This window comes from Panthera pardus, unplaced genomic scaffold (assembly GCF_024362965.1).
Source record: "Panthera pardus isolate Hobbes unplaced genomic scaffold, ASM2436296v1 HiC_scaffold_16, whole genome shotgun sequence".
In the NCBI taxonomy this organism is placed as follows: domain Eukaryota; kingdom Metazoa; phylum Chordata; class Mammalia; order Carnivora; family Felidae; genus Panthera; species Panthera pardus.
This window is the reverse complement of record NW_026526721.1, coordinates 157,447,443-157,578,904: the sequence shown is the minus strand read 5'-3', so window position 1 is coordinate 157,578,904 and position 131,462 is coordinate 157,447,443. Positions and strand designations below refer to the sequence as shown.

The following is a 131,462-nucleotide window of genomic DNA, read 5'->3' as shown; positions in this document are numbered from 1 at the left end:
ATAAGCAAAACATGAAAGACAAGAAAGGATCAGAGAAAATCATTAGAAACCACAAGAAAACATGTCATAAAATTGCAATACATACATACATATCAATCATGTCTTTGACGGTAAATGGAGTTAATGCTCCAGTCTAGAGACATAGGGTATTAGAACGGATGAAAAAACAAAAGCTGGAGTGGCAATACTTGTATCAGAAAAAATACACTTTAAAAAAAAAGCACATAACAAGAGACAGAGGAGGTCACTATATAACAGTAAAGGGTACAATCCAAAAAGAAGATATAACAACTGTAAATATATTCCACCATTAAGTGGGATTTATTCCCAAGCTGCAAGGGTGGTTCAATATTCGCAAATCAATCAATGTGATACAATATATCAACAGGAGAAAGGATAAGAACCATATGATCGAGGCACCTAGGTGGCTCAATCCTTTAACAGCCCGACTCAGGTCAGGTCATGACCCCATGTTTCGTGAGTTCAAGTCCCACATCGGACTCTGTGCTGAAGGCTCAGAGCCAAGAGCCTCCACCAAATTCTCCATGAATTCTGTGTGTCCCACTCTCTCTCTGCCCTTCCCCTGCTCATGCTCTGTCTCAAAATTAATAAACATTAAAAGAAAAGAACCATACAGTCATTTCAATACATGAAGAAAAAGCATTTGGCATAGTACAACATCCATTCATGATTATAACTCCCTAAAGTAGGTTTACAGGGAACATACATCAACGTAATAAATGTTTTCTATGAAAACCCCGCAGCTATAATCAACCTTAATGGATAAAATCTGAGAGCTTTTTCCTATAAGGTCAGGAAGAAGACAAGGATGTTTACTCTTACCTCTTTTAATAAACATATTACTGGAAGTCCAAGCCACAGCCAGCAGATAAACGAAACGAAACGAAATGAAACAAAGCAAAACAAAACAAAACAAAACAAAGAAAAATAAAATAAAATAAAATAAAATAAAATAAAATAAAATAAAATAAAATAAAATAAAATATAAGTTAAAAGAAAAGAACCATATGATCCTTTCATAGCTCCTCCTGTCTTTTTACCGATGCATAGTATTGCTGTATGGCCGTATCATAATTTATTTACCTACTCTATCACAGATGGGCAGTTTTTAATCTTTTCTATTTAACAATATCATGAAAAACTCTGGGCATCTATCAATTTGCATGTGGGTAGGCATATACATGAAAAGTTCCTCGAAGCAGAATTGCTGGATCAAAATTTAAATAAAAGCATTCATGGTACAGAAAACTGAATGCATGATATACAATTCATAGAAACATCTACTTTACGTACTTTAAGATAATAACGTATGTATATACCACTGTATTATGTGGTATGTAAATGAAGTGCTTTTCTGATCTTGAACGAGCATGTCATTGAATGGCTTTCCATAAAGGTGGGTATCCTAGATAATGAATGATACTCAGATTTTACAGGATGTACTTCACATCATGCCTGAACATTGTCAAAAAAAAAAAAATGTACACACGGCCAGATGGATCATTGTGACTGGCTCACTTATTGTAAAGAACCCTTGCTTTAATATTTTCATGCATATTTTTAGCAGGAATACAAGAGAATGAAATATTTCCAAATCAAAGAGATATTCAAAGGCTGGAAGAACGATTAGGGTGTTCAAGAGGGTTCAGAAGGAAAAGATGTGACAAGAAGTGGCAGTCACAGGCAAGCTACTTCCTCAGGTCCACTTCGACAGGTTTTCATGAGGGGATGTCCATCACAGCATGTGATCTCCAAAAGGGTAAGACCCAGAAGTACAAAAGGGAAAGACAACGCTTTAGGAAGAGGTGACTTGGAAAGGGTGCTTCTGTGCCTAAGTGATCGCTCAGCAACGTGGCTGGGGGTCCCTGGGTCAAAGATTTCAGAAGGTCAGCAGTAACCTAGACTCACAAAGATCTTAGTAACATAGATCAAAGTAACTTAGAGTCACAAAGATCTTAGACCCACAGAGTTGATCTTCATCTATGATTAGGAGATGGTCACAGTTTCACAGGATATGATCATTGGGCCGGCAGTAGATGGCTAAAATATTATTTAGGGCTATATTTTTAATTAAAAAAATGGATGTGTAAAAATTTGGGTTTGGAATGTTAAGAAAACTCACAGAACCATCATGGAGTTACTTATGTTAAGGCCCCATGTCACTAAACCTAATTTCATTCCTGCAGGAATGTAACCTTTAACCAGTCAGCAAAGAATTTCCTAGGCAGTGCTGGAAATTTAGCTGATAGACCCCTGCCATTCCCCTCAGAGAGGCAATCTTGCCTAAATAAGGTATGCCATGGCACTAAATTTAAGTTTATTTATTTTGAGAGAGACAGAAAGAAAGCACATGCAAGGGAGGGGCAGGAATAGAGGGAGAGAGAGAATCCCACGATCACGAGGTCATGATCTGAGCCAGGATCAAGAGTCAGACACTTAACCAAGCCACCCAGGCACCCCGAGAATATGCAGTTTCAAAATTTAGCAGGCTTGGCTGGGATACAGCCCTGAGGGCACTGGCCTACCCCTTGAGAGAAGGCAGCAAACCACTTGCAGGCAGATGGCATGAAAACAGTGATCTGTACATCGCCTGGTGCACACAGTGGGGAGATTATACACTCATCATGGAGAGCATCCCTGAGAGGCAGTGTTCACAACGAGGGGACAAAGGAGCTAGGACAGAGGAGCTGGGTGGCGCCATTTTCCTCCTCTTCCCCACAGCATAAACACAGAGCCACCTGCTGGAAACAAGGCAATTCCTACACTGGCTACCTAACTGCTTAGACCAAACACCACCTCCTTGTGCTCTGGAGAGACTGGCCTTCTAGGTCAAGCTTGCCTCAGTCCCATTGGGGGTGTCCCCTTCCCAGAAGACCAGCAGAAGCCCATGACCACACCACCTCTCTTGACCAGACAGTTCTGCAGGGCTTCACTTCGAGTGGCAGTCATTTCAAGTCTCATTTAAGAAGCAGATCGGAGCTGGCCTAGACAAAACTCAGCACATTCTGGCCAAGGACCATACATTGTCCATACAACTGGCCTGAAGGACAGTGCAGCCAGAACACAAAACAGTGTACGCAACACACACCACAGACACTCCCTGATGTGTCAGGCCCTGGACACTAGATGACCTCCATTTTATAAAGCCATTCATCTCACAGGAAGATAACATAATGAGCTTTTGTAACACAGAGAAGGCAAATACTCAGCCAAAATGCCAAGACAAGAGGAAGGCATCCCAAATGAATGAACAAGATAAGGTCATGGCCAGAGAAATGGAAGGAACACTTCCAAACTCATCCTATGAGGCCAGCTTGGCCTTGAGTCCAAACTGGACAAAGACCCCACCAGAAAGGAAAACTACAGACCAATTTCCCTGATGAACCTGGATGCAAAAAATATCAACAAAAATTAGCAAACCAGATCCAACAATACATAAAAATAATTATTCACCACAATGAATTGGATTTATCCCTGGGATGCACAACCGATTCAATATCTGCAAATCAACTGATGTGATACATCACATTGATAAAAGAAAGGATAACAACCACATGATCCTCTCAATAGATGCAGAAAAAGCATTTGACAAAATGCAGCATCCTTTCTTGATAGAAAAAAAAAAACCCTCATGAAAGGAGGGATAGAAGAATCTTGCCTCAATATCAGTATGTCCAGATATGAAAGTCCCACAGCTAATATCATCTTCAATGAGGAAAAACTGAGAGCTTTCCCCCTAAGGTCAGGAACACGACTGGGATGCCCACTCTCACCACTGTTATTCAACATACTGTTGGAAGTCCTAGCCTCAGCAATCAGACAACAAAAATGTATACAACGTGTCCAAATTGGCAAGGAGGGGTCAAACTGTCCCTCTTCACAGACATGATACTTTCCATGGAAAATCCAAAAGACTCCACCAAAAAACTGCTAGGACTGGTACAGGAATTCAGGAAAGTCTCAGGATATAAAATCAATATACAGAAGCTGATTACATTTCTATACACCAATAATGAATCAGCAGAGAGAAATCAAGGATTGATGTACTTTACAACTGCGCTGAAAACCATAAAATACCCAGGGATAAACCTAACCAAAGAGGTAAAAGATCAGTACACTTAAAACAATAGAGGGGCACCTGGGTGGCCCAGTCAGTTAAGCGCTGAATTCGGCTCAGGTCAGGATCCCACATTTGTGGGTTCAAGTCCTGCAATGGGCTCTGTGCTGACAACTCGGAGCCTGGAGCCTGGAGCCTGCTTCGGAGTCTGTGTCTCCCTGTCTCTCTCTTTCTCTCTCTGCCCCTCCCCTGCTCATGTGCTCTCTCTTGCTCTCTCACTCTCTCTCTCTCTCTCTCTCTCTCTCTCTCTCTCAAAAATAAACAAACATTAAAAAAAATAAAGGAACAAACCATACAACGTCTATGAAAGAAATTGAAGAAACACAAAGAAATGGAAAAACATCCCATGCTCATGGATTAGAAGAACAAATATTGTTAAAATGTCAATGCTACCCAAAGCAATCGACACATTCAATGCAATCACTCTCAAAATAACACCAGCATTCTTCACAGAGCTAGAACAAACAACCCTAAAATTTGTAAGGAGCCAGAAAAGACCCCAAATAGCCAAAGTCATGTTGAAAAAGAAAACAAAGCTGGAGACATTACAATTCTGGACTTTATGGTGTATTAGAAAGCCGCAATCATCAAGACAGTATGGTACAGACACCAAAACGGACACAGACATCAATGGAATCGAATAAGGAACCCAGAAATGGACCCTCAAACATATGGCCGAGTAATCTTTGACAACGCAGGTAAGAATATCCAATGGAAAAAAAGAGTCTCTTCAGCAAATGGTACTGGAAAACTGGACAGTGAGAAGAATGAACCTGGACTATGTTCTTACACCACACACACACACACACACACACACACACACACACACACACATACACACACACACCTCAAAATGGATGAAAGATCTAAATGTAAGACAGGAACCATCAAAATCCTAGAGGAGAAAACAGGCAATCTACCTTCTTGATCCTGGCCGCAGCAACTTCTTGGCTTGTCATATCTCCAGAAGCAAGGGCAATAAAAAAAAAATGAACTATTGGGACCTCAAGATAAAAAGCTTCTGCACAGCAGAGGACACAATCAGCTAAAACACAATCACACAATCAGCTAAAAGACAACTGAATGAAATGGGAGAAGATATTTGCAGATGACATATCAGATATAGGGATAGTATCCAAAATCTATAAAGAACTTATCATACTCAACAGCCAAAAACCAAATAATCCAGTGAAGAAATGGGCAAAAGACATGAAGAGACACTTTAAGAAAGATAACATCCAGATTGGTCACACATGAAAAGATGCTCAATCTCACTCGTCATCACTGAAATACAAATCAAAACCACAATGAGATATCCCCTTACACCTATCAGAATGGCTAAAATTAACATCCTAGGAAACGACAGATGTTGGCAAGGATGCAGGGAAAGGGAACCCTTTTGCAATGCTGGTGGGAATGAAAAGTGGTGTAGCCACTCTGGAAAATAGTATGGATTCGGCACAAAAACTAAAAATAGAACTACACTAGGACCCAGCAATTGCACTACTAGGTATTTATCCAAAGGATACACTAACGCTGACTCGAAGTGGCACATGCACTCCAATGTTTAAAGCAGCATTATCAACAATACCTAAATTATGCAAAGAGCCCAAATGACCATTGACAGATGAATGGATAAAGAAGATGTGGTATATTCATACAATGGAAAATTACTTGGCGATCAAAAAGAATGAAATCTTGCGATTTGCAACAACGTGGATGGAACCGGATTTTATTACGCTAAGCAAAATATGTCAGAGGAAGACACACATCCTATGATTTCTCTCATCTGTGGAATTTAATAAAACTGATGAACATAGTGAAACAAAAGGAAAAATAAGATACAAACAGAGAGGGAGTCAAACGATAAGAGACTCTTAAATACAGAGAAGAAACTCAGGGTTCCAGGAGGGTTACTGAATAGGGGTATGGGTTTAAATGGGTGATGGGCATTAGGGGCGGCACTTGGGATGAGTATTGGATATATTTTGTACTTGATGGATCACTAAATTCTACTGCTGAAACTGTATTCCACTATAAGGTAACTAACTTGGGCTTAAATTTAAAAACGAAGAAATATTAAAAACAAGTAAAGAAATATACTACCAGTCAAACGAAAAGAATATTTAAATCGGGCTCTTTGAGTGGAAATGAAAGACTAAAAGTGTTACAGACAAGAAAGGATCAGAGAAAACATCAAGAAACGATGGCAAAACAACTAGTAGAATGGGACTAAATATATACCTACCAATAATCACTCTGAATGTAAATGGACTAAATGCTCCAATCAAAAGACATTGGATAGGGCGTCAGAATGGACACAACAAACAAATAAACAAGCAAACAGAAACAAGACCTATCTAGATGCTGCCTACAAAGCCTTATTTGGACTTAAGTCACCTGCAGATTTAAAGTGAGGGAATGAAGAAACATTTATCATGCCAATAATGTCAAAAGAAAGCCAGTAGCAATACTTATATCAGGCAAAATAAACTTAAAACCGAGACTCTATTTTGGTACCCTTTGGGTAAATACCTAATAGTGACATTGCATGCACCCAATATTTATAGCAGCATTATCAACAGTAGCCAAATTATGGAGAAAGCCCAAGTATCCATCAACTGAGAAGGTATAAAGAAATTGTGGTGTGTGTGTGTGTGTGTGTGTGTGTGTGTGTGTGTGTGTCTATGCATATGTACATATGTGAATGTTCATATATACATACATATGTATATACAATGAAATGTAACTCAGCTTCAAGAAGAATGAAATCTTGCCATTTGCAATGATGTGGATGGAGCTAGAATGTATTATGCTAAGTGAAATATGTCAATCAGAGAAAGACAAATATATAATTTCACTCATGTGGAATTTAAGAAACAAAACAGATGAAAACATGGGAAGGGGGCAGGAAAAGAGAAGAGTGGTAACAAACCACATGAGTCTCTTAATGTTAGAGAAAAAAACTGAAGGTTGATGGAGGGAGATGGGTCAGCGCTGGGCTAGATGGGGGACGAGTATTAAGGAGAGCACTTGTTGTGATGAGCACTGGGCGTTGTATGTAAGGGATGAATCACCGAATTCTACTCCTGAATCCGAGAATGCACTGTATGTCAACTAAGACTTAAATTTAAAAAAAAAATAAAGCTATAACAAGAGATGAAGACGGACACTATCTCATACTAAAGGAGACAGCCAAACAAGAATATCCAATGATTGTAAATTTTTATGCACCCAACATGCGATCACCAAGTATATAAAACATTTAACAACAACCATAAAGGAACTCATCTATAATAATATAATGATAGTAGAGGACTTTAACACATCACTCACATCAATGGACACAACCTGTAAACAGAAAACCAACAAGGAAACAATGACTTTGAATGACACACTGGACCAGATGGGTTTAACAGATATATTCAGAACACTCCATACTAAAATGGCAGAGTACACATTCTTTTCAAGCATACCTGGGGCGTTCTCCAGAACTGATCACATTCTAGGTCACAAATCAGGCCTCAAGAGGTACCCAAAGACAGAGATCAGACCAAGAATTGTTTCTGACCACAAAGCTAGGAACTTGAAGTCAACCACAAAAAGGGGGGAGGGGGGGAAGGCCACAAACAAAGGGAGGTTAAATAACATGCTACTAAATGAATGGGTCAAACAGTAAATCAATGAGAAAATACACTGAAACAAATGAAAATGAAAATACACTGGTAAAAACCTTTGGAATGCGGCAAAAGCAGTCTATGATGGAAGTATATAGCAATACAAGCCTACCTTAAAGAGCAAGAAAAATCTCAAACAATCATAACTTACAACTAAAGGAATGAGAAAAAGAGCAGCAGAAGGGAGGAAATAAAATAGAGATTAAGGCAGAAATATGGAATATAGAAACCAAAAAGACACTAGACCAAATCAATGAAACCAGGGGCTTGTTCTTTGAAAGCAGTAATCAACTTGAAAACCTCCTAGGCAGACTTTTCACAAAGAAGAGAGAAAGGACTCAAATAAATAAAATCACAAATAAGAAAGGAGAAATAACAGTCAACCCCACAAAAATACAGTTAGAAGATAATATTATAAAAAACTATATGCAACAAATTGGACACTCTGAGAAAAATGGACAAATTCCTAGAAACACACAAACCACCAAAACTGAGACAGGAAGATACATAACATATGAAAACAGAAAGAAATCAAATCAGTAATTAAAAAAATATCCCCCCAACACAAGAGTTCAGGGCCAGATGGCTTCACTGATGAATTCTACCATACATTTAAGGAAGAATTCTAACATACATTTAAGGAAGAGGTAATATGTATTCTCCTCGAATTATTACAAAAAATAAAAAAGAAGGAAAACTTACAAATTCATCTTATGAGGCCATCATTACCCTGATACCAAAACCAGATAAAGCTTCCACTAAAACCAAAAACTGCAGCAACACCTGTGTGGCTCGGTCGGTTTACTGTCCAACTCTTAATTTCGGATTAGGACATTATCTTGCAGTGCATGGGTTTGAGTCCCACTTTGGACCCTGCCATGACAGTGTGGGGCATGGCCAGGATTCTCTCTCTCCCTGTCTCTCTGCCCCTCCCTCACGTTTATGTACTCTATCTAAGGAAAGAAATAAACATTTTTAAAAATGTTAAAAAAATTTTTAAATAAAACTGCAGATCAATAGCCTGATGAGTATGTATGCCAAAATTCTCATTAAAATACCTTCAAATTAAAATCAACAATACATTAATAGAATCATTTACCATAATCAAGTGGGATATATCCCTGGGCTGCAAGGGTGGTTCCACATTCACAGATCAATCAACATTATGCACCACAGTAATAAAAGAAAGGATAAGAACAATATGATGCTTTCAACAAATGCAGGAAAACCATTTGACAAAATGTCACATCCATTCATGATAAAAACCCTCAGCAAAGTACACTGAGACTCAACCTATCTGCACATAACAAAGGTCATCTATTAAAAACCCACAGCTGGGGCGCCTGGGTGGCTCAGTCGGTTAAGCATCTGACTTCGACTCAGGTCATGATCTCACGGTCCGTGAGTTCGAGCCCCACGTCGGGCTCTGTGCTGACCACTCAGAGCCTGCAGCCTGTTTCAGATTCTGTGTCTCCCTCTCTCTCTGCCCCTCCCCTGTTCATGCTCTGTCTCTCTCTGTCTCAAAAATAAATAATAAAAAAACGTTAAAAAAAATAAAAAAAAAACCCACAGCTAATCTCATCCTTAATGGGGAAAAATTGAAAGTTTTTCCTCCAAGATCAGGGACAAGACAGGGATGACCCCTCTCACGTGACACTGTTATTCCACATAGTACAGGAAATCCTAGCCACAGCAATCAGACAACAAAAAGAAATAAGAGGCATCCAAATCGGCAAGGAAGAAGTAGCACTTTCGCTATTTGGAACTGACATGATGTGCTCTATAAAAAACATGAAAGAGTCCCTTAAAAATGGCTAGAATTGATATATGAATTCGACAAGTCACAATATACAGAAATCAATGTACATGCACTGTACTGCATTTCTATACACGAATCATGAATTAACAGAGAGAGAAAGTAGGGATCAATCCCATTGGTAGGTTCACAAATACCACAAGATACCAAGAATAAACCTAACCAAAGAGGTGAAAGACCTGTACTCTAAAGGCTATGAAACACTGATGAAAGAAATGGAAGAGGACACAAAGAAATGGAAATACATTTCATGTTCATGGATGGGAAGAACAAAATACTGTTAAAATGTCTACACTCCTCAAAACAATCTACACATGTAATGAAATCCCTATCACACTAACAAAAACATTTGTCACAGAACTAGAACAAATAATCTCAAAATTTGTATGGAATGACAAAAGTCCCCAAACAGCCAAAACAAAGCTGGAGAAGAAAAGCAAAGCTGGAGATATCACAATTCCAGACTTTAGGTTATATTACAAAGCTGTACTGATCAGAACGGTATGGTACTGGCAAAACAACAACAACAACAACAACAACAACAACAACAACACACAGAGGCAGAGATCAATAGATTGGAAACCCAGAAATGAACACACACTTATACGGTCAATTAATTCTCAACAAAGCAGGAAAGAATATCCAATGGAAAAAAGAGTCTTGGGACACATGGGTGGCTCAGTCAACAAAGCATGTGATCGTGAATTCAGCTCAGGTCATGATCTCAGGGCAGTGAAGAACATGCGTGAGATTCTCTCTCTCCATGCTCTCTGCCCCTCTTCTGCATTCTCTCTCTCTCTCTCTCTCTCTCTCTCTCTCTCAAAAATAAATACATAAACTTAAAGAAAGTCTCCTCAACATATGGTTTTGGAAAAACTGGACAGCAACCTGCCAAACAAAACAACAACAACAACAGACCACTTTCTTACAACATACACAAAAATAAATCCAACATGGATAAAGACCTATGTGTGAAACCTGAAACCATAAAAATCCCAGAGGATAATTAACACAGGCAGTATCTTATTTGACATTGGCTGTACAAACGTCTTTGTAGATATATCTCCTGAGGTAAGGAAAACACAAACAAAAATAATGGGACTTCATAAAAATTAAAACCTTCCATCACCAAGGAAATAATCAACAAAACACCTACAGAATGATATTTGCAAACGACATCTGATAAAGGTTGGTGTCCAAAATAAATAAAGTCATACAGCACCCAAAAAAGGAGAAATCTGATTAAAAATGGGCAGAAGACACGAATGGACATTTTCCCAAGGAAGGCATACACATGGCCAAGAGACAATGAAACGATGCTCCACAATACTGATCTTCAGGGAAATACAATTAAAAAGTACAATGAGATAACACATCACAGCTGTCAGAATGACTAGAATCAATGAATAATGAAACAGCAGGTGTTGCCAAGGATGTGGGGAAAGAGGAACCCTCTTGCACTGTTGGTAGGAATGCAAACTGGTGCAGCCGCTCTGGAAAATATCATGGAGATTCGTCAAAAAAAAAAAAAAACTGGAAATAGAACTACCTTACGATCCAGCAATTTCACTATGAGGTATTTACACAAAGAATACAAAAATAATTCTTCAAAGAGATACATGCACCCTGATGTTTACAGGAGCATTTTCTACAACAGCCAAATTATGGAAACTGCCCAAGCATCCATCAACTGATGAATAAATTGAGATGTAGTATATGGAATGTAATGTTATTTAGCAGTAAAAACATGAAATCTTGTCATTTGCCACGAGGTGGATGGAGCGAGAGAATGTTATGCTGGGTGAAATAAGCCTGTCAGAGAAAGACAAATACCAGGTGATTTCATTAATCCATGGAAATAAAACAAAAAAGTGGGGGGGGGGGGGGGGGAGAAAGGAGACAGTGACAAACAAACAGACTCTTAACTAGGAACCAAACTGAGGGCTTCCACAGCGAGGTGGGGGAATGGGTGAAACAGCTGCTGGGGATTAAGAAGTGCACCTGGGATGAGCTCCGGGTGACGTGTGGAAGGGTTGCTCTATATTGTACACCTGAAACCAATATTACACTGTAGCTTTACTCACTGGAATTTAAATTAAAAGATAACATAAGGTTAATGACAGGTACCTACCAGGTTTTCTGTAGTTTTCAATCACTTCACTAGGTTGGAAAAATAACCATGAATTTTTTTAAAAAAGCATGTATGATGTGGGGGAGAGTTTGTGCCCTTACCTCAGTCTCTGGTTCCAGCAGGACTCGGAACGTGGGTCCCAGCTCATTCTTCTAGAAGGTCCTGAGACGAGCATTTCATGTATTCACGTCCTAACTGAATGCAGCTCCCATTCTTCTGAATTTCTGTCAGGGTTTCTTCCCAGAAACAAGCCTGAATCTGGAACAAACCATCAACTGCATCTATGAGGTGATGTCGTGGGACCCCGCAATCCACGAGTCCTTTAGTTAAATACGTCTTGTTCAAATACTGTCCGGGAAGGGGAGGAATGAAACACGGGAACAGCCCAGAAAATGCAAAGGCCTGTGCAGCTCAGCAACCAGCTTGCTCAGGGAAGCCACCCAGCGCCCCATCCTCAGCACTCAGTACAACAAGGCAGCTTCTCTCTGGCGACTCAGGAGATGCCAAGTTGCTGCTAAGCTCCCAAGGTCTCCCCTGGGGCAGGCGCCAGAACCTCCTGGAAATGCAGCTCTGCTCTCTGTACTGAGGCAGCCTCAGAGGCCCTGAGTCCTCTGGGAGCAATAGAAGCCCTTCCTGCTGTCAGGTGCCCTGGGTCAGAAAAGCCGGTGGTGCGCCCTCTGCTGGTCATCACTGCCCAGCAGAGGAACTCGCCCCTCTGGGTCTGTGGTGCTCGAGCTCTCTCTGCTGGCCACCATGAGAATTCCTGCAATGTTGAAGACCCTGGTCGCTCAGCTGAGGGACCGAAGGTGCTCTGGGCAACTAAGCCTGTTCTCTACACTGGGAAGGGTCTTAGTGACAGGGCCTGGGACACAAAGAAATCTTTTCCTTCTCCTTTCTTGTGAGTGAAGAATGAAACTGAATCTATTAATGTAATGACATCATTTGTAATGTTTTAAGCAATGTTCACAGAAAAATAGACCGCCAATTTACACATGCTGAACAAGAGGTAATTGTGTTTACCACCAAAATACTTAGGTTAGATAAAGAATGGACACCTTTGAGAGAGATACCGGCATCCAGCTATGGAATGAATGAGTCCTAGGGATACAAGGGACAGCCAATGGAATGGAATCAATCCTGTAATAATACTGTTGCATGCTTTCACATGATAGCTACACTTGTGCTTAAGTACTATATAATTTATACACATATGGAATGACTACAATGTATGCCTAAAACTCATGCAACAAATGTGTGAATAATATTTAAATTAAAAATAGACATCCTTTACACTATCTTTAAATTCTCCTTCTTTGCCAATAAACTATCATTCCTGGGGCTTTGGGTGGCTTAGTCGGTTAAGCGTCCGACTTTGACTCAAGTCATGATCTTGCAGTCCATGAGTTTGAGCCCCGCGTCAGTCTCTGTCCTGAGAGCTCAGAGTCTGGAGCCTGCCTCAGATTCATTGTCTCCCACTCTCTCCCTCTCCCCAGCTCGGGCTCTCTCAAAAAGAGAAAAAAAAGAAACATTAAAAATGAAAAATCATTCCTAATTCAGAATCTGTGAAATTCCATTTATACTAGATTCTCTAACATGACCATCTTGATTTGGAGAGCTTATCTGAAAAGTCACTAATAATATCTTTGATGACACATATGTGACAAGGTCAGAATGCAACTTACAGGGAGCTACACATATGTTGTGAATTTACAGTATGTATCCTTGCTTAATATTTCCAATAAAATGTGCTTTAGGGATATGGATGGATGAAATAATGTCCATCAGTCATATAGGTAAATTTCCTATAGGACCATTATGCCTTCAATTACTAATTGCCATCTCTTCAGAATTAAAAGAAAGCTGGGACAAGAAAATGTCTTTGAATTTGATGGAAGAGAAGACTATGGTGTTTTAAAGGGTTCACCTACCTTCTGGAATCCTCAGATTGGTTGCAGACAGGATAGCAAAGCACAATTTTGATGCACACCGCTATTTCCAGAGGGAGGATATGGACCTTATTGTCAATTTTTTTTTTTTTATCAATATCAACAGTCCACCTCTGCCAGGTCCAGACTGCAGGACCTGGGGGCGACACGATGCCTGATGCCTGGGTTCAGAACTTGAGGAAGGCCAGCTGGTGGGGGGAGGGGGGAAATCCAACAGGGCCTGAGGCTGTGAGGGAGATGGCCCTGGGACACCCCCCCACAGGGCAGGCTCTGGAGTTTACCTGCCAAAGAGCAGCACATTCTCCCTCAAGACATCCCTCTCCATGACAGAACATAAGGCTGAGCCTCACAATTCCAGAAGAAATGAGGGATACCCATCTTTTCAATTGCAATGGCCTCTGCAGAGCTTGGACCCAGGGATGTTGGAGTCTTGGGATCATGGAACTCTGATGCCCATGATACAAGCTCTTTCTGCCCCAGCACTCAGAGCCACTTCATACATCCCCTCTCCCCTGGCCCATCTAACCCCGTCCACATACCTCAACCAGGTCTCTACTTTCCTCCTTGTACTTCCTCTTTGTCTCTTTTTCTCTCTAACCACATCTCTCTATGTTTCTTCCTTTCACTCCCTAGGGAGTGGTGTAACATATGGTGCTAAGCTTTAATCTTATACATGGGAATATCCAATTTTCCCAGCACCAGTTATTCAAGAGACTACTCTTCCCCACTGTGTATTTTTGACTCCCTTGTCAAATGCTAGTTGTGCATGCATGGGTTTAGTTTGGGCTCTCAATTTCTGTTCCATTGTCTTGTGTGTGTGCTTATGCCAGTGACATAACTGATTTCTTTGTGTTAGAATGAAGCTTGAAATCAAGAAGTGTGATGCCTCCTGTTGTTATTTCTTGCATTGGCTACTTGGGGTCTTTTTGTGGTTCCAAATACATTATAGGATATGATTTTATAATTGCATAAAAATTGCATCAGAGTCTTGATAGAGATTGCACTGAATCTCTAGATGGCTTTGCGTAGTATGGACATTATATCTATATTAATTCCTCCAAAAGATGGACATGGGGTGGCTTTTCAGTGATTTGTGTGTTCTCTTGTTTCTTTCATCCAAATTGAATTTCTTCCATTTCTGCACATGGGTTTTATAGTTTTCTGTAGAGAGATCTTTCACTTCCTTGGCTAAATTTATTCCTATAAAGTTTATTGTTTTTGATGCTATTGTAAATGGGATTGTTTTTTTTTTTTTACTTCTTCTTAGATAATTTGGTTAGTGTATAGGAATGCTACAGAATTTGATATGGTGACTTTCTATTTTGGAACTTTACTGCATTTCTTGATTAGATATTAACAGGTTCTTTTACATTAAACTTTTTATTTCATTCCTTTACCTTATTAAAAAAAAAACATGTTATTTAGGAATAGCTGACACGCTATGTTACATTAGTTTCAGATGAACAGCATACTGATTGGACAAGTATATACATTCTGCTAGGCTAACACAGGTGTAGCTATCATCTCTCACCATGCATCACTATTCCAGTACCACTCTCTATGTTCCCTATGCTATATTTTCTATCTGTGATTTATTCATTGCATAACCAGAAGCCTGCATCACCCAATTCCCTTCACATATCTAGGGCATCCTTGTCTTGTGCCTGATTTTAGTGGAAAATCTTTCAAAATTTCACTATTGAGTATGATATTAGCTGTGGGCTTCACATACATAGCCTTTCTCATGTTGAGATATGTTCCTTCTACACTGAATTTTTAAAGAGATTTTTAGCACAAATGGATACCAAATGTTCTCAGAACTTCTTTTGTGTCTATTGACATTGTCACATGAGTTTTCTTTTTATTTTTTAAAATGTATTTATTTATTTTAGTTTAAATTTATTTATGTATTTCTTTAGTATTTATTTTTTCAAGTTTTCTTTAAATTCCAGTTGGTTAACATAGAGTGTAATGTTAGTTTCAGGTATAGAATGTAGTCATCCATCACTTACATACAACTCCCAGTGATCCTCACTACTAGTGTCCTCCTTAGCCCATCACCCATTTAACCCATCCCCCTGCCCACCTCCCTTCTAGTAACGCTCCGTTTGCTATTTATAGTTAAGAGTCTTGTTTCTGGTTGATTTTTCTTTCATTCAATTATGTGAGGGGTCACATTTATTGATTTGCATTTCTGAAACATCCTGCCTTTACAGGAAAAAAACCCTTCATCACAGTCAATGATCCTTTTTAATGTGCTGCTGAATTTGGTTTGCCTGTACAGTATTGGGAATTATTCATCTATATTCATCACAGGGATACTGGCCTAGAGATTTCTGTTCAGGTAGTATCCTTTTCTGGCTTCCTACCAGGGTAATTCCAGTCTCATGAAACGAGTTTGGTGGTGTTCATTCCTTTTGAATCAGTGAAAGGACTGCTGTTAGTCCTTCTACAAATGTTTGGTCAAATTCACCAGTGAATCCACCTGGTCCTGGGCTTTTCTTTCCTGGGAGAACTTCGATTACTGATTCAATTACCTGCATTGGTTATCTTCTTGTATTGATACAGTCTTCCTTTAATTGGTCTGTGCAAACCTTCTATTTCTTCCTGATACAGTCTTGGTAGGTTGTGTGTCTCTAAGAACCTACCCATTTCTTTTAGGTAGGTGGTTTGCTGGCAACTAATTTGGCCATAGTCACCCCTTTGTCTGCTTTATGTTTCTTTGGTATAAGGCGTAATGTCTTCTCTTTTATTTATAATTCTTTTGAATTGGGTCATGGGAATGGGTAACCACATGAACTCCTGGCACTAATTGTGCAACTAGCCTCATTTGGAGGAACAGACAGTCTTTGCATGTGCTGCACCCTCCATGATCTGATCAGCGCACCAAAGTCTTTTGAGTAAATAGGGGACCAAGGCCTCATTCCCACTTCTTGATTGTCACATAGAAGCACATTCTTCATATCTCAAAGACCACTACTGCCCTTTCTCGATGGAGACAATGGGTAGAAGCACACCAGAAGCCAATGTTCTCCTCTATTTCTTAAGGGAGAACATGGGCCTCTTACTCACAGGGCTGCATCAGGCATCCTTTGGAGCACTCCCGTTGGCAAAGCTCCAAAAAGGTTTTTGTGATTCCTGAGCAAGCAGGCTTGTGAATACATTGTGCTAGTCAGGTTCTTCTAAACATGATCCAATTTTCATCCTTCATGAAGAACTCTGGCCCTGATGTATCCAGTTTCATGACTTTGTTGTATTATCCATCAAGGTTTGTATTGGGTTCCTTACAAATTCAGTCATTCTGAGTACTATCATCGACTTGCAGATGTCCAATGGGGACCAGCCCTTGTGACGTGGGACAGGTGTAGCCAAAGTTGCCATGGCTGATGAGCACCGGGTGTTGTATGGAAAACAATTTGACAATAAATTCCATATTAAAAAAAAAAAAAAAAAGTTGCCCTGGCCATTTGGTTTCAGGTCTCACATGGACATCCAGAGCCCTAGGGCCTCAGAAGGGGTCAGCCAAGAACTGTGTGTGGAGGCTGGGCCAGAAGTACTAGCGGGGAGCTGGCATCTTTCCTGGGCCTAGACGAAATGAAGATAAATATCTCCATGGACCACATTCCCATTGGATAGAAATATTGAACATACTTTGTTCCTGGCTGCAGCAATTTCCTTTCCCTTACTGTGTTTCTGACTGCCTCTTCATTCACCCTTGGGAATCATGGAGTTGGCACTTACTCAGCAGGCACCCAGGGATGGGTGTCATGTTCCCACCCAGTCCTGTGCTCAGTAACAGCTGTGAACATGGGCTATCCCAAAGGAAAATAGCCCTCCTATCCCTGAGCTTGGGGCTTGGCTGTTTGTAGCAAGGGGTTAGGGAAGGGGAGTCAGCTCATCTCCTTGCTATGCCTGATTGAGGTGCATTCCTTCTGAAAACCAGACAGTTCACACTGGAGCAGTAGGCTTCAGAGGCTGGAAAGCACAGAAGGCGTCCTTTACAGGAAGAGGTCACGAATGGCCCTCTCTACATTTTGGAGCCACAGCTGAGGGAATCTCCCAGCTATAGGACTGTGACTGCCCATTCAATGATGGGAAAATTAAAAAATAAAAAAAAATGAAGACCAAGTCCCAGGGCTTTTTAGTTCCTTCTGAAGGGAGAAGACAGGACTTTCGCTGACAGGGCTCCCAGATGGAGACTCTAGAGGGCGCTTTTGCCTAAGCTTTCTGGTGTTTATTCTTGCCATAGCCAGCCAGCATGCTAGGAGCTGGTGCTGGGCACTCCTTTCTTCATAGATTTCCACTTCCAAGACCTGAAGAGCTGTGGCCCTTCTTATCCACCTTGACACATGTTTGCTCTCTTGTAGAACAAGGTTCTTCCCGCAATCCATTCAGAGTCAGTGTCTCAAGAGTCCTATATTGTGTCTTCCACTGGGGAGTCTGGTCCAGTCCTTGTGACTGGGAGATACATTTTGCCACAGGGCTCCTTCTTCATTAATTCACTGGGTTTCAGAAACATGTGGCCATTCAGAGTCCCAGGGAATTTGAAGGGGACTAGCAGAGGATGTTTAGTGTGTTAGGATGGAGAAGGAGGGAACTGGCTTCTTCTGGGCGGAGGGCAAAAGAAGCAAGACATCTTTCCAACTGGATTCCCATTCCCACTGGAAATGTCAAGCTTTTGCCCTCCCAGTGCTTATTTTATTCCCCTAGCTGTGTTTCAAACAATTTATTGTTTTCTCCCTCAGGAGCATGAAGCCATTACATACTCAGCTGGCACCCCTGTGGAGGCTGCAAACTCCACCTCTGCTCCTGTGCTCAGTGAGAGCTATCAGGCTCTGCTCTACCAAAGAAAAGGAGGAGTTTAGTCCTGATTGCTTGGTGCTTTGCCTGCTGTGCTATGGAATGTGAAGGAGAGCCAGCTTGCCTCACTGACCTGGATGTTTGCATTCCTTCATTCTGAGAAGCTGACAGTTTGCACATGGGCAGTATGAACTGGGAGGAGGCAGCATTGGAAGAGCCCTTGCCAGCAATCAGGGAACCAAGTCCTTGTTGCAGATTCCTCACCAAAATCCACCAGAACCCATTAGCTCCAGCTCCAACACTGCTGCCTCCCTCAACTGATGGGAAAAAAGGCAAGGATACACCAAGCCAGAAATCACTGGCTCCTAAAGAAACAATGCTGGCTTCTTGCTGACAGGGCTTCCAGGTGTTGCCCTCAGGGAGGCACACTCAGGGAGGGTGTTGCCCTTGGTCTAAGCCCACATGCCTTTCTTATTCCGGATACAACCTGGTAGGAGACTGTGATGGGTACTTCATTCTCAACACTCTCCAAATCTCATGTGTGATGAAGAACTCTGGCAGTGTGTGTCTCCATTGCCACCACTTAGCCCTTTTGATGAAAGAGGGTTTGCATGGAACCTATTCTTAGTGTCTCAGAGTAATATCCTCTTGTTTCAGCGTGGTAGTTTGGTGGTGCCCTTGTGATGGTGACAGAGGTGTTGCATTAGGCCCTTCTCAATTTGGTTTCAGAATGATGTGGCCCTCCCCAAACCAGGTGTGTGAGGGTGTCCAGGGAGAATGCTTGTGGGTAAGCTAAGCCAGAGTTTGTGGGTGGATTCCCACCTCCAAGTGTGACAAGGGTAAGGTAAGGTTTGAGTCACCTTCCCTGGTTTCCCCTGGGCCTATTTGAATGCACACTTTTCACTCACCTTGTAGTCATTTCTCTCCCTGTTAGGATAGGCTGCTATCCTAACATGGTCTCAGTTCACACACACAGAGACCCTGTGTCTGTCCCCTACACCAACCAAGGTCCCTGGTGTGGAGGTGAGTTTCCAAGCCTTTTCTGAACCAATGTAGGGCTCTCAGAGTCTGATATTCCAGAGGAGAGCTAGGCTCCCTGTCCCTGAGCACTTGATGCTGGGCATAGTACAGTATCATGGGAATGATAGCCACATGGACCCCAGACACTAATGGATGGAGCTACCCTCATTTACCTGAACAAATTGTGCATGTGCATCATGCTCCAAGACCTGATTGGCGCAAAAAAGGCTTTTGAATATATAGTGCTCCAAACCCCCCCCCCCCCACCTCTTGATCGTCACATGGAAGCACATTCTTCATATCTCATAGACACTGCTGGCCCTCTCGATGGATATGATGGATAGAAGCACACCAGAATACAAAGTTCCTCTCTGTGTATTAAGGGAGAATGTGGGCCTCTTGCTCATAGGCCTCTAACGAGCATCCTTTGGAGCGCTCTTACAGCCAAGGCGCCAAAATGTTCTTGTGATTCCTGAGAAAGTCAGCTTGCAAATACATTGTGCTAGTCTGGTTCTTCTAAACACGATCCAATTCTCATCCTTCATGAAGACCTCTGGCCCTCAGTATATCCAGTTTCATGATATTGCTTTATTATCCATCAAGGTTCGTATCAGGGTCCATACAAATTCAGTCCTTCAAGTATTATCTCCAGCTTGCAGATGTCCAATGGGGACCAGCCCTTGTGACTGTGGGACAGGTAGAGCCAAAGGGGCCCTGGCCATTTGGTTTCAGGTCTCACATGGACATCCAGAGTCCTAGGGCATCGGAAGCTGTCCACCCAAGATCTGTGTGTGGAGGCTGGGCCAGAGGTATTAGTGGGGAACTGGCCTAGGGGAAATGAAGATAAACATCTCCATTCCACATGGATTGCATTCCTACTTGGATGGAAATATTGAATGCGCTTTGGTACTGGCTGCAGCCATTCTCTCTCCTTTACTGTGTCTCTGATGCCTCTTCATTCACCCTTAGGAATCATGGAGGCAGCATTCACTCAGTGGGCAACCAGGGATGGGCACTGCATTCCCACTAGTTCCTGTGCTCAGTAACAGCCATAAGCATTGGATATCCCAAAGGAGAATAGCCCTCCTACCCCTGAGCTTGGGGTTAGTTGTTTGTAGCAAGGAGTCAGGGAAGGGGAATCAGTTCATCTTCTTGCTCTTCCTGATTGAGGTGCCTTCCTTCTGAAAAGCAGGCAGTTCACACAGGAGCAGTAGGCTCCAGAAACTGGTCAGCACAGAAAGAGCCCTTTACAGGAAGAGGACACCAATGCCCTCTCCACACTTTGGGGCCACGGCTGGGGGCAACTCCCAGCTACAGCACAGTCACTGCTGACTCCATTCAATGAGGGGAAAAGCAAGAAAAGCAAAGTCTCAGGGCTCTCTAGGTCCTTCTGAAGGAAGTAGTCAGGCCTGTTGCAGACAGGGCTCTCAGATGGAGACTCTAGAGGGCACTTTTGCCTAAGCCTTGTGGTGTTTCTTCTTCTTCCCACAGCCAGACAGGTTGTCAGGAGATGGTGCTGGGCACCCTCTTCTCCATAGAACTCCTATTCCAAGCTCTGAAGAGCTCTGGCCCTTTTTATTCACCTTGACCCATCTTTGCTCTCTGGTACAAACAAGGTTCCCACAATCTGTTCACAGTCAATGTCTCAAGATTCCTGTCCTATGTCTTCCACCTGGGAGTCTGGTCAAGTCCTTGTCCCTGGGGGAGAGATTTATCCACAGGGCTCCTCTTTCATAAATTCACTGGTTTCAGACATATGTGGCCATTTAAAGGCCCAGGACATTTGAGGGGGCCCAGCAGAGGATGTTTGGCTGGGCCATAGATTTTGGCCAGGACCTGGATTACTTCTGGGTACCGGACAAATGAAGCAAGACATCTTCTATCCAAGAGGATCCCCATTCACACTGGAAATGTCAAGCTTTGGCCCTCCTTTCCCCTTGCTGTGTTTCTGACAGTTTATTTTTTCTCCATTGGGAGCCATGGAGCTATCACTCACTCCGTTGGCATTCCTGGGGAGATAGCAAACCCCCTTCTGCTCCTGTGCTCAGTGAGAGCTATCAGGCTCTGCTCTAGCAAGGGAAAGAAGTATTTTAGTCCATGGGTGCTTGGTGCTTGGCCTTCTGTGTTATGGAAGGTGAAGGAGAGCCAGCTTGCCTCACTGAACTGGATGACTGAGTTGCTTTCATTCTAAAAGGCTGACACTTTGCACATGGCAGTATGAACCAGGAGAGGGTCATCATGGGAAGAACCCTTGACAGCAATTAGGGAACCAAGTCCTTGTTGCAGATTCCTGAGCAAGAGCCATCAGAACCCAATATCTCCATCTCCAACACTGCTGCCTCCCTCAACTGATGGGAAATGTGGCAAGGATTGACCAAGCCAGAAATTACTGGCTCCTAAGGAAAGAATGCAGGTTTCTTGCTGACAGGGTTCTCAGGTGTCGTCCTTCAGAGGGCTCCCTTGGCCTAAGCCCACAGGCCTTTCTTATTTCGGATACAACTTGGTTGATAGGAGACTGTGATGGGTACTTCATTCTCAACACTCTCCAAATCTCATATGTGATGAAGAACTCTGGCAGTGTGTGTCTCCATTGCCACCCTTTAGCGCTTTTGATGAGGTAGGGTTTGCATGGAGACTTCCGAGACAGTGTCTCAAGAGTAATATCCTTTTGCTTCAGCTTTGGGCTTTGGAGGTGCCCTTGTGATGGTGATAGAGGTGTTGCACTGGACCTTTCTTAATTTGGTTTTAGAAATGTGTGGTCCTCCCAAATCCCGGAGTGTGTGAAGGTGCCCAGGGAGAAGGCTTGTGTAGGCTAAGTTAGAGGTTGGGGGTGGATCCAGCCTCTGTGTGGGACAAGGGGAAAAGAGGGTTTGGTTATCTTTCCTCGGTTTGCCCCGTGCCCATTTGAATGTACAGTTTTGACTCACGTTGTAGTCATTATTCACCCACTGCCACTTTCCTAACTTGATCTCTTCACACACAGACACACTGTGTCTGCCCCCTACCCAACCAAGTTCCCAGGTGTGGAGTTGAGTTTCAAAGCCTTTCCTGAACCAATGAAGGGCTCTCAGAGTTTGATATCGCAGAGGACACCAAGCCCCCCTGTCCCTGGGCCCTTGGTGCTCAGCAGGCTACAGTATTGTGGGAATGGGTAGACAGATTGACTCCTGCTCCTAATGGTTGGAGGTACCCTCATTCGGAAGGACAGTCTATCCATGTGCAGTATGCTCCACGACCTGATCAGCATACAAAAAGCCTTTTGATTAAATAGTGCACCAAGGCCTCATTCCCAGCTCTTGGTCATCACATGGAACCACATTCTTCACATCTCGGAGTCACTAGCTGCTCCTCTTGATGAATATAATGGGCAGAAGTACACCAGAGTGGCCAATGTTTCGCTCTATTTCTTAAGGGAGAGTGTGAGCCTTTTGCTCACAGAGCTCCAACGGACATCCTTTGGAGCACTCCTGTTGGCAAAGCTCCAAAAAGGTTTTTGTGATTCCTGAGCAAGCAGGCTTGTGAATACATTGTGCTAGCCAGGTTCTTCTAAACATGATCCAATTTTCATCCTTCATGAAGAACTCTGGCCCTCGATGTATCCAGTTTCATGACATTGCTTTATTATCCATCAAGGTTCATCTTACAATTGTAAGGTTCACCTTACAATTTCAGTCTTTCCGAGTACCATTACTGGCTTGCAGATGTCCAACGATGACAAGCCATTGTGACTGTGGGACAGGTGGAGCCAAAGGGGCCCTGGCCTTTTGGCTTCAGGACTACATGGACATCCAAAGCCCTAGGGCATCAGAAGCTGTCCAGCCAAGAGCTGTGTTTGGAGGCTGGGGCAGACATATTAGCAGAGAGCTGGCTTCCTTGCTGGGCTTAGGGGAAATGAAGATAAACATTTCCATTCCACATGGATTTCATTCCCATTGGATGGAAATACTGAACGCACTTTGGTCCTGGATGCAGTCATTCCCTCTCCCTTACTGTGTCTCTGACTCCCTTTTCATTCACCCTTAGGAGTCATGGAGCTGGCACTCACTCAGCAGAGACCTAGGGATGGGCGTCGGGTTCCCACTTGGTCCTGGGCTCAGTACAGTATGAGCAAGAGATATCTGAAAGGAGAACAGCCCTCCTAACCCGAGCTTGGGGTTTGGCTGTTTGTAGCAAGGGGTCAGGGGAGGGGAGTCAGCTTGCTTCCTTGCTCTGCCTCATTGAGATGTCTTCCTTCTGAAAAACAGTTCACACAGGAGCAGTAAGCTCTAGAATCTGGTCAGCACAGAAGATGTCCTTTACAGGAAGAGGGCACCAATGCCTCTCTCCACACTTTGGAGCCACAGCTGGGGGCATCTCCCAGCTACAGCACAGTCACTGTTCAGTCCACTCAATGACGGAAAAAGCAAGAAAAACAGACAAAGCCTCAGGGCTCTCTAGGTCCTTCTGAGGGAAGAAGGCAAGCCTTTTGCTGGCAGCACTCTCAGATGGAGACTCTAGAGGGTGCTTTTGCCTAAGCCCTCTGGTGTTTCTTTTTCCAACAGCCAGAGAGGTTGTCAGGAGCTGGTGCTGGGCACTCCATTCTCCACTGTATTCCCCTTCCAAGCTTTGAAAACTCTGGCCCTCCCTATCCACCTTGACACATCTTTGTTCTGTTGTAAAAACAAGGTTCTTCCCTCTGCATCCCAAAGCAACAGAATATACTTTCTTCTCGAGTGCACATGGGACATTCTCCAAGATAGATCACATACTGGGTCACAAAACACCCCTTCATAAGTATACAAGAATTGAAATCATACCATGCATACTTTCAGACCACAATGCTATGAAGCTTGAAATCAACCACAGGAAAAAGTCTGGAAAACCTCCAAGAGCATGGAGCTTAAAGAACACCCTACTAAAGAATGAGTGGGTCAACCAGGAAATTAGAGAAGAAATTAAAAAATATATGGAAACAAACAAAAATGAAAATACAACAATCCAAACGCTTTGGGATGCAGCGAAGGCAGTCCTGAGAGGAAAATACATTGCAATCCAGGCCTATCTCAGAAACCAGAAAAATCCCAAATACAAAATCTAACAGCACACCTAAAGGAAATAGAAGCAGAACAGCAAAGACACCCCAAACCCAGCAGCAGAAGAGAAATAATAAAGATCAGAGCAGAAATAAACAAAATAGAATCTAAAAAACTGTAGAGCAGATCAATGAAACCAAGAGTTGGTTTTTTGAAAAAATAAAAAAAATTGATAAACCTCTAGCCAGGCTTCTCAAAAAGAAAAGGGAGATGACCCAAACAGATAAAATCATGAATGAAAATGGAATTATTACAACCAATCCCTCAGAGATACAAGCAATTATCAGGAATACTACGAAAAATTATATGCCAACAAACTGGACAACCTGGAAGAAATGGACAAATTCCTAAACACCCACACGCTTCCAAAACTCAATCAGGAGGAAAAAGAAAGCTTGAACAGACCCATAACCAGCGAAGAAATTGAATCAGTCATCAAAAATCTCCCAACAAATAAGAGTCCAGGACCAGATGGCTTCCCAGGGGAGTTCTACCAGACGTTTAAAGCAGAAATAATACCTATCCTTCTCAAGCTATTCCAAGAAATAGAAAGGGAAGGAAAACTTCCAGACTCATTCTATGAAGCCAGTATTACTTTGATTCCTAAACCAGACAGAGACCCAGTAAAAAAAGAGAACTACAGGCCAATATCTCTGATGAATATGGATGCAAAAATTCTCAATAAGATACTAGCAAATCGAATTCAACAGCATATAAAAAGAATGATTCACCATGATCGAGTGGGATTCATTCCTGGGCTGCAGGGCTGGTTCAACATTCGCAAATCAATCAACGTGATACATCACATTAATAAAAGAAAAGATAAGAACCGTATGATACTGTCAATCGATGCAGAAAAGGCATTTGACAAAATTCAGCATCTTTATTAATAAAAACCCTCGAGAAAGTCGGGATAGAAGGAACACACTTAAAGATCATAAAAGCCATTTATGAAAAGCCCACAGCTAACATCATCCTCAATGAGGAAAAACTGAGAGCTTTTTCCCTGAGATCAGGAACATGACAGGGATGTCCACTCTCACCACTGTTGTTTAACATAGTGTTGGAAGTTCTAGCATCAGCAATCAGACAACGAAAGGAAATCAAAGGCATCAAAATTGGCAAAGATGAAGTCAAGCTTTCACTTTTTGCAGATGACATGATACTCTACATGGAAAACCCGATAGATTCCACCAAAAGTCTGCTAGAACTGATACATGAATTCAGCAAAGTTGCAGGATACAAAATCAACGTACAGAAATCAGTTGCATTCTTATACACTAATAATGAAGCAACAGAAAGACAAATAAAGAAACTGATCCCATTCACAAGTGCACCAAGAAGCATAAAATACCTAGGGATAAATCTAACCAAAGATGTAAAAGATCTGTATGCTGAAAACTATAGAAAGCTTATGAAGGAAACTGAAGAAGATATAAAGAAATGGGAAAACATTCTGTGCTCATGGATTGGAAGAATAAATATTGTCAAAATGTCAATACTACCCAAAGCTATCTACACATTCAAAGCAATCCCAATCAAAATTGCACCAGCATTCTTCTTGAAACTAGAACAAGCAATCCTAAAATTCATATGGAACCACAAAAGACCCTGAATAACCAAAGTAATTTTGAAGAAGAAGACCAAAGCAGGAGGCATCACAATCCCAGACTTTAGCCTCTACTACAAAGCTGTAATCATCAAGACAGCATGGTATTGGCACAAAAACAGACACATAGACCAATGGAATAGAATAGAAACCCCATAACTAGACCCACAAACGTATGGCCAACTAATCTTTGACAAAGCAGGAAAGAACATCCAATGGAAAAAAGACAGTCTCTTTAACAAATGGTGCTGGGAGAACTGGACAGCAACATGCAAAAGATTGAAACTAGACCACTTTCTCACACCATTCACAAAAATAAACTCAAAATGGATAAAGGACCTGAATGTGAGACACGAAACCATCAAAACCCTAGAGGAGAAAGCAGAAAAAGACCTCTCTGACCTCAGTTGTAGCAATTTCTTACTCGACACATCCCCAAAGGCAAGGGAATTAAAAGCAAAAATGAACTATTGGGACTTCATGAAGATAAAAAGCTTCTGCACAGTAAAGGAAACAATCAACAAAACTAAAAGGCAACCAATGGAATGGGAAAAGATATTTGCAAATGACATATCGGACAAAGGGCTAGTATCCAAAATCTATAAAGAGCTCACCAAACTCCACACCCGAAAAACAAATAACCCAGTGAAGAAATGGGCAGAAAACATGAATAGACACTTCTCTAAAGAAGACATCCGGGTGGCCAACAGGCACATGAAAAGATGCTCAACGTCGCTCCTTATCAGGGAAATACAAATCAAAACCACACTCAGGTATCACCTCACGCCAGTCAGAGTGGCCAAAATGAACAAATCAGGAGACTATAGATGCTGGCGAGGATGTGGAGAAACGGGAACCCTCTTGCACTGTTGGTGGGAATGCAAACTGGTACAGCCACTCTGGAGAACAGTGTGGAGGTTCCTCAAAAAATTAAAAATAGATCTACCCTATGACCCAGCAATAGCACTGCTAGGAATTTACCCAGGGGATTCAGGAGTACTGATGCATAGGGGCACTTGCACCCCAATGTTTATAGCAGCACTCTCAACAATAGCCAAATTATGGAAAGAGCCTAAATGTCCATCAACTGATGAATGGATAAAGAAATTGTGGTTTATATACACAATGGAGTACTACGTGGCAATGAGAAAGAATGAAATATGGCCTTTTGTAACAACGTGGATGGAACTGGAGAGTGTGATGCTAAGTGAAATAAGCCATACAGAGAAAGACAAATACCATATGTTTTCACTCTTATGTGGATCCTGAGAAACTTAACAGAAACCCAAGGGGGAGGGGAAGGAGAAAAAAAAAAAAGAGGTTAGAGTGGGAGAGAGCCAAAGCATAAGAGACTCTTAAAAACTGAGAACTGAGGGTTGATGGGGGGTGGGAGGGAGGAGAGGGTGGGTGATGGGTATTGAGGAGGGCGCCTTTTGGGATGAGCACTGGGTGTTGTATGGAAACCAATTTGACAATAAATTTCATATATTGAAAAAAAAAAAAAAAGGTTCTTCCCGCAATCTGTTCAGAGTCAGTGTCTCAAGAATCCTATCGTGTGCCTTCCACCTGGAAATCTGGTTCAGTCCTTGTGACTAGGAGAGAGATGTTGCTACACAGCTCCTTCTTTAATTCACCAGATTTCAGAAGTGTGCAACCAATCGGAGGCCCAGGCCATTTGGATGGGACAGCAGAGGATGTTTGGTGTGTGGCCTGGGCCATAGATTTGGGCAGGGAACTGACCTCCTTCTGGCCCAAGGAACAAAGAAGAAAGACAACTTCTTTCCAACCGGGTCCCCATTCCCACAGGGAATGTCAAGCTTTGGTCCTCCCAGCATCCATGTCCTTAACCTTGCTGTGTTTCTGACAAATTATTGTTTTCCTTCTTAGGAGCCATGGAGCCATCACATGCTGGCACCCCTGGGTAGGTCACAAACTCTGCTTCTGCTTCTGCTCCTGTGCTCAGTGACAGCTATCAGGCTCTGCTCTACCAAAAAAAAAAGAGGGCCTTTAGTCCCTGGTTCCTTGATGCTTGGCCTGCTGTACTATGGAAGGTGAAGGGGAACTAGCTTGTCTCACTGAACTGGATGATTGAATTGTCTTAATTCTGAGAAGCTGACAGTTTGCACATGGGCAGTATGAACCAGGAGAGGGTCAGCATTGGAAGAGCCCTTGACAGCAATTAGGGAACCAAGTCCTTGTTGCAGATTCCTGAGCAAGAGCCATCAGAACCCAATATCTCCAACTCCAACACACTGCCTCCCTCAACTGATGGGAAATGTGGCGGGGATGGACCAAGCCATAAATCACTGTCTCCTAAGGAAAAAATGCAGGCTTCTCGCTGACAGGGCTTCCAGGTGTAGCCCTTCAGATATTCCAGATATTATTCCAGATACAACCTGGTTGATAGGCGACTGCGCTGGGTACTTCATTCTCAACTTTCTCCAAATCTCATGTATGATGAACTTTGGCAAGGTGTGTCTCCATTGCCACCACTTAGCCCTTTGATGAGAAATGGTTTGCTTGGAAATTATTCCAAGGCAGTGTCTCAAAGTTATATCCTCTTGTTTCAGCTGGGGGTTGGTGATGCTCTGTGATGGTGATAGAGGTATTGTATTGGTCCCTTCTCAATTTGGTTTCAGAATGGTTGGCCCTCCCCAAACCTAGGGTGTGGGAATGTGCCCAGGGTAAATGCTCATGGGTAGGTTAAGCCAGAGGTTAGGGGTATATCCTGCCTCCTGTGTAGGACAAAAGGAAGGGAAGGCCGAGGTCTCCTTCCTCAATTTCCCCTGTGCCCATTTAAATGCATAGCTTTGACACACCTTGTGGTCATTCTTCTCCCATTGCTGCTTTCTTAACTTGGTCTCAGTTCACACACTAAGACCATGTGACTGTCACATACACAACTGAGTTACAAAGACTGAAGGTCAGTTTCCAGTTAGTTCCTGAGCCAGTGGAGGGCTCTGAGTGTGTGATGTCACAGAGGACAATTTACCCTCATGTCCCTGAGCTCTTGTTGCTTAGTAGGCTATTATAGCAATAGTAAATAATTTAATTTCTTTGGAAACTGGGATCTCCCTGGAATCATTTCAGAGCTCTTGTCTAAGAGTCATAATCTTTACTATTAATCTGGGAGTCTGGTACAATCCTTGTGAGTGTGCATTAGGTTTGACCACCTGCACCCTGCGGTTTGGGTTTCAGAATTTGTTGATATCACCAGACCTAGAGCATGTGCAGTGGCCCAGTGGAGAATGTTTGTGTACAGGCTAAACCAGAGGTTTTAGGAACACAGCTGGCCTCCTGTATGAATCAAGAGTTGATTAAGGAAGGGATATTTTTGCTGATGGATGCCATTCCTTTCGGAGATGCAGAACTTTGGCACTGCTTGCACATGCACATCCTATTGCTCCTTTTCTAGCTAGGTCTCTGTTCATGTTCCAGGAGCCATCGCTGTATGAATGGTGCCAAGTTCCCAGTCAGTTACTGAGGAAATTGAAGGTATATGGGTATAATATCCCACAGGAAATCTGTTCCTTCTCTCCCTGAGCACATGGTGTTACTTAGTTGACTAGGGTATGCACAAGCATGGATACCCAGTTTTCCTCCCTCCCTTCACTAATGGAGATACCCTTATTTTGAAGAACAGCAGGTTTTCATGTGGCCAATGTGCCCTAGGATGTGGCCAGCACAGAAAGTACTTTTGCATGGAATCTTGCACAAGTCCCACTTCCAAACACTTGCCCATCAGCTGGGAGCACATCCCTGCTGCAGCTGTACCACTGCTGCCCCTAAGTCATGATGACAAGGGCAGGACATATACCCAGATCCAGGGCTTTCCCTCTGATTCTGAAGGAAGAATCTGGGCAGGCCTCTTGCTGACAGGGATTTCAGTTAGAACTTATGGATGGCACTGTTTGTCAAAGCCCACAGGTGTTTCTCCTTCCTGAGTCAGTCAGTGAGAGGAGAAGATGCTACTAGTCATGTCATTCTCTGCATTATCTCATTCTTATCCCTGATGCAGATCTCTGGCCCTCCCTCTATCCATTTTCACCACTTTGCTCCATTTTAACTCTGAGCCCTCCTGGGTATCCATTCCATGTGATTGTCTTACAGTCGTTTACTGGTCCCTCAACTGGGGATTCAGGTGTATTCGTTGTGACTGTGGCACATGTTGGCCAAATTGTCCCCGGCTCTTCAGCGGGATAGTTTTCCCTAAATTGTTCATCTCTGCATGAGTCTTGCAGAACTCAGATTTCTGGCCAAGTAGGCTTGTGTTTTTATCTTTATTTTGCCATGGACAGATCCTCAGATCCTCTCGGGTTTTCAAGCATCTTGAAAAGACAAGAATAAGTGTAAAATGGGAAGGTGTTACAGTATCTGAACAATGCTCAGGGCTAGATCTATTTATTTTAAACGAGTGCAACCTTAATGATATATGAATAGGCAAGACAACCTGCTCTAGTACCTCCCTCTGCACTTCTTCCAGGCATATTGTACACTGGCCAGCATTTTGACTCAATACATCCTCATTATAGATTATCCCTGGCTTTCTTCAACACATCATGTCATGCTTATGCATTTCAAGTGACGGTGCACATGTGAGAGCACTTTAATCCTCCGAACGTGGAATGGGAGAAGTGAACTGGTAAGGAGGCAAAACCAGGTACTGCTCTAATGGGTTCCACCCTATGTGCCAGTCCCTGCCTTCTACCACTGTCCTAAGGGCTGTTGTGGACCTAGTCCTGCCAGCCAGAACTGTCACAATTGTTACTATTGAGTAAGCTGAAGGAGGACAGCACTGCACAGGCCAATGCCATGTTTGTCACACCTTGACCACAGAGTGGCATTGCTGGGCTACTGAGGCTGCTATGGCCCTGCCTGATGCACAGGACCATTCATGCCTTGGCACCTGACCCAGAAAACTCCTTGTGGTGGTGGCCTGCACCCACACCCAATGGCAGGGTCCTGCTGGTCCCTCTGTGCTCCAGATGGAAGGTAAATCCAACTCTGACTAACTACAAGTGCTGCCATTAACAGTGGCTAGGCTGCCTTGCTTGGGGCCCACCTCCAACATGCATAGGCTGGTGTGAAAATCTATCCATGGGCATGGGTTGAGTAGTGACAGGTCCATGGCTCCTAAGTTAAATGGGGACATAGTTAGATATATAATCATGGGAAGGGAGTGTCCATAAAGAGAGCCAAAGTTCAATATTTCCAATGGGAATGGGACCAATATGGAAAGGGGCCCTATAACTTCATGTCCCCCTCAGCCAAGAAAGGAGGCCAGCTCCCTCCTCAGTCCTCTGGCCCAGCCTAAGTGCAAATGTTCTACCCGAGGCCCTTCCAATGCCCTAGGTCTCTGAATGCCTGCATGGTTTTGACGCCAACTTGCCAGGGACCTTGTGGCCAGACCTATCTCACAGTGACAAGGATTGGAGTAGGATCCCCGCTGAACACTAAGGATATTCCGTTGAAAGACTACATGGAATGGACCTCAGAGAGGATCTATGTAAAAATTAGAGCAAAGGGGTGAAAATAGATCCATGGAGGGCCAGAGTTCTTCACTAGTAATAAGAATGGGATGATGTGGAAAATGAAGTCACTAGTGCTATCTCCTAGCAAGCTGGCTGTCTCAGGAATAAGCAACACTTGCGGGCTTTGGTGAAGGGAGCCCCCTACAGACTACACCTGGGAGCCCTGTCACCAAGAGGTCTGCATTCTTCCTTCAGAAAAAGAAGAAATGCCCTGGCTCTGAGTGTGTTTCTTGCCCTTCCCATTTTAGATAGGGGTGGCATGATTCAGCTGATCAAGTATTGAGAACCCAGCTTGGATGCAGTATTCCCTTCAAAGTCCCTTTGTGCACTGACCAGGACCTGGAGCAGAGTGCACATGCATGAACCATCTACTCTGCAGGATAAAGGCACTCTGTCAGCCGGGGGAGGGAGGCCAGCTAGTTACCCATCCCTGCAATGACTCTAGCTGACTAAGCACCAAGCCCCAAGGGACACAGGGGAATGCCTTCCTCTGGGATACCACACTGAGAGCTGTCAATTGGCTCAGGAACTGACTGGGAACTCCACACTCATGTGTGGACCTGGGATGTGTACATGACACAGACCCATGGATCCTGGAATGTTCTAGTTTAAATAGAGTACCTTCTTCTGAGGATCTTTCTCTGAATGGCCCCCAGGAAGAAACTAGCTTGAAAGAAGAGCAATAAAATGCAAATAGGCACCCAGAGGTCCAAAGTTCTTCGTTACAGAAGAGAATGGGCTAAAGTTAGAATTCAGTGTCTACTTCTATCTCCTGGAAGGCTGGCTATCTGGGGGAGTAAGAAACACCTGAGGGTGAGTGTAAAAGGAAACTTCCATTGGCTACCCCTGAGAGTGAAATTCTGCAGGAATTCTGTGTTCTTCCTTCAGAAACAGAGGGAAAACTGGATTTGGCGATGTTTCCTGTCCTTCCCATCAGGAAATAGATGATTCAGCACTGATTCAGAGGCAAGGAGTTCCTGCTCCCAGCTGGTGATCAAGTGTTTAGATCCTGGACCTGATGCAGTAGTTCTTGAAAGGGCCCTTTCTGTTGTGACCCTGTCCTGAAGCATAGTGTGCTTATGGGAATCATGTTTGACACAGAATGAAGGCATGTCTACCTTCACTGCAGTTACCAGAGCTAGCCAAACACCAAGCACTCAGGGACAAGAAGGCCATCCTTCCTTTGAGATAAAGTTACTGTTTGCTCTCACATAGCAAAGGAACAGAGTGGGAGTTTAGCCCCAATCTTTGGGCTCTGCTTGCGTGAAGTGAGTGAAAGCACAATCATCCCTGAATGTGATCCAGGACTTAGAAAATAGAAAATTGTGGAAATGGCTACAATGGAGGCCAAGGGTCTACATTATATATGGGAATGGGGTAATGCTGGACATGTATATCTACCTTCATTTCTCCTTGCTGCATGTGTATGACCAGTCCCTCCTCAAACCTCTGGGACTGCCTAAACACATCCATCCATACCCAGCTTGGCACCTTCATATGTCCTAGGCCTCTCATTGTGAACAGAGTTCTAATGGGAAGTTGCAAGAGCTCCTGTTGCCAATCTATGCCAGAGTCACCAGGACTCAGCCAAAGCACCCAGTTTATAGTGGAGGATATTGCTCTGAGACACTGGCTCTGAGTGGACTCCAGAAAGATCCTAGTTTGAAAAAAAAAAAAAGAGCAAAAGAATGGAGGTAAATAGAGTGCCAAAGTGTTTCATTACAAAGGAGTACAGGATGAAGCTGAGAAGGATGTGCCCAGCATAATCTCCTGAGAAGCTAATTGTTTCCTATACTAAGAAACACCTGTGGGCAGGGGCAAAGGGAAACGTTGGTTGCCTACACCTGGGTACCCATTTGGCACTAGTCCTGCCCTTTTCTTTCAGAAAGGGAAGAAATACATGTGACCTTGGCTCCTTTCAGGGCATAGAAAGGGCTGTGATTCAATGGTAGCAAGTTAGTGCTCCCGTTGGTGCTCTAAGTTTTTTAACCAAGTCATGGTGCAATATTCCCTATAAGGGCTTTTTGGGGCTGAACTGTCCTGCAGTCTACTGTGCATGCTTGATCCATCTGCCTTAGAAGATGAAGACATTTCAATCAGCCATGGAGGGAGGCAATCTGGCTACCCACCAGGGAGATTATCATGGCCAGTCAAGCAGCAAGTGCTCATGGTCAGGAGGATCATTCTTCTTTGGGATAAAGTAACTGATTGCTCTCACATACCACAGGAACAGAGTGGTAGTTCATCACAAACCCTGGATGTTGGCTGTGTGGCTGACAGACCAATTCCTCCTGGTTGTGACACATGACCTAGCTATGAAAACAAAATGGATGGTAAGGGCTAGAAGGAAAGCCAAGGTTCTACATTACATGGGAGATTAGGATAAAGCTGGGAATGAAATGTCTAATACAGTTTCTCCTTTAACCAGAAGTAAGGCCAACTCCCTCCCAAACCCTGGCATTGTCTACATATGGACACTGCTGGGCACCTTCAAGGGCCCTATGCCTCCCATTGTCAACATAGTTCTGAAAGGTAAATGAGGTGTCCTGTGTCCCAACCTATGCCAGATACCTAAGGAACTTGGCTAGATTCCCTAAGTTAAAGAAAAGAATATTTCTTTGAGACACTCACTCTGAATGACACCCAGGGAGAAACTAGTTTGCAAATGTTAGCATTAAGGACCGGGAGATGGTAACGACCTCTTTTCCAATAATGCAGAGCACTCCGCGGGGCTGTGTTGAGGGTGAGTGTTAAGTGAGGGTGAGGCTTATGGATTGTGTTTTCTAGGCCCCTAGAGTGATGGCTAGGGATAGGGTTGGATATTTGCCCACAATCCTTTTCTCCATCTCTATCCCGGTTGTTGCAACAGCACAGCTACCTTTTCTATTCCTGGCTGAGTAATCTTTCATCCGTCTTGTGTCCCAAATGCCTTGTTTAGTCAGACCTGCGATCTGGGCCTGGGAGGGATAGAGTCATAACTAGGGTTAGAGTTAGAGCCCGGCAGTTTGTAGAGGTCAATTCGCCAGCAGTGCAGAACCCTCCCTGGAGGGCTGGGTTGAGGGCAAAAATCAGGATTTGCGACAGGCTTTGGTTTCGGTTCAAGGGCTAGGCTGATTGTGTGGTCTAGAGTTAGGATTTTGCTCAGAATCCTGCTCAGAAGGCTGCATCCCAGTCCTTGCATTCCATTCCTTGCAAATTGCACAGTATCCTTCTTTGTTCCTATCCGAGTCATCTTTGCAACACTCATGTGTCACAAATTGGTTGTGTCCTCAGAACTAGCAGTCAGGCCCAAGTAGGGCCAGAGCGATGGCTAGGATTAGGGTTGGGCTGTGGAAAATGGCAAAGGCCTATCCGCTGACAGTGCAAAGACCTACACAGAGTGCTCAGTTGAGCCCAAGTGTCCTGGTGTCCGTCAGGGTTTAGTTTGTGGTAAAGAGCTAAGCTAATTGTGTGGTCTAGGGTAAGGTTTTCACCCAGAATCATACTGTCTGGCTCCATCGTGGTCTTTGCAAATGGTACCATTTCCTCTTACGGACATGTCTGAGCAACCTTGGGTCAGTCATGTGTTCCACATCCATTGTTTCCTCAGACCTAGCATTCAGGCCCATGTAGGGCCAGGGCAGTGGCTAGGGTTATTGTTAGGATGAGGAAAATGGTAAAGGCTTATCTTCTGGCAGTGCGAAGATGTACACAGAGAGCTCAGTGTGAGGGTCAGCCTTAGGGATTGCTTCAGGTCTGATCTTTGCAACCAGCACCATTTATTCTTATGGGTCTGGTTGAGCCATCTTGAGTCAGTTGTCCCAAATCCATTGTTTTCTTCATCCTGCGATTTGGGCTTGGATAGGGATGGAGCTATGGCTAGCGTTAGGGTTGGGACCCAGAAGATAGTAGGGGCCTATCCACCAGCAATGCCCAGCCCTTCACAGAAAGCTCAGTTGAGAGTAACACTAAGGGTAAGGGTGAGGCTTAGTTTCTGGCCTCAGGAGCTAGGCAGATTGGGTGGCTTAGGGTCAGGTTTTCACACAAAATCATACTTTCTAGCTCCATCCTCATGGCCAGCGGTACAGTTTGTCACTGTGTCCCTGGCTGTATCAACTTCAGTCTGTCTTGTGTCCCAAATCCATTGTTTCCTGAGACTTGAAATGTGGGCTTGGGAGGACCATATCCATGGGAAACGTTAGTGTTAAGGCCCAGGAGACAATAGGGCCTTATCTGCCAGCAGGACACAATGCACTTACTGTAGAGGTCATTTGAGGACAAGGGTTGGGGTGAGGATCAGCCATAGTGTTAGGGTGCAGAGGCTGGGCTGATGGTGTGTGGTCCAGTAATATTTTCAGTCTGAATCATATTATTTTGCTCCATCCCAGTCCTGGCCAGAGGCACGGATCCCTTCTGTGTTCCTGGGTGAATAATCTTGCAGTGGTCATATATCCAAAATTGGTTTTCTCCTCAGACATAGGATTTTGGCCAGGTTAGAACCAGTGCCAATGCTAGAAGTAGGGTTAGGGCCCAGGAAATGGTAGGGGCACATCTGCCAGCAGGGAGAAGCCCTATCCAGAGGACTGAGTTGAGGGCGAAGGTCAGGGTGAAGGTCAGTCTTCAGGTTTACATTCAGGGACGAAGCTGTTGGTGTGGTTTAGGGTCAGGGTTTCACTCTGAATCCTACTCTCTCACTTGATCCAGTCATTGGAGACAGCATTGATTCCTACTACATATATGACAGAGTTCTGTGTCCCAAAATCATTGTTTCCTCAGAACTGGAATCTGGAACCAGGTAGGGCCAGAGCCATAGCTAGGGTTAGGATTAGGGCCTGTTAGATTATAGGGGACTATCCACTAGCAGTGCAGAGCCCTCTCTGGAGGGCTGACATGAGGGTGAGATATAGGGGGAGGGTCATGCTTAGGATTCTGTTCAGTGGCTATGCTGATGGTGTGAGTTAGGGTAAGATTCTCCCTCAGAATCAAACTGTCTAATTCCATCCAGGTTGTTGCAAATGGCATAATGATTTTTTTCTCTGTTTGGGGCTGAGTAATCAATCTTGCATCAGTCATGTGTTCCATTTCTGTTGTTACCTCTGACCTGAGATTCAGGTTTGGGTAGAGCCAGAGCCATGGCTAAGGTTAGCTTTAGGCACCGAGAGATGGTAGCGACCTGTCCGGCAATGGTGTGTAGCACTTCCCAAAGGTCTGAAAGGAGGGCGAATGTTAGGGTGAGGGTCAGGCTTATGGATCACGTTCAGTGCTAGGGTGATGGTGCGGGTTAGTGTTAGGTGCTTGCCCACAATCCTACGCTTGAGCCCCATCCTGGTCATTGCAAACAGCAGAACTTCCTTTTCCATTCCTGGCTGAGTAGTGTTGAGTTATTCATGTTTCCCAAATTCCTTGTTTGGTCAGACCTGGTATTCGGGCCTGGGTAGAAACTGAGTCATGATTAGGGTTAGGCTTAGGGCCTGGCAGATGGTAGTGGTCTATCCACCCACAGTGCAGAACGCCCCACAGAGGGTTGAGTTGAGGGCAAAAGTCAGGATTTGCGACAGGCTTTGGTTTAAGGTACAAGGGCTAGACTGATTTTGTGGTCCAGGGTTAGGATTTTTCTCAGAATCCTACTCTTTGGCTATATCTTGGTCATTGCAAATGGCACCATTATCTGTTTTGTTCCTGGCTGAGTCATCTTGCAACAGTCATGTATCCCAAATCCATTGTTTCCTCAGAACTACCATTTAAGCCCTATTAGGATCAGAGCCATGGATTGGGTTAGGAGTAGTTCATGGAAAATTGTAAAGGCCTGTTTGGAGGGCTCAGTTGAGACAGTTTGTTAGTGTGAGGGTCAGCCTTAGGGTCAGGTTCTGCAGTCAGGAATACTCTATCCAGCATGAGTATCATTCAGAATACGAGGAGAGTTTCTCAGACTACCAAAAATGAAACAGTTCATGATGACTACACCAGATCTTCAAGAAATATGAAAAGGAACTCTTTCAGTGGAATGGACAGACAAAAAGTGTCAGTATAGAGGTAGAAAACACAATGCAGTTAAATAAAATTTTCTGTACATAAACAAGTCAAAGAACTCACAAAAAAGGATATAAAACATAAAAACAGATATCTCAAACGTGTGGAGGAAAGGAAAAATAAGGGTTTCCGTTAAATGACAATTAACTTAATGTAGACAGCTATCTGTAGTAGAGTTTATACACAAACCTAAAGGTTACCAAATATCAAAAACCATTAATAAATACACAAAGAATTAAGATAAAGGAATCCAAATATATCACTAAAGAAAATCAGCAAAACATGAAAGAGAGAACGTCAAGGATCAGAGAACATCTTCAAAAAAATCACAAAACAAGTAATAAAATGGTATCTATAAATAATTACTTTGATTATAAATGGGCTAAATGATCCCATCAAACACATAGGGAGGCAGAATGGATTAAAAGGTAAGACCCATCCATGTGCTGTCTACAAGAGACCCATTTTAGACCTAAAGACACTTGCAGATTGAAAGTGAGAGGATGGAGTAGCATTTGTCATGCAAATGGTTGTCAAAAGAAGCCTGGAGAAGCGATTATTATCTCAGACAAAATAGACTTTAAAACCAAGACTGAAACAACAGACAAAAAGGACACTATCTCATAATAAAGGGGACAATCCAACAAGAAACAACAATTGTAAATATATATTCACCCTCCTTAGGATCACCCAAATACATTAAACACTTAATAGAGAATGAAAGAACTAATTGATAAGAATACAATACTAGTAGGGGACTTTAAGACCCCATTTACAACAATGACAGACCATCTAAACAGAAAATAAACAAGGAAACATGGCTTTGAATGACACACTGCCCAGATGGACTTAACAGATATATGGAGATCATTCCATCTGAAAACAGTAGAATACACATTCTTTATAAGTGCACATGAACACATCACATCACAGTCAACACAAAATAGATCTCCACAAATACAAAAAGACTGAAGTCCTTGCATGCACCTTTTTTATTTTCTTTAATATAGTTTATTGTCAAATTGGTTTCCATACAACACTCAGTGCTCATCCCAAAAAGTGCCCTCTTCCCTGTCCATCACCCACTTTCCCCTCTCCCCCACCCCCCATCTACCTTCAGTTTGTTCTCAGTCCTTAAGAGTCTCTTATGGTTTGCCTCCCTCCCTCTCTGTAACTTTTTTTCTTCCCCATTCCCTCCCCCATGGTCTTCTGCTACGTTTCTCAAGATCTACATATGATTGAAAACATATGGTATCTGTCTTTCTCTGCCTGGCTTATTTCACTTAGTGTAATACACTCCAGGTCCATCCACGTTGCTGCAAATGGCCAGATTTCATTCTTTCTCATTGCCAAGTAGTATTCCATTGTATATATAAACCACATCTTCTTCATCTATTCGTCAGTTGGTGGACATTTAGGTTCTTTCCATAATTTGGCTATTGTTGAAAGTGCTGCTATAAACATTGGGGTACATGTGCCCCTATGCATCAGCATTCCTGTATCTTTGGGTAGATTCCTAGCAGTGCTATTGCTGGGTCATAGGGTAGATCTATTTTTCATTTTTCGAGGAACCTCCACACTGTTCTCCAGAGAGGCTGCACCAGTTTGCATTCCAGCAGTGCAAGAGGGTTCTCGTTTCTCCATATCCTCGCCAGCACCTATAGTCTCCTGATTTGTTCATTTTAAACACTCTGACCAGTGTGAGGTGGTATCTCCTTGTAGTTTTGATTTGTATTTCCATGATGATGAGTGATGTTGAGCATTTTTTTCATGCGTCTGTTTGCCATCTGGATGTCTTCTTTGGAAAAGTGTCTATTCATGTCTTTTGCCCATTTATTCACTGGGTTGTTTTTTCGGTGTTGAGTTTGGTAAGTTCTTTATAGATCTTTTATACTAACCCTTTATCTGATATTTCATTTGCAAATATCTTCTCCCATTCCATCGGTTGCCTTTTAGTTCTGCTGATTGATTCCTTCACTGTGCAGAAGCTTTTTATCTTGATGAGGTCCAAATAGTTCATTTTTGCTTTTTGTTTCCCTTGCCTTTGGAGATGTATTGAATAAGAAGTTGTTGCGGCCAATTAGTGTCAAAAATCTACAAACAACTTATCAAACTCAACACCCAAAAAACAAATAATCCAGTGAAGAAATGGGCAAAAGACATGAATAGACACTTCTCCAAAGAAGACATCCAGATGGCCAACCGACACATGAAAAAATGTTCAACATCACTCATCATCAGGGAAATGCAAAGCAAAACCACAATGAGATACCACCTGTCAGAATGGCTAACATTAACAACCCAAGCAACAACAGATGTTGGTAAGGATGGGGAGAAAGAGAATCTCTTTCACACTCCTGGTGGGAATGCAAAATGGTGCAGCCACTCTGGAAAACAGTATGAAGGTTCCTCAAAAAAATTAAAAATAGAACTATCCTACCATCCAGCAATTGTACTACTAGGTATTTATCCAAGGGATACAGGTGTGCTGTTTCAAAGGGGCACATGCACCCCAATGTTTATGGCAGCGCTATCAACAATAGTCAAAGTATGGAAAGAGCCCAAATGTCCATTGATGGACGGATGGATAAAGATGTGGTATACATATACAATTGAGTACTACTCGGCAATCAAAAAGAATGAAATCTTGCCATTTGCAACTAGGTGGATGGAACTGGAGGGTATTAAGCTAAGCAAAATTAGTCAGTCAGAGAAAGACAAATATCACATGACTTCACTCATATGAGGACTTTAAGACACAAAACAGATGAACACAAGGGAAGGAAAGCAAAAATAATATAAAAACAGGGAGGGGGACAAAACATAAGATATGTTTTCTCTTAAAATATGAGAACAAATAGAATGTTACTGGAGGGGTTGTGGGAGGGGGGATGGGCTAAATTTGTAAAGGCATTAAGGAATCTACTCCTGAAATCATTGCTGCACTATATGCTAACTTGGATGTAAATTAAAAAAAAAAAAAAAAAAGTTGTTGCAGCCGAGGTCAAAGAGTTTTTTGCCTGCTTTCTCCTTGAGGATTTTGATGGCTTCCTGTCTTACATTTAGGTCTTTCATCCATTTTATTTTTGTGTATAGTGTAAGAAAGTGGTCCATGTTCAGTTTTCTGTATGTCACTGTCCAGTTTTCCCAGCACCATTTGCTCGAGAGACTGCCCTTATTCCATTGGATATTCTTTCCTGCTTTGTCACAGATTAGTTGGCCATACGTTTGTGGGTCCATTTCTGGGTTCTATATTCTGTATCATTGATCTCAGTGTCTGTTTTTGTGCCAGTACCATACTATCTTGATGATTACAGCTTTGTAATACAGCTTGAAGTCTAGGATTCTCATGTCTCCAGCTTTGGTTTTCTTCTTCAGGATAGCTTTGGCTATTCAGGGTCTTTTCTGGTTCCATACAAATTTTAGGATTGTTTGTTCTAGCTCTGTGAAGAATGCTGATGTTATTTTGATAGGGATTGCACTGAATGTGTAGATTGCTTTGGGTAATATCAACATTTTAACAATATTTGTTCTTTCAATCCAAGAGCATAGAAAATTTTTCCATTTCTTTGTGTCTTCTTCAATTTCCTTCGTAAGCTTTCTATAGTTTCCAGTGTATAGATTTTTCACCTCTTTGGTTAGGCTTATTCCTAGGTATTTTATGGGTTTTGGTGCAACTGTAAATGGGATTGATTCCTTGATTTCTCTTTCTGTTGCTTCATTGTTGGTGTGTAGGAATGCAACCGATTTCTGTGCATTGGTTTTTTATCCTGCGATTTTGCTGAATTCATGGATCAGCTCTAACAGTTTTTTGGTGGAATCTTTTGGGTTTTCCACATAGAGTATCATGTCATCTGTGAAGAGTGAAAGTTTGACCTCCTCCTGGCTGATTTGGATGTTTTTTATTTCTTTGTGTTTTCTGATTGCTGAGGCTAGAACTTCCAATACTATATTGAATAACAGAGGCGAGCATGGACATCCCTGTTGTGCCCTGACCTTAGGGGGAAAGCTCTCAGTTTTTCCCCCACTGAAGATGATATTTGCAGTGGGTCTTTTATATACAGCATTTAAGATCTTGAGGTATGATCCTTCTATCCCTACTTTCTTGAGGGTTTTTATCAAGAAGGAATGCTGTATTTTGTCAAATGCTTTCTCTGCATCTATTAAGAGTGTCATGTGGTTCTTGTCCTTTCTTTTATTGATATGATGTATCACATTGGTTGTTTTGTGCATATTGAACCAGTCATGCATCCTGGGCATAAATCCCCCTTGGTCGTGGTGAATAATTCTTTTAATATATTGTTGGATCCGATTGGCTAGTATCTCGTTGAGGATTTTTGTATCCATGTTCATCAGGAAATTGGTCTGTCATTCTCTTTTTTAGTGGGGTTTTTGGTTTTGGAATTAAGGTAATGTTGGCTTCATAGAATGAGTCTGTAAGTTTTCCTTCCATTTCTATTGTTTGGAACAGCTTCAAAAGAATAGCTGTTAACTCTTCCTTAAATGTTTGGTAGAATTTCCCTGAAGCCATCTGGCCCTAGACTCTTATTTTTTGGAGCTTTTTGATCACTAATTCTATTTCTTTACTGGCTATAGGTCTGTTCAAATTTTCTATTTCTTTCTGTTTTAGTTTTAGTAGTTTATATGTTTCTAGGAATTTGTCTATTTCTTCCCAGATTACCCATTTTATTGACATCAATTGCTCATAATATTCTCTTGTTGTTTGTATTTCTGCTGTTTTGGTTGTGATCTCTCTTCTTTCATTCTTGATTTTATTTATCTGGGTCCTTTACTTTTTCTTTTTGGTCAAACTGGCTAGGGGGTTATGAATTTTCTTAATTCTATTAAAGAACCAGCTCCTGGTTTCATTGATCTGTTCTAGTGGGGTTTTTTTGTTGTTTGTTTTGGTTTCTATAGCATTGATTTCTTCCCTAATCTTTATTATTGCACATCTTCTGCTGGTTTGGGGTTTTATTTGCTGTTCTTTATCCAGGTCTTTAAAGTGTAAGGTTAGGTTGTGTATCTGAGACCTTTCTTCCTTCCTTAGGAAGGCCTAAATGTACTTCCCCCTTATGATGCCTTTGCTGTTTCCCAGTGGTTTTCAGCTGTGCTTTTATCATTTTCATTGACTTCCATATACTTTTTAATTTCCTCTTTAACTTCTTGGTTAGCCCATTCATTCTTTAGAAGGATGTTCTTTAGTCTCCAAGTACTTGTTATCTTTCCAAATATTTCTTGTGGTCAATTTCAAGTTTCATAGCATTGTGGTCTGAAAATATGCACGGTATGATCTCGATCTTTTTGTTCTTGTTGAGGGCTGTTTTGTGACCCAGTATGTGATCTATTCTGGAGAATGTTCCATGTGCACTCAAGAGGGTGTATTTGCATCCTTTAGGATGAAATGTTCTGAATATATCTGTTAAGTCCATCCAGTCCAGTGTGTCATTCAGAGCCATTGTTCCCTTGTTGATTTTCTGTTTAGATGATGTGTCCATGGTTGTAAGTGGGGTGTTGAAGTCCCCTATTATGGTATTATTATCAATGAGTTTATGTTTGTGATTGATTTATATATTTGGGTTTTATATATATTTATGTATTTTTATGTTATATTATACATATATATTTTTATATATTTACAATATTTATCTTTTAAAAATATAAATATATTTATATATTTTGCTCCCATTTTGGAGGATAAATGTTTACAATTGTTAGATCTTCTTGGTAGATAGACCACTTATGATATAATGCTCTTCTTCGTCTCTTGTTAGTCTTTATTTTAAAATCTAGATTGTCTGATATAAGTATGGTTATTCCAGCTTTTTTTTTTTGGAATACCATTAACATGATAGATAGTTCTCCATACCCTTACTTTCAACCTGAAGGTGTCTTTAGGTCTAAAATGGGTCTCTTGTAGACAGCATATAGATGGATCTTGTTTTCTTATCCATTCTCTTACCCTATGTCTTTTAATTGGAGCATTTAGTCCATAGATGTTTAGAGTGAGTACTGAAAGATATGAATTTATTGCCATTATGTTGCTTGTAGTGTTGCAGTTTCTGGTGGTGTTCTCTGATCCTTTCTAGTCTTTGCTTTTGGTCTTTTTTTTTTTTTTTTTTAATCTTTTCTCCCCTCAGAGAGTCCCCCTTAAAATTCCTTGTAGGGCTGGTTTAGTGGTCATGAACTCCTTCAGTTTTTGTCTGGGAAACTTTTTCTCTCTCCTTGTATTTTGAATGACAGCCTTGCTTGATAAAGAATTCTTGGCTGCATATTTTTCTGATTCAGCACATTAAATATATCTTGCCACTCCTTTCTGGCCTGCCAAGTTTCTGTGGATAGGTCTGCTGTGAACCCAATCTGTCTTCCCTTGTAGGTTAAGGATGTTTTTTTCCCCCTTGCTCTTTTCATGATTCTTTCCTTGCCTAGTATTTGTGAATTGACTATGATCTGCCTTGTTGATGGTCAGTTTCTGTTGAATCTGATGGAAGTTCTCTGTGCTTCCTGGATTTTGATGTCTTTGTCTTTCCTCAGGTAGGAAAGTTTTCCTCTATGATTTGCTCACATAAACTTTCTACCCCTTTATCTTCATCTTCTGAGACCCCTATGATTTGGATGTTATTCCTTTTTTTTTTTTTAACGTTTATTTATTTTTGAGACAGAGAGAGACAGAGCATGAATGGGGGAGGGTCAGAGAGAGGGAGACACAGAATTGAAACAGGCTCCGGGCTCTGAGCTGTCAGCACAGGGGCCCGATGCGGGGCTCGAACTCACGGACCGCGAGATCGTGACCTGAGCCGAAGTCGGCGCTCAACCGACTGGGCCACCCAGGCGCCCGGATGTTATTCCTTTTTAATGAATCACTGAGTTCTCTAATTCTTACATCGTGCCCTTTTGCCTTAGTCTCCCTCTTTTTTCTGCTTCATTATTCTCCATTTGTCCTTTATACTGCTGATTCACTGCTCTGCTTCACCACCCTTGTGATTGTGGCATCCATTCGAGATTGCAGCTCAGTTATAATATTTTTAATTTCATCCTGACTAGATTTTACTTCTTTTGTCTCTGCAGAAAGGGATTCTATACTATCTTCGACCCCAGCTAGTATTCTCGTGATTCCAAATTCTGGTTCAGACATTTTGCTTGTATCTGTGTTAAGTCCCTGGCTGTTATTTCTTCCTGTTCTTTCTTTCTTTTGGGGTGAATTCATTTTGTCATTTTGAAAGAAGGAATAAAGTAAAAAAAAAAAAAAAAATTAAATTTAAAACAACACAAAAAATCAAATAAAAGATGCTAGATCCTAGGTGCGTTTTGGTCTGGTAGTTGAAAGCTTGATGGATTACAGAATAAATGGAAAGAAAAGAAAAACAAGGGGGGAAAAGGAAAACATTTGAAGGTTTGAAGAAATGAATACAATAAAATGAAATGATGAAAGTAAAATAGAACTTAAAAAATTTACAAAGGGTTAAAAAATATAGTAGAAAATTTAAAGAAAAATCTTTTTTATTAAAATATAAAATAATTTTTTTTCTTTCTGTATTCAAGGGAAAAAAAATGGATGGACCAGCAAACAGAATGAAATAAAATTGAAATTACATCATTTCCCCTAGAAGTCAAACAATGAAGCACTTTATAGTCCATAAAGTAAGAAGGTGGAGACTTGTGGTGTTCCTCAAGAGCACAGTTGGCCCAGTTGGGCAGGGCTTCGTGTAATGGCTCCATTCTCCACTAGATGGTACTGCTTAGCTTACTGAGGCGGATTGTTGTGGCGCATGTAGGTAGGTATGCGCTTGCCCGGGACAGGTGAAAATGGTGTCACCCAGCTACCCAGTCTGTAGTATCAGAACTCTGTGCTCACCCTGACCAGCAATCAAGCATTCCTCCTTTGTCTCCAGCTTCTGTCCATTCCCCGCTTCTACAGTGTGTGTGTGGAGACCATGACCAAGCCATCAACCTGCCAGGTGGCACCTCCCTCCTGAGTCTTATCTAAGATGAGGCTGTTTCCAAACCCCTCACTTCTGAGAGACTGTGGCTTTGACCCGCTCAGACCTTCTGGGGGAGGGTCTAGCCAAGCAATGGCCAGGTGCTGGCCCACCCCCAGGAACATTCACACAATCATGCTGCTGCCAATGCTCAGAGACTGTGGCTGGGTGCCAGCATCTCCCAGAAAATGTTCACATGATCATGTAGCAGCAGTGTTTCAGGGATTTTGGTAAATCACAACACACATCTGGCACCAGGTTTCACCCTTACTGTTCTCGTTCAAACACCAGCAAATGTAGTTGTTCTCCTGGGTCCACTGGGACCTTTGCCTGTGGAGAGGCTGCAGACTCTAACAACTGTCCTCCCAGCAGGGGAACAGCCTCTCCCCGTGTGGCCTGATGACCCGTCAGACCTCACCCTCTGCTCCTGAGAATTTGCCCTTCCCAACAGAGCACCACCAGTTATCGAGCTGTGGAGTTTCAGACTCTGTGCTCCCCACTTATACAGTCTTAATGGAATTTAAACCCTCTCCTTTCTCCCTTTTTTGTTCAGTCCTTCTGGCTGTTTCCACTCTTCCTCTTTCTCTCCAGCTGCTTTTGGGTGGGGTAGTGCTTTTCCCATTAGTGTCTTCACTAATTATCCTTTATATTTTAATTTTGGGGAGGAATCTCCCATACATATTTGCACGGTGGCTGCACCAATTTACATAACCACCAACACTGCAGGAGGGTTCACTTTTCTCAATACATTCTTGCCAAAACTTGTTATTTCTTGTCTTTTTGGTACTAGCCATTCTGACCGGTGTGAGGCAATATCTCATTGTGGCTTTAATTCACATTTGTGACACATAAGTTTTTGATATCTGGGGCTCCTGACTCTTGATTTCAGCTCAGATCATGATCTCACAGCTCCTGAGATCAAGCCCCATGTTGGGCTCCATGCTGTCAGCACAGGGCCTGCTTGGGATTCTCTCTCTCTGTCTCTCTCTCTCTCTCTCTACCGCTCCCCCACTCACACACACACTCTCTCAAAATAAATAAACTTAAAAAACAGTTTTTGATATTCTCTAGATTTAGAGGACCACCTTCTTTCAGTTTTGAGACAGAGAATTCATTCACAGAACTCTTTGAGCTTTGGAATCATTCAAAAATGGCTTACATTATTGTTAGACATCCCATCCCCATGTTTTATGATCAGTAATAGAGGTTAATTCTGCCTCAAGGTTAAGCTTTTCAGCATACCACGCTAGAATCTTGTCACCTGCTCGCCACTGCCTCAGGTCTTAGACCCAGCTTCAGCCTCCTAGAGAGGAAAATGATGATAATCTGCAGTAGGAAAAAGAGTAGAGTGAAGATCTGTTATCTCAGGTGAAGCTGTTATAACCATTAAATTCACTATCCCTTTAAGGTACTGTCATCAATAACATTTGCCTTTATTCCAACATAAAGGGAAGAACACAATATAATTCTGAGGTCAAAAATTAAAAAAAAGAAAGAAAGAAAGAAAGAAAACCTACTTTCAAAAAATCAAAAATATTTAAGTACAAAATTTCTTTCTAATTTGCAAGTTTTTCAAACTCTACATCTTCTTAATCTATTAGAAAACTACTTAGGATCTTCCTGCAATTAAAATTCATTTGCTATTTACTTGGAAATAGTTACCTAACACAGAAAGGATGTAGTAGATCACAGTAACATATGAGAACTGCAGATGAGAGGTACTCAACACCAGTAAAGTAACACGTGAGATGCAAAAAAAGTCATGAACTCCATGATTCAGTGAGAACATATCAAGAACATTCATCACGAACATATCCAAATTTAATTAAGTGTATTCACTTGGAAGTTGCCAATAAAAAGGTATATAATATATGTGTGTATATATTGTGCAAAAAAGTGAACATTCTGATTCTTCAAAATGTGTTGAAATAGTTTTAATCTCGATATTATGACAGAAGTGCAATTCGAAAAACGGTAACTTTTCAAAAATATTACAAAAATAATAGAAGCTGAAGGTCTGCATGATCTAAGTGGGGTTGGAGGAAGCAACCAGCACAATTAAGAGATTAGAACACAATTCTAGAAATGATACCTGTCCCTAACTGGGTATGTATGCCAATGTCACCTTGCACAGCACCTCTAGAAAGCTCATCTACATATTTTGAGGTCCAAGGTGGCAAGCTGTACAAATCTCGAGGGCCAAGGGTATCAAAATTTGTAGAAGGGAAACAGAATAAAAGTAATACTGTTCTCAGGAGTCTCAGACTGAAAAGATGGCCCTGATGGAAAAAGTGCTGTCTGCCTCAAGGCTGTAAGCTTCCCCAGATGTTTCCTTGAGTCCCAATTTAGCCCCAGACTTTGAGCAAATCGAGTTAGAGTCAATTCAGATTCCATGGACCTAAGTTGCCATGAAATCCATCCAGGATACAGACAACAAATTCTCTTGATGTTTCCAATTTCAGGCTGTTTCTTATGTGAATTTCCTTCACAGCAAACTTTACAAGACTCAGCCTGTTTCACTACTATCCTGCCACCCATGGGTCTGTGCTGGGGCTTGGGGATGCTGGCCTGCACCTAGGTTGTAACTCAAGGACTCTGAGGTCTATTACTGTTTTCATTGGCAGGACAGTGGTGGCGATTGTGGTGGGAATCACACCTCTGGCCCTTTCACACACATGGCTGCCTGCAGCATGGGAATTTGTGTTTACCTGGGGTGTGCCCTAGAACACCCCACACTACCTGCTCCTTCCACACCACCATCAGTACTTGTTTCTTTATCATTACTCCCTGCTCAGCCTCCAGATCACCTCTCCTACTGGCTGACCAACTGAGAATATTGTGTACATTGACAAGAGTATAGGTTACATAGGTGTATGCGTTTGTCAAAATGCACTGAACTATATATTTGAGATCATTGTCCATGTTCAATCAACAGTTAATGTATACACAATTCTATGCATTTTCCAGAACTTATAAAACTGTATACAACAAAGATGGAATATTAGTGTTAGAAAATAGAAAAAAAATTCCATTTAGTGTGGTGAATGCAAAATGGAATACATACAAAATAAACCTAGCTGTATAACAAATGAACAACATAACTATATAGGAGGTAAAGAGAAACCCAAATTTACTTTGGAAAACTATATTTTAAACAAGGCTGAATTTTAAAAAAAATTCTTTTCTACACTATTTCAAAGATGTGTTCTTCATAAAGGTATTGATTACCAGTTCTGAAACTATGTTATGTGTATACTAAGGTTGATAAACTATATATAACGTAATGAAAGCCAGTTTCTAAAATCAAATAAATATAGTACACCAAGGAAAGAGAGAAGAGTAGCATGAACATTGTTGTGTTGGATTGGAATCCGAGGTATCAGTATAAATTTGTGCTTTCTGATGGATGGACAGATATAAAGACAGTGATAACATGATTGATAAATGATAAACACTTACATACATACATACATAGATGTGTGTGTGTGTGTGCATAGGATTGCATGTTTTGAAGGCCAGTCAGTGCACAAAACCTAGAAATAATGACACTTCAGTAGCAATATGTATTGCTTATAATGACAGTTCAGTAGCAATAAGAATATGTATTGCCTTACCAGATCTTGGTTTTTAAACAAATTTTTTAATTTTTTTTTAATGTTTATGTTTTTTGAAAGAGAGAGAGAGAAACTGACTGTGAACAGAAAAGGGGGAGACACAGAATCCGAAGCAGGTTCCAGACTCCAGGCTGTCAGTACAGAGCCTGATGTGGGGCTTGAACTCACGGACCATGAGATCATGACCTGAGCTTAAGTTGGACACTCAAACAACTGAATCACCCACTCCTTAATTTTTTTTTTTAATGAACCAGTATTCTTTGGAGAAACGGTTGATGCTAGGGTTAGAGTAGGGAAAATACAACCTGATCCTTAAATATCTCAGGAGAAATTTCTAATGTAAGATAAAAATTCACAATGAAGAATCATTTAGAATATGCTTAAAAGTTCTCCTCAGGTCCTTACAGAACACCTAAGCTGTGTGTGGGGAACGATTAAGCTTAGAAGAGGGGGGAAGAGTTAAGATGGTGGAGGAGCAAGGAGAGCTCCTAAGCTTGTCTCATCCCTTGAATACAGCTAGTTATCAAACCATTCTGAACACCATTCTGGCAAAGACAGGGGCCTCGAGAGGGGTGATTAATTGCTCTTTTGTGAGGTTTCCTTTAAGAGTGGGTGGGTCGGGGGCGAACATTCAGCTCCTTGGCTGTGGAGTGGGGAGCAGCCATATTCATTCTACCCTTCAGAGCTGAAAGCCTTCTGGGAGCAAAACAGCACCACCTAGTACAGACTGGAGCCACTTACACCAAGCCCCACCCTCTTCACTCCAGAGGTGCATTTCCACCAAAAGTCAGCCTGAGAATCAGCACAGCAAGCTCCTCCCCCAAAAGACCAGCATAAACAACTCCTTTGCACCAAGTCTGTGGATCAAAGTGTCACAAAGCTTCAGCTCTGGGGAAATAGGATCTAAATTCCGTTTTAGTTTTATTCTTTATTTCTTATTTTTTATTTTATTTTGTTCAAAACCTTTCATTTTTACTACTGTATGTTTTATTTTTACATATACACTTTTAATATATACATATTCTTCAATTTTTTTATTATTTTTAAAAATTATTTTATTTATTTTTGGATCTAGATTATTTTAACAAGGAGATCAAAATGCACCCAGGATCTGTTTTGTTTGTTTTTCTTCTTTGCTCTTTTCTTTTCTGGACAAAATGATGAGATGGAGAAACTCACCCCAAAAGAATAAGCAATAGAACTCATGGCCAGGGATTTAATCAGACATAAGATGTCAGAACTAGAATTCAAAACCACGATTATAAGAACACTAGCTGGGCTTGGGCGGGGGGGTGGGGGCAGGAAGCATACAAGACACCAGAAAATCCCTTTCTGCAGAGATAAAAGAACTACAGTGTAGGTGAAACAAAATTGAAAATGTTATAAACAAGATGCAACCTTGAATGGATGCCATGACTGTAAGGATGGATGAAGCAGAGGAGCGAATCAGTGATACAGAAGATAAAATTATGGAAAATAATGAAGCTGGAAAGAAAAGAGATACAAAGGCCAAAGATCATGATACAAGACTTAGAGAACTCAGTGACTTACTAAAGAAGAATAACATTTGTATCACAGGAGTCCCAGAAGATGAAGAGAAAAAAGGGAGCAGAAGGTTTATGTGAGCAAATTATAGCTGAAAAATCCCCATCTAGGGAGGACACAGACATTAAAATCCAAAAAGCAGAGAACTTGCCATTAAATTCAACAGCAGCTGGCCATCACCAAGGCTTTTCACGGTCAAGTTCACAAAATACTCAGACGAAAGAATCCTGAAAGCGACAAGGAAAAAAAAAAAAAAAAAGGTCCTTAACCTACAAGGAAGAGAAATCAGGTTTGCAGCAGATCTGTCTACAGAAACTGGACAGGCCAGAAGTGAGTGGCAGGAAATAGTCAATGTGCTGAATGGGAAAACTATGTAACCAAGAATTCTTTATCTAGCAAGGCTGTCATTCAGAATAGGAGAGAGAAAGCATTTCCCAAACAAAAAATAAAGGAGTTAATGACCACTAAACCAGACTGCAAGACATTAAAAAAATTTTTTTTAATGTTTATTTATTTTTGAGACAGAGAGAGACAGAGCATGAATGGGGGAGGGTCAGAGACAGAGGGGGACACAGAATCCAAAGCAGGCTCCAGACTCTGAGCTGTCAGCACAGAGCCCAACGCGGGGCTCAAACTCATGGACCATGAGATCGTGACCTGAGCTGAAGTCAGACGCTTAACCAACTGAGGCACCCAGGTGCCCCATTTTTTAACTGGGACTCTATGAGTGGAGAAAAAACAAAACAAAAGACCAAAAGCAACAAGACTAGAAAGGACCAGAGAACATCCCCAGAAACACCAACGCTACAGGCAACACAATGGCACTTAATTCATATCTTTCGATAATCATCAGAATGTAAATGGACTAAATACTCCAATCAAAAGACACAGGGTATCAGAATGCAAAAAAAAAAAAAAAAAAAAAGCAAGATCCATCTATATATTGCCTACAGAAGATTCATCTTAGATATAAAGACATCAGCAGATTGAGAGTGAGGGGATGGAGAACCATCTATCATGGTTTTGCCGAAAGAAAGCTGAAGTAGCCATACATATATCAGACAAACTAGATTTTAACCCAAAGATTGCAATAAGAGATGAAGAAGGGCATTATATCATAATTAAGGGGCTTATCCATCAAGATCTAACAACAGTAAATATTTATGTGCCAAATTTAGGAGTACCCAAATATATAAATCAATTAATAACAAACATAAAGAAACTCGTTGATAATAGTACACTAATTGTAGGGGACTTTAACACCCCACTTAGAACAACGGAGACAGAACATCAACAAGGAAAATCAACAAGGAAACAATGGTTTTAAATGACATGCTGGACCAGATGGACTTAACAAATACCTTCAGAACATTTCATCCTAAAGCAGCAGAATACACATTCTCTTTTCAAGTGAACACGGAACATTCTCCAGAATAGATCAAATACTGGATCACAAATCAGCCCTCAACAAGTACAAAAAGACTGAGATCATACCATGCATACTTTCAGACCAACATGCTATGAAACTTGAAGTCCACAAGAAAAATTTTAGAAAGACCACAATTACATTGAGGTTAAAGAGTGTCCTACTGAAAAATGAATGGGTTAACCAGAAAATTAAAGATGAAATTTAAAAGTACATGAAAGAAAATGAAAATACAACAGTCCAAACCCTTTGGGATGCAGCAAAGGCAGTCCTAAGATGAAACTCTATTACAATTCAGGCCTATCTCAAGAAGCAAGAATGGTCCCAAATACACAACTTAATTTTACACCTAGAGGAGTTAGAAAAAGAACAGCAAATAAAGCCTAAAGTCAGAAGAAGAAGGGAAATAATGAAGATTAGAGCAAAAATAAATGGTATAGAAACAACAACAAACCTGAGAACAGATCAATGAAAGTAAGAGATGGGTTTTTTGAAAGAATAAGCAAAATTGACAACCCCCTAGCCAGACTTATCAAAAAGAAAAGAGAAAGGACCCAAATGAATGAAAGGAAAGTGATCACACCAAAACCACAGACATAAAAAACATTTATAACAGAATATTATGAAAAGTTATATGCCAAAAAACTGGGCAATATGGAAGCAATAGATAAAAAATTCCTAAAACATACAACTACCAAAACTGATACAAGGAGAAACGGAAAATTTGAACAGATCCATAACCAGAAAATATACTGAAACAGTAATCAAAAATCCCCCAACAAACAAAACTCAGGGCCAGATGGCTTCCCAAGGGAATTCCACCAGACATTTAAAGAGTTAATACCTAATCTCCCCAAATTGTTCCAAAAAATAGAAATGAAAAAGAAAACTTATAAATTCCTTCTATGAGGCATTACCTTGATTCCAAAACCAAAGACCCCACTAAAAAGGAGAATTACTGGTCAATAGCCCTGATGGACATAGATGCAATAATTTCAACAAGATACCAGCCAATGGAACTCAACAGTACATTAAAAGAATTATTCACCATGATCCAGTGACATTTATTCCTGAGCTGCAAGTCTGGTTAAATATTCACAAATCGATCAACGTGATACCACATCAACAAAGAAAGGGTAAGAACCATGATTCTCTCATTAGATTCAGAAAAAGCATTTGACAAAAAACAGCATCCATTCCTCATAAAAAACCCTCAGAAAAGTAGGGATAGAAGGAACACACATCAACATCATAAAGACCATATACAAAAGACCCACAGCTAATATCTTCCTCAATGGGGAAATCGGAGAGCCTTTCCCCTATGGTCAGGAACAGGACAAAGATGCCCACTCTCACCATCACTATTTAACATAGTACTGGATATCTTAGCCTCAGCACTCAGACAACAAAAAGAAATAAAAGGCATTCAAATCAGCAAGGAAGTCAAACTTTCACTAGTTGCAGATGACATGACACCATATGTAGAAAACCTGAAAGACTGTGGGGAATAAGCTTAGGAATTCCCTGAGACTGCACTGATGGGTTAACAAGGCAAAAAGAATTACAAAGCCATAGGATGATCATTTCCAAGTTTGGGTAAACAAGACTAGGTAAATAAGTATAGAGACGGTGGGGCAAAGGCCCCAATACAAAGGTATATGAGGTAAATAAGATTAGGTATTCAGGGTAGATATGCCCCCCAATGTAGTACTATAGCAGAAAGCTGCTTTCACAGGAAGGAAGCACCAAATTAGGTAAACAGGTAAACAGGGCTATAGACCACTGTGGGGTGAAGATGCCCAGAGTGGAGCTAATTAGCAAAAGAAAAGTGCCTTGTTGACCCTGAGGTCACATGCTCTGTCTTATCCCCTAGGCTAGCTAAGATAAACAGACCTGGTGCCTCACTGCCTCATGTCTGCTGTTAACATCCATCTGTCCGGCACCAGGATTTTGGTTTATACTGACCCAAACCCCTAACACCATGTATCTTCAAAACCACCTTTCCCTCATGCCCATGAGTTAAAGTTCACAGACTGTCTCTTTGTACATGCCCATCACGTTTGTAAACCTTCTGATCTTAATACATACGGAGGAAGAACCCTTATTCGCGGCTCTTGTCTTCTCCCAGACATTAGCCAGCCATCTCTCGCATTTTAATCCTGCATCCCTCTTGCTATACGAGAAAAAAACTCTAGACCCAGAGTCTATAACAAAAGACCACCCAAAAATTGCTAGAATACATGAATTCAGCATTGTCACAGGATATAAAATCAACCTAAAGAAATCTGTTGCATTTCTATACACCAATAATGAAGCAGCAGAAAGAAAAATGATGGAATCGATCCCATGTACAAGTGCACCAAAAAACAAGATACCTAGAACAGTTCATGCAATCCCTATCAAAATACCACCAACATTTTTCACAAAGCTAGAACAAACAATCCTAAAATTTGCATGGAACCACAAATGACCCTGAATAACAAAGGCAATCCTAAAAAAGAAAAGCTGGAGGCATCACAATTCCTGACTTCAAGCTATATTACAAAGATGTGTTCATCAAGACAGTATGGTTCTGGCACAAAAATAGACACATAGAACAATGGAACAAAATAGAGAACCCAGAAATGGATCCAGACTTCTATGGTCAACTAATCTTCGATAAAGCAGGAAAAGAAAATCCAGTGGGAAAAAAGTCTCTGCAACAAATGGTGTTAAGAAAATTGGACAGCAATATGCAGAAGAATGAAACTGGATCACTTTCTTACACGATACACAAAAATAAACTCAAAATGGATAAAAGTCCTAAATGTGAGACAGGAAACCATCAAAATCCTAGAGGAGAACATAGGCAGCCACAGCAAATTCTTACTAGATAAGTCTCCTGAAGAAAGGGAAAGAAAAGCAAACATGAACTACTGGGACTTCATCAAGATAAAAAGCCTCTGCACAGCAAAGGAAACAATCAACAAAACTAAAAGGCAATCTATGGAATGAGAGAAGATACCTGCAAATGACATATCAGATAAAGGGCTAGTATCCAAAATCTATAAAGAATTTAACAAACTCAATACTTGAAAATAATAAAATAATAATAATAACCCAGTTATGAGATGGGCAGAAGACATGAACAGACATTTTTCCAAAGAGGACATACAGATGGATAACAGAAACATGAAAAGATGCTCAACATCACTTATAATCAGGGAAATACAAATCAAAATTATGATGAGATACCACCTCACACCTATCAGAATGGCTAAAATTAAAACACAGGAAACAACAGATGTTGGAGAGGAAGCAAAGAGAAACTCTTTTACATTGTTGGTAGGAATGCAAACTGGCACAGCCACTCTGGAAAACAGTATTGATATCCCTCAAAAAGTTAAAAGTAGATGACACAAATGGAAAGGTGTTTCATGCTCATGAATTGGAAGACTTAATATTCTTAAAGTGTCCATACTATCCCAAATAATCTACAGATTCAATGCAATTTCTATCAAAATACCAACAGTGTTTTTCACAAAACTAGTACAGATAATCCTAAAATTTGTATGGAACCTTAAAAAAAAAAACAACAAACAAAAAACAAATAGACAAAACAATCTTGAGAAAAAAGAACAAAGCTGGAGGTATCACAATCCCATATTTCAAAATATACAAAACAATAATAATCAAAACAGTATGAGTATACTGGCACAAAATAGACACATATATTGATAGTACAGAACACAGATCCCAGAAATAAACCCACTTACATGGTCAATTAATCTATGACAAAGGAGGAAAGATATACAATCTTTGAAGACAGCCTCTCCAACAAATGATGCTGGGAAAACTAGACAGTTACATGAAAAAGAATGAAACTGTATCACTTTTTTTACACTACACACAAAAATAAACTCACAATAGATTAAAGACCTAAATGTGAGTCTGGAACCAAAAAACTCCAAGAAGAAAATATAGGCAGTAATTTCTTTGACATCAGCCATAGAAAGACTTTTCTAGATATGTCTCCTCAGGCAAGGGAAACAAAAGCAAAAACAAACTACCAGGATTTCACCAAAGTAAAAAGCTTTTGCACAGCGAAGGAAACCATCAACAAAACAAAAAGGCAACCTCCTGAATGGGAAAAGATATTGGAAATGTTATGTCTGATAAGGAGTCAATATATGAAACATATAAAGAACTTATACAACTCAACACCAAAAATTCAAATACTACAATCAAAAAATGGGCAGAGGACCCAAGCAGCCCCCCCACCAAGTCCTTATGGCCAACAGACACACAGAGATGTTTAACATCTAATCATCAGGGAAATGCAAATGGAAACCACAAGGTATCACCTCACACCTGTGCGAATGGCTAAAATCAACATAAGAACCAGCAGGTGTTGGTGAGGATGTGGAGGAAAAGGAACCCTCTTGCACTGATGGTAGAAATGCAAACTGGTGCAGCTACTGCGGAAAACAGTATAGAGGTTCCTCAAAAAGTTACAAATAGGACTACCCCATGATACAGAGATTTCACTAGTAGGTATTTACCAAAAAAAAAAGAAAGAAAGGAAGAAAAGAAAAAGAAAAAAATACAAAAACACTAATTCAAAAGGATACATGCACGCTCATGTTTTTTGCAGCATTATAAATAACAGCCAAATTATTGAAGCAGCCCAAGTGTTCATCAACTGATGGACAAAGAAGGTATGTGTTATCTATATACATAATGGAATATTACTCAGCTTAAAAAAGAATGAAATCTTGCTATTTGCAACAGCATGGATGGAGCTAGAGAGTATAATACTAAGCAAAATAAGTCAGGGAAAGACAAATACCATATGATTTCACTCATATATGGAATTTAAGAAATAAACAAGCGAAGGAGCAGGGGAAGAGAGGGAGAGAGAAACCAAGAAACAGACTCTTAACTATACAGAACAAACTGATGGTTACCAGAAGGGAGGTGGGAGGATGGGTGAAATAGGCAATGGGGATTAAGGAGTGCCCATGTCATGATGAGCACTGGATGATGTATGGAATGGTTGAATCACTATATTGGACACCTGAAACCAATGTAACACTATATGTTAACTATACCGGCATAAATAAAATTAAAATTAAAAAGAGCATGCAGGGCCAGACAGAAACACACACACACACACACACACACACACACACACACACACAAAAAACCATCTTATCAGAAATTATTTCTTTCGTGCTCTTATAATAGCACACCTGGGCCCAACACTTATCTTCTCTTTTATTTTCTCCATAGTACCTATCACCATTTTACATATTACCTTTTCATTTGTTAGTCTGCCCAGTGCATTAGAAGTTAAGTTCAGGAGGGCAGAGACAGTTTTGCTTGTTGCTGTATCCCCAACACCTAGAATAATGCCTGGTATACAACAGGGGCTGAGATAGTTCTTGGATGATGGAAGTAGGAGTGTATTGAGAGAACTCAGAATCCATAATAACCAGAACTCTCAGCACCCAAGACAAGACACACTCCCCAGTTCCAGTCCAACTCAACCTGGGATGCCTCCTTCCACCACTTGTGATATAGACTTTCACACTATGGGATCCAAGATTTAGCTTCCTCAACAACTGCTGAGAGACCAAGAAATAAAACCCTGCAGTGTGAGGGACTTGATGTCCCTTTGGTGAACTTCACTGAGAGACAAGAGCTAGCAGATAAACTCCATTCCTGTCTTCCCACCCTTACCTGACAGACTGTCCCAGACCTGGTAGTTCTGCAAGGTTCTTCTAAAAGACTGTACAACCAGCTGGGTTTTCTTGGAGCCAGCTTAATAAAACATTACCTTGAATTTACTTTTTCTTCATCTCCACATGACTTACCTTTTTTCTTTTTCTCTTACTTCCCTGGGGTTGCATCTTCCAATGTAAGCTTTGCCTCAGACTCTTTTATAGGGAGCCTATGATAAGGCAAACCTGTAGAAACCAACCAACCTTTTTTCCCCAGCAATTCTTTATTCCCAGGAACAGAATTCTGATTGATCATATTTATGCACCACGCTACCCTATGAATCAAGTACAGTTGCCAAGAGAATGAGGTATTGCCACTGGCCAGAACAGGAGCATGTACTTCCCCCATGAGCAGGGTACAGAGTCTGTTACCAGAAGGGAATGAGAAAGTGCATTAGGCAAGAAAAACAATAGCAATATGGTCTACCGCAGATGGACAGGGGTCAGTGTCCACTCAGCCATGCCTTGGGTTTTGCTGGTTTGGATAAGGCTTACTTCCAACAGTCCACAAAGGAATTTAGGAGAGGTTGGTTAAATATAATTAAAAACAAAACCAAAAAAAAAGGTAAAATCATTAAAGATTTTGTTTCACCTGCTAATAATGAGGGAACCAATATTACAACTGGTTCAAAGAAGTCAAAGAAGGACATAAGTACACTGCCTGAGTTCACACCCTGCCTTTAACTGATATGAATTGCCATCAAGAGCCGTAGATTAGGGCATGGTTTGGAGGTATGGGTTTCTTCAGTCACTCCTGGCATTAGTTCCTAGTTGTTGATATGACCTCTGAGGCTCTTAACAGCTCTCCCCGAACAATTCCTACCCTTCCCCTTGTTTAAAGAATGTGCGCCATAGTAGGGGAGCAATGTGCAGAGGTGGTAGGCATGATAGTCAAGCACAGACCTGAACAGTGGAGGCAGCCATGGGAGAGACCCGCTGGAGGTGACCTGTGTGTCTATCTATCAGAATATGACGACTAGTTGAGTGTGCAGAGCAAGGAGAGATAAGTGATTCCAGAAATCTTATCCCAAGTGCTTAGAGCACCACCACCATTATCCCAGAGAGGAAAGGAATATCTTGGGGAGGAAAACAGATTGGGATGTGGCAGAGGCAGGTGTTTGGGGGCTTTAGCCACATGAAATGCTAGCAATTCTTTCTCATGGAGCCTAACAGGCCATGGGAGATGTCAGACTGAAAGGACTAGAGATGGGGAAATAGAGCCTCTTGAAAGACGGGAGTGTGAGGAATCAGTGAGTCCCAAAGAGACTGTGTGCTCTGGAAAGCACCAAGGACCTTTTTAAAAACTGTCCACATAGAGGGCACAGTTGCACAGGAAAATGTGCTTTCCACTCAAGGACCCCACCCCCCCCCCAACCCCCAGACATCCCCACCTCTGTTCACCAGGAGGACCTCAGGCACCCTCTCCAAACCAGGGATACTGGGATGTTTTGATTGTTGTTCTGCCTGACCTTTCCCTCCTCACTGACTCACTCCAAGATGAGGCAAGTCCCCTCCTGGTGTCCAGAGCCCAGACTCTGGGCCTGGGTTTAGATCCCTTTTCATGCCATTGGAAGGCTTCTTCTATAATTCTTCTATAGTGCTATAAAGCACTACTCACTGCTGCTTATTCTTATCTGTACCCCACATCCATCCTCTGCGTCTCTGCCCTGGGGCACAGGTCCCAGTAGATGGCATCAACCTGATTCCCTTTATCTTACCTCCAGCTTCCTGGTCCTGGTAGGAGGCACCACTAGGTCAGAGGGAGGGAGGAGAAAGGGATGGGGTACTCATGTCTGCTCCCTTCCTGCTCTGACACCATGACTCTGGTAGTGGCCATCCCCCTATAACCATAACTCCTGGGGAAAGGTTCCTTCCCCTGGCTCACACACATTTCTTCTCTAGTGCCTTCAAGCTAGGAGTGACACAGGCTCCAGCTGTTGCTCGTATCTGGTGTGTCACCATCCCCTGCCATGCCTCTGTAAATCAGCCTTTATTAAACTCCCTGCTGCCTGAAGGGCTCCATGATATTGCTGGCATGCTGGATTGTTTACTAGATTATGCACCATCAGCATTTCATGCTAAACACTGCTTAGTGACAGTGGAAGCACAGACACTTTCTTTGTCCATAAAACCTCCACACTACAAAAGGAGCTAATGCTGGAAAGGATTTTAGACTCCAACTCACAAAGAACAAGCATTTCCAAGCATCCAGAGCATAACTGACATGCCGTCTTTGTCTCTCAAGCCAAGACCATACACAGCATCCCCACATACTCCTTGCTTTCCAACAAATCCTTCTAATAGGAACTCCTCCCCCATCAAGTTTTGAAATCCTACCCACCCTTCAAGTCTGCTTTCTTCACACTCCACTCACCCCTCAACTTCCCACAATGATCCTTGGCTGTCCTGCCACCAGCATGTTCTGCCTTGTGTTGTTCTTACTTCCCCTGCGGGACTTCATTCTTAAGGACCAGGTCTCTCTCATGTGGATTCCTTAGCACACTCAGCTTAGGGCTAAATGGACACTAACTAAAGAGAGAACTGGGAGCTCCTTCAGCCCAAACTAAACAGATTTCCCTTGCTGCCTCCCATGTGGTCCCCTTTTCCTCTTTTCTTAACCTGTCTACCCTCAGTCACCACCAGCTTTATCCTCCCCACACCTCCCTCTCCACTAGTCCCCATTCTGACAAACATTTCATACCTCTGGAAACCACAGGTGTCAAAGTGAGAAGCTAGCTCAAAGCCCCTCACATCCAACTCCTACACTGGACCGTGGTAAATGATGCTCAGCCTCCTCAGTGGCTTGCACAAGGTCACACTGGTGTAGGAAGCCAAATCCTATGGGGAGGGGCTTGACCTTGCTTTGTACCATCCACACATCAGGGTTTTTGACCCGAGTCTTCCTACCTCCCCATATACAACCAAGCTTGTCCCAGTAACTCCATATCCACCCACCCTGGGCTCCTCCCCATCAACCCAGTGCCAAACCCATTCTCCCATAAGGCCGCATCAGCACTCCCTCCATGTGGACCTTGATTTCTCGGCACACATCTCAGCATTTAATGATGTCTTGTTTCTAATGTCCTCCAGTGATTTCTGTTTATGTGTGTGTACATCCGTCTCCAAAAACAATGAAGGTCTTCATGGGAACCTGCCTCAGCCTTATTTGCAGCACCTGGCAAAAAGCAAGCCTGATGACAAGGGCTCAGCTTCCTCTTAGTTAGATCCAGTGTTGGACCTGAAACCTTGACTCCATCACACTGGGTAGGCTCTGACCAGGGAGGCTGGCTGGTGTTTCTTCTGGGCATGAGTAGTTTGTTGAAAGATGAGGTGGGAGCTCTGGCCAAAGGCCTTCCTTTACTGTGTGCATCATTAGAGCCTCTCACTTGTGTGGTGCACCAGGAGGTAGGAGCTGCAAGTGAAAGCCTTGCTGCACTCTGGGTACTCATAGGGCTTCCCCCCCATGTGCATGCCCTGGTGCATGATTCAGCCCTGGCTTAAGGCCTTACTACATGTTGCAGACAAGGGATTCTCCCCCACGTGCACCTTCTGGTGGCTGGATATGGTGGGAGCTGCAAGCATAGGCCTTCCCATACTCCCTACACCTGTACTGCTTCTCCAGGTATAGATTCTCTGGTCTATAATTAGGGTGGAGCTCTAGCCAAATGCCTTGTCAAACTCAGCATATGAACAGAGATTTTTACTGGGGGCTGCCGGACTGGCACTGCAATCACATCCCCTGAGTCCCATATAGTTGCGGCCTCTCTCTCTCCTGGGAAGCATTTTCTCTTCTTTTGCTGGGGCCTGGCTGGTGCTTGGCTCATCTTGACTGACTTGCTTGTCTTCAGGCTGTTCAGAATGCACTGCCCTCCTGCTGCTGCCTCCTCTGACTTCCCCAAATGCACAGACCTCTGGAAATTTCACCCTGGAGTCTTCCAGAGAATTCTCCCTTTAGATTCACTGTGTTTCAGAACCACATTCTCCTTCTTAACTTTGGTCTCAATATCTGGACAAAACATAGAGGACAAAAATAAATAATCTATAACATAAACAAATAAAAATACAGCTTTATACTCAGGATAGGAAAGGAGACTATATTGGGACTTGAAGAAACCCAATAAATAACATCTCCCTTTAAGGGGCAATATAGTACTGAGTCCAACAGTGTGGTCTCTGGGGCCAGACTCCATGAAGCCAATTCCTGCCTCAGCCATGACCATTTAGTTACTTGACCTCTCTGTGCCTATCTTTAGAATGGGTTAACGCTAATACCTCTTTCATGCCAACATTGTAAGAACTAAATTAATTAATGTGCTATATATTAGCTATTAATGTAATTTTCCACTAGAGAAATAAGATATGGGGAGACCAATATATAATCTTTACTACTGGAAAGCTGATATTGGCAAATGTGGCTGACAGCTGCCAGCAAGTGGGGTTACTAACACTAAATCCCAGGACTGGAGAGCATTAAGCACCCTGGACTACCATGGATGTGCTCCTGTAACACCTGCAGCAAAGAGGAAGAGGGCAAATGCACAGTCTCTGTGCACAGACTGGACAACGAGAGAGAGAAAGGAGGAGGACTGGCCTTCTCAAAGTCAGTTTCTTTTCCAAACTCAGCAATCAAATCCAATCTGTGTTTGTCCTGGGTCAAGAATGAATGCCAAGCCAGAGAAAGGCCACAAGTATTACACCAGTGAGCCTCCTGAAACATCGAAAGTGGGGGAGCAGAGTACTTAAATTCGTAATTTTCTTATACATGCACCATGGTTTTGGAGTATGGGTAAAGAAAAATGAGGAAAAAAGGGCAGTAAAGGAAAGCATGCATTCTGGGGAAGAGGCAGGAACGGTACTGCCACTAGACATTTGCTGAGGGAAGGCAATGCCTACAACTATAGACTGCTAAGCCAGGAGAAGAGACACAGAGTGTCTTGGGAACTGGCCAAAGCAGCAAGTGGGTGGTCAGAGAAGGGCTTGGATATGGAAAATAGGTTTCTGGAGGTCAAGGAGCTTGGCCAGGTCCCCTTGCTAGCCAAAGAGACAGGAAAAGAACTCCTGAGAGAAAGCTCAGGGACCCGTGAGATCAAGGAGACAAGGGGAGAACAAGGGTGCTACATGGAGGGAAGGGTACTATGTGAAGGAAGGGTGCTGAGGCCTAGCAAAGGAAGAGGCAGAGAGGTGTAGATCCCCAGCCTCACAACCCATAGGCTTAGTCTAGGGAGGAAGAGACAGAAGAGAATCTGATCCTCCAAAGTGTTGGGCAGGTACACACAAAGCTCCCTTTCTACCCCAAAACTACAGGAAATGAGAAGTCCAGAAGGCACACAAGCTTATGCTTCCAAAATGGCTAGAGAAGCAAGGGGATGTGAAAATGCTAAGGGAAGCTCCTTAGGAGAGCAGCCAACGCTCCTCTCTTTGGGCATAGGAGAGCATGAAGGGAAAGACTCAAGCACAACACCCAGAAAGGTGTGACCTCTCTGTTTTGAGCATAGTCTCAAAGAGCAGATAACTGTTCCAAGGACAGAGATGGCTAGGGTCTGCCTCATTCCAGTCCTAGCCCTCAGTTTGATCTTATATCCCATTCTCCATTCCCTTTATCAACTTCCCTGAGTTTTCTGGTCATACCCATGCTCTCCAAGAAAGATTTCCTGTATTTGTGTCTTTTCTTTCATATTCCTCATGGCCTGGAGCACCCAATCCTTGTCTACTTACCATAACTATTCACCCATCCATTCACCCACCCATCTATCTATCCATTAATCCACTCTCCACCCATCCACGATCCATTCACACACCCACCTAGCCATCTACCCACCCATCATCTGGCCCTGGCTCAGGTCACACCTCTTTCAGGAAGTCTTCATTGACCCCCATTCCCACAGTTCTCAGTGACTGCCCCCTCCTCTACTTTTGACCATCTCTGCCATACATCCCCATTTCTTTCACAGTGGCTTCAATATATTTTGGTGAACTAGGTTTCTCTTTCCCATGTGTCCATCCCAGGTTCCCAACTAGGCTGTGAGTTTCTGCAGGGCAGCAGCCTAATGCTATTATGCCTATACCTTTCTTTACCTGGTGTACTTGTGGCAAGTGTTTGTGAGAACACAATGCTGGGGGCACAGTCTCTGCCCTCAGAAGTGACAGGAGATAAAGAGTGCTTCTGTCCTGCCTCCTTTGGGCCCCAGAAAGCTCAATATTAGTGCACATCTGGTGAAATGCTCACGAAGGCTCTGAATGACCAGCCTTGGAGTGAAAGTCATCCTGGGGGCCACTATGCCTGCCAGGCCGTCACAACTAAGCAAGGGGTGAAAAACTGCTGTAACAGATTCTTTGTTTACTGGGGTTGTTATAAAGCATTTGGGTTTGTGGCCCAGGAAAGCAACCTGTCTAATCAATGTGAAATCATGATGCCATAATGGGCTGACAGCATCTGGTAAACACAAGTCCTGTGGCCCCCAGCCTGGACTGGCTTCTAGAGCCAGGTCTGCTCAGAGCTGTGGGCCACATTCTCTGGTACTTTCTTCCACTGACAGCTCAGCACATTCATGTAATTCTCAAAGAGATATTTGCTAACTGGCCAGGGGGGAAACAGCCTCTCTGGTGACACATGAACCCTGTTTGGCAGCTTTTTGGAAAGGCCAGGCCATGAAGCCTGAGTCCCAAGAGGCCCACACAGTTGAGAGTATCAGAGTACCACACTCATTTCAGAGAGGTGGTGGCCAACGCCAGTGGAAAGCAGCCTTACCCAGCTTAACATGCCCCACTTCAGCCCCAGCAGCACTACCCCAGCAGTGGCCCTCAGCGCAGGAACCAGATGGGTCCCAGGCAGGGCAGCAGGTGGCCTCAGAGGGCTCAAGGCAGAGGCGGCCTTGGCCTTGCTCTTGGGTGGCTTTCTCCGAGATCTTATGCTACTGTTGCCAGGCTGGGTCTGAGACCTGGAAAGAAATGTCAGAGAAAAGCCTACATTTGGCATGGAGAAGTTAGGCTAAATATGAAATGTTCTCCCCTTCCCTGGCTGATGGGCAATGGGACATGGTAAACTTTCTGGGAAGGTTTGGGACTGGAAGGCAAAAAAGACATATACCAAAGAGTCATCTCCAGGAGGGGATACAAGCACCATACAGCTCACTGACGCATCCCTCCCAAAGAGCATACCTTCTATTCTTGGACAAGGCATTCACCCTACTTAATACTCACAGCAATACTATATATGACTGAACAGTTTAGAGCCCTATCCTGCTGCAGTCTCCTTTGATGCACACCACCCTGTGAAGCTAGCAGGGTACGAAATGCTGCTTCATCAAAACAGGTGAGAAAACTGACTCAAAAGTTTTGTGACTTCCCTGAGGTGACTCAACTGGTCAGAGGCAGAGCAGGTCCTGAAAGGCCCCTCATAGATGCTTGGTGCACGGCTTTTGATACTAACTAGCCACTTGGACAATAAGTTAATAAAAAACTGAGCCCCATACATCTGGGCTTACATATCAAGGGTCCAGGCCCCACCAGGAAACAAAGAATGGCTTATGAGAAGACCAGATGAGTCTCACCCATACCCCAGCAGCCCCTGATCCTTTAACCACCCTCTTTTAGGGCAAGCCCATCTTTCTACTTCTCACTTTCAGTTGTGGACAACTGAACTCCATTGCCAAATGTCCACCCTCAGCTGTGGTGGCGGTGTTCTTAAGTCCAGAGCCATGGGCCCAGCACTCCTCCACGTTCAGGTTGTCCTCATTTGTGTGTATTACATTCTTTCAACCCCAAGTGACAGCAGAGAAGCCCTGATTTGCTCCTTATGGTAGTTTCTTTGGGCTCAGAGAGTGTCACCTAAAAGGACAATAAACATTCTTCACCAGAGATGTGGCCCATCCCAGGAGGGTCATCTGCCTGAACACAGGCTATGACAGTGGGCACCTATTATTCCAAAGGCCTGGTGGTGCCCAGGAAGATGTTAGGAAAGAAAGGTGCTCTAGCCTACCCCAACCTCTGGAAGCCACTTCAGCCCCATAGTTGTCAGGGACCAGGGACCATCATTCTGCTCTTGCTTCAGGTCCAGACCCTGCCAGACTTACTTCCTGAGCTATCTATCTTCTTATAGCTCCTTCTGGCCTCAGAACCATCTGGCTTCTTCCTCAGCAGAGAGTGGCACCTTGGAGTCCATTGTACTTCTTTTCTGGTACCTGAGTTAGGACTTCACATCTTTCCTCATTTTCTGTCCTCTCATCAACCAAGGTCTCTGCTTATTACTCTCTAAGCTTTGCTAAATTTGGAACAACTCTTCCGGCAGCAGGGATGGGGAATCCGGCTCAGCTCCAAGGGCCAGATTATGCTTGGCTGAGCCCTTTGCTGGCTCTAGTCTCTGCCTAGCTCAGGGCCCACCACTACCAGGAAGCAACAACAACAACAAAAGACTGCTCAAGGACTCCTCGCATTGACACCTATGCAAAAGGCTGTCAGTGTGAACTGTATCCTATGCTTAACTATTAAAGTAAAATTGTTTGGCCACTCAGGTAAGGCTTGTTTTTCCATGCCATGCTGTCCTCCAACAGGAACATGCCAGGCTTGTGCAGCCAAGCAACCTTCTACTGGTTACAATGCCTTTTCAAATCCCTCATTTACCCCAGCCTCACACTCATCTTGGAAGAAGTGGAGGGAAGACTTATGTTGGGAGAGGTTAGGAATTTGTCCTGTGTTCCAGGTAAGTGAGAGGCATTCTAGAGAATGCATTTGAGAGAATCATCTTGTCCCCAGTGGTATGGCCTGATTCCCCACCCACCCAAGGCCAGAGAAATCAACTTCGCTTGCCCTGGACTGAGCCTCTCTTTTTTCCAACCACCCACCCCCGAACCCCCACGCCACCTCTTTCCCTGCCCACCACCTCCTCCATGTCTTTGCTCTTTCCATCCATTGCTGATTCTCCCCAGCTGGCCCTCACCTCCATTCCCCCCACCCCAGTTGCAGACTATTCTATCACCTCGATGACCTTAGGATGCAGCCCACCCCTCACTTTCTCTTCAACATGCCCCTCCCAGAGCAGGACTACTGCAAGGTCCTTCCTCTCCCTTGCACATGAATATGGCCTCTCCTCCCCTACCTTCAGCACCTCCTCCCCATGCCACCCCCTCCCATGACCTCTGCCCTCCATTAACCAGAGTGCAAGGAGGCAGCACCTTTGGGCCCAGCGTGGACCTCAGGGCCGGGTCTCTGAAGTGTACCCACCAGGGCAGAAGTATAGGGCTGTAGGCTTTCACCTAGCAGCTCTAAGAAAACAGGAGGGGTCTTCATCTTTATGGTTCTCCCAGCTGGTTCCTCCTGTTTGATCCAGAGGAAAAGGGACAGGGGGTGAGGCCAGAACCCAGCTCAGTCCTGTTACTCCAAAATGAATTTCAAATAACCTAACTCAAAGAACTAGGCAAAATCATGGGAGAATGTAAAATCTGAAGAGGAGAAATCTATGATTTGACTTTACATCTTAAATATCCAAACCATAAAAATTAAAGGACTAACTATAAACTGGGTAATAACTGCAACACATATGGCAGTTAAGTAATTTCTTTACTACAGCAGAGTCTATATAACCCAATTCTTAAAAGGATCAACAACCCAACACAAAACTGTTAAAGAATATGAACAAGCAAATCACAGAAAAAAGAAAAACTTTTTAAACATCTAAAACGATATGCAGTTTCACTCATAACTGAGTGAAAAATAAAACATGAGAGCATTTTTCACTTACCAGACCAGAAAACAATACTTTTATATAAGACTCACAGAAATGGACATTTTCATACACATACTGGGAACCGCATTTGTAATTTCTATCAAAATACCAAACGTACCTATACTCTTTACCAATTTACCTTGCAAACAAAGTCACACACACAAGGTGTGCAGGGATATTCAGCATAGCATTGTTTGTAAAGCAAAAGATAGAAAAGAACCTACACGACTACCAACAGGACACTGCTACATGAGTCATGGTACAACCATACTATTTAGTATCACATGGCAAAGAAAAAAAGAATGAGGTAGATCTTATAGGCTAATATATAATCATCTCCACGACACACTAAATGAAAAAAGTGTGTACCCTAAGCTCCTGTTTGTGTGTTTCAGAGGGGGATACATATGATTGTAAATGCATGGACTCTGTATGAGGGGTCACGAAATTTTAAACAGTTATCTCCAGGGTACTAATAACCTGGGGTACTCTGGGCTTGGAGGACTTACTCTTCATTGTTTGCTTTTGTACTTTTGATGAGAAGGGTCTCTGGAGGGACACTGAGAAAGCAGCTTGGGAGAAAGCGACACAGGGTTTGTTTGGCCTCAGAGCTATTCTAACCCTGACCGTGACTACTGGCTTTGAAAACGGGGATTATAAGAGAACTTCTCTCCTCAGGTAAGGACTAAATGAATTAAAGAACATCTGGCATTTAGCTTCCCACACAGGAACCCCTCAACTAAGGAGGTGGTTACTACCTTACTACTAGCCTGCTAGGACTTGGGTTGCCTCCCCCAAATCCCCACCCAACACCACAGAAGTATTAACCACTGTGAACACACGGTGGCCCCAGAGAGGCACAAGGAAACCAGGGCTTCTCAAGTCTGGGTCAGGCCCCATTTGTCACAAGTCATGTTTCACCAGGGTGTGGAGGCTGATTTCTGGATTGGGGATTTGCTGCTTGATCTTTCATACCCCTAAGGCCTGCTTATTCCATCTGTCCCTTCTCCTCTGGCCCCCTGCCACTGCCTGGGTCAGAATCTCCCTTGGAGTCTGACAAAAGCTATCTGTATGGTCTCCAGGATTCCTTTCTCCCCTCACCACCCTCCAGCCACAACTGGCCGTCACAAACACTGAGGTTACATATATTCCCTGACTGAACTCCTTCACCTGGCATGAAGTCATCGGTAACTGGGCACTTTGTTCCCCAGTCCCTTATTCTGCTGCTCCCCACGATCACAGTCCCTCAAAATGCCTCACTACTCTGTACAAGCCATGATCTTTTTGATTTGCCTTTTCCCTCCTGGTGATAAGAGTAATTAGGGCTTATTATAGAAAATAGAGACAACATAGTAAGATTTAACCACTGTTAATCACCAGTGTACTTATTTTCTTTCAGTCTTTTCTATGCATGTATATTTAAGAAAACTGAGCTCTCTGTTTCCACCATTTAATTTGGTACTTAACATTTTCCATTTAATATCATAAACATTTTATATCACTAAACTGTCTTTTGAATATTTTAGTGGGTGCATAATATTTCATCGTATCATAATTTAATCACTCCCCTATTGTTAGTCACTTGGGTTGTTTCCATTTTTTGTAAAATAATAACACTGACAAGTATATAAGTGTCAAAATATTCATTTTTCAGATAGCTAAGTGGTAGTATACTATATCAAAGAATTTCAACATTCTTTTTAAATGGTTTAACTTCCCCTAAAATGATAATGGATTAAAATGGTTTAAAATGTATAAATAATGATGGGATAAGGCAAATAAATTTCTATAAGATGTAAAATGGATGAACTGGTAACTGAGAAAGTTGCATGGACAGATTAACAGCTTGAGATACTTGCTGAGGGCAATACAATGGAAGGAGGTAGCAGATCTACCCTGCCAAGCCCCAAAACAATTTTGGACTTGGAAATCTCAGGTACATTAAGGAGGAAGAAGTGAGGCTAAAAATAAGGGCATTAACTGAAGGTCTAGAATAACACTTGATTCTCTTCTCTCCCATTCCTAGAGAAACACTTATAGCATCCAAACCCCAGACAAAAATATCAGAGGATTTCCTGCTAAAGCAGCAGATGAGCCCCAGAAAAAAGATTTCAGCATTCTGGAATTTAGAGGTTTCCAGGGAAAGAGCTCGCTCTCCACTCCGACACACAGAGGTCTCAACTGGACTTTTGATACTTTTGTGTGTGTCATTAAGAAGCACAACATATTTGAGGAAAGTCTCCAATGAGAGTAAGTAAGAGAAACAAAGAGAAAAAGGACCCAGGGTCAAGGGCATGAAACGGTGAGATATCAGATGACAGAGAAACCTTCAATTAGAAACCTTCTAATCAGAACAGATTTGAGAGGTATCTCTAAAATGAGAATAGTATGCTACAAAAAAAGAAAAGACTTTTTAGAAATTAATTATTGCCAAAATAAGAAATTCGCTAGGCAGGTTGAAAAATAATGAAGGTACTCTCCAAGAAAATAGCACAAAACAAGGAAATGGAAATAACACAGAAAATAGTTTAGGATCAACCCACAAGGTCCTACATTTGATTGACAGGAATTCCAGAAAGAAGAAAAACAGGAAAAATAAATACATGGAAAGGGGTAACACAAGAACATTTCCAAGAATAAAAATACCTGAGTTGCTAGATTGAAAAATTCCACTGAGTACATTGGGGAATTGAGTGCACCAAGAATAAAGAGGAGACTTTAAAAGCTTCCGGACATGGGGGTAGGGGAACAGACCACAGTAATACAAATAGTATTTATTGATTGTCAAAGAAATAAGAATCTGACAGGAATAAGACTCCACAAACTTGTGGGGAAATTCTTCCATGTAGAATCTCAGAGCCAAAGCACCAATCAAACTTGAGGGCAGAGAAAGATGTTTTCGATATATTAAGCACTCAACATTTTGTCTTTCATATACTCTTTCTTGGCAAATGACCTGAAGATACACTGCAGTGAAATGAGAGAGTAAATGAACAAACAGCAACATGTACAATTCAGAACTCAATGAAGCCTAGTATAACAAGAAAACAGTGGGCAGGAAAACATCAAGGACAGACCAGAGCAGGAGGCTGGAGGTTTCTTAAATAAAAAAGGGGGATTCTACAGAGTATCAAACTGTATGGAGAATCTGAAAATAACTGAGTGTGCTAAAAGCAATCAGTACAAGAGGAAAAGAAGGGCAAATAGAAACTCCAGTAAAACAAAATGCTGTTTCAAAACATAGTCGTAGGAAGCTACTTAGATCTGCAGTGAACATTTACATGGTCAGAATAACATTCATGCTGTTTATTTTAAACTTTTGAAATAAATCAATAAACAAAGCATAGAAGACAGAATAGAGTTCAAGAATTATCAGACTTGACATTGTCAGAGGCAAAGACATGAGAATGGAAAGAGAAAGAAATGGCAGGGCATATCCCACATCTTAAATACGGAAATGAAGTACTGTTTATAGTTAATACATTCAAACTAAATATGTAAATATAATAATTTTTTTCTGATTATAAAATTCTTGTTCCTTGTAGAAAACACGGAAATTAGTTAAAAAGAAAAAAAAAAGATTTTTAATCACCCATAATTTTATAATCTATATGGACCAGGTTTGAGCCTAAGCTCTGCAAGTTACTATCTGTATGGCTGTGAACAAGCCACTTAACCACTTATATCATTTTCTTATATTTCATTCAGGTGATTTATTTATTATTTAATAGCATATGTATGTTACAATAGTATATGTAACATCAAATGAGAACTGTACTATATACATAATTATGAATCCAGGGTTGTTGTTGTTTTTCACTTTAAAACACAGAGTGGATACATATCATATGCTCTTTGTACTTCTAAATGTATCCTTGCTATAGGGGAGTCAGAGGGTTCTCAGAGACGGGACTGGAATCAATGTAAAAGAAACCTAAAGTTCGGTAAAGTAGACAGAGGTAGGGTAGGAAGTGGTAGTAATAAGCACCGGGGACAGTGTGAGCAAAGGCACACAGAAGGGCAAGCACATGCCTCCAGGTTGCAGTAAAAGGTGCATGGGAAGTGAAGAGCTTAATAAATCATGTGAAGGAATCCAGAGGTTTCTGAGGAGACATCAGAAGAGGCTCTGATAGACCTTGTCTGCCTCTGCACTCCAGGAACTAGCACCATGTTTGCCACAAAGAGAGTGAATAGTAAGTACTGTTATAATAAGAGAATGACACGTGGGAAACCAGAAATATCATGGGTTTCCAGTTGGGGTGCTGCATAATGCTGCCATCTGTTGAAGGAGGAATCCAGGAAAAGCAAGATTTAAAAAGTTGGGCAACATCGAGAGATTCTGACTTTTTTTTTTTTTTTTTTTTTTTGAGAGCATACACCAGTGGGCAAGGGGCAGAGGGAGAAAGAGAATCTTAAGCAGGCACCATGCCCAGTGCAGAGCCCCATCTCATGACTGTGATTAGTACCTGAGCCAAAATCGGGAATCAGAGGCTTAACTGACTGAGCCACCCAGGCACCCCCAACCTCATTTTTTAAAAATGTCACTGGTAATGGGGCACTTGGGTGACTCAGTTAAGTGACTGAATCTTGGATCTCAGCTCAGGTCTTAATTTCAGGGTTCAAACCCCACATTGGGCTCCATGCTGGGTGTAGAGCCCAATTAAAAAGAATAAAATAAAATAAGTTAAAAATAAAAGTCAATAGCAATTATGTAGTGCATTCCCAAGTGTGACTTTACACCCTAAAGGAGCCAATAACTGGCCTTAGGAAGCCTATCTGCACCCCCACAAATGAGCGCAAAACTGAATGTGCTATCTGCATCTTTCTGGAAGAGTATCTTCAACCTCCATTAGATCCTCAAAGGGGCTGTGAAAGATTGAGCGCAGAATGGAGCAAGTGAAGTGACAGATGTGGGAGGGCAACTACCTAGGCAAGGAAGGGAGGGGACCCAGAACATAGAAGAATATTAGCCTTGCCCCAACCACCTCCTCCTGAGCCTAGAGGAATTCACGGGCAAATGTTTGAGGGACGTAGGGGTGTGCGTCTGTGTGTGTGTCTCAATGAAGAGTCTCTCACCTGTGCCCCGCAAAATACAAGATTTCATTACCACTTTTACATCACTGTGCTCCACCTGATACATAACTGTTGGTCTCATTTGAGACTTCTTGGCTCAGCTGGTCTGGCTCCTTGATAGCTCTTGGCAACTTAAGAAGCAGGGCTTCAGAGTTCCCATCCACTTCTAGAAATAACAGCAAAAGGAGAAAGGAGCTGACCTCTGGGAAAAGGAAAAGCTAAGCCAACTCTGACAATAAGGAGCAGTCCCTTCTCATTTATCAGGAACCATACAGAAAAAGGAGGGCTGTAATTTATTTTGAGGGCTGGAGTTGAACTGGAAGGAAGAGTTGTTAGTTGGGTAAGGATCTGGTCTATCTAGTAATCCATTAGGTTCCCATGATTTGTGAAGGATTGGAGGTCCTGAACGTGGGTGAAGGTTTGTGGAAACCCAGACCCTGAAATGAAATACAGTAGAAATGTAAAAAGTCATTTTGTTGAATGAGGAATATAAAAGTATGTTATGTAAAACGTGGCTTGCTCATATAAATAAAAAGTGTGGTGTATCACTTAAAATACAAACAGAGTAAGTCACAGAATCCTCACCGCCAAGGTACAGGACACCCAGTACAGCCAATGTCGTTAGCATCTTGTTTTGCTGAAACCACACAGAACACTCTACACACACACATCCAGATCTTTATTCTAGGGCTTCCCCACTCCACCTTTGATCACATGTATTTGTGGTCTGCAGACTTTATTTGACTACAGTGGTCATTACCTTGGTTACACACTGGGTTCCCCTCCAGAACTAAAAAAATACTGGGCCCTGGGACTGGAAATTTTCTTAAGCACACTAGGTGATTTTAACATGCAGCTAAGTGAAAACCACTGTTTCACTGAGAAGTTGGGTCTGATTCCCAAATCAAGCTTCACCTTTACCTTCACATCACAATCACCTGAGTAGCCTTTTCTGAATTGTCTATGAATAGCAACCTTTAGCCAGGAAATTACAATCACCCATGATGAGCATCCAATTATGAGGATGAACACACGATGTGGAACTAAAACAATTTAACTGCCCCAATGGTCATAAGTCCCAGCTGGTACCTTTCAGGAAAGTACTTTTGGTCTCTTGATAGTTCTAGATCACCAATTTATCCCAAATCATCAGACCTGCTCTCCCTCTCTTCTGGGCTTCCTGATCCTGCAGAGGGAAAAACCTAAGCTTGTTCCTATTCTCAGCATGAGGTCTTATCTTTGGGTCTCTCCACTGCTAGCTAGGGGACAGGAATAGGGACTGTCAGGGTCAGTGAGGACATGAGCATTTTTGATTCTCACTTTCGAATTCTACTGACTTCTTACAGTTGTGTATGACTGACAATGCAACTGGGAAAAGAAGGTGCACATGCCTGGATAAAACACCGTGGTTGAAGAGAAGGGGGAAGAGAAAATAAACAAGCTTTCCTGTTTATACATATGCCTTCTGTACATTAAAAGTGCTCTGTAAAATACAAAACAAATGAGCCAGTATGAGTCCCAATGGTGGGACTTCTACCGACAGTCACACCAGATCACTTATCAACAGGTAGGGCACTTACGATATGCACCTGCTTGCTGAATGGGGTGAGGAGAGAGATCCAGAATTTGGGAAACTCAAATTAGTCTCAGATTTGCTGCTTACTGGTTACTCTGCCTAAGGCACATCCCCAAATCTGTCACTCAGCTTCCTCACCTGAAAATGAGACCATATACCCCTTTCTCAGGCTCTGCACAGACCCAGGTGAGGATTACAGGTGGTTAGACACACAGCATGGCAGAACAAAGAGAACCCGGATTTAAGTCCTGGATTTGAACGTAGGCTGTTATTTGCTGTTTGACCACTCTCAGATAAATGGGGCAAACAGCTCTTTCAGTGTTCTAAAGATTAAGGTAAGGATCTATGTGAAACCATGAGAGAAGTGCTGGGAATCTTGTTCTTATACATGAAGGTGCATAATCAAATTTAAACAAAGAATTAAGTTCTATATAAATACAAGGCAATATTACATAACTACCTATTGCATAGTTTTATAAATCATTTTACTAAGAATAAAGGCTCAATGGTAACAAAGGTTCTTACCTTAGCCAGTTTCTTCATCCTTCTAAGTTTTCATATTCCAATACCTTTGAACTTCTCAAAAAAAAAAACCAAATTAAGACCTAAGGAGTCCCATTCTGCCTCCTCCCTCTCAGAATTAGGACTCCATTAGTTCTTCTAAAGACCAGCCAGAAAGTGAGAATAACACCCAAATTGAGCCCCCTGGCTGAGCCTAAGCAGAATGAGCATAGACAACGTGGCTATGCCTCTCGGCAAGCTTTATTCTTTGACTCCTCTATCTGGGGAGTGTTACAGGCATCTTACTCCGATGGGAGTACAATGGGAGTTAGGGTCACTTAGAGTTGTTGATCTTAGCAAATGAATACAGGCCAGCACATTTGTGGCCCCAGTGTGTTGTCTCCATCAACCCTCCAGTGTTTGGCCCTGCACACTGGGAAGAAAAGACTCATCAGAGGTCCCCAGAGCTTTACTACACCAAGGTTCACGAGTCACAGATAAGAGAAACAGCTGTTTCCTACTTCTATCCATTTTAGGACCAGGAGACAGTTAATAGGGTGTTTTTTGTTTAAATTACCTAAGAAATGGAAAGCTAATCAATGTTCATAGGTGAGTTGTTGGTGAAGTGCTACCCCAAGTGATTTCCTTAATTAATCACTGCTTAACCCAAATACTAGAATACAAGGTTCAAAGCTCCAGAATTGCACCAGGCAGACCTATACCAACAACCTGCCTGTTGCTCAAGAAATTACCAGGCTCAAAAAACAAAATTAAGCTAAAAATACCTTTCCTCAAACAGGATCTTTATCACTTAGCTTTGCACGACCCATTTTAAAGAAAGCCACATTCCATTTCAAACAGGACTACTGAGGGCACAGTTTAAAACACAGTCCTTGCCTTTAGATGCTTTCACTTTCTTTAAGTCAGCCTCTGAAATGCTTGTCTTGTGTTCTGTGCTGCATTCTTGAAAACTGTTACTTGTAACACGGCGGGCCTCATTTTTACAAACAAAAACAGCAAAGACGTGTCCAATTAGGGGGCAGTGGATTATGATCAATGCCTGGAGTAACAAGTACTTGTCACTCAACAAGATGAGTTCTGTGGTGTCGCATGAGGTGCGAGTTAGAAATGAAAGCCGCACCACACTTGGCACACTCGTAGGGCTTCTCCCCAGTGTGGGTTCTCTGGTGCACAGTGAGACTCGACCTCTGCCGGAAGGCCTTGCCACACTCATTGCATGTGTAAGGTTTCTCCCCATTATGAATTCTCTGATGAATAAGCAGGTATGAACTACACGTGAAGGCCTTCCCACACTCATTACACACATAAGGGAGATCTCCACTGTGAATCCTCTGATGCACAATAAGGCAAGAGAGCTGACTGAAGGCTTTTCCACACTCACTGCAATCATAAGGTTTCTCTGCAGTGTGAATTCTCTGGTGCACAATAAGGTGCGAAAAACAACTAAAGGCTTTTCCACATTCTTTACACTCATATGGCTTCTCACCAGTATGGCTTCGCTGATGCACAATAAGGTTTGCACTCTGGGTGAAGGCTTTGCCACAATCGTTACAGGCAAAGGGCTTCTCCCCAGTGTGGATCCTCTGGTGGACAATGAGGTTTGAGCTCCGAGTAAATGTTTTCCCACACTCATTACATTCATAGCATTTTTCTGTAATGTGGACTTTCTGGTGCCGAGCAAGTTGTGAGCTATAACTGAAGGCTTTCTCACATTCACTGCACTTAAAGGTTTTTTCTAAGGAGTGGATTTTTTGATGTACGGTCAGATTTGAACTCTGAGTGAAGGCTTTCCCACATTTTGAACAAACATACGGCTTCTGTCCAGTGTGGATTCGCTGATGCACAACAAGGTTTGCACTCTGAATGAAGGCCTTCCCACACTCATGACATTCAAAGGGCTTCTCCCCTGTGTGGATTCGCTGATGCACTACGAGGTTTGCACTCTGACTAAAGCCTTTTCCACACACACTACATGTAAAAGGCTTCTGTCCAGGCTGGCTTTTCTGATTTTTAACAGAGCTAGAACTAAGGCTATACCTTTCCCCAGGTTCCTGACATTTCTGGTTTTCCTCTACTTTGAAGCTTTCAGGTACATGACAGTCCTTCACTGTCACTTGTCTGAAATCTTTCTTTTCCCTCTTGATTCTCTGCTTCTTTAACAGGTTCCCTTTTTCACAGGCTTCTCCTAACTCAGGTTCTGGAGGATTAACTTTCTGGATTCTTCCTGGCATTATGCAGGGTTTTTCTGCTTCATCACATATCTCAGTTTTTGGAACCAGTAACTGTGGGTTCTTGGGTTCAGCACCTGAAACAATAAACAGAAAGTACAAATGTCAGCTTATTCTGGCCCATAAAAAGAACAGGATCACGAAGTGATAAACGTCAGGAAGTATGTGACTTCAGCGTATGTAAAATGGCTTCATCAAAGGAAAAGTATTCCCCCACGCATCACCTCTCCTCTGTAGGTTCTTTTGCCAGGTCTATGCCCTCTCCCACACCTAGAGCAGAATCTACTAATTCATGGTCTTTCCAGCACTTCCACTTACCTCAACTAGACATCTAATCCAATGCCTCATGCCAGGAAAGTCATCTTCAGACATGTCTCCTGGCTGTCTTAATTGTAAGACCAGTTATGAACAACACTAGTTTCTCCCCAGGCCTTCTTAGGTAAGGTAAGGCCTTCTTACCTTAGCCAATTAGTGTGAATCTGCTTACAACCCACCAATTAATTAAGGAGAGTCCCTCCCTGGGAATGAAGATCTATGCAACTTAGATTTCTGTGTCAGACGAAGCTAGATATCAAAGAAAGGATAAGCATGGACAGAGAGGGTCACGCTGGATGCCAAAAGGACCAGCGCAGCTAAGAGCACCTGAAACATTAAGTGTTTATGCAGCTCAGAGGTTAAGAACATGGATTCTGGAGCCAGACTGCCTGGTTTCAAATCCCTGCTCTGCCACTTACCAGCTGCAGGACTTTGGGCTGGTAACTTCTCTGTGCCTCAGTTTCCTTATCTCTAAAATAGGGATACTAACAGTATCTACCTCATAAGACCATGAGATTAACTGAGTTACTCTATGGTAATGGCTGAGAACAGCCATGGAGCATAGGAAGTGGCTCTGTGAGAGTCTGCAGTGACTCTGAGCCTGACTAGTAGTGCTGTGAGTCTAAGTGTTGGGGCCCAGGAGCAAAGATGAACCTTAGAGGAGAGGAGTTGTTATGGTGACAGATGGCAACATTAGAAGGGACTAAAGAACAATGTGAACAGTAACAGCTGAATCCTTGTATTAAACAAACAGCTTAGCCTTACGTCAAGGAAAGCTGACCTTCCTAAGATTGAGTCATGGTATAGCCTGCTCCATTATGCCATTATCATGAAAACACCAAAACTTCCTGAAGTTTTAAAACTCTGACTAGTTTCTGGCTGCTCCACATTGCCTCAGAACCCTAATGGTGTCGAAAAGAAGTCCTGCAGTCAGCAACACCATAATTCTTTGTCTCCTCTCCACCCCTACCACTCTTGGTCCTGGAATGTCCATCCATGCAACCTAGTATTGGTAGAGTGAACCCTTCACAGAACTTTAAATATACCAAACTCAGAAACACCACCCAGACAAGGCAAATGAAACCAGGGCAAACAGCGGTGGGAGGCAAGCCTGCAGTGGAGGGAGGTGCTCCCACTGGTGCTGTCAGCCCAGAAGTGAGCAGGAAAGCTGTGAGCTGCAGCTCATGAAGCAACTGCAGCTGGTCAATCCTGCATCTACACAACATCTCACCAGCAGAGACCAGTGCAACTCTCTAATCTATGAGATGAGTGACTGGGACAGGCATGTTGAGGTACAAAGCAACATGGGGGGGGCAGGGAAACAGTCCAGTTTCGCTGCCTGGTTAAGACAACACTAATATGACATTCCCATCACAATCATTCAGATAAGATGGGCAGTGTTGGAAAAAGGGAATGCACGAGGGCTGCATATAGCAGAGCACTGAATGTAACAACAAATTCAGAAATGCTAGCCTTTTTCCAGTTATTTCTATTCCTATGCATATTTTCTATGCAAAATATGGCATTTCCTGTGACAAATGCATAGGCATCTTTCAGAATTCTATTATCCAGCTTTCCCTGATGGTTTTGATACCTCAATACTCTTACGTTTTTCAAGCTGGGAGACAAGACCACCAGTCTCTGAATGGATTCTGAGAAACCCCAATGGTCAGATTCTGAATCAAGGGTTGAACCTTACCTAGAGAGGTCATGTTCCCATGTGTCTCCAGTATCTCACTCTTGGCCAGAGTCCCTGATAATGAGCAGGTGCCAAGGGCTGAGGCAGGAGGTGCCTCCTGTGTTGCTTTCAGGACTACAGCCATGTTCCAGAACATGTTTGGATCCTAGAGACAAGTAAGCACAGGTGGATTTCTGAGAAAATTGTCAATGGGAAGCAGTATGATTAGTTTTAAAGATGAGAACATAAAAGTACCTATTCCTGAACACCATAAAAGATTTTTTTTTTTTTTTTACATTTTTTAAACTTTTTTTTTTTTTAATAAAACAACAAAAACAGAAAATAAAGGCAGTCTTCTCTGATCCCCAAGGTGAGTTAGGCAGAGAATCAAGCCTGTGACTTTCTTCTCTATCTCTTTGATTTCACTTCACTGGCCACTCTGGCATCCAAGCCTGACTTGCTAGTGGGTACATGACAAAAGAGCAACACATGGGGAGATGTTCTAGGATAGAGTTTTCTGAGGTCTAAAGACCAAAGAAGCAAGGTTATGATCTTTGGGGAACCTCAGCTCATCTGGCTAGTGATAGTAAGAAATGTTTCTGAAAACATCAAGGGCCACTGTATAGTGTATAGCCCCACTACTCAAAGTGTATCCACAGATCACTATCATCTGGGAGCTTGTGAGAAGTGTAGAATCTTAACCCAGACCTCCTGAATCAGAATCTGCATTTTAACAAGACCTCCTGGTGATTCCTATGCATATTAAAATTTGAGAAGCATATGTTAGAGCTATCAAACCTTGACTAGAGTCACCTGAAGAGGGTTTTGTTTTTTGTTTTTTTAAATCTCAGATGTCTGGGTCCCAGACCAAGATTCTCCTTTAACTGGAATCAAGTATGGCATGAGCATCATGACTTTATAAAAAGCTCCCCAGGTAATTCTGTGCAGCAAAATTTGAGAACCACTGACTTACAGAAAGCACTAAATGTCCCATCAATCAGAAGAGACTGTTTCTATTACATACCAAAGGACAACAGACTTGAGCCCTACCCTGAAAATAATACTCCAGGTGGAAGCAGAGGAACATAGTTCCCTCTGAAACCACTTGAGGTGTTCAGGTCTCTCTTTCCTCCCTCCTCCAAGACTATTATTTACCTTTTCCTCCTGTTCTGATATGACAAGGCCTGTCTGGGGACTTTCCCCAGGAGCCCAGACTTTGATGTTCTCCGAGTGCACTTGTTGGCTAGATGCCTGACCTAGGAAGTTTTCTTCCTCTTCCTCCTCCTTTTTCACTGTCACTGAGCCCCAGGGGGCTAAGGCCATGGCCTCTCTCAGTTCTGCAGTCATCGTCTCTGCTCAGGAGGGGAACTCTTATAGCTGGGGGCTGCCCAGCAGAGGTCAAGCCCCATCTAATCTTTAAGTTTCTTCTTCTTGAGTTTCTTCTCAGGGCCAGGATGATACTGTCTACTGAAAACCAGAAAACATTGTTAGCATCAAGGAGAGGTGTGCCTGGATGCCGTTAAGCCTACTGCTGCCCAGTGCCTACACAGTAGCCACAGCAGCAAGGGTCTGCTCTGCTCCTCCCTCATAGGATAGAAAGGGTTCAACGGCAAACATGTAATTTGTTCCCATCATAATCACATTACAAACAGATTTAATGTTTACTGATTTTTCCCCTGATTATAGAGTTAACGTATTTTTATTATAAAACTTGAAAAATACAGAAAATAACAAAAAAAAAATCAACCCTACTCCACCTCCAAAAAGGTAACCACTGTATAGCACAGAATTTAAGACACTTCTTTTAAGGGAAAACCTTCAACCACACTAACAATTATGACTTAATAAACTTCTTGTTTTTAACTATGGGCATATATATATTTTCACAATTATCACCATGAGTTTTTTTTTTTTTAAGTAGGCTTCACGCCCAGTGCAGAACCCAATGCAGGGCTTGAACTCATGACCTGAGCTGAGATCAAAAGCGGGACGCTTAACTGACTGGACCAACCAGGCACCCCACCATCATTGTTTTGTTGTTGTTTTTTTTAAGAAGGACTATTACAACACAAAGAACTTTTTTAATTGCCAAAGATACACAAAAGCATGAACTAAAGAAACTGAAGAAAAAGTTTGACAGTCTAGACACCAACATTTAGAGATGGTCACCTCTGGGCAATGTAATTACAGATAGTTTTGAGATTCTTGTTTGATGTTTACTTTTTCCATTTCTTCCAAATGTCTTGTATTACTCTTAAGATTTTTAAAAAAAAAAAGATGTTTTGGGACACCTGGGTGGCTCAGTCGGTTGAGCATCTAACTTCAGCTTGGGTCATGATCTTGTGGTTCATGAGTTTGAGCCCCGTGTTGGGCTGTGCTGACAGCTCAGAACCTGAAGCCTGCTTCAGATCTTGCCCCCCTTTCTCTCCACCCCCCCCCCCCCCGCCCCGCTCACACTCTCTCTCTCTCAAAAATAAATAAAAACATTAAAAAAAAAAAAAAGACGTTTTATGTTGCCAGTCTTCATACTTATCACTTTTAGTAGGTATACAATAACCTACTGTTGTTTATTATTCTCATCCAAAAAGAGTCAAGAAAGAGAAAAATACATAGAATCAAATATATGCCCTACATACACACACGCACACGGTAGTTATCAGTGGTTTCTCTGCATTTCCAGATATGTACACCTTTACACATACTGCTTACTTTCCCAAAACAGAAATTAGAACACACTTGTACATTTTTCAGCAACTTGCATTTTGTTTTTTGAACTCAATGTCTTTATTTCACATAGTATTCCACAGTGTTAGATCTTTCAATATATGTACATACAGAGTTACTTCATTCTGGCATAGTATTCTAAATATATTATAACTTCCTTAACCAATACTATTTATAAGCCATTACTTTGGTAAAAGGAATTCTGATCCAATTTATTTTCTTAATAATTAATGTTAATTTTTTTTTCTGTGCAAATAGCCTTTTCTTCTGCTGAATTATTCCTTTAGAATTGAGGGATACTAGTTCAAGGATTGACATATAGCACTAAACTGCTTTCTAAAAGGACCACATCAAATCACACCACCACCAACTTAACCATACCCCTTTATCACACCCAAGCCAGCGGTCTTTGCTGAACATGTGAGAAAAACAATCTTACTAGTTTAGTTTATTACGAATAGATTAAAATTTGTCTATTCCCCTTCAGATGTTTTATTGGGGGGGGGGGGATGCCAAATTTTACTAAGTCTCCTTTTGCTACTATTGAAGTAATCACATACTTTCTCCTATGTCAACTTATTAGCAATGTAGTGTGCACATTCAATTTCCTGAATAACGCAATAGTACTTTCACTCCTGTAACAAATCTCGATCTGGATGATTATTTTTCCTATGACTAGCTGAATTCCACCAGGCGGAAAGGCCCTTAACATTCATTTCACCAGTGTATAAGCAAGACCGCCCACTGTGAGTATTCTTACCGGCCTGCTGACCAAACTCAAATCCGCCTCCAGCCCCACACAGCAGAGTCCCTTATCAAGGGATTCCCTTTCAGTGTCCTTTCCCTCTTTCCAAACGTGGCAACCTACCTCCCCCACCTCCATACCGTAAGCCCTATTCCCGGAGCAAGCCTGGCCCCTGGGGCTGTCAGTGTCCGAGCTCCCCCAGGCCAGACCCCCGGTAGGCTGCAGCCGTGTTCCCGAAGTAGAGGGACGCGGAGCCCGCCGGGGATAGACAGGCCTAGGCCCCAAGGGAAGGTCGCGGCGGTGCGCCCCTCTAATGGCCCCTTCCGCGCCTGCAAGGTCCGTGCCCAATGACCCCAACCCCACTCACCGTGCACCGCGGAAAGGCCCGGCCAGAGCTCGCGGGCTCTGCAGCAGAACATAGGCTAGATCATGCGCCCCGCGCCTACCGGTGCGAGAACAATGACCGGACAGGAAGTGCCTGGAGACGGGCTTCCGGCTTCCCAAGTCCCCAGGCCGGCCTCTCTAGGAATGTCGGAGGTGCTGTCTTCTCGATGGGTGTCCAATATCGCTGCGGACCAGGGATGGGAGTAAAAGTGCGTAGGAGGGTGCAGGTGGACTGTGGCCCTAAAGCCTCAGGAAAGGGGACATCCCCTGGCTCGGCAGTGGTTGGGAGAGGCGTGTACGCAGGAGCCTGAAGCTACAAAGCATTCGTCTGTAGAACGTCCTGATAATTTTGCGCCAAACGTTTTATTTTGAAAATATCAACAGTACAGAAAAGTTTAAAGAATGGTACAGTGAGTACCTGTATCCTCCATCTGGACTCAACACTTGCCTACGTTTGCCTTATCTCTCTGTGTATACTGAAAAAAAATTTTTGAAAGTTGTAAACATCAAAACACTTCATTCCAAATACTTCAATATGCATTCTTTCATAATATTCTCCAAACGTTATACCACCATTACATAATGGTAAGAAAATTAACAATTCCCTAATATCATCTAATATCCAATCATATTAAAGTCTCCCAACCACCCTAAAATATATATTTCATAATTTTGTTCTTCCAAATCAGTTTCACACAGTGCATTTGGTCATGGTTTTTTAGGGTCTTGTTTTACCTTACATTTTGAGTTCAACTCACAGCAAGTTGGAAAAATAATACCCTCCCCCCTCAACTTGAGTTACCCTCAACAAGTACAACTTACATAAGTATAGTTTAGTATAAAAATCAGGAAATTGACACTTGTACATTGTGTATACTTCTACTTTTTATCACGTGTATATTTGTGTAACCACTACCACAATCAAGATAGACTCTTTCAACGCCACAAAGACCTTCCTAAGTGTTACCCTTCCCTCTCCCTGCTGTCCCTTCCCACCATCCCCAACCTCTGGCAACCACTAATCTTTCATCTCTATATAGTTTTGTCATTTTAGATTATATAAATAGAATCATACAGATACCTTTTGAGATTGGATTTTTTTTCACTCAGCATAATTTTGAGATTCACTTGTCATTGCAGCATTAGGTCATCCTATCTTATTGTAGAGTAATAAGTATTCATGGTATAGATATAATACTGTTTTAGCCACTTATTGAGGCTATTTGGGTTACTTACAGATTTTGACTATTACAAATAAAACTGCTATGAAGTTGTATACATGTTTTTCTGAACATAAGTTTTCATTTCTCTGGGATAAATGCTCAGGAGTACAAATACTGGGTTATATCGTAAGTGCATGTTTGGGTTTGTAAGAAACTGCCAAACAGGGTGCTGACTGAGCATCTGACTCTTGACTGACTCAGGTCATGATCTCAGGATGATGGGATTGAGCCCTGCATCAGGCTCTACACTGAGCATGAAGCCTGCTTAAGATTCCCTCTCTCTCTCTCTCTCTCTCTCTCTCTCTCCCTCCCCCCGCCCCCAACCTCTCCCCCGCTCAACATGCTAGCTCTTCAAAAAAAGGCAGGGGGCGGGGGGGAGGCTTAAAAAAAAAGAAAAAACTGCCAAACTGTTTCCAAGAGTGTCTGTACCATTTAACAATCCCAGCAACATATGAGATCCAGTTACTCTGCATCATTGCCAACATGTAGTAACATTATTTTGTCCCCTTTTTCTAAGCTATTCTGATAGGTGTACAGTGATTTTTAACTTTTATTTTCCTACTGGCTAATGATAGTGAACAACTTTTCATTTGTTTATTTGCTACCTATTCTTTGGTGAAATGTCTTTACATGTCTTTTGCCCACTTTCTATTTGAATCTATTTATTATTGGTGGGTTTTAAGATTTTTTATACAGCCTAAAAACAACTCCTGTTGGATATATGGTTTGCAATTATTCCCCTCAAGTCCGTTATGTCTTGGCACTCTTAAAGTTTCTTTGCAGAGAAAATTAATCGTGATGAGGTCTAATTTATCATTTTCTTCTTATGGACCCTGCTTTTGATGTAAGTCTAAGAGTTCTTTGCTTAGTCATAGTTCCTATGTACGTATGTATGTATTTTTGCCTATGGATATCCAATTGCACCAGCAGCATTTGTTGAAAAGGCTCTCTCTCCTCTACTCAACTGCTCTTCTACCTTTGCCAAAAATCAACTGGGCATTTGTATGAGTCTCTTTCTGTCTTATGGCTCTTTAATACCTTCTAAAAACAACCTCCCTTGGGGTGCCTGGGTGGCTCAGTTGGTTAAGCAACCAACTTTGACTCAGGTCATGATCTTGGTTTGAGTTCAAGCCCCGTGTAGGGCTCTGTGCTGACAGCTCAGAGCCTGGAGCCTACTTCAGATTCTATGTCTCCCCCTCTCTCTACCCCTCCCCTGCTCATGCTCTGTGTCTCTCTGTCTCTCAGTCTCTCAATAATAAATAAACGTTAAAAAAAAGTTAAAAAAAAAAAAAAAACCTCCCTTGTCCACTTTTATACTTTTCATTCTGGAAATGTTAATATATATACAAAAGCAGACAGCAGTACAATGAACTCCCAATACTCATTCAGCTTCAACAATTATCACCTCCTGCCTTTTTCATCGTATTTTTGAAGAATCCAGTGCAGTTTTCTTATACAATATCCTGTGTTCTAAATTTTCTTGTAGTGCCATTTATCTTGTTCCTCTGCCTCCTTTATTTCCTGTAAATTGGCAATAGGTCTAAGAATCTTGATAAATCCAGGTTATACTTTTGGCTTACTGCATCACATGAGGAGGCACATTATGTAGGTTGCCTCAGTCTTAACGATGTTGTATTTTAAGTGGTTAAGAGGTGAATGCCAGCTTCTCCATTGTTAAAAGTACCTCTTTCCCTTTGTAATTATTATACAATCAGTAGTGATTCTCCTGTAGCACAAATAGAAAGCAGCTTTATATTCACTACCTCATAACAACTTTGTGAGGTAGATTTTCACCTTCCTGTTTAACAGATAAATCAAGGCTCAAGAAATGAAGGCATTTGTCCAAGGCAAGTGACAGAAACTGACTTGTATCCAGGCCTTACGACTTTAAATCTTGGGCTCCTTCCACTTTTCACTCCTGTGTACATTTCAGTCTAATGGGGAACCAGACCTCAAGGAACTCTGGGGCTGAATTAGTATCATTTATCAACACACCACTTTAATACTACTAATATTAGAAACACAATCTTGATATTAAGGTTTTTTATAGTCCAGTTACAGAATTGGGAGTTTTGAAAATTACAGTATAAAATTAGCAACTCAAGAATACAGGATGAATTAGATCTAAGATTGGTTCATAAGGAGTGATGGGCCTGATTACTCAGAGGTAGATTCTGAATTGATTTAGTTAGAGCTTTAAGAACTTGGCTCTTTGAGGGGCGCCTGGGTGGCGCAGTCGGTTAAGCGTCCGACTTCAGCCAGGTCACGATCTCGCGGTCCGTGAGTTCAAGCCCTGCGTCAGGCTCTGGGCTGATGGCTCGGAGCCTGGAGCCTGTTTCCAATTCTGTGTCTCCCTCTCTCTCTGCCCCTCCCCCGTTCATGCTCTGTCTCTCTCTGTCCCAAAAATAAATAAAAAAAAAAAAAAACGTTGAAAAAAAAAAAATTAAAAAAAAAAAAAAAAAAAAAAAAAAGAACTTGGCTCTTTGTGAACCTTATGTAGTAAACTGAGTACTGGAACAGGATGTTGTTTCTTGAGTAACAACCTTTCATATGTCAGCAATGGTGAAATGTTGATCAGAACTGAGAATAAAGTGGCAGGGATCATTAGCTCAGGGGTTGGGGTTAAGGATTTTTCCCTATGAACAAGGAAAGCAACATAGGACTGTCCTTCCATTTTGAAATTCACCATCTGCTAGGTTTCAAATTTGAAGGTCGAAAAATACTTTTCCTTGGCTTCAGTGTTAACAGCTGAACAGAATATTGCTTTTCCATAACACGCCAATACTTTGCTATCAAAACAAACTACGCATATTATCTATTATTAACTCATTCTGAAAGCTGTATTTTTAAAAAGTCTTCTTAGACTATTAAAATCCAAAGTTAGCCATCTACCACCATACTTCCTCTTACTGTAAAAATGAGTGTTTTTGAGGCTCCTGGATTCAATTGTTCATTGATGTAATGAACAAACATTACATTATGCCATGTTCTGTATTTTGACCATACCTCTTTTATCCAACTTTATTGACAACTAAATTATTTCACAAAGTACATTCACAAACATCCTTTACTTAATCCTCAAACCTTGTGAGGTAGGCATTATATCAACATTTCACTGACAGAGAAACTGAGGCCTAGAAACTGAACAACATCACATAGCTAGTAAGAGAAAGAGCCAGGACATAAAACTAGGTCTTCTAATTCCAAATACAGCACTCGTCTTAAGTTGCCCTCAAACAGCAGACTCTTGCCCACCCACATCCATGTCTGACATGTCTCGATCATACTGTCCACAGAGACTTTCTGTAGCAGTGATGCAATTTTTAAAATGTACAATTTACACACTTTCAGAAACAATGTCCATTTTTTAATACAAAAATATTTTTGCTATCATTTACAACTACATTATTACATCTCATAAATTTTTTTCAGAGTCTAATTGCTCTAAGGTCCCTTTCTAGAGACATAACAAATGGTCTGGAACAAAGTATTCTTTAACTAGAATTTGGTTTACGTTGTTGCAGTCTTGAAAGTCTACGTTAGCTTTCTTCCACATGCAAATCACTGGTTTACAAAAGAGTCAATCATGATTTTTTTTCCTTGCAAGAATGATATACTGCCATTTGTCTAACAGTTATTTAGGTAGGTTGGAATTCTATCCCATTTTACATATGACACTAGATTTTCTGAATCTCTGTCTTAGACTCATTGGCATTTTGGAGCCAAGAAAATCCCTCCACAGTATGGATTTCTTGTTGAAGGTGAAGGTTTGAAGTCTGAGAGAATTCTTTTTCAGACTCATCACATTCACAGAGTTTTCCATCTGTATGAATTTTCTGATGTACAGTAAGGTTTTTTCTCTGCCTAAAAACTTTACTACAATCATTACACCCATATGGTTTCTCCCCTGTATGGATTCTCTGGTGGCCAACTAAATTCCTCTTAGAAGTAAAAGATTTTCTACACTTCTCACACTCATATGGTTTTTCCCCGGTGTGCATCCTCTGATGTACAACAAGGTTTTTATTCTGACTAAAGTCTTTTCCACACTCATTACATTTATATGGCTTCTCTCCAGTGTGGATTCTTTGATGTACCATAAGATTTCTACTAGAGGTAAGAACTTTTCTACATATATGACATTCATAGGTTTTTTCCCCACTGTGAATTCTTTGATGTTCAATAAGGTTTCTGTTGTAAGTAAAGCCTTTCCCACATTCATTACATGCATAGGGCTTCTCACCAGTATGGATTCTCTGATGGGCTATAAGGTTTGAGCGGTAACTGAAGACTTTCCCACAGTCACTGCATTTATAAGATTTTTCCCTTGTGTGAATCCTCTGATGTCCAATGAGGCTTTTCTTCAAAATGAAGCACTTACCACACTCATTACACTCATAGGGTTTCTCACCACTGTGGATTCTCTTATGTTCAATGAGGTTTCTGTTTGAACTGAAAGCTCTTCCACACTCATTGCATTCAAAGGGCTTTTCCCCAGTGTGGATTCTCCGATGTACGAGCAGACTTGAATTGTAACTGAAAGCCTTCCCACAATCCTCACATTTGTAGGATTTCTCCTGTGTATGTAGTTTCTGATGGACCATGAAACTTTTGCTCATAATGAAAGTTTTCCCACACTCTCGACATTCATAGGGCTTCTCCCCATTGTGGAGTCTCTCATGGTCAGTGAGGTTTCTGTTAGAACCAAAGACCTTGCCACAGTCTTTACACTCATAGAGATTCTCTCCAGTGTGAAACCTCTGATGTAATATGAGGCTCTTCTTTAAAATAAAAACTTTCCCACATTCATTACATTCATAGGGTTTCTCTCCATTGTGGAGTCTCTGATGGTCAAAAAGGTAAGCACTCTGAGTAAAGGCTTTCCCACATTCAGTACATTTATATGGTTTCTCTCTGCTGTGCATCCTCTTATGGTCAATGAGGTTTGACTTTGAATTGAAAATCTTCCCACATTTTTTACAACCAAAAGTCTTCTTTTCTGTGTGTACTCTCTGGTGTAAGAGAAGGCTTTTGCTTCGAATGAAAACTTTTCCACATTCTTTACATTTGTACGGGTTCTCTGCACTGTGGAGTCGCTGATGGTCAACAAGGTAAGTGGTCTGAGCAAAGGTTTTCCCACATTCATCACACTTATAGGGTTTTTCCCCAGAGTGGATTCTCTGGTGTAGAATGAGGCTCTTCTTCAGAACGAAAGCTTTCTGACACTTGTTACATTTATAAGGCTCTTCCCCTTTGTGGAGCCTCTGATGATCAATGAGGTAAGCATTCTGAGAGAAAACTTTCCCACACTCGTTACATTTGTAAGGTCTCTCCCCAGAATGGCGCCTTAGATGTATAATAAGGCCTGAGTGCCTATAGAAGCCCTTTCCACACTCCTTACATTTATAAGGCTTCTCTCCAGTGTGGATTCTTTGATGGTTTAGAAGGTAAGCACTTTGAGAGAAGGCTTTCCCACATTCGTTACATTTATAAGGTTTCTCCCCAGAATGATTGCGTAAATGCATTAGAAGGCTTGAGCGCTGAATAAAGCCTTTTCCACACTCTTTACATTTATGAGGCTTCTCACCAGTGTGGATTCTCCGATGGTTTATAAGATGGGAGATTTTATTGAAATGTTTACAACATATATCACATTTATAAAACTTCTTTCCTTCAGTACCTATTAAACTTTCAGAAAGAGCTGAACCTAGAGTCAAGCTTTCTCCAAATTCCTTCCACTTTTGGCCTTGTTTTTCTGGTAGAGCCCTTTTCTTTGTATCTCGTTCACAGAGGGGACCTTTTCTCAGCGTATCTCTTTCCCCTGTTTCAGTCCCCCACTGACTTGCCACAATTTGCCATTCACATTCCTCCTCAAAATCAAGGGTCTGGGGAACACTTCCTTGAAGTCTTTTGGATGTTCCTTTCTGAGAATCTGCTCTTTGAGAAATGCTTGCCTTTGGTGTCACCTCCTCATTCTCAGTCATGGTCTCCCATTCTGGTAAAAGGAATTAAAAATGCAAATGTTACCACATCCCTATGTTAGTAAGAACAAGATCTTCAAATGATTTTCAAACAAGCCAGTAGGTACACTTTTATATGGATACAAAAAGAACTTTTCACGAGATGAAGGTACCAGGCAGAATACTACCCTGACAAGGCTGACACAGTGGATTCACACAGAACTCACTCAGACACTTCTAAGCATTTTGTCTTCAGGGAGCAGATGGAGAAATATAAATGATGTTGAGTAAGTAGATGCAAGAAAAAACCAAAGAGATAACATGAGATCATGTGTAGGCAGTTCAGACATGAGGCTCAGGAAGTCAGATTGAACAGGGAGAATCATTTGGCTTATAAAGAATTATCTTTTTATTTTCTTCATGCTAGGAAGATGGAAACTCTAACGGAGAGAAAATGTACCTAAGAACCCTAAAGGCAATCTTTAATTTTTGAAGAGTCAAGGGCATAAACATTTTTTAATTGCTTGAAAGCAAGTAAACTACAGGGAAAAAAATCCACTAAAAAGCAACTTAATGCTTAGAATTCATATATAACTCCCACTACTCCTTTTAAAATTGAGAAATGGAAATTTTAAAATTTCACAGAAACATCAGGTCTGATTAAGACTCATATTAGAAGAAATACAGAATGAAAAGAAAAAAACATAGAGACATTTTAAAAACATAAACGTATCTACAAAATGATGCAGCTGAACTAGTAAACTGCCAAAGTCCCTTTCTACTCTGATGTTCTCAAATATTATAAAATGTGAACTTACATTTTTGAAAATGTTTTTACAAACATTTTTCCTCACAAATGTGAGGAAAAAATATGAACTAGTTCCCCAAATTACCTAATAAGTAAAGTAATGTGAATAACAGTAATATTATCTTCTACTAGAGTAGAACAACACTGTTCTTCTACCTAAATAGAGAGAAAAGACATAGGAAAGGAGTAGCCATTTTATTTCATTATAAACTTCTTTAATTTATGAGATGGTAAAGATAGAAAATACTCAATAAATGTTAACTTAAACTACATCCTTAGGTCAGGTTTTCCTATCTCATCTCGACTGCCCCTTTCTCCAGGATTCAGGCAGGGCTGTCAATCAAACTATTTCATCTGGCTATAGGGATGAGCATGTGTCCTATCCAGTATTGGTACTCCAGTTTCCTTATCCATAGTGATTGGATGAAGGAATGGTTTCACAGTTTAAGCAGGATGCTGGTCTCAGGAAGATTCTCTTTAAGTGGAAGTAGAAGCGTTTTAAAGAAGTAGAAGTGCTTTTAGGAAGTAGAAGTGTTGTAAGTGGTTAACTGAGATGAAAGATTGTTTAAGAAATTAGCAATTCTTGGGGCGTCTGGCTGGCTCATTCAGTGAAGCATGCAAGTCTTTTTTTTTTAAGTTTATTTATTTATTTTGAGAGAGAGCTAGTGGGGAGGGGCAGAGAGAGAAAGAGAGAAAGAGAGAAAGAGAGAAAGAGAGAGAGAGAGAGAGAGAGAGAGAGAGAGAGAGAGAGAATCCTAAGCAGGTTCCACACTGTCAGCGTAGTCAGAGGAGGGCTTGAACTCGCGAACTGCAAGATCATGACCTGAACCAAAACCAAGAGTCAGTCGCTTAACCAACTGAGCCACCCAGGCACCCCAAGCATGCAACTCTTGATCTTGGGGTTATGAGTTTGAGCCCCACTTTGGGCACAGTGTTTACTTGAAAACAAAAAGACAGAAATGCCTTAAAATTCATATTCAATATTCCAAATGTCTTGAAAGGAAAAAAATGATTAAAATTCTTAAAAAAAAAAAAAAAAAGGGAAATCAGCCAATTCTTGTATACACAGTAATTTGCTAGTTAAACTATCTGAAATTTCAGTATGGAAATCACACAACCTGTAGGCCTATTGAGTTTTAGAGGACTTGGTAGAAAAATGTCAGATTGATAGAGGAACCTGATTACTTTCTGCAATCTTGAATGAAGCCTACAAGAAACAGACAGGCTTCCCTACTTCCAAGCCTCCCCTCTTTAATCCATGTCCACTCCATCGCCAATTATCTTTCCAATAAGTAAATCTGACCGTGTCACTCACCTGTTCAAAACAAATGATTCTTAACTACCTACAGGATAAAGCACAAATAACCAGCATAGCCCAAGAGATGCCCTCATCTACTTCCTGCCTATCTTTCTGGCTTTATTTTTTACCAGTACTCTTTATGCCCCTAGACTCTAGCCAGAAAGAACTACATGCAGATGCCCAAACATGTCATGTTTTTGCTTTCCTATCAGTGCCCATGCTTTTTTCTCTTCCTGAATTGTCATTCTTCCTCTTCTCAATTCACTACAAGCCCAATACCTACACCCTTAAGCTCAAAAATCACCCTCTCTGGACATTACCAAATATTACAGAAATAAAAAGGATTATAAGGGAATACTAGAAATGCTTAAATTGAACAATTTAAGATGCAATGGGCAAATTCCTAGAAAGACACAAATTACTAAAAGGGACTCAAAAAGAAACAAAATCTGAATAGATCTATAAAAAGAGATTGACTCCATAATAATAATAATAAAAAAAAAAAAAACAAAAAAAACAAAAAAAACCCACCTGCAAAGAAAAGCCCAGGCCCAGAATGCTTCACTGATGAATTCTTTTTTTTTTTTTTTAATTTTTTTTTTTTAACGTTTATTTATTTTTGAGACAGAGAGAGACAGAGCATGAACAGGGGAGGGGCAGAGAGAGAGGGAGACACAGAATCTGAAACAGGCTGCAGGCTCTGAGCGGTCAGCACAGAGCCCGAAGCGGGGCTCGAACTCACCGACCGTGAGATCATGACCTGAGCCGAAGTCGGACGCTTAACCGACCAACCGACCAAGCCACCCAGGCGTCCCTTCACTGATGAATTCTAACAACCTTTAAAAAAAATTAATAAAAAAAAAAAAAAAATTAATACCAATTTTTCACAAACTCTTCCAAGAAACAGAAGAGTTGGGACCACTTTACAACTCATTCTATGAGATCAGTATTACCCTGATGCCAAAACCAGAAAAAGATATCACAAAAAAAGAAAAAGGAAAAGAAAGAAACCTACAAATATATGAATATAGACCTAAAAATTCTCAACAGAATATTAGCCAACTTAATCCAGCAACACATGAAAAAAATTATACCATGACCAAGTGGGATTTATCACAGGAAAGCAGTGTTGGTATAATTTTGGAAAATCAATTAATGTAATACATCATATCAGTGGATTGAAGGACAAAAATCACATAATCATCTCAACATATGCAGAAAAAGCATCTGGTAAAAATCCAACAACCCTTCATGAATAACAAAGTAGGAATATAAGGGAAGTTCAAAGACCTACAAAAAAATCGAAAGCTAACATCATAGTTAATGATGAACAACTGATGCTTTCTCTCTAAGAACAGTAACAAGAAAAGGATTTCTGCTCTTGCCACTTCTATGCAATATATACTGCAGGTTTTAGCAAGGGAATTAGGCAAGAGAAAAAAATAAAAGTCATCCAGATTGAAAAGGAACAAGTAAAACTATTCTCTTTGCAGATGACAAGATCTTACATGTAGAATCCTAAAGGGGCACCTGGTTAGCTCAGTCAGTTAAGCATCTAACTCTTCATTTCGGGTCGGGTCATGATCTCATAGTTAGTGAGATTGAGTCCCATGTAGGGCTCTGCACAGACAGCGCGGAGCCTGCTTAGGATTCTCTCTCTCCCTCTCTCTCTCTCTGCTCCTCCCCTGCTCACGATCTATCTCTCACAAAATAAACATTTAAAAAAGAAAAAAAAAAAAAAGAAAATCCTAAAGAATCTACCAAAAAAAACTGTTAGAACTAAATAAGTACAGCAAGATTTCAGGACACAAGATCAATAAACGAAAATCAGTGGGATTTCTACATGCTAGCACTGAACCATCCTAAAGGGAAATCAAGAAAAACAGCCTGGGGCGCCTGGGTGGCGCAGTCGGTTAAGCGTCCGACTTCAGCCAGGTCACGATCTCGCGGTCCGTGAGTTCGAGCCCCGCGTCAGGCTCTGGGCTGATGGCTCGGAGCCTGGAGCCTGTTTCCGATTCTGTGTCTCCCTCTCTCTCTGCCCCTCCCCCGTTCATGCTCTGTCTCTCTCTGTCCCAAAAATAAATAAAAAACGTTGAAAAAAAAAAAAAAAAGAAAAACAGCCTAAGAAAGAATAAAAGACTTAGGAATAAACTGATTGATTGATTGATTGACTGATTTGGGGGAAGGGTGCAAAAAGGTGATTTTATTAGGCAGAAAGAGCTGCTCGAGGGTTGTGAAGAGTGACTGGTTATATACACTGGAGGTGGGGAAGGTAAAGACAAAAGGGAGGCCTCCAGAAGGACTTTCATATGCTAAAGAGGACTCATAAGCTACTGGAGGTCTAGCTATTGTCAAACTCAGGTTGGTTTTCCTCCAGTAAGGCATTAACATTAGACAGTAGGGAGTTCTTGGAGAAATGTTATATTCCGTATTTGCCTCAAGTATCTGTCAACGGGCTGCAGGTTATAAGGAAATTTAATCTTATCTGCCATTTCCTTCTTGCCTTTGATCCCCACACCACTATTGGAGGGAAGGGTGATGTTAGGGAAACTGAGGCTATGGTTTCTGGAGATTAGGCTATTAATAAGATTGCCTTTTTCTTATAATTTACTAAGACATTCATAAACTGATGAAGACTCATATCCTGCATGACTGGTCTCTATCAGTTAACCATTATTTTTCCCTTTCCAGGTAGCCTGAATGCCTGAGGAATGTCACACATTATCTCACCTGGGGTAAGGGTGTTTGCAGGGTATCAGCTTGTCTTATGCTCCCTCATCATATACCCCTGAAAAATTTTGCCCCTTAAATCTTTAAGGTTGCTGAATGAGAAAGGCATAAATTTTAGAAAGTACAAAACTTATACTCTGAAAACTACAAAACACTGTTTAAAGAAGTTAAAGACTACATAAATGAAAACATATCAACATATCAACATATCCCATGTTCATGGACTGGAAGACTTAACATTGTTAAAACAGCAATAATCTCCACATTGATCTAAAAATTCAGTGCAATCCCTATCATAATCCCAGATGGCTTCTTCACAGAAACTGACAAACTAATCCTAAAATCAATATGGAAACTCAACAGGCCAAGAACAGCTAAAACAATATTGAAAAAGAACACAGTTGAAAGGCTCATACTTCCCAATTTTATTATCTAAATGTTTATTTATTTTGAGAAACAGCGAGTGAGCAGTGGAGGGACAGAGAGAGGGAGAGAGAGAATCCCAAGCAGGCTCTGTACCATCAGTGCACAGTCCAACGTGGGGCTCAAACTCACGAACCGTGAGATCATGACCTGAGCCAAAACCAAGAGTTGGACACTTAACCAACTGAGCCACCCAGGTGGCCCTCATACTTCCTAATTTTAAAATGTACTTCAAGGGCACCTGGGTGGCTCGGTAGGTTAAGGGTTGGACTCTTGATTTTGGCTTAGGTCATGATGTGAGATAACAAGCACTGCATCAGGCTCTGCACTGATACTGGGATTCTCGCTCTCCCTCTCTCTCTGCCCCTCCCCCACTCACACACACATTCATTCTCTCTCTCTCAAAATAAATAAATAAACTTTAAAAAAAAATGTACTTCAAAACAACAGTAATAAGACAGGGTGCCACTGACATAAGATAGACATACAATCAAAGGAATAGAACTGAGAGTCCAGAAATAAGCTGGACTGATTTATGGTTAACTGATCCTCAAAAGGGTACCGAAACAATTCAATGGGGAAAAATGGTCCTGAGATAATGAAATAGGCACATGGAAAGAATGAAGTTGGACCTTAATCACACCATATACAAAAATTACTCAAAATGGATCAAAGAGACCTAAACATAAGAACTAAAACTATAAAACTGTTAGAAGAAAACATAGACATAAACTTTAATGACCTTGGATTAGGCAATAGTTTCTTAGATGACACCAAAACATAAGCAACAAAAGAAAAAGTAAACTGAAATTCATCATAATTAGTAACGTTTGTGTTTCAAAGGACACCACTGAGAAAGTGAAAAGACAACTCACAGAATGGGAGAAAATACTTGAAAGTCACATATCTGGTAAGGTATTTGTATCTAAAATATAAAAACTCCTACAAATCAACAATAAAAAGACAACCCAATTAAAACATAGGCAAAGAATAATGAAAAAACATTGCATCAAAGACATACAAACAGCCAATAAGCATGTGAAAAGTTGCACAACATCTTTAGCCATTAGGGAAATGCAAATGAAAACCACAATGAGATCTTTTTAGACCTACTAAGATGGCTAAATCAGAAAGTGTGATAATAAAGCTGGGAAAGATCTGGAGAAACTGGAACCCTTATACACTACTGGTGAGAGTGTAAAATGGTGCAGCAACTTTGGAAGTGTCAGCTCCTTATATGATTAAACACAGAGTTACCATATGACCCAGAAATTCCACTCCCTGGTATACTTCCAAGAGAAATAAAAATATACACATCCACAGAAAAACTTGTACACAAATATTTACAGCAGTGTTATTTATACAACAGCTCAAAGGTGGAAGCAACATTTTTCAATGACCATCAACTGATGAATGAATCAAGAAAATGTGATATATACACACAAGAGAATATCATTAAAAGGAATAAAGTAGGGGTGCGTGGGTGGCTCAGTCAGTTGAGTGTCCAACTTTGGCTCAGGTCATGATCTCACGGTTCACCAGTTCGAGCCCCATGTTGGGCTCTGTGCTGACAGCTCAGAGCCCAGAGCCTGCTTTGGCTTCTGTGTCTCCCTCTCTCTCTGTCTCCCACTCATGCTCGGTCTCTCTGTCTCTCAAAAATAAATAAAAACATTCAAAAATAATAATAAATAAACGGATAAAAGGAATAAAGTATTAATACATGCTATAACATGGATGAACCTTGAGAACATTATGCCAAGTAAAAGCAGCTGCAGAAGACCTGTGTGATTTCATTTACATAAAATGTCCATAGAACAGGCAAATCTAGAGAGACAGAAAGCAGATCAGTGGTTGCCTAGGGCTGGGTTGGAGGGGCAGTTGGGTGAAATGAATATGACTGCTATATGATATAAGGTTTCTTTTGGAGTGATGAACTGTTATAAAATTAATTGTGGTGAGGGTCGCACAGCTCTGTGTATACTAATTAAAGCACTGTAACCTTTAATTGGGTGAGCCACATGGTACGTACATTGTATCTCAATAAAACTGTTATTAAAATAAAAAGTCACCCCCTCTATAAATATTTCCCTGAGCCACCCACCCCTGCCCCCACTCTCCCAGTCCCTCCACCATCCCAAGCTCCTATGGGCTCCCACGCTTGTGCACGTTTTACTATATAGTATCTGTCACAGGGTATTGTAATTATTAGTGTAAATGTCTACCAATCCAATTTGAATGTTTGAAGGCAGGGGCTAACTTTGACACAGGAAGTACTATTTCTTTAATTTCCTTCAAATTCTATTCCAATCTCTTAAATAAACGTATACAAATCTTTTACATATTGAAGCAGTGTATGCAAGCCATCCGAGAATCTGCTTTTCTACCAGTTTATCCATGCATGGAAACTGAGTGCACAGAATTGTCATATTTGATAATGTCATAGTATAATTCCAAGTCAAAACACCACAGTTTGCTTAGTACTTTCTCTATCTTGGTGAATTTGCTTGTGCTCGACTTTTAACCATTATAAATACTTTACTGGCACTATTCTTAGACATATTATTTATTTTCCTCTTTCTGAACAATCTCCTTAAGGTATCCTCCTCAAATGAAAATCACTAGGTCAAAGGGCATAAACACCTGGGTATCTGCTTGCTAAAGCCCCAACAACACGGCAGTTAAAGATTATCTTATTTAATAAAGTTGATTCAAACTTCTCTTTCCTCAAAGAGCTAGAATAAGCAATTCCATTTCCTCCTCCTCCTCCCTCTCCTCCTCCTCCTCTCCTCCTTCTCCTTCTTCTTTAGTTTAACTCTTAGACTAATCTAGAATTTATTTTGGCTTACAGCATGAGTTATACGGATCCATGGTGAGTGTTCATAAAATTCACCAATTTACTCATAAAACATTTAAAAAACTCTTAGAAAAGATGGATTATTGAGTAAATAGCATTGCAACTACTAAAAGTCATTTGGGTTAAAAAAACAAACTGGGTTCCTATGTCATTCTGTAGATCAAGATAAATTTTAGATCATGTAAAAATGAAACAGTAGGGGCACCTGGGTGGCTCAGTTAGTTAAGTGTCCGAATGGCTCAGGTCATGATCTCACAGTTTGAGAGTTTGAGCCCTGTATTGGGATCTCTGCTGTCAGTGCAGAACCTGCTTTGGATGCTCTGTCCCCCTCTCTCTGTCCCTCTCCTGCTTGTACCCTCTCTCTCTCAAAAATGAATAAACATTGAAAAAAAAATGACACAGTAAAAGTATCCGAAAAAAATACGAGTTATTTTTTAAAAAACAATTTTACTGAGAAGACAACAAAGACTATAAAGGAAAACACTGCTAAGTTTAATGCTACCATAAAAGATTTTCTAGGTCTTAAAAAAAAAACAACTCATAAATAACATTAAAAGGCAAAAAAATGGGAAAAATATATGCAATACTTGACAAAGGGTCAGCAGTTTAATAAATAAAAGAAATATGTAGAAAGTATATGAATAGGAGTGAAACAACCAATAAACATGTGAAAGGATTTCCCCACACAATAATCAAAGAAATGACAACCAGAAAAATAGTATTTGTCATCTACCCAGCAGAGATTTAAAACAATGATCAAATCATAAGCACGTATACGAGAAATGGGCCCTCTTTTACTCTTTTCATGGGAATGTAAATTGGTACATCACTGGTAGAAAGCAGTTTGGTAACATGTAATATAAAATCTAGGGGCGCCTGGGTGGCTCAGCCAGTTAGGCATCAGACTTCAGCTCAGGTCATGATCTTATGGTCTGAGTTTGAGCCCCATGTTGGGCTCTGTGCTGACAGCTCGGAGCCTGGAGCCTGCTTCACATTCTGTGTCTCCCTCTCTCTCTGCTCCTCCCCTGCTCACACTCTGTCTGTCTCTATCTCTCAAAAATAAATAAACATTTAAAAAAAAATTTACTGGGACTTAGGGTACCTGGGTGGCTCGGTCTGTTAAACATCCAACTTGATCTCACAGTTCATGGGTTCGAGCCCCACATCAGGCTCTCTGCCATCAGCGCGGAGCCCACTTTAGATGCTCTGTTTCCCTCACTCTCTGCCCCTCCCCCCAAAATAAATAATAAGAAAACATTAAAAAAATAAAATTTATAAAAAATAAATAAAATCTACACAATGTTAGGCCCACTATCAGTACATTTGAGATCATAAAAGATATATCCTCATTAATTGTAAAAATATACAGTATAAATTACTGTAGACAATAAAATAGTAAGGTTGCGACATGGCAAAAAAAAAAAAATCAGTATTTTCACATATGTAAACCATAGTTAATTAGAAAACATCAGAAAAGACTCCAATTCCAAAGAACCAATGTATCCTGAAATATACAAGATCTAGATGAAGACAATTTTAAACAGGCCTGAAACATAAACACAGTGCTTAACCAATAGAAAAGCATGTAACGTTCTTAAACAGAAATTCAGTATCATAAAGCTGTCAAGGTAAAGCATGATACATAAACAATGGAATTCTACATTACTATGCAGCTATTTAAACTGATATTATAAATCTGTATTTCAGTATAAATTAGATCAGTGCATTAGTTGATTCCTCAATTTTTAATGTCTATTTCTCCAAACAAAATCTTACCTTTGTCTTCAAAGTCCAGCACAAAGCTACTTTTTTTTTTTTTTTTTAAACATTTATTTATTGTTGAGAGACAGAAAGAGAAAGAGCACAAGCAAGATAGGGGGAGAGGGAGACACAGAATGTGAAGCAGGCTCCAGGCTCTGAGCTGTCAGCACAGAGCCCGATGCAGGGCTCGAACCCATGAACCATGAGATCGTGACCTGAGCCAAAGCTGGATGCTTAACCAACTGAGCCACCCAGGCACCCCCAAAGCTACCTCTTTTATGGCCTTTCCTAATCTCAGATACGGTACTGGGTGCTTTGTCCCCTTCATTTCCATCTGAAAAGGTTTATCACACTCTTATACCAATTATTTTACTCTGCTTTGTTTATTCTCTCTATGCTCATTTCCCAAACCACGATAAGCTAATGGCAAAATCACATCATTTCCACCACATGATAGATATTTTAATGTCTATTGGAAGCACAAATGCCTACTAAGTACTTTTAAATGTTCTTACTTTATTAATAGTCAGAAAAATCCACTAGAGTATAAAGATATAACTTTAGAAAATCCTACCAGCAACAATTTAAAAGAATGGGATTACACAGTACCAATAAAGGCAGAGCAAAAGAAGTGTTCTTATGTAACACTCCACGGGGATCCCAGAAATCACTATGGAAAGGAATTTGGCAGTATGAGGCAAGAACCGTATAACAATTCAAACTTAAGCATAGTAATTCTACTTCTAAAAAATAATGAGAAACAAAGAAAGACCCTAGGTATAGAGACAGACTATTAGAGAATTATCTAGAGTAAGGAAATGGCTGAATTATGGCACAAATTATGTAGCCAATAAAAAAACTCATATAGAAAAAAAACAAAGGTAATATGTCAAAATTTTGATAGTAGTTGTCTACAGTGGGTTTAAGAAAGTTATATTTTCTTCTTTCTAATATTCTATGTGTTCCAAAATATACTACTTTCATAATCAGAGAACAAAGACTAATGAAATAAAGGTAAGAATGATGGGAAGAAAGAGTCCTTACCTAGGGAGGTCACATTTCCATAATTCTCCAGCATCACATCCCAGTACAAGGCCCTCTGAATTGGGCCCAGACACTCCCATTCCTCTGAAGTGAAGCATACTGACACCTCCTCAAACATCACCAACTCCTGAAATAACAGGCGTTATGTGAGATTCTCCGTGCCCTGGAGCTCCCCTACTGAGATGAACAAGAACAATCAAAGAGTCCTAATGAAACCCCACATAAAGTCTACCCTCCAAACGCTTGGACTGTGATTTAGAGACAAGAACTGACTGGGCCCCAAACATTAGGATGACAGAGGGCACCTCAGCCAGTTTGGTAGTGCAGAGAGGGCCTTAGGAAGGAAAGAGAATGCAAACCTTACCTGGGGCTGGGCTGTTAGGAGCATGAGGGCCATTAATTGATTTCTTGGATTCTCTTCCTGGGAAAGGGCAGAAGCTTCAGGGGCAGGAGAATCTGAGGAAGGAGAAAAAGCTACATGTGAAGTTACTGCTGTTCCTGCCCACTACTCCAAGTCCTGTATCTTTGACAAACAAAGAATTCAGAAAGACCCAGAACTCCCAGGGCTAGACAATGATGGCTATAAAATGACTTACAAACCTTTTGAGTGACCCTGTGTCTCCCTCTCTCTCTCTGCCCCTCCCCTGCTTGCACTCTGTCTCTCTCCCTCTCTCAAAAAAAATAAATAAATAAACATTAAAAAAAAAAATTAAAGGTAAGAGGGACCCAGGAAAGGACAGGTAGGGAAGAGCAGAAAGAACTTGGTACCACAAGGGTTTCATATACAAGACAGGAGAGGAAGCAACTAACTGGGAGTACAGGGATGAGCCATAATAAAGATTCTGAGAAAGTCCAAAGCCAGGGCCACCAAGTACCATGTTGAGGATCCTGGAGATTGAACACCACTGGGTCAGTAAAAGGATTTTGGCAAATTTCAGCTATGTGGCTGCCACAGGGTGCATGAGGAACTGCTGCTCCTGGAGTGCTCATCCCCTCTTGGAGAATGTCCTGGTCCTGAACAAGAACTGGAACCTGAGAATAAGCAAAACAAAATAAGCCAACTCTTCTTGTACCTCCAGAAAATGGACTCACCTAACCACCATGGACCTCTTTCTGCCCACAGTCTAGAAAGAACTATGAGATCAGAGACCCACCTCAAGTACAGAGCATCAAAACAGCAGTACAGTTTTGCCTTGAGAACAATGGAGCTGGCCCTCTAGCTCCACTCATGGCACTGGTGACCTCTCTCCCACTGAGACTGAACAGAATGGTGGAAACAAAGGCAGACCCGGGTGTGGGCTAAGAATCAAATGGGAAGTAACAAGTCACAAAGGAATGGGTTTTAGCTCTAGACCTGGTTTTAGATCAGACTTAGGTTCAATATACTCTTCTACCTATTTACCCCTTTGTTATCCCTTCTTGCCCCAAGAGAAGGAACACTAGAGTCGACACATGGTTTTGTTGCTAGCTAGCTATCTGACATAATGCAATTGAGTGAAACTTTTTCTGTCTCCATTTTTTTATCTCTTAAATGAGGATGGATTAGTGCTTTATAATGAAATATTTAGCTCTAAAATTCTTCATTTTTATGATTAAAATAAACAAGCCCATCCCTGGCGCCATTCCCAAGTTTAAGTTAAGTTAACTTAAGTCTGAACTTAAGTTGAGACTTCCTCACATACAAATGTTTCTAGTGGACTACAGATTGACAGAAAGAGATCTAACACACACTAGGAAATATATTAAGATCCCAATTTCATGGTCAAGAATATAAAATCTTTCCAGAAGTAAGATTCCCTGGGTCAGAGAATCCCTAGGGGCACACATAGGGAGATCCTGCCAGATTAAGAAAGCTTCAGTCTTGCTCCCCCTTGCCTTTCCAGACTTAATACAAACAATACCTATGCTTCTGTTTAGGGAAATACTTAGAAACATTATGTTTTTCAGATTACTGAACCAAACCTCAGCATTAGCAAGCATCACCCAGAAGGACAAAGCACAGTTAATGCCTTTGTGCTACTTCTGAATTGGGCCCAAGGCCCCAGTCATAAATCCACTTCTCTGCAGATATGCCATGATGTGAAATAGCTCATGAACCTGCTGTAATAAGCATTAGGGTGGCTAATGTGCTATTAATTATTTATGAAAATCACAGGATCACCCTCCAGCACAGCTTGCCCTGGCTCAATTCTCTCCTGCCTTCTATCCCAAACTCTCTCCCCTCCCCCCTTCTCACTTTCAGTGCTGGTCCATCGAGGTCTTGCTGTAGCTCCTCTACCAGGGCCACGGCCTCCTCACCACTCCCAGGGCGATGGATCTGCACCCAGGTCCGAATCTCCCCAGGCAAGATGCTCAGGAACTGCTCCAGGACCAGCAGCTCCAGGATCTGGGCCTTGGTACGTGCTTCTGGCCTCAGCCACCGGCGACAGAGCTCCCGGAGCCGGATCAGTGCCTCCTGGGGTCCAGATGTCTCATGGTAACGTAACTGTCTAAAGTGCAGGTGGGAGGTCTCCCAAACAGAGGAGCTGCTTCCTTGGAAGCTGGTTCCCCATTTCCAAGTATCATCCTTCCCTTTAACAAGACCCTCTTGTCTCAGAGCATTGTGGCCCCAATTTTCTCTTGTCATTGTTGTCATTTAAGAAAGGCTCCTCTCCGGGTCCCCTCGATCCTTGCTTGATTTCTTCCTTAAAGCTTGGAGAACATCATCTAGAAGACCTCAAGAAGTCATTGATAACATTAACCCAAAGGAACAACCAAGTTTTTGAGCCCCCAGTTTCTAGTGATGAAGAGAACCTCCCTGAACACAAGTTTCTAGGTGCTGAGCAGTGCTTCCTCTGACAGAAGCCCCTGCCCAAGGCTCTGAAGACACAGACACTCATGTTACCCAGACCACTGCTACAACCAAAGACATGAAATTCCTTTAGTCTTTTTTTTAATGTTTATTTATTTATTTTGAGAGAGAGCGCGTGCGCGCACACACGAGCAGGGAAAGAGCAGAGAGGGAGAAAGAGAATCCCAAGCAGGCTCTGCTTACAGTGCAGAACTCCATGCGGGGCTTGAACTCACAAACCCTGAGATCATGACTTGAGTCCAGATGCTTAACCGACTGAGCCACCCACATGCCCCCAAATTCCTTTCGTCTGCATTCACAGTGTTTCCTCCACCTAATTACAATAAATCCTTTATCTACCACTCTAACAATGGGCATCCTGGCTACTCCTGTGTGACCCTGAATAAGTTACCTCACTTCCGAGTTTTAGTTCTTTTTTTTTTTTTTTTTTTAAGCTTATTTATTTTGAGAGAGAGCTAGCGAGAGAGAGCACGCACAAGCAGGTGAGGGGCAAAGAGAGATAGAGAGAAAATCCCAAGCAGGCTCCACACTGTCAGCACGGAGCCCGACACAGGGCTTGAGCCTATGAACCGTGAGATCATGACCCGAGCTGAAACCAAGAGTCAGACGCTTAACCAACTGAGTCACCCAGGCGCCCCTTTGAGTCTCAGTTTCTTAACCAGCAAAATAGGGGTAATAACAGTTCCTATCTCAGAGGCTTGTGTAAGAATTTGATATCTACATGCATTTCAAGTTTTGGACAGTGCCTGGTATATGGACTCAAAAATTAGTTACTATCCTTCTTTAATTAGCACTCTTTCCTATGTTCTGTGCAGTCAACAAGTATGGTCTTCTTCTTTTTTTTTTTTTTTAATTTTTATTTTGAGAGAGAGAGAGCACAAGTAGGGGAGGGCGCAGAGAGAAGGAGACACAGAATCTAAAGCAGGCTCCAGGCTCTGAGCTGTCAGCACAGAGACCAATGAAGGGCTTGAACCCACAAACCACAAGATCATGACCTGAGCAGAAGGTGGACGTTCAACCAACTGAGCCACCCAGGCGCCCCTAACAAGTATGGTCTTAATCCTGATACACAGAAGACAAAACCCTAACACCTTCTCAATTAACAAAGAAAAGCTGAACTAAGTTAGCTTTACTGTACATACTTTGGATTCTCTGAAAATTGTTTACCCATTAATCAAAATATTTGGATACATTTGACTTTTATTATACAAAACTTAGGCTTGCTGCTCTCTAAAAATCTTCTTTTTTTAGAAATAACATTTATTGTTCTCATTACAAAACATAAAATTTGTAAAATCAGAAAAGACATACAAAACCAGAGAATAATCACTGCTATTGTTTTGTACTATATTCTTCTGATCATTTCTCCCTGTACCGATTTGGATCACATGATTGGAACCAATAGTACAGCTCTGTAACTTGCTTCTCACATGTTATCTCAGGAACATGACATCACATAGTCTTTATCATTATTTTAGGAGCACATGAGACTATGCATACTTAAGTAGTCCCCTATTGTTAAACAATTAAATTATTTATAATTTCCTCTTATTATAAATTAGGCCACAATGAACATCTTTGCTGATGAATTTTTGGTTATATCTCTGCTTATTTTTTCAGGAAAAATTCCCAGAAAAAAAAAAAAACTGTTGGGCTGGAAGCTGAGAATAGTTTTAAGCTTTTAAAGTCATAACGGTTAAAACACTATCAATGACATATGAAAGCACTCTCACTAATTTTATTTAACACTCGGACCCTTAAGGAGCATGTGTATAACTGAACAGAGAAGGCAGAAATGTAAACACAATTTCAATATAATGTATAAGTAAAATTAATAGGAGGTCATACAAGCACAGAAAGAATTCATGGAAGGTAATTTTGGATTGGGCTTTAAAGAAAAATAAAGACCACTGGAGTATTAGGCAAGCCATTCCAGGAATAAAGAAACTATATTTTCAAAAGCATGGGGATGACAGTATAGCTCTATTACAAATGTGCTTTGAAAAAAAAAAGAAAAAAAGAAAGAGGAAAAACAAAACAAAACAAAACAAAAAATGTACTTTGCAAACCAGAGAAGTAAAGTAAACTCTGGAGGTAAGACCATGGGAGTAGTGTCAAGAAGTAAACAGAAGTCAAATTCTAAAGGCTCTTAAGAGGCAGAACAAAGAGGTGATCACATACTATATGTGATAAGCAACCAATAGAGAGATTTTACTTTATATTTTTTGTTATTTTTTAAAATAGGTAATACTGATTCAAAGTTTTAAATTATAAAATACATACTGTGTAAAGTTTCCCTCTTCCCACTAGTTTCTTATGTATCTTATGTATCTTTACAGTTATTATGTGTATATGTGCATACATATATAAAACAATGTATAATATATATATTTTTTCATAAATGATAGGACACCATGAGTCATGTACTGCATCTTCCTTTTCTCAATTAACAATGTATCTTAGGGATGCCTGGCTGCCTCAGTCAGTGCAGCATGCAACTCTTGATCTTGGGGTTGTGAGTTCAAGCCCTAGGTTGGATGTAGATTACCTAAGATTACTTAAAAATAAAATCTGTTTAAAAAAAAAAATGTATCCTAGAGATCTTTCCTATCACACATAGCTCCTCCTGTCTTTTTACCGATGCATAGTATCGCTGTATGGGTTTATCATGATTTATTTACCCACTCTATCACAGATGGGCAGTTTTTAATCTTTTCTAACTAACAATATTCTCATGAAAAACTCTGGGCATCTATCAATTTGCATGTGGGTAGGCATATACATGAAAAGTTCCTCGAAGCAGAATTGCTGGATCAAAATTTATGTGACTTTATAATTTTGATATTGCCAATTAGCCCTTCATTGGCCCTGGACTAATTTACAATTTACACTTCCAGCATGAGCGATATGGGAATACCTTTTTCCTCACTCCTTCACCAAATCTAACTTGCATTTTGAGTAAATGAGTGTATTTTTAAAAGGAAAATTAGTCCTTTGTTACGATAGGAGTGGCAAATTTTTCCTTTGTCATGTCTTTGCCATATATCTCATGTGACTTTGTTTATATTTGTTTCACCATGCAATCATTCTTTTTTTTTTTTTTTTTTTTTTTTACGGCTCTGGGTTTTGTGTCAGAGTTAGAAAGGATTTTCCCACTCTAAGTGTGAAGGAAGTACTAACTCACAAGGTCAGAAATCTATATAGGAGGAATGATGGGGGAGGGAGGACTGGATCTTAGGAAGGCCAGTAACGTTTTTGCAATAGTCTCAACAAATGATGAAATTCTACACTAATCAGCAGTAAGGATAAAACGATTGAGAAAAGCTGAGCAGTTCTTGGCAGTTGATCTGGGTGCGGGTGATGGAAAGGAACTTTCAAAAAGGGTTTCTATTCCATGTTCACAGGCCGAAAGATTCAATATTGCCCAAGTGCCAGTTCTTTGCAATTTATCTACAGATTCAATGCAATGCCAATCAAAATCTCAGCAAGTTATTTTGTGGACACCAACAAACTCACTCTGAAGTTTACACAAGAAGCAAAACACCCAGGATAACCAATAAAACATTCAAAAAGAAGGACAAAGTAGAAGGACTGACACCACACAACATGAAGTAATGAAGACAGTGTGGTATTGGTGAAAGAACAAATTAATGGAACAGAATAGAGAGCCCATAAATAGATCCACATAAATATAGTCAACTGTTATTTGATAAAGGAGCAAAGGAAATACAATGGAATAAAGATAGTCTTTTCAACAAATGGTACCAAGACAACTGGACATCCACATACTTACTTACTGACTTACTAACTAAATAAATAAGTAAATAAATAAATAACTTAGACACAAATCTTACACCCTTCACAAAAATAACTCAAAACGGATCTAAATGTGAAATGCAAGAGGCACCTGGGTGGCTCAGTTGGTTAAGCATCTGACGTCAGCTCAAGTCATGATCTCACAGTTCGTGAGTTCGAGCCCCGTGTCAGGCTCTCTGCTGAAAGCTGGGGGCCTGGAGCCTTCTTTGGATTCTGTTTCTCCCTCTCTCTCTGCCCCTCCCTTGTTCGTGCTCTGTCTCTCCCTCTCTCTCAAAAATAAATAAACATCCAAAAAAATTTTTTTTAATGTGAAATGCAAAACTATGAAACTCCTAGAAGATAACAGAAGAAAACCTAAATGATCTTGGGTATAGTGATGACTCTTTAGATGCAACACAAAAGTGTGATTCGTGAAAAAAAATAATAAACTGAACTTTGATAAAATTTAAAAACTTCTGCACTGTGAAAGACAATGTCAAGAGAGTGAGATGACAAGCCATGAACTGGGAAAAATATTTGCAAAAGACACACTTAATCTGATAAAGGACTGTTAACCTTTTTATACATTATACAAAGAACTCTTAAAACTCAACAATAAGAAAACAAACAACTCAATTAAAAAATGGCCCAAAGACCTTAACCAACACCTCACCAAAGAAGATATACACATTCTAAACAAGAATATACAAAGATGCTCCACATCATATGCCACCAGGGAAATGAAAGTCAAAACAACAGTGAAATACCATTACACACCTATCAACACGGCCAAAATCCAGAATACTAACCCCACCAAAAGCTGGTGAGGATGTGAAGTAACAGGAATTTTCATTCATTACTGGTGGGAATGCAAAATGGTACAGCCAACTTTGGAAGACTGTTTGGCAGTTTCTTGCAAAACTAAACATACTCTTTAACATACAATCCAGCAGTCATGCCCTTTGGTATTTATTGTGAAAAGAGTTAAAAACATATGTCCACACAAAAATCTGCACACAAATGTTTATAGCAGCATTATAAATAATTGCCAAAATCTGGAAGCAACTGAGATGTCCTTCACAAGGTGAATGGATACATGTGATACATTCCAACAACAGAATATTATTCAGCACCAAAAAGAAATGAGCTATCGAGCCATGAAAAGATGTGGAGGAATCTTAAAATGCCCATTACTAAGTGAAAGAAACCAATCTGAAGAGACAATCTACTGTACAATTCCAAATACATGGCATTCAAAAAAAGGTAAAACTACAGAGTCAGTAAAAATATCAATGGTTGCCAGGGGGTGGGAGAAGAGAGGGATGAACAGGCAGAGCAGAGAGGATTTTTAGGGCAGTGAAACCACTCTGCACGATACCATAATGGTGGATACATTATATATGTCATTTTACATTTGTCCAAACCCATAGAATGTATACCACCAAGAGTGAACCCTAATGTAATAACAATAGAATTTGGGTGATTATGACATGACAACGTAGTTTCATCGATTTTAACAAATGTACCAGTCTATGGGGGATGTTATAAGTGGGGGAAGCTGTGCATGAATGAGGGAAGTATATGGAAAATCTCTGTGCTTTCTGCTCACTTTTGGTGTGAAACTAAAACTGCTCTAAAAACTAAAGTTTATTTTGAGAAAAATAAATAAAAGGGGAAAAAAGGATCTTCTACAGTAAATTATTAGAACTCTACTCTTCCTTCACAGATATAAATACATCTTACAACATACATTTTGTTTACTTCCCACAAAACATTTGTGAGCTCTGAGTTAAAAAAGAATAAGAGAAGGCTCAGAAGAGCTAAGTAATTCACTCAAGGCTATTTGACTGGTTGTATGTGGGAGTAAATTCTGAAATCAGGGATTTTAATTCCAAAAGTCCAAAATACTTCCATCTAAAAGACTTCTGAAAGCCAAACAACATCCATTCTAAAGCAACAGTTTCCAAACACCAGTTCATTACAAAGATTTAATCTGGCAAACTGTAAAACAAAAAATACAGTAACTATACACAGTGACTAACAGAGGTTGGCAATGACCTTTCTTGCAAAGGATGGCATTTATTCCGAGCTTACAGTGTCAGTACTTAGCTTTAAAATATATTCCTTTGGGGCACCTGGGTGGCTCAGTGGGCTAGCCAACAGACTCCTGATTTCATTTAAGGTCATGATCTCACTCACGGTTGTTGAGATGGAGCACTGCATCCGGCTCTGCGCTGACAACGCAGAGCAGAGCCTGCTTGGGATTCTCCCTCTTTCTCTCAAAATAAATGAATGAATATATATATTAAATAACGGCGGCATGGGTGGTGTAAGTATGCTTTTTAAACACCAGTATAACACAAAACTAAAAGATAAAAATCAATCCATCCCTACCAAAAAACAAAAACCAAAAAAGTCCCCAGGAGTCTGGTTGCCACGGCTCTAGAACTCCCAAGCTGTCTCCACCAGCCTCAGCAAAGACTGGGGAAAAGCAGAAAGGCCCGGCCACCGAGGCAGCTGTCCTCATTGTCTGACTCGAGCACCACAGACACACAAAGACTCCGAGATGCTGTCTTCACTGCCTTCCCCACGCCGCCATCCGCCCAGTCCAAGCCCCGGCGTCCACGCCAACACGGAACTGAGTAGGGGCTGGGCTGGGGGCCGGTGGCCAGGAGGGGTCGGCTGGGTGGGCGCTGCCCTAGGGAGCTCATGCCCGCCTCTCCGGCCGCCCACCCGACCCCAGCTTACCCCGCTCACCCGGGATTCCCGCTGCGCTTCCGGCCTCAGGCACCGCCGCCTGGGCACCAGAACTCCAAGAGACGACACGGGAACGGGACGCAACCGCGGCCGAGGACCAGAATAATGGCTGACCCGCTCGCACCGCTACTTCCGGTTGCTCACCAACCCCTCCCATCCCTGGCTCTCTGGCAAGCCGTATCTCTATGATTCGTTTTCGCCAGAGTAGAAGATGCCGGCCGAGCTTCCGGGCGCTTGGGTTTCCATTACTCCGAACGAGCTGATGGAAGCTGTGCATCCCACGCGTAAAGGATGCGACGGTGAATAATATGGCCCAGGCCCTCGGGACACTTGTTGGCTCCTAAAGGAGCTGAACCTACTATCTTAGCTTGTACCACCTGGACTTGTATGAAGAAGGTCATAGCTCTTGAAACACACTGTGCTTTGGAGAGACCCAAAAGCGGTAGTCCTGAAATCAATCTAGTGTCTCCTAGCCTTAGAAATGGCTGGGGAGGGGCTCCAGAGTGGTTCAGTCGGTTAAGCGTCAGACTTCGGCTCAGGTAATGATCTCGGAGTTCATGGGTTCCAGGCCAGAGTGGGGCTCTGTGCTGACAGCTCAGAGCCTGAAGCTGGCTTTGAATTCTGTGTCTCCCTCTCTCTGTGCCCCTCTCCCGCTTGCACTCTCCCTCTCAAAAATAAACATTAAAGGGGCGCCTGGGTGGCTCAGTTGTTTAAGCGTCCGACTTCAGCTCAGGTCACGATCTCATGGTCCGTGAGTTCGAGGCCCGCGTCGGGCTCTGTGCTGATGGCTCAGAGCCTGGAGCCTGTTTCCGATTCTGTGTCTCCCTCTCTCTCTGCCCCTCCCCCGTTCATGCTCTGTCTCTCTCTGTCTCAAAAATAAATAAAAACGTTAAAAAAAATTCAAAAAAATAAATAAACATTAAAAAAAAAAAAAGTGGCTAGGGAGCAGAACAAAATGTAACTCAGGCCCTTCCCAGTCCAAGAGATTGTGCAGATACTTTTGGGTACTGAAAAATGTTAGTAGTTACTACACAGATGAAGAGATTATTTCTACATACTAAATTATTTGAGTCAGGTATTAAAAGCACCTTCTGCTTGTGACCTGAAGTATATGCCATCTGTTCTCTATATACCATAATCACTTTGGCCTACCTGTGAATTTTGTGCAACTCTTGAGGAATGGTTCTATCCATCTTAACATTCTTCCATCTCCAGTGGGCACCGTGACATCTCTGGTTATTTTGCCTCAGGGCTTTCTCTTCCAGCCCCTCTCAGGTACTGCCTGGAAGAAGTGGTGAGAATAACAGCCCCAAGGGCAACCCAGAAGAATGACAAATAAGAATTGGTACATAAATACCCAAGCTTCCTGTGCTTTGACCAAAAAATTCTCAGCTATGTCCCACATGGGTTCTTAGGGGGACCCAAGTGAGATTGAGCCTTAGTTGCTCAGACTGGGACCACTCAATATCTCACACTTTATTGGCTTTTCCTCTATTGTCTGTCTTATTCTCCCTGCTTCTCTCTTCTGCTTCTTGGGATCACCCCTCTCCCCCTCCCCCCCTCCCCCCAGTTATCTATCTATCCCTAAGTCCTTATCTCAAGTTATGCTTTTGGAGAAACCTAAACTTATAATCAACAATTTAGATTCAAATAAAAATGTGCCTTCATCAATGCCCAATTTTGTGAAAACCCATGTATCAGTCTGGCTGGAGACTAATTATCTTGTTCCAGAGGATCCAGGAGCTAATTCTTTAACTTCTAGGTTAGATAGGACTTTTATAGGGACATGGATTAGCAAGCTTTAACACATCTCATCCTCCTGAATGGTACAGTAATGAGGAAAAGGAAGCATCCCTGGTCAAAGAGGGGTCTATGGTTAAAATTTCTTACCACATGGAAAGGGATCCAAGCCCAACTAGCTAGAAGAGACTATGAGAAACAGGTCCTCATGGAGAATGTACCTTGATGGATGACAGTCTGGGAGCCTCAACAACAAAAATAAATGAATCTTTACCCTAGTGTTTCACTGTGAATGTAACTCAGTTGTTTCCTGTATATCTGTTTTCTCTCTACTTTTTCCACTGCTGCTCAGCTGTGAAGAAGAATCATCTGTCCCCCTTATAGCTTCTTCATTTTAGTTTCTGTTCTCTCATACTTTATTTGCTGTGGCTCCTAATGCTCTTTCCATACATCATTTCATCTTCAGTTCCTGCTTTTAACTGCCTTATTTTTGTCCTGTTTCCAATTGAAAATTTCCATAGAGAGGTATTCCAGTTGGATCAGCCATTAAATATCATCTCTGTTTGGGCAGAGCTTTTGCCCCACCCAAATCATAGCAGAGATTGATAATTAACCTAGAGATAAGCTTCACATGGGTCAAGTGCCGGACCCTGGTCCAATCACCTGTAGTCCATTATGGACTAAGTAGGGTCACTTGGAACAAAATATGGTTACCTCAGCTTCCCTCTCAGCCAAAACTGGACCAGGGAAGCCTCCTGGAAGATGATTTTGGCAAGGCAGGTTCTGTGATTGACTAGGCTAGGACAGTAGTCAACTATGGAAAAGGTGGGCTTAAAAGTCAGGAACTCTGACATCTTCAACTTCTCACATACTAAAATGGCATGATAGTTTGTGGCCCTGGTTACAACTTGATTGAAAGTAATCAACATTTTCATGTTTAGCAATCATGATCATGATTATTCTGTCTTCTCCCATATTTGATTTGAGGTGCTTGCCACCTCTTTGTCTCCTCAACATCTTCTCCACAAGCCATGGTACCAAACAATGTGATGGTTGGAAAGGATCTTAGAGTTAATCATTTTACTAAGGATCTTACTTCTGTCTGCTTTTCAAAGTTGTCTGCTTTTCAACTGCCCTTCTAACTTGACTATGATGGTTCACCATTTGTCTGTCCTGGTATCTCTTCTACTCTCCTGAATTTATCAACTTCCTCTTCTCTATTTTTTTTTTTTCTGTCCCTGAAGAAAAACAATGAGCTATTTCCAATTTCCCCTCCTGTTTTCAATGTGTCACCTCATTCCTTACCCATATGTGAAGGGTTTTGTTGTTTTTGTTTTTGTTTTGAGGTATAGGTTTCTTAGAGATTCTGTTTCAACCACAGGAAAATAAACTAGTAAAATCAGCTTTCTTCTTTATTTTGGCAGATGATAAGAACAGGGATGCGGAGTTCAGAGTTGACTCCAAAGAAGGAAATTTCTAAAAGGTCAGAATCATCGAATGGGACATCAGGAGGATCCTGTGTGGTGGTTCCTGAGGGATCAGAAGCTATAGGCCTGTAAAGATACTTCAGAGGAACTAAAAGGCCAACCCTCACATGGAGAAGGAGGTAAATTGGAAAGTGATTTCTTGGGAGTAATAAACAAGGAATGTTTAAAACACACAAAAAAGATGAATATGCTGAACATAAGGAACATCCTAATATGTCCTTCTGAACATCAAGGAGTTCTGAAGGAACAGAAATTCTATCAATGTGGTAAATGTGGCAGATCTGTCAATCAGAGCTCATCCCTCAATGGGCATCAGAGAATCCACACTGGAGAGAAGCCTTAAGAGTGTAATGAGTGTGGTAAAACTGTCAGGCAGAACTTTCCACCCAATGTATATTTTATCTCAGACATTATAATTTTCATGTCTAGAGGTTCAATTTGGGTGGTTTTATTTCTTCCATGTCTGAAAGTTCAACCTTTCCTCTAAGTTTTTGATTATGTGATATATAGTTATAATAATTGTTTTAATATCCTTGTTGGTTAATTCTAATATCTATATCAGTTCTAGGTCAGTTTTGATTGACTGATCGTGTATATCTATAAATACAGGTTGTAATTCCTGTTTGTTTACATGCCTGATAGTAAGTGTATGCCAGATATTTTGATTTTTACTTTGTTGGGGTCTGGATATATTTTGTTCCTATGAATATTCTTGAGCTTTTTTTAGAGAGTTATACAAGTAATTACATTATGGTCAGAGAACATGCTTTGCATTCTTTCAATCCTTTTAAAAGTATTGAGGTTTGTTTTATCATCTACTATATGGTCTATCCTGGAGAATATTCCATATGCACTTGAGAGAAATGTATATTATGCTGTTCTTAGGTTCAGTGTCCTAGAGATGTACATTAGGTCTCTTTGGTTAAAAGTGTTCAAGTCCTCTATTTCTTTGTTAATCTCTGATTTTTCTATTTTTTTTTAATTTTTAATGTTTATTTATTTTTGAGAGAGAGAGAGAAAGCATGAGCAGGGGTAGGGCAGAGATAGAGGGAGAGAAAAAGAGAATCCCAAGCAGGCTCCACACTGTCAGCCCAATGCAGGGCTCGAACTCACGAACCATGAGATCATGACCTGAGCCAAAACCGTCGGACACTTAACCGACTGAGCCACCCAGGCAACCCTGATTTATCTATCTATTCTTGAAAATAGGGTATTGATGTTTCCAACTATTGTTAAAATGTCTATTTCTCCTTTCATTCCTGTCGTTTTTTTCCTTCATATATTTTGGGGGTCTTTTTTTAAGTTTGTTTGTTTGTTTATTTACTTATTTATTTATTTTGAGAGAGAGAGAGCACATAAGCAGGGGAGGGCCAGAGAGAGAGGGAGAGAGAATCCTAAGTAGGCCCACACTGTCAGCACAGAGCCCAATGCAGGGCTTGAACTCATCAACTGTGAGATTATAGACTGAGTCAAAACCAAGAGTCAGATGCTCAACCAACTTGGCCACCCAGGCATCCCTGGGGGTGTTTGATTAGATGCATATATAATCGTTTCATCTTCCTGATGGATTAACTCATCCCATTTCATATCATTATCAGATGTACCTCTTTATCGCTAATGACTTTTTTCCTGTTTCAAAATCTATTTTGTCTGATATTAGTATAACCACTCCAGCTTTGTTATGGTTGCTGTTTGCATGATATATCTTTTTCTATCCTTTTACTTTAAAAAAATGTTTATTTATTTACTTTGAGAGAGAGCGTGTGAGCAGGGGAGGGGAAGACAGAGAGAGGAAGAGAGAGAATCCCAAGCAGGCTCTGTGCTCCTAGTGCGAAGCCTGACTGAGGGCTCAATCCCACCAACCATGAGATCATGACCTGGGCTGAAATCAAGAGTCAGACACTTAACCAACTGTGCCACCCAGGCACCCCTATCCTTTTACTTTTGATCTATTTGTATCTTTGAAACTAAAGTGTGTCTTCTATAGAAATATATAGTTGTATGTTGTTTCTTTATCCGGTCTGAGCATCTCTGCTTTTTATTTGATTTCCTAACCCATTCACATTTAATGTGATTATTGGTGTAGTTTGATTTATGTTTGCCATTTTACCTTTTGTTTTTCACACATCTCATGCCTTGTCCTCCTTTACTTTTCTTTTGCATTAAGTGAATATTCTAATATAATATGTTAATTCCTTTAATGATTTTTTTCACTGTATTTTTTACATTATTACTTACTTGTTCTTAATATATATCTTAAGTGATGAGAATCTAATTCAGATTTATACTAACTTCCAGTGAGATACAAAACTGTGTAGTTCCTGCATATCTCTTTTCTTTCCCCCATTTTTGTGCTATTATTATTATAATTATACCCTTATGTAATTTTATGTCTTTTAAAGAACCTGAAAGACAGCAAGGAAGTCTTATGGATCCTCCCAGGGTGGGTAAGTGTTGCATCCACACAAGTCCTGAAACAGAATGCTACGGCACCAGTGACAGTCACAGCAAAGTTTATTGCAACGAAAGGCAAGGCCGACCAATCGGGCCGACGCTTTTGATCAGAGTGTGGCCTCGAACAGCCGGGTACGGAGTTTTTATAGTCGACCACATCATCTTGTCATCACCTGGGAACAGAACAAAGAAACAGTTCCCAGATGGGGATGGAAACAGTTCTGCCACTGCAACCAGTTGACCTCCTTGACCCTGCCTCTGGCGCCACTTTTAAAACAAAGCTGTTATCTCTTAGCCTACAGTGTCAAAACAAAGCTGTTATTTCTCAAGGCTACAGGTTAGCCCTACACTACAATTTTGCCCTTACAGTGAGTACATCTTAAATGAAAAATTCACTCTGAACATTGCAGTCTCTCTAAGCCTTTAAATTCCTTTCCTCTAGTGGCACCTCAGTCAGTTAAGTATCCAACTCATTTTTTTGTTTTGTTGTTTTGGGTTTTTTTTTTTAATGTTTATTTTTGAAAGAGTGCACGTGCACGAGAGAGAGAGAGAGAGAGAGAGAGAGAGAGAGAGAGAGAGAGCGCAGTGGAGGGGCACACAGAAAGGGAGACAGAGGATCCGAAACAGGGTTCTTGCTGTCAGCCCAGAGCCCGACGTGGTGAAATCATGACCCCAAGCAGAAGTCAGACGCTTAACCAACTGAGCCACCCAGGCACCCCAAGCATCCAACTCTTGATATCAGCTCATGTCTTGATCTCAGGGTTGTGAGTGTCAGCCCCACATTGGGTTCCATGTGGAGTTGGAGCCTACATTTAAAAAAAAAAAAAAAATCCTTTCTCTAAATTAAACAAAGGGAGATTGGGAATTTCCAATTCACTCCCAGGGGGCTATCTTTTGGTTTGTGTTTCAGCCAGTCAATGAAACAAACTCCCAGAGTTTACCAATTCAAATGCTAAACTCTTCTAGAAATAACTTCACAGACACACCCAGAAATAATATCTTATCAACTATCTGGTATCTCTTAGCCTAGTCAAGTTCAATATAAAGTTAACCATCACAACAGTTTATCCCTTTAATTGATGTGGAATCTCATCTAATTAACATCATCTCATTCAATCCTGATATAGGTACTTTCTTCTTTTCATCTTTACTAAGTCTTATAAATTTTATTGATATTTCTGAAATAACTACTTTGGAGGCCACCTGGGTGGCTCAGTTAGTTAAGCATCTGACTTTTGATTTTGGCTCAGGTCATGATATCATGGTTGTGAGATCCAGCCCTGCATTGGGCTCTGCACTGACAGTGCACAGAAACTACTTAGGATTTTGCTGCTCTCTCCTCTCTCTCTGCCCCTCCCCTCTTTGCACGCTCTCTCTCTCTCAAAATGAATAAACTAAACTAAACTAAAATAACCACTTTGGGTTTCATTGATTTTCTCTATACTTTTCCTGTTTGTTTTCTAGTTTTCCACTTTGACCATATTATTTCATTTCTTCCTATTTTGACCCTCATTTGCTCTTCTGATTCTAGTTTCTTAACCTTTCCTCTTTTTTAAAAAAAAAATTTTTTTAACGTTGATTTATTTTTGAGACAGAGAGAGGCAGAGCATGAATGGGGGAGGGTCAGAGAGAGAGGGAGATACAGAATCTGAAACAGACTCCAGGCTGTGACTGTCAGCACAGAGCCCGATGCGGGGCTCGAACTCACGGACCGTGAGATTATGACCTGAGCCAAAGTCGGATGCCTAACCGACTGAGACACCCAGGCACCCCTCCTCCTTTCTAATATACACATTTAGTGCTATAATTTCCCTCTAAATACTGCTTTAACAACTCTCCATAAATTTTGATTTTGAGTCAATTCAAAATACTTTCTAATATACTTTTTATATTATGTTTGAAATAAAGATTTCATTTTTTATTTAAAAGTGTGTTTAGTTTCAATATTTGAGGATTTACAGGGTCTTTCTATTATTGATTTAATTTTAATTCCATTGTGGTATATTCTGTTGTTGCTGACTAGAGTGTTCTTTAAGTGTCCGTTGGTCACTTGGTTGGCAGTATTGCTCAAATTTTCTTTATCCTTGTTTTCTCTCTACTTATTCAATCATCTATTGAGAGAGATGTATTGAAATCAACTATGCATGTGGGTTTGCCTATTTCTACTTACAGCTGGATCAGTTTTCACTTCATGTATGTTAAAACTGTTTTTAGGTGTATAAATGTTTAAGATCATGTCTTCTTGATGAACTGACCCCTTTTCATTAGGAAATGACCTATTTGTGTATAAACCATACATTTTATTAACTCATTATGATAGCATGGAAAAAACTAACTTCATTAACTTGTTTTGGATTTACATGGAATAATCTTTATGAGCACTTTATTTTATAATTTTTTAATGTTTACTTATTTTTGAGAGAGAGAGCCAGAGCTTGAGTGGGGGAGGGGCAGAGAGAGGGAGACACAGGATCCAAACCAGACTCCAGGCTCCAAGCTGTCAACACAGAGCCCAATATGGGACTCAAACTCACGGACCTCCAGATCATGACCTGAGTCGAAGTCGGACGCTTAACCGACTGAGCCACCCAGGCACCCCAAATGACCACTATAGATACCAAAAACTTTCCATTACCAAATAGCATTTTTTGTGGTTAATTCTATGTATGTATTCATTTATTTTTTAATTTACATCCAAGTTAGTTAGCATACAGTGCAATAATAATTTCAGGAGTAGATTCCAGTGATTTATCGCCTATGTATAACACCCAGTGCTCATCCCAATAAGTGTCTTCCTTAATGCCCCTTATCTATTTAGCCCATCTGCCCATCTGTTCTCTCTGTATTTAAGAGTCTCTTATACTTTGTCCCCCTCCTTGATTTTATATTATTTTTGCTTCCCTTCCCTTATGTTCATCTGTTTTGTATCTTAAAGTCCTCATATGAGTGAAGTCATGTGGTATTTATCTTTCAATGACAGACTGATTTCACTTAGCATAATACCTTCTAGTTCCATCCATGTAGTTGCAAATGGCAAGATTTCATTCTTTTTGATTCCCCGAGTAATACTCCATTGTATATACATATACCACATCTTCTTTAACCATTCATCTGTTGATGGACATTTGGACTCTTCCCATACTTTGGCTATTGTTGATAGTGCTGCTATAAACATTGCGGTGCATGTGCCCCTTTGAAACAGCACATCTATATCCCTGGGATAAATAAATACTTGTGCAATTGCTGGGTCATAGGTTAGTTTTATTTTTAAGTTTTTGAGCAATCTCCACGCTGTTTCCCAGTGGCTGCACCAGTTTGCATTCCCACCAGCAGTTTAAAGAGATCCTCTTTCTCTGCATCCTCACCAACATCTGTTGCTGCCTGGGTTGTTAATTTTAGCCATACTGACTTGTATCAGGTGGTATCTCATTATGGTTTTAATTTGTATTTCCCTGATGATGAGTGACGTTTTAATTTGTATTTCCCTGATGTTAAGCATTTTTTCATGTGTCTGTTCACCTACTGGATGTTTTGTTTGGAGAAGTGTCTATTCGTGTCTTTTGCCCAATTCTACACTGGGTTAATTTGGTTTTTGGGTGTTGAGTTTGCTAAGTTCTTTCTAGATTTTGTATACTAACCCTTTCTTTATCTGATATGTCATTTGCAAATATCTTCTCCCATTCCATCGGTTGCCTTTTAGTTTTGCTGATTGTTTCCTTCACTGTGCAGAAGCTTTTTATCTTGATGAGATCTCAATAGTTAATTTTTGCTTTTGTTTCCTTTGCCTCTGGAGATGTGTTCAGTAAGAAGTTGCTGCAGCTGAGGCCAAAGTGGTTTTTGCCTGCTTTCTCCTCTAGGATTTTGATGGCTTCCTGTCTTACATTGAGGTCTTTCATCCATTTTGAGTTTATTTTTGTGTATGGTGTAAGAAAATGGTCCAGGTTCATTTTTCTGCATGTCGCTGTCCAGTTTTCCCAGCACGATTTGCTGAAGAGATTGTTTTCATTCCATTGGATATTCTTTCCTGCTTTGTCAAAGATTAGTTGGCCATACTTTTCTGCGTCCATTTCTGGGCTCTATATTCTGTTCCACTGATTTGAATGTCTGTTCTTGTGCCAGTACCATACTGTCTTGATGATTACAGCTTTGTAACACATCTTGAAGTCTGGGATTGTGATGTCTCCAGCTTTGGTTTTCTCTTTCTGGATTGCTTTGGCTCTTCGGGGTCTTTTCTGGTTCCATACAAATTTCAGGATTGTTAGTTCTAGCTCTGTGAAGAATGCTGGTGTTCTTTTGATAGGGATTGCACTGAATATGTAGATTGCTTTGGGCAGTATCGACATTTTAACAATATTTGTTCTTCCAATTCATGAGTTTGGAATATTTTTCCATTTTTTGTGTGTCTTCTTCAATTTCTTTCATACACTTTCTATAGTTTCCAGTGTATAGATTTTTCACCTCTTTGGTTAGGCTTATTCCTAGGTATTTTATGGGTTTGGGTGCAATTGTAAATGAGATCAATTCCTTGATTTCTCTGTGACTTCATTATTGATATATAGGAATGCAACTGACCTCTGTGCATTGATTTTATATCCTGCGACTGTTGAATTCACGGATCAGCTCTAGCAGATTTTTGGTGGAATCTTTTGGGTTTTCCATATAGAGTATCATGTCATCTGCGAAGAGTGGAAGTTTGACCTCCTCCTGACTGATTTGGATGCCTTTTATTTCTTTGTGTTGTCTGATTGCTGAGGCTAGGACTTCCAAAACTATGTTAAATAACAATGGCGAGAGTGGACATCCCTGTCGTGTTCCTGACCTTAAGGTGAAAGCTCCCAGTTTTTCCGCATTGAGGATGATATTAGCGTTGGGTCTTTCATATATGGCTTTTATTATCTCGAGGTATGATCCTTCTATCCCTACTTTCTTGAGGGTTTTTATCAAGAAAGGATGCTGTATTTTGTCAAATGCTTTCTCTGCATCTATTGAGAGGATCATGTGGTTCTTGTCCTTTCTTTTATTCACGTGATGTATCACATTGATTGTTTTGCAGATGTTGAACCAGCCCTGCATCCCAGGTATAAATCCCACTTGGTCATGGTGAGTAATTCTTTTAATGTATTGTTGGATCCGGTTGGTTAGTATCTTGTTGAGGATTTTTGGATTCATGTTCATCAGGAAAATTGGTCTATAGTTCTCCTTTTTAGTGGAGTCTTTGGTTTTGGAATCAACGTAATGCTGGCTTCATGGAATGGGTTTGGAAGTTTTCCTTCCATTTCTATTTTTTGGAACAGCTTCAAAAGAATAGGTGTTAACTCTTCCTTAAATATTTGGTAGAATTCGCCTAGAAAGCGATCTGGCCCTGGACACTTGTTTTTTTGGGAGATTTTGGATTACTAATTTGGTTTACTGGTTATGGGTCTGTTCAAATTTTCTATTTCTTCCTGTTTCAGTTTTGGTAGTTTATATGTTTCTAGGAATTCATCCATTTCTTCCAGATTGCCCAATTTATTGGTGTATAATTGCTCATAATATTCTATTATTATTGTTTGTATTTCAGCAGTGTTAGTTGTGACCTCTCCTCTTTCATTCTTGATTTTATTTGGGTCCTTTACTTTTTCTTTTTGATCAAACTGGCTAGGAGTTTATCAATCTTGTTAATTCTTTCAAAGAGCTAGCTCCTGGTTTCATTGATCTGTTCTACTGTTTTTGTTTTTTGTTTTTTGCTTTTTTTGTTTTGTTTTTGTTTTTCTTTTTTTGGTTTGTTTTGGGTTCTATAGCATTGATTTCTGCTCTAATCTTTCATTTCCCATCTTCTGCTGGTTTTGGGTTTTATTTGCTGTTCTTTTTCCAGCTCTTTAAGGTGTAAGGTTGGGTTGTGTATCTCAGACCTTTCTTCCTTCCTTAGGAAGGCCTAAATACTTCCCTTTTATGGGATTGCTATATACTTTCCCCTTATGACTACCTTTGCTGCCTTCCAGAGGTTTGGAGCTATAGTATTATTATTTTCTTCGGTTTCCATGTACTGTTTAATTTCCTCTTTATCTTCTAGGTTACCCTCATCCGTTTTTTTGTTTTTTGTTTTTTTTTTTACCCCATTCATTCTTTAGTGGGATGTTCTTTAGTCTTCAGGTATTTGTTGTCTTTCCAAATTTTTTCTTGTGGTTTATTTCAAGTTTCATGGCATGGTGGTCTGAAAATATGCACGATATGATCTTGATCTTCTTGGGCTTGTTGAGGGCTGATTTGTTTACCAGTATGTAATCTATTCTGGAGACTGTTCTATGTGCACGTGAGAAGAATGTGTATTCTGCTGCTTTAGGATGAAATGTTTTGAATGTATCTGTTAAGTCCATCTGGTCCAGGGTGTCATTCAAAGCCATTGTTTCCTTGTTGATTTTCTGTTTAAATTATCTGTCTATTGTTGTAAGTGGGGTGTTGAAGTCCCGTATGATTATGGTATTATTATCAATGAATTTCTGTATGTTTGTGATTAACTGATTTATATATTTGGGTGATTCCACGTTTGGAGTGTAAATGTTTACAATTGTTAGATCTTCTTGGTGGTGAAACCTTTAATTATAATATAATGCCCTTCTTCATTTCTTGTTACAGTGTTTATTTCTAGTAATTATTGAATCTAGTTATAAAATCTAGATCACCTGATATGAGTATGGCTGCTTCAGCTTTCTTTTGGCGACCATTAGCATGATAGATGATTCTGCAGAGCTTGAACTGGTAAACCACGAGATCATGACCTGAGCAGAAGTCAGACACCCAACCGACTGAGGCACGCAGGTACCCCTGCCCTATCTTTTGACTGGAGCATTTAGTTCATTGACATTTAGAGTGAGTACTGAAAGATATTAATTTATTGCTATTAGGTTGCCTGTAGAGTTGGAGTTTCTGGTGGTCTCTGGTCCTTTCTAGTGTTTGTTGCTTTTGGTCTTTTTTGCTTGGTTTTGTTTTGTTTTGTTTTGTTTTCATCTTTTCTCCCCTCAGAGAGGCCCCCTTAAAATTTCTTGCAGGGCTGGTTTAGTGGTCACGAACTCCTTCAGTTTTTGTTTGTCTGGGAAACTTTTATCTCTCCTTCTATTTTGAATGACAGCCTTGCTGGATAAAGAATTCTTGGTTGCATATTTTTCTGATTCAGCAGATTGAATACATCCTGCCACTCTTTTCGGGCCTGCCAAGTTTCTGTGCATAGGTATGATGCAAATCCAATCTGTCTTTCCTTGTAGGTTACGGACTCTTTTTCCTTTTTGCTTTCATAATTCTTTCCTTGTCTGTGTACTTTGTGAATTTGACTATGATATGCTTTGTTGATGGTCAGTGTTTATTGACTCTAATGGAAGTTCTCTGTGCTTCCTGGATTTTTATGTCTGTATCTTTCCCCAGGTAGGAAAATTTTCTGCTATGATTTGCTCACATAAACCTTCTACCCTTTTTTCTCTTTCTTCATCTCCTGGGACCCCTATGATTCAGATGTTATTCCTTTTTAATGAGTCACTGAGTTCTCTAATTCTTATATCATCCTCCTTTGCCTTGCTTTCTCTCTTTTTTTTCTACTTCATTAGTCTTCATAATTTTGTCTTCTATATTGCTGATTCGCTGCTCTGCTTCATCAATCCTTGCAGCCATGGCAGCCATTTGAGATTACATCTCAGTTATAGCATTTTTAATTTCATCCTGACTAGATTTTACTTCTTTTATCTCTGCAGAAAGGGGTTCTATGCTTTTTTCAACCTCAGCTAGTATTCTTATTATCATGATTCTAAATTCTGGTTCACACGTCCTGCCTGTATGTGTTGATTAAATCCCTGGCTGTCATTCTTCCTGTTCTTTCTTTTGGGGTGAATTCCTTAGTTTTGTCATTTTGAAGGAAGAAAAAGAATTAATAAAATAAAAAAATAACTAAAAATTTAAAAATTATAAACAACACAAAAAATCAAATAAAGGGTGCTAGATCCTAGGTAGTTTTTGGTCTGGTTGTTGAAAGAAGTTTGATAGAATACGGAAAAAAAGGGAATAGAAAAAAAGAATAAAAGGAGGGAAGTGAAATTGTTTGAAAAAATTTAAAAATGAATACAATAAAATAGAATAAAAATAAGTGATGAAAGTAAAATAGAATTTAAAAAATTACAAAAAAGTAAAAAATATAGTAGAAAAAATTAAAGAAAAATCTTTTTTATAAAAACGGAAAATAAAAAGTTTTTTTTCTTTCTGTATTCAAGAATAAGAAAAGAAAAAGAAAAAACTTGAATAGGTAGACCAGTAAACAGAATGAAATACGATTGAAATTACATCCAGTTTCCCCTAGAAGTCAGACTATGAAGCACTTTATAGTCTGTAAACTAAGCAGGCAGAGAAATTTCTGGTGTTCCTCTTGAAATTATATCCAGTTTCCCCTAGAAGTCAAACTATGAAGCACTTTATAGCCTGTAAACTAAGCAGGCAGAGAAATTTCTGGTGTTCCTCTAGAGCATGGTTGGCCCTGCTGGATGGGACTTGGTGTAATGTCTCCGTTCTCCACTAGATGGCACTGCGTAGTTACTGGGGTGGATCGTTGTGGCATTTGTAGGCATGTATGCGCATGCATGGAAGGGATGAAAATGGAATCACCCAGCTACCCAGTCTCTAGTGTCAGAACTCCATGCTCTCCCCAACTGGCAATCAAGCACCCCTCCTTTGTCTCTGGCTTCCGTCCACTGCCTGCTTCTGTGCTGTCCATGACCAAGCCGTCAGCCTGCCAGGCAGCACCTCCCTCCTGAGTTTTATCTCAGATGGGGCTGTCTTTCCAAACCCCTCACTTCTGAGGGGCCTGCATCTTTGACCCACTCAGACCCTCTGGTTGAGGCCGGGTGGTGACCTGCTCCCAGGAAGGTTCGTATGACTGCACCTTTGCAGAGACCTAGAGACTGCAGCTGGGTACCAACCCACCCCTGAAAAAGTTCACGCAATCATGTAGCAGCAGCATTTCAGGGACTATGGTAAATCACAATACACATCTGGCACCAGGCTTCACCCTCAACATCCTGGTTCCAACATCAGTGAACATGGCTATACTCTGGGGTCTGCTGAGACTTTTGCCTGTGGGGAGGCTGCACAGTCTTTACCAAATGTCCTCCCAGCAGGGGAGCTGCCTCTCTCTGTGTGGTCCAAGGACCCCTCGGATCTCACTCTGCTCCTAGGGATTTGCCCTTCCCACTGGAGCTCCACCAGGTATCAAGCTGCGGGGTTTCAGACTCTGCACTCCCCTGTTCATAGAGTCATTAATGGTATTTAAACCCTCTCCTTTCTCTTTTCTCCCTTTCTTTCAGTCCCTTGCAGGTGTTTCCACTCTCTCTTTTTCTCCAGCTGCTTTCAAGGGGGTGCTTTTCCTGTACTCTCCCCCCATCTCCCTCCTCTCTGCAAGCAAAAATAGTTCCCTACCCTCCACAGCCTCTCTCTCCCCCAGTTCACCTCTCCATACTGTGTACCTGCTGAGTTCTGTGGCTCAAGTTGTGCAGATTACTGTGTTAATCCTCAGATCAGTTTTCTAGGTGTGAAAGATGGTTTGGTGTTTACCTAGCTGCATTTCAGGGATGAGAGAGGCAAAAACCAAAACAAACAAAAAAACTTCCATGCCACTCCACCTTCCCAAATAGCTTTTTTTCAATGTAGAATTATATATGCGCATAACATATATAGGATGGAATTAAATTGCAATCAGTCTTATTTAGTTCTTTTCTTTGTTGAACTGTTTTTTGGGGAGGGGGATAACAGGAAGTTAAAAAAAAAAAAACAATAGTGAGTTCCTGTGTACCTTTCACCCAGTTTCCCCCAGTGGTCACATCTTGTATAACCAGAGCACAACATCACAACCACACAAATTGTATGTTACAATCCACAGAGCTTATTCAGATTTCACCAATTTTGTATATACTAATTTGTGGGTATATGATTCTATGCAACTTTAACTTGTTATTAACTATAACTTTGTTTTGTCATTTTAATGATTGCTTTGGGATTTATAGTATGTATCTTTATGAGTCTACCTTCAAGTGATATTATACCACTTTCTGTATAACAGTGGTTCTCAACTTGTTTAGTAGGGGTTCTCCCCTGGGGGCACTATCTATAAATACAGATATTTTTGAAACAACTGAGGGCATCTAGAAGCCATGGATGCTGCTAAATGTCCTATAATGCACAGGACAACCTAAAAGTGACTTTTCCAGTCCAAAATGTCAGTAAGAGAGAAGCACCTGGCTGGCTCAGTTGGAAGTGTGCAGCTCTTCATCTTGGGATTGTTTGAACCCCATGTTTGGTGTAGAGATTACTTAAATAAAGTTTAAAAAAATGTAAGACAAAGGTTGAAAAATCCATATTTCCATCTGATGTCATTTTTCTTATTCTTGAAGGACTTACTTTAACATTTCTTGTAGTGCAGGTCTGCTACTAATGAGTTCTTTTAGCTTTTTAATGTCTGAAGATGTGTTTTGGTTTGCGTTTGAATAATATATTGACTGGTCTAGAATTCCAGGATGGCAAGTTTTTCTTTCAGTGCTTTAAAGATGTTGCTCAATTGTCCTCATGTTTGCATGGAATACAATGAGAAATCTGTTGTAATCCCTATCTTCTTCCTGTGCACATGTGTTTTTTTCCTCTGGCTGTTTTTATAATTTTTCTCTTCTTGACTGGTTTTAAGAAATTTATGATGTACCTTGGAGTAGTTTTCTTCAGATTTATTCTATGGCTTATTTTCTACTGCTGAGGTAAGCCCCTTTGAGTACTTTATCCAATGCACAAAGGAATTGCTTTTTTTCAGTCTGGTTTGTGGGAAGACACTATTCCTGGTCTTGTTTTTGTGCCTAGAAGTGTTCACATAAATCCTATGGAATGCCCCCCCCCCCAACCTTAGATGTTTCTTCATTCAGTACTTTGCTGAATATCCTGCAGGGACCATTCACAGATCCCCAAAATTCTGTGTAGTTCTCTCTCCTCCAGTACTATCTTGTGAACCCTACCTGCCTTAGTCTCCTTGGATTCTCAGCTCTCTTCAACTCAACAATTTCACCATACTTCACCTGGTTCCCTCTCCCTATGTCACTGCCTGTGGACTTTCTTAAGGCAATAAACTGGGGCACATAAGGACTCACCTCACTTGTTTCCATCTATCAGGGATCATTGTTTTTTGTTGCTGAGGTCAATGTCTTAAAAATCATCGTCTCATTGGGTGCCTGGGTGGCTCAGTCAGTTAAGCATCTGACTCTTGATTTCAGCTCAGGTCATGATCTCATGGGATTTAGACCCACATTAGGCTCCTCACTGACAGCGTGGAACCTGCTTTGGATTCTCTCTCTCTCTCTGCCTGCCTCTCCCCTGCTCATGCTGGCTCTCTGTCAAAATAAACTTTTTAAAAAGTATTGTTTCATATATTTTATCTGGGGTTTTTGTGTCAGGTGAGAATGCAGTTCTGGTCCCTATAACTCCAATATGGCCAGAAGAGAGAGTCTCTCCTTTAGTTTTATTCATGTCTAGGTATTTTCTCATTTTCATTAAGTTTTCTTTTTTAATTCATGAATTATTTAGAAATGCTGTGTTTAAGTCCCAAGTGTACATGGTTTTGTTAATTTCTATTCTAATTGCATTATGACCAGTGTAGAAGACATTTTGTTAAACTGTCTGTATTTCCCTGGATTGTCCCCTTGCCCTCCAGCTCACTAGAGGGGCAGGCTAAAAGTCCTCAACTGTCAGTTCTCTTCAGCAACTATCCTCAGCTAAAGAAATCTACCTCACTGAAGATCATGGTTCCCATTAGGATGGTGTGATGGAGCTTGTACTCAGTGATTTGTTGATGAAGGGGTACAAGGGCCCAGACCTCTCACCTCAGGTCTGGACCATTCTGAAAGTCCAGCCCAGTCTAAGTCTGAAGGCAATAAGGCAACACAGGTAACTGCATCTGCAACATAGATGACTTCTCCTACTACTAATCTGGTTTTCTCTCCTCTCGCTACTTTCCCCTCTCTCTTCTCCTTCTCTATTGGGTGTTAATCCCAATAACACTCTCCAACAAATTTGCTGCATGTTATTCTTTATCTATGTATACTTCCTAAAAGGCTCAACCTGTAACAATCACATAACTCATTTTTTAAAAATTTGTTAATTTTTAAATAACTGTTCCATGAATACTTGGAAAAGCACATATCTAATTTTATATTACTTTCTTGGTTTGGTGTTTCCCAAATTTGAACCCTAAATTACCATGAGGTAATACCTGACTTTTTTGTTTGTTTGTTTAATGTTTATTTATTTTTGAGAGAGAGAGATAGAATGTGAGCTGGGGAGGGGCAAAGAGAGAGGGAGACACAGAATCTGAAGCCGGCTCCGAGCTGTCAGCACAGAGCCTGATGCAGGGCTCGAACCCACAAACTGTGAGATTATGACCTGAACCTAAGTCAGACACTTAATCGACTGAGCCACCCAGGGGCCCCCAGGGAGACTTTTATTTTCCACTTAAAGCCCATGACAAGTCTCACAACTTATGTTTTTCTCTGCTCCTGGTTGATTTTTTTTTTTTTTTCATGTTTATTTTTGAGACAGAGAAAGAGAGAGAGAGAGCATGAGAAGGGTAGGGGCAGACAGAGAGGGAGACACAGAATCTGAAGCAGGTTCCAGGCTCTTGAGCTGTCAGCACAGAGCCTGATGTGGGGCTCAAACTCGTGAACCCCGACACTATGACCTGAGCCAAAGTTGGACACTTAACCCACTGAGCCACCCAGGCGCCCCTCTACTCCTGCATGACTTCTAATGCATGTTTTCACTGAGGGTGTACACTTATAAACATCTGGGCTTCCTATGGAAATCTGTGCCAATTCTCCAGCTCTTACAACCCCACAGATTCAAATTGCACCCTTAAACCAGATAAAAATCTACATTCCTTGAGGTCACCAAACTGCCTCACAGCACCCAAGGTATCATCACCCACTTATTTTTCTGGCTTCCACTTCCTCTTCATTTTAGGCTCTGTGGATTTATCTCACCTTCTTGAAAGCCCTTTAAAAGGATGTTTAAATTCTACCCAGAATTTCTAGGTTTTGTTTTGTAGCCAAAGGGCTTTATGATTATCTGGTTTGCCATACTGTTCTATTATACTTTTTAAAGACATGAATCTCTGCTCAATTCTGTGGTAAAACAAACACTGCAAATGTGACAGCATTTTATTTCATACTCAGTAAACTGGTTGCTAATTTGTCATGATCATACAAACATTGGTATATGTCTCAACCATTGTGTAATTTATAGGTTCTTCTGAAGGAAAAATGGACAATCATTATAAAAGTAGTCATGTAAAGAGTCAAGGCTCCTAATGAAAAATGTTTTTCAATTCCCACTGTGAAAGTGTTATTTCCTATAGATTCCTGGACTCTGCTCCAGGTTTGGTGGGCCTGGGACACTGATCTGTATGTGTGCTGTTAACTCATGTTAACTCCCGGATTTGGAGTTCACTGGCCTTAGTTTCAGAGACTGGTTACACCTTTTGCATGTCCACAATCCCTGTGGTCAAATTGTGCCATGTGCATTTACACGGTCAGTAGGAGTGGGAACTAGTCAGGTCCTGCATCTGTGTTGTCCAGAAAGGAGTCTGCCATCACCTTTTTACCCCCTCATGAGCTTATTTTCTGGAGCAGAAATGGACTTCAAGGAACATAGCTGGTTTTATACACCCATGTGAGGTCTACATAATAGTACAGATTTGAAACACAGATGAGGCCAGAGAAAGGACACTTTATATTGGTTAGAGAGCTCTCATTTCTGTAATATGAGTACGAAAATAATAAGCTTCATGTTGTGTTTAAATCAGACACAAGTCAAATCACTTCATTCCAAAAACAGATGCTTAGAAAAGCAAACTGAACTGTTTTCTTCCCACTCTGAACAAAGGAAACAACACGAAAAAAAAAAAAATCAGTGATATTTAAAACAAGCAAATAACAACAGATTTATTGGAGGAATTATAAGTATGTCCTGCAAAAAGTTTTCTAACATCAGAGGTGATTAAAGACAGTCTAGTTTCTAAAAACAATCTAATAATATGAGCATACTATTTTATTTATATTAAATGGAATTGTTTATATTAAGTGGAAAAATTTTTTTAAAAAGGAAGTTTATCACTGAGAATATAGAGCAAACATGAAATTTGGTGTTACGAGATTTAAATGCAACAGAATTGTTCAGTTATTTAAAGCCGTTTGGGTTTTGCTTTTCTTCTCTGTTCCAAGTAAGCCCTGATATAGTATACACCATCAATAAAAAATATCTCTAAGCCTAGGGAGATTCTCTCCTCTGTATGCAGAATTCTTTATCTTTCACATTTCCCTTTAACCAAGGCTATATAAAATGAAACTTTATTTCCATACTTCCTCAACTAAAAGGAGATACATATATTTCAATTCCACACAAGAGCAATTCTACGCAACTGGGATGTCTGTGGCTAAAAATATCACCTCTTCATATTCCTCAGGAATATTCTGGATACTAAACACATGAGTAAGTGTGAGTGCACAGGAAGCCAGTAGATAATAAAAACAGGGATGGGTAATACACAGTAGTCTAATGATGTATATTTCAAAACAGCTGGGTTTTTTTTAATGGAGAATAGAGAAGAAATGCAGTAAAGACAGGTAAATGGATTGAGGGAGACAAAAACTAACAATTGAGGGGCTGCAGAGGAAGCACTGCTATTAAGCAACAACTAGGTTTCCATTAGTACCGGAAGCTGGAAAAAACACAGACTCTGAATCTAGAGTGTATCATGAAAAGGCCTGAAAGTGTGGTAAGAACTTCATAATTAAACTCTGACTGAAATAAACAGCTGACAGTCTTGAAAAAGTCCCTGGAGGAAGGTGGATTATCAGTTCAGATTATATTGCAGAATATTTATCTGAAAGGGTATGGGGACCACTTATCAACATGTACTCCTGCAGCCTAAGACAAGTATCAGCCTAGAAAATGGGTGAGGGTCTATTCTTGTAGCTTGCCTGGGACAAGAAATGTGAAGATCTGTATTCAGATTGCTGGGTTTGAGATGACACAGTATCCTTCCAGAAGGCATTTCCTCTTGAAGATCACAAAAGTCTTTTAAGATGAAAAAGAAAGCTTATAGGACGAAAGAATCTCAGGCACTATGACACAGTAATAGGAAAATGTTTTGGTCAGAGGTTACCTGCTCAGTAACATATAAAAAGCATCAAC

The 131,462-nt window shown here is 41.1% G+C and overlaps 2 protein-coding genes across 8 annotated transcripts; both read right to left on the bottom strand.

The window, feature by feature from the left end:
* Positions 1 to 75,186: 75,186 nt before the first annotated feature.
* On the bottom strand, positions 75,187 to 84,573 carry ZNF35 (zinc finger protein 35). Of its 3 annotated transcripts, none has more exons than XM_019418498.2 (4): positions 83,022 to 84,573; positions 80,341 to 80,652; positions 79,207 to 79,351; positions 75,187 to 77,269 (listed from the first exon to the last, which is right to left on the bottom strand). In XM_019418498.2, exons 2-4 carry the CDS (start codon positions 80,530 to 80,532, stop codon positions 76,023 to 76,025), a joined length of 1,584 nt encoding a protein of 527 aa, XP_019274043.1. In that variant the 5' UTR covers positions 80,533 to 80,652; positions 83,022 to 84,573; the 3' UTR covers positions 75,187 to 76,022. The 3 variants fall into 3 exon arrangements, with proteins under 3 accessions (XP_019274043.1, XP_019274044.1, XP_053760121.1); XM_019418499.2 differs by having other exon boundaries at positions 80,341 to 80,649; XM_053904146.1 differs by lacking the exon at positions 80,341 to 80,652.
* Positions 84,574 to 87,248: 2,675 nt separating this feature from the next.
* Positions 87,249 to 110,678, bottom strand: LOC109248672 (zinc finger protein 197). Of its 5 annotated transcripts, none has more exons than XM_019418500.2 (6): positions 110,536 to 110,678; positions 103,378 to 103,856; positions 102,017 to 102,173; positions 101,506 to 101,615; positions 101,142 to 101,268; positions 87,249 to 90,256 (listed from the first exon to the last, which is right to left on the bottom strand). In XM_019418500.2, exons 2-6 carry the CDS (start codon positions 103,774 to 103,776, stop codon positions 87,939 to 87,941), a joined length of 3,111 nt encoding a protein of 1,036 aa, XP_019274045.2. In that variant the 5' UTR covers positions 103,777 to 103,856; positions 110,536 to 110,678; the 3' UTR covers positions 87,249 to 87,938. The 5 variants fall into 5 exon arrangements, with proteins under 5 accessions (XP_019274045.2, XP_019274046.2, XP_019274047.2 ...); XM_019418501.2 differs by having other exon boundaries at positions 103,378 to 103,847; XM_019418502.2 differs by having other exon boundaries at positions 103,378 to 103,847; positions 110,545 to 110,678.
* Positions 110,679 to 131,462: the final 20,784 nt, after the last annotated feature.

What these genes read in the sequence shown, in the direction of transcription:
- ZNF35 (XM_019418498.2), bottom strand. Translation starts at nt 80,532, where the DNA reads ATGACTGCAGAACTGAGAGAGGCCATGGCCTTAGCCCCCTGGGGCTCA. An exon ending in TATCAGAACAGGAGGAAAAG is followed by an intron (nt 79,352 to 80,340) that starts GTAAATAATAGT and finishes ACTTGTCTCTAG; the next exon opens with GATCCAAACATGTTCTGGAA. An exon ending in TGGGAACATGACCTCTCTAG is followed by an intron (nt 77,270 to 79,206) that starts GTAAGGTTCAAC and finishes TTATTGTTTCAG; the next exon opens with GTGCTGAACCCAAGAACCCA.
- LOC109248672 (XM_019418500.2), bottom strand. Translation starts at nt 103,776, where the DNA reads ATGACAACAATGACAAGAGAAAATTGGGGCCACAATGCTCTGAGACAA. An exon ending in TCTCCAGGATCCTCAACATG is followed by an intron (nt 101,616 to 102,016) that starts GTACTTGGTGGC and finishes CTTCACATGTAG; the next exon opens with CTTTTTCTCCTTCCTCAGAT. An exon ending in TGGAAATGTGACCTCCCTAG is followed by an intron (nt 90,257 to 101,141) that starts GTAAGGACTCTT and finishes TCCTTTTACCAG; the next exon opens with AATGGGAGACCATGACTGAG.